At 35.8% G+C, this 134383-nt stretch overlaps 1 protein-coding gene and 2 long non-coding RNA genes across 11 annotated transcripts; 1 reads left to right on the top strand and 2 right to left on the bottom strand.

Annotated features, from left to right (window-relative positions):
• Window positions 1–18598: 18598 nt before the first annotated feature.
• LOC18448199 (acyl-CoA synthetase family protein) lies at window positions 18599–72711 on the bottom strand. 7 transcript variants are annotated; one of them, XM_088867604.1, is made up of 9 exons: window positions 57220–57445; window positions 56842–57145; window positions 54862–54971; window positions 54556–54659; window positions 54085–54270; window positions 45166–45355; window positions 36178–36381; window positions 19882–20199; window positions 18599–19755 (listed from the first exon to the last, which is right to left on the bottom strand). In XM_088867604.1, exons 7-9 carry the CDS (start codon window positions 36222–36224, stop codon window positions 18744–18746), a joined length of 1377 nt encoding a protein of 458 aa, XP_088723730.1. In that variant the 5' UTR covers window positions 36225–36381; window positions 45166–45355; window positions 54085–54270; window positions 54556–54659; window positions 54862–54971; window positions 56842–57145; window positions 57220–57445; the 3' UTR covers window positions 18599–18743. The 7 variants fall into 7 exon arrangements, 6 of the variants coding, with proteins under 6 accessions (XP_088723730.1, XP_011628546.2, XP_088723731.1 ...); XR_016056068.1 differs by lacking the exons at window positions 54085–54270; window positions 54556–54659; window positions 54862–54971 and adding an exon at window positions 72468–72705 and having other exon boundaries at window positions 36240–36381; window positions 57220–57524; XM_011630244.3 differs by lacking the exons at window positions 54085–54270; window positions 54556–54659; window positions 54862–54971 and adding an exon at window positions 72468–72711 and having other exon boundaries at window positions 57220–57524.
• A 36983-nt stretch (window positions 72712–109694) lies between these two features.
• LOC105421729 (uncharacterized) lies at window positions 109695–115163 on the top strand. Of its 3 annotated transcripts, none has more exons than XR_002283381.2 (4): window positions 109695–110182; window positions 111966–114160; window positions 114303–114357; window positions 114711–115163. It is a non-coding gene; the product is annotated as an uncharacterized LOC105421729 (long non-coding RNA). The 3 variants fall into 3 exon arrangements; XR_016056070.1 differs by having other exon boundaries at window positions 109784–110182; window positions 114724–115163; XR_967118.3 differs by lacking the exon at window positions 111966–114160.
• An 893-nt stretch (window positions 115164–116056) lies between these two features.
• Window positions 116057–118118, bottom strand: LOC105421730 (uncharacterized). The gene is made up of 3 exons (XR_016056069.1): window positions 117699–118118; window positions 117509–117558; window positions 116057–116338 (listed from the first exon to the last, which is right to left on the bottom strand). It is a non-coding gene; the product is annotated as an uncharacterized LOC105421730 (long non-coding RNA).
• Window positions 118119–134383: the final 16265 nt, after the last annotated feature.

The raw sequence follows: 134383 nt of genomic DNA on the forward strand, positions 1-134383 counted from the left end.
AAATGATTCATCTTTTAGATTTTACTTTGCTCATTCAAGCAAGTACTTCTTTCTAAATATTTGAAGAATGATGCTTGCCACATGAGGCAAGTTTCTTGATTACAAGAGTCAAATACTCATATAGTCAGTGAACATCCTTAATCATCGATGGCACAAGGTCCATAGATTCTTTTTCTCCTCTCTCTCTCTCTGGTTGTTAGGGAGAGAGTTAATCCATGATAGAGAGCCTTGTAGTAATTTTAGAGAGCGGAAGAAAAAGATCTAATGTCCTATTTATAATAATAAGGGTGCAAGCCGAGGTTCTAAACAATCAAAGTAAAGCATACTTTCAATTAGTGTCGAGAAATGTGGTTTTAATATTGAAGATATTTGTGATAGACTTAAAATATATTTTAATATTTAATTATAATTTAAAGCTTAAAAAATAGTTTAGATTGATTAGATCTACGAAAACTTGAAAATTGACGGTCCACAAATGTGTTACGCGATGCACTATTTTCAAAACTTGAAATCTATTTTTTCTCATGATGATGTTAAGATGATTAATTTGAGGATATTTGGGCATCAAAACAACCTTTAGTGATTTTTTTTTGGTGGGCTCTAATTTGATTGTTTAGAGCCTCGGCTCCATATAAACTTTTTCAAGTTCTCACAAAGCTTCATAGTTCGGACAAGATCTAATGTCCATCCCAATCTAAATTTTATTTTAACCGGAACACATGCAACCGTATTCACATAATCTTTTCCGATTAATAATTGATCCAGTTTTCCTAATTCAAAACCCCTCTCCTATAAAGATTATATACAATGAGATAATTTACCTTTGGTACGAGGAGGTCACAATTACTTATAAAAAAGGTTTCTATACTTCCCCTATAGCATAGAAGATATATGCTTCTCCTACTATCCAGCAGTCCAATTTTGATCAAGAGAGCCACTCACGATTTGATCTTAGATCTGACGTCTCAAAGTATTTTATTTTTAATTTTTTTTATACAAATTATATGAATATGAAATTTGGTATGTGTTATCTTCTCATTAGGGTGCACCTATAAAAAATAATAAAAATAATTTTTAGATAAAATATAATGACCAAAATATCCCTTGAAGCTTTTAGGGGTATTTTGGTCATTTTATTTTTCTCAAAATATTTTTTTATATAGTTTTTTCTAGTGCGAGTTTAATAAAGTATTGGACAGCCAAAATTTGGTGTCAAAATTATTTAGATAAAAAAAATAAAAATAAAATAGTACAGAGACATGACATTGTGATTGGGGCAATCTTAGCCCTCCATTCAAAATGGATGGTTGGATAAGGGAAAGTATATAAGTTTTATATTGTAGGGGAAGCATAGAAAGCTTGCCTATTACTTATAACCATGTGATATGAAATTTAATAACTTGGATGTGTCACAAAGTTCAAGAAAATTGTTTTTTAACTTTGAGCTTAGTTAATGAAATAAATGCAACCACCTAATTTCACATCCAATGGTCAAGATCAATGGTGATCACCTTGTACCAAAGGTAAATGGCGTCATTTATATATATTTATATATATATATATATAGGAAAAATTTTATATAAGGATGCTACCTTATAATGTATGAATCTAATCTTAGGCAACTCCTTGATGCTCTTTTCAGCCCTAAATTCAAGGCCCTCATCCGTTTGCTTTCGAGACCTGTAGAGGGATTTTGCTTTGAGGGAAATAGAGCTTACGACCGACCGCCCTAAGGAGGAGATAAAAAATCCATCAGCAAAGGTAGTTTTCATGTTGAAAAACCCTTTGATTGATCATCTCGACATCAAGATCTTACTTTGAAAAATAAAAAGATTTTAAGTCTCAGAAATAGTACATTTTACAACCTATTATCTACACTGTCCATTTTCAAGATTTTCATATGTTTATAGATCTACTTGATTTTAACCATTTTTTAAATTAAAAATTTTATAATGAGAAATGATCCTATAGGGACCTCCCCCACCCATGTGTGTAGGGTCACCATTAAATTTAGCACGGATTCATAGAAAAGTCAAGTTCCACACCCATGTAATAATTTTTTTAGAGATCCGTACCAACTTTAATGATGATCCTTTGGGGTTCTACACACATGGGTGAGGGAAGGTCCTATAAAATCATTACTCTTTTATAATTAAATATAAAAATAGATTTTAAGATAATCCTGAGAACATTTTACACCAAAATTATATACCATGATAAAATTTGAAGGTGTACCTTACCTCTACACCTACGGATGCATCCATATGCCAACTGCACCCATATATATATATATATATATATATATATATATATATATATACACACACACATATTTTCATCTATTAAATTTTATATCCAATGCTAAAAGTAATTGTGACCACCATGTACCAAAGGTAAATGGTCTCATTGTATACAATCCCTATATATTTATATAGTGTATTAATTGAAATTTTATATTTTTATAGGGCCCTGCCCTACCCAATAAATTTTTTTGGGACCAAAGCGGCTTCCGTCAAAAACCATGAACATGGGTTGGTCTTGGGCCAGGGGGCTGGCCGGAAACTTAAATTTCAGTCGTGAGCAAGGCTTGGGCTAGGAGGCCCGACTACTACTACTCAGAAATCATATGGGCCCAAATAACACTTACACTTTCACATGTTCGTGGTTCTTTTTCGGATGTCCCATAACAATGGCTAGATGGTGCAAATAACCAACTTAAGTCTTACTGTAAATCGAAACATCATCAATGAATGTAAAAATAAATCTGCATAAATATGGCTGAATGCCTCATGTATAAGACTTTGGAAGGTTCGAGAATGTAAATTGTTATGCATAAATCTGCATCAAAGAATGGAAAAAAAAATCATTCTTGTCTTCCAAAGTCTTATGCATAAATTTAAAGGACAAGAATGATTGTGACATTCATATACAAAAGATTAAATGGTCTCTTTGTAGGCAATCCATGGCACTCTGTAATCAATGTACATCCTCTTGCTAATGTCCTTCTTCCTTACAAGCAACAATGACAATGAGTAAAGGCTAACATTAGATCGAATAATTTTTTCTTTTTTTTTTGACAAGAGAACAAAATTTTATTAATCACAAATGAAAAACATCAAGATTACAATATCGTAGAAACAACAATTAAATGGTCCACCAATACTCCATCTTTTGCTAAAGAATCTGCCCTATCATTTGCCTTCCTATAAACATGGTTAAAACTACCACCTGATCCCGACAGATATCCAACACCTCAATCCAAAACTTTCTCAAACTCCATGGGTCTACTTTTTCTAGAATACTAATTGATAACATTTAAAGAGTCACCCTCCACCATCTAACCCAAGGAAGCATAAGGATCTTTCAAGAGTTTAATTCCATGCAACACCGCTAACAATTAAGCATTATTGGTGGTCAAAACCTCACAAGTCTCGTTATAAGAAAATATTTCGACACCCATGGTATCCCTAACCACTCCTCCAAAACCAGCAGGTCTTAGATTCCCAAATGAACTACCATCAAAGTTAAGTTTAACACAATCGTAAACTGGTGGTGTCCACGAGGCCTCACCACATATTGTTGGATCGGATCACGCAAGTTCAGAATGATGTCAACTTTCTTTTGAATTCAAATACCAAAACCAGACATTATGCATTATCTTATCTTTTATGTGAATTAAATCTGAACTCACTCCTTCAAAAGTTCACTTGTTTCTTTCCAACCAAACCTCCTAAATAACCATTGCCCTAAAAATCTACCATAAAATTATCCCTTTTTTTGGCAATGAAGGAATAGCGAGCTGATCAATAATACTTGTATATTAGTGAGGCAAAGTCAAAGAACAAACCACTGCTTGAAGTGCGCACATCCATAGTCCAGTAATAAATGGACATTGAAGGAATATATGATCACCAGTCTCTTCATATTCTTTACACAAGATACAAATGTTAACAATCAACTTATCTCTTTTTTGCAGATTATCCACAGTTAGAACTTTATCTTAAGATAAAGTTTAAAGAAAAAATTGCACTTTATGAGGAATAAGCCATTTCCAAATATACTTCAAGTGAGGTTGCTCCCATCTTAATCCATCTTGAAAGAATAAATGATAGACATATTTAACTGACAAGGCCTCATCATTAGTCAGTTCCCACATCACCTCATTCTCAGAGATATAGACTCCTTTCAAATCTTCCATGAGATTAGCAAACTGATCAATCAACAAATCAGATAATCTATTACACATGATCTGTAAATCACAAGTTACCTGATCTGAATCACAAGCATGTGCACCCCTCACTTTAACATGTTGGTAAGTGGTCTTATAAAAAAGATCCTTATATTGCACCTTAAAAGGCCTATCACCAACCCATTTATGTTTCCAAAATCTATAGAAGATCTCCCACCATCTATCTGAAATTCCTCACCACCAACTCTCTTGATGCAAAAATTCCTTTCCAAACTTGTGACTAAGCTTGACCACCTCTACCGTTATAAATAAAGCCCCCCTGATCAGTGTCTTATTTTGAGATAATGACTTCCTTCCACAACTACTCCCTGCCTATTAATGATCTCTACCACCATTTAGACAAGAGAACTTGATTTACCATCTTAAGTTTTCGGATCCCCAATCCACCTTCCGACTTTGGTGTACACACCTTGTCCCATCCTACTAAATGATATTTTCTTTTACCATCAAGAGTTCCCCATAAAACATTCTGCATAAGTCGTTCAATTTCTTTAATGATAGGAGCAAGCATATGCAACAATGAACGTATACAAACCGGCATGTTAGATAATGTAAATTTGATCAAAGTTACCTGCCCCCTTGGAGATAAAAATTTTGACTTCTACAAGTCAAGCTTTATATGAATTCTCTGCAATACATGGTCCCAAACTGACTTCCAATGTGAAGAGTACATCCGATCACATTCCTTTGTATGTGTGCATAGCAATAGGGCTGCCAATGTTTCTTGAAGAGTACATCCGATCACATTCCTTTGTATGTGTGCATAGCAATAGGGCTGCATATTCATGGGCGTACTACTTGGCATGAGAGAAATTATGTGGTCATGTTTCCAATGAGGTAAAAACACTTTTGCTTCAATGAACACATTTGGAAATCGGGTCAAAATTTTCTCCATTTCTGGTGCTTCAATTGGTTGCTCTGACCTCTCTTCCTGAACACAACTGAACAAACACCCCACAACACTCCTATTATAGCAACCTCTCCATGTAATGCTTTTCAATCAATAGAGTGTCTCTAGTTGACTAACCTTTTAAGACATAACATATCCTACTTACTTTGATCTTCATTATTACCTTGATAAAGTTCATATCCAAGGTTTGTAACCATTGGATCCCAAATAGCACATTACATCCAACCATTGGAAAAATACGGAGGTTAGTTAGGGTGGCAAAGGGTTGGGTCAGGTCGGGTCAGCTCTGGGCCAACCACACCCGAAGTCACTGAACATGGATCCGTACCCAAACCTGACGTTGTCGGGGTCCAATTTTTTGACCCATACTAGATCCCGAAGTCCAGCCCAACCTGACCAGAAGTCACCGAACTTGGACCAAATATATAATGTGGTACTTAGACCAAACCCACCGGGTTCAAGTTTTGAATCCATACCTGGACCCGAGTTGAATTTACCCATCGGGTCCTAGGTCGGGTCCAAGCCCATTGCCACCCCTAAGGGTGGTTAATGCAAATATGGGAACATTTGAGCAGTGGCCAATGCTAGAAAAACATTCTCCATCCACAATCATAGCCCAAAGGTCTCTCCTTCAGTTACCTTACATCCATTTCACTTTGCAAAATTCGGGTGCACAAAAATTTGTGTACATCTTGAATTGATCAAGTTGGTGACAGTTTGTTTCCCGTGACCTACATTCTTTTATGTAAAGACACCTCACTTATTATGTAAAACAAAATCTCTAGAATCTCATTTTACTGCTCTACAACATCATCCTTCATTTATTCCTCAGGCCAATCCCCTTCCATTAATAATGATTGTTATAGTTTACACTTGTGACCTGGCTTGAATTTTTCATCATGAGTAAAACATAAGTCTTTCTTCCATACTAAATCCCTAATAAGCTTAGTGGCGTTATGAGGAATACTTAGTTTTGATCCAAAATTAGCTTTTGAGATGATAGGCATCCTATCAATACCCATGGTCTGTCTAGTTCCTCTCCATGTCCATGAAGACATGCAAGCCATATGGCTGAGGACATCTGAAATGTTAGAAAAAATCGTGTTTTCAAATATTTACAAAATAAGGGCCCAAAAATTTTGTTTTTTTTATTTTCTTTACTACCCCACTTAAAGTATATTTTTAGATAAGTTAGTGTTTTGTGTAGAGAGAAAGAAAGACCCATGTGAAGAGAGGGACAAGTGGCTATTGAGAGGCAACACTTGTCACTTCTCTCTCTACATGTGTTTATCAATTTCTCTATTTTGTACTTCTCTCTTTATATGTATCTATCAATTTCTCTATTTTATAGCTATATTTATGGAAAGGGTTTTGGGAGGCTGGAATACCATACACGATCTCTCCTTCTCTCCTTAAAATCTCTTTCTCTCTCTCTTATGCTTCCTGGTGAGCTGGGTGTAGGGACGTGCCTCTCATATCTATGAGAGCCGTCCAAAATCACAAGATCAACCCAAGCACCGTGTTGCATCTCGAAGGAGCTCTCTCTCTATATATATTATTGCCAACAACTGTTTGCAAGAAAGTTGTGTTTCATCTTGAGTATATCTTGTTGAAAAACTCATTTTCAGACACTCTCTCTTTAAAAGGCTATCAAATTGTGCATACAAATTCATAGGAATTTGTGAGTTTGTTCCAACTTTATTCTTTATCTTATGCATCTAGAAATATTACAAGAAGGTTTGGAAGTATTCCGTGAGCAAGGAAAATAGTTATTGGGTATTTTCTTATATTGTTGGAATGATTTTTAATGGGTGCATGCTTACTGGAAATTTCTTTTGGATTGCTTAGAAGAGTTTATCAATAGCTGGTTTTGGTGCTGGAATTTTTTAATGACATGATTGTTATGGCTAACCAACTTACCGGTCATGGAGAACCCATATCCATGCGTCATCAAATCATGAAGATAATTGAAAATTTCCCTTTTTCATAGAAAGACCTTAAGAAAAACTTGCGCCATAATGGTACCATCCACACCCTTGATGATTTAAGAGGACATATTAGGATGGAAGAGAATGATATAGTTAAAGAGAAAAATAAAAGAGCCCATCAACAAGTTTATTTGGCTACTCAAAAAGGGTAAGAAGAGAAAGGAAAATAAAGAAAACTATGAGGAAACAAAGAAATAATATAAGAAAAAAAGAAAATTCTTTAAAAGGTTAAGAAGATGTTTTTAATTGTAACAAACTTGGTCATATTGCCAAATTTTGTAGGGCCCCACCAAAGAAGGTGGAGAGAGGAAAACCCAATCACCCAAAGGATGTTGCATTCGTAGTAGAAGAGTCTCTCATGGTTATCCCATCCGATGGATGGTGGATTGACTCGAGTGCAACAAGGCATATCACCACAAGCAAGGAGCATGTGGTGGACTTCAAAGAGAAGAAGGTTGGTGATTGGAAGCTCTATATGGGAAACTCCTCTTGGATCCACATTCTTGACGAGGCGACCATGAAGCTTCATCTTCCTAATGGGGGTACTCTTACCCTTAATGATGTACTTTATGCCCCCAATATGAGGCGTAACCTCATTTCCTTGTCTAAAGTAGGTAAACATGGGGGCCCAAGTGAATGTAAAAGGGGGGAATATGACTTTTCTTAAGGATGGTGTAGTGGCTAAAGCTTCTCTTTGTGGCAGTTTGTACAAACTTGAAATTAATGAAATGAAATCACCTTCCTCTTATATTGTTGATTCTTCTTTCCAAGAATGCTTCAATGTATGGCATAGAAGATTATGACATATTCGCTATGAAAAATTGTCTAGAATGATGAAAGAAAAATTAATTCCTTACGAAGGAAAAGATAAATTTAAATGTGAGAACTGTTTAAAAGGAAAGATGTATAGAAAACCATTCCCAAAAGGATTAAGGGCTGAAAGTGTTCTACATATAGTCCATACTGATATTTGTGGAAAATTAACTGCTAAACATTTAAAGGACATGAATATTTTATCACTTTCATTCATGATTATTCACGATATACATATACATATTTGATTTCTCATAAAAGTGAAGCTTTAGGAAAATTTAAAGAGTACAAGATGGAAGTAGAAAATCAACTAGATAAAATGATTATAATTTTGGAAAGGGAGGAGAATATATTTCACTTGAGTTTGAAATTTTTTGTAAGGAACATGAGATTATCAGACAATACACACTCCCTTATACACCCCAACAGAATGGTATGGCTGAAAGAAAAAATATAACTTTATTAGAGATGGTTAATTGTATGATACAAGAAGCTAATATATCTTACCAATTTTGGGGAGAAGCTTTATTAGCCTCAACTTATATTTTAAATAGAGTTCCTAACAAATCTACAAATACAACCCCTTTTGAGTTATGGTTTCATAGAAAGCCTTAATTAGATTACATTAGAGTTTGGGGTTGTGTAGCTCATGTCCTTAACCCAAATAGAGCAAAACTAGGACCTAAAACGATTAAACGCATTCTTGTTGGGTACTCTAATCATTCTAAGGGTGATAGATTCTATGATCATAAGACTAAGACTATCATAGAAAGTAGAGTTGCTCATTTCTTTGAGGATGAAGTAATTCCAAAAGAAAAACAACCTAAAATTATATAGTTAGAAGAAGAAGAAATGGGACAACCTAGTGATTCCTATGAGAACCCTGGTAGTATTAATCGTATTCCGATTATGTTAGAGCCTAGAAAAAGTACTAGGGAAACTAAAAGAGCTAGTTACTTGGATGACTACTATAGGTATAATGTAGAAGTTGATGATGAATCCATAAGCTTTAAAGAAGCTGTAAGTTCATCAGAGGCATCCAATTGGATGGAAGCAATGCAAGATGAATATAACTCACTAATGAAGAATGAGACATGGACCTTAGTAGACCTACCAGAAGACCGTAGAGCCATTAGTTGCAAATGGATCTATACTCAAAATTGAATCCATATGGAACAATTGATAGGTATAAAGCTAGACTTGTTGCTAGGGGTTTTACACAAGTAGAAGGGGTAGATTATAAAGAAAATTTATCCCATGGTGCTAGAAAGTCATCCATTAGAATTGTGTTAGCAATAACAAACAATTATAACTATGACATACATCAAATGGATGTAAAGGCAACATTCCTCAATAGTGAATTAGATGAAGAGATATTTATGAGGCAACCCGAGGGTTTCAAGTCTAAAGAACAAAAATGTAAAGTGTGCAAGTTAAATAAATCTCTTTATGGACTTAAACAGTCCTCAAGACAATGGTATTTAAAGTTTGATGAGGCACTAAAGAACTATGGCTTTGTTAATATTAGTGTTGTCTATTGTGTATACATCCTAAGTAGAGGGGGTAGTCATCTCATTTTAGTGTTATAATTAGATGACATCATAATTACAAGCAGTGATCCTGACGTTATTAAAGATATCAAAGAGTGGTTATCTTTACAATTTGAGATTAGGAGAACTAGAACAGGTTCTTGGCATGCAAATTACAAGAGATAAGAAGAGAATATTACGCTACTTATGTCAAGAATTATATACTGTAAAGATACTGAAAAAGTTTAGAATTGATGAGTCTAAACTAATGGGAACCCCATGTGAGAAAAGGTGTAAACTGTCCAAGGACATGTGTCCTAAGAATAATAAAGAAAAATAAACTATAGAAAAGATCCGTTATGCACAAGCAGTAGGATCATTAAACTATTTGATGAACTATACATGCCCTGACATAGTATATACAATGGGAGCTGCTAGCCATTATATGAGTAACCCAGGCATGGAATATTGGAAACTTGTAAAGAGAATATTTAGATATCTCAAAAAGACCACCAGTTATAGCTAATGTTATGGAAATGGTAAATTAGAATTGCAAGGCTACAATGATGCTAACTAGGCTTGTAGAGATGATGAATTCAGATCTACATCCTGATGGCTTTTCACTTTTGGAGAAGCATGTATATCATGGGGCAACCATATACAAAAGAGCATGTCAAAATCAACAAAAGAGATAGAATATGTTGTTTTATATGAGATAGCCAATAAAGCCATATATTTAAGAAAATTGCTCAGTGAGATACCATTGGCTACATTTGAGAGCACTCCAACAATTATTCATTGTGACAACCAAACTGCCAAAGCCATTTCTAAATATCCTATGTACCATAATATTACAAAACACATTGATAGAAAGTATCATTCCGTGAGAAAGTTTGTGGGACGAAAAGATATAAAGGTAATGTACCTCCACACATATTTCATGATAGTTGACCCATTGACTAAAGGTGTCAACATAAACACACATGAAAAGTGTGTAAGGGGTATGGGATTGAGATCCACAGGCTTCTTATGATACACCTGTGATGAACCTTAGTGGTACAGCTATTGAGTATGTGGAATGCTATGTGATTTCCCTTCGCCTATGTGGCATATCCGCTTTTGTGGCAATGACGCCTATGTGGCATATCTGCCTTTATGACGATACCGCCTGTGTGGCATATCCACCTTGTGGCGATGACGCCTGTGTGACATATTCGTTTTATGGCGATGACGCTTTTGTGGCATGTGTAAGCACCCTTCGAGGGTGGTTAGGATATGTCTTCAGATATTTAATGGTTCGTATGTGGCAAAATCCATCGAAAGGGTTTGTGGCAATGATGCCTGTGTAGCATTTCCGCCTTTATGATGATGACGTGTGGCATATCCACCTTGTGGCGATGATGCATGTGTAGCATATCCGCCTTTATGGCGATGATGCATGTGTGGCATGTGCAAGCACCTTCCGAGGGTGGTTAGGATATGTCTTTAGACATTTAATGGTTCGTATGTGGCAAAATCCCTCAGAGGGATATGTGTCACGAACCACCGCCAGCTAGCAGTCTTTTGACTCTGTTTTCCACATTGTGAGACGAGACTGAACAGTTATATTTGGCATGACTTATTGAGCTTGACCTCCAGCTAGTACTCTTTTGACTTCATGTTTCTACACTGTGATAGCTAGCTTGGATATCTGAACAGTTGAACATGACCTCCGACTAGCAGTCTTTTGACGCTGTTATTCACATTGTGATGGCTAAACTAGACAATTGTATTTGGCATGACTCACTGAGCATGACCTCCAGCCGGCACATCTTAAAGACACCGTTTTCCACTTTGCAATGGCTAGTTTGGACAGTTTGAGGATCCTTATGGGATCATGGCATGATTCATTGTATTGATGGTTATTTACATTTTTCAGGTGACAAAGATTCCTTTTTGTGATGTATGTATCACGGTTTGAGTGTCCGATGCTTTTCGAAAGACACTAGCGAGAGAGAGAAAGTCCACTAATCTAGATGCATGTAGGTGAAGTTCATGATATGGTTGATGATCACACAATACGTCACGATATTTTATGAGCATGGGAATGTGTGTGGTTGATACCATTGAGTGGATGGATCATATGTATAGATGGTTTTGTTGTTTGAGGATGTACAACTCAAGAAACTTCTATATAGCTACAAAAGGTTTGAATGATGGCTTTATAAATGTTTTGAAACAAGTGGGGGAATGTTAAAGAAAATTGTGTTTCCCAATATTTACAAAATAAGGACCCAAAAATTTTGATTTTTTATTTTCTTCACTACATATTTTTAGATAAGTTATAGTTTTTTGTAGAGAGAAAGAAATACCCATATGAAGAGAGGGACAAGTGGCCATTGAGAAGCAGCATTTGTCACTTCTCTCTCTACATGTGTCTATCAATTTCTCTATTTTGCACTTCTCTCTCTACATGTGTCTATCAATTTCTCTATTTTGAAGCTATATTTATGGAAAGGGTTTTGGGAGGCTGGGGCACCATGCACAAGCTCTCCTTCTCTCCCTGAAATCTATTTCTCTCTCTTATCCGTCCTGGTGAGCTAGGTGCAGGGACATGCCTCTCATTTTTGTGAGAGCCCTTCAGAATCACAGGATCAACCCAAACACCGTATTGCATCTCAAAGGAGCTCTATATATATATATATATATATATATATATTATTGCTAACAACTGTTTCCAAGAAAGTTGTGTTTCAACTTGGGTTATATCTTGCTGGAAAACTCATTTTCAGCCACTTTCTCTCTCTAAAAGGCTATCAAATTGTGCCTACAAATTCATAGGAATTTGTGAATTTGTTCCAACTTTTTTCTTTATCTTATGCATCTAGAAATATCACAAGAAGGTTGGGAAGTAATCTATGAGCAAGGAAAATAGTTATTGGGTATTTTCTTATATCGTTGGAATGATTTTTAATGGGTACATGCTTGCTGGAAATTTCTTTTGGATTGTTTAAAAGAGTTTATCAACAGCTGCAATTGATTTTGGTTGAAGATCCTTTAGTGGATTACAAGCTTAGGGATATTTGTACATCCTCTTGAGTTCCAAAGAATTTACAGCAACTTGTTGTGGGTATTTTGATAAGAATAGCATGCTATATGTTTGTGGATATTTCTGATTGAGTTCAAAACCTATCTTGCATGTTGATATAGCTCTATTTACTTTTGAAAATCTTAAAGATCCACTGTATTTGGGCTAACATGAAAGGCATTCAAACCAGGCATGATACTCCTTAAAAAGAACTACTACAATTTGGTCAATGTGCAATCAAAAGTGTTGTAGATTGTAGGTCTACAACGAATGCAAATAGCTTTACTGGATTCAACTTTTCATGTTTACCACCATCAGAACCTTTGATATGATTCTCTCCCAAAGGAACCTTTTGTAGTTCTTGTATCTGCTGAAACCGGAAGATAGATCCTCCCCATAAGAGCATCCCCGTTGAATTGAGGGAAATCTAATCATCCTAATCAATTTTGCACCACACTATTGGCCTCCCTAGATTGGGTGTGAGAACTTTCAATCATGCTTGATTCGCGGAAAGATGTTTCAGCTAATGCCCTTTTACATTTGTTGTTGTTTGGTTAAACCCAAATTTTGGAGAAAAATCAGTCACTTCTCTTGTGCCGACGTCAACATCTTTGATGGATTATTTTTAACTCAGACCAAGTAGTTATGGCCATCAATGAGGCTGCAAGTTCCCTTATAGAATTAGCAAAATCATTCGACTTGACACAGGATCAAAGAAGTTAGTGTTGGAAATATGACCTATCAGGCCCTTCTCTCCTGGAAATTTATGTTTCAATAATGGTATAAAAGTCATATTGAAGTATATGTGAAATCCTATGTGGTTAACATGAGGAAATGCCATATACTTGAATCTATTTTTTAGCTTTAATAGGATGTTGCACTAGAAAGAAAACCCAGTGTTACTGGAGGGAAAACCCAGTGGTGTGTTTGGATTATTTATAAGAATTTGTTTTTATATTATAGAAATACAAAGTTTATTTAATTTTTAAATATCTTTTATCAAATTGTGGGAATGCTTGGATGACATTCTATTATGTGAGTCATTAGTAGACTAATGACAAGTTTAGCTCATTATATACGATTAACAATTTGGTGACAACTTGTTAATCCTAATTAGCTGCCACAACTCCTATAGACTATAAATGTCAGAGTTACAATATAAATGTGTTCTCTATGAAAAGATGTTAACCCCTATGGAAAAGATAGAGAAAAGGATAAAAAAGTGATATGGAAGGTGAATGAGATTTACCAAAGATGACTCTTAAGGCAGCCTGTCACCGGATGGCTCGGTCTATAGGTTTTGGTATGGAACCTTAAGTCTCTTGTGTGATTTAATAATAGATCCAAGTAAGTTGTTTATCATTTTATTGAGACTAACAATGGTATCAGAGCGAGGTTGTGAGATGAGTGGGGCTTGGGATATCAGAAAGGCTCTGCTCTTGTGGCTGGCCAGATGGTTTGAAAGGCCTCTTGAGTTCTCTGATGGTGTCGATTTCTATTGTCATCGAGTTCAATTTTGTTCATTGTGTAGCATCTCCAGCTTTCTTTGCAGTGCTTCATACTCTGCTTTGATATGAAATGAAACACCACGTTTCTGGTAGACCATTTTTTTGCGTCAAGTCTTCGTCAATGTCATTGACAGTAGTTGCAAAACGATGGTTTGCAGGGATACATTTCATTGTATCGAGGTGAACATCTGGTGGAACGGGTTCTCATTCTTTAAAGAACAGAGTTGGTCTCTTGCACTAATATGCATGCGTTCTCCTGTTTTTGATGACCTTTTTGTTGCTCTTCGGTAAGGGTTACAGGGGACCAAGAGATAAACCTATTCTGAAACAAACGATTTTTTTTCGCCTTTAAGAATTCATCCATATGCAAGGTGCCCATCATTTATGTAGTAACATATTACAAACTTTTTTTGGTAAGTTTGAATATGAAAAGAATTTGGTAGGTTTCAATTACAAACATTTTATAGTAAGTTCTTTATTGCATTAAATTAAAAATTTGTTCACGTTCTATTTTATCTAAATAGCATGAAATCAATGCACTTTGAATATGAAAAGTATTTGGAAGGTGACTTTATGGTAAGTTTTTTATTATCTTAAAATATAAATTTGTTCACAAATTTGTTCACAAAGTTTTTGCACAATATGAAAGGTATTTGGAAGGTTTCACTTACAAATCAATGTGCGGTCCTATTTCAAAACGTAAGTATCTCTCTATTTAAAATTTAAGTTTCTCTCTCTACCTAAAGATAAGTCTCTCTCTTCAATGAACATGAAAGACGCATTCATTAGCTTGTCATTTGCACCATGGGCCACGAACCATGGACATCATTGATGTTATTACTGTAAGACATTATTTTATATTTTAGCTAAACATTTTAATGCACAAAAGGAAGTTTGCGTAATCTCAGGCAAATTTCAATATCCATTTATCTAACCATTTGTATGAAAATATGGAGAGGAAAAGAGAGATGCACTCTATCATTGCCTATGTACAGAAAGAGAAAATTGATGTTAGCTATTTGCTTTTCTATTTCTAATATGGCCCTCTAACAATTATACATATTATAACAAGACAACTATTTATGTATAGAAATACTTGATTTGAAATATTTTATGGTGATCAATGCTTATGAATAGTCCAAGTTCAACAATATATGTATATTTGTGATAATATTATTTTACCTCCCTCATTTTTTTTACAAGATTATGGATTACAACTTCCTTGGAAAGTATAAACTTACTGACCAAATTGGTAGGGTATACGTGAAATCCCATGAGAGCAACATGAGGCAATACCATATAAAAGATTATTGAGGCTAAGAAGTCTAAGTATAGTGTATGACCACATTGGCAAGGTATATATGAAATCTCATGCCAATAGCATGAGGCAATGCCATATACATAGTTGTTGAGGCTAGGAAATCTAAGTGTGGTGTATAACCATGTTAACAAGGTATATGTGAAATCTCATGCAAGTAGCATGAGGCAATGTCATATACAAGGCTGTTGAGGCGACAAAATCTAAGTGTGGTATATGACTACGCTGGCTGGGTATATGAAAATCCCATACAGAAAGCATGAGGCAATGCTATATAAAAGATAACAAAGGGCCTTTAGGCCAAGTGGGAGTGTCGTTGGAAATGTGGCCTATCAGGCCCTTTTCTCCTAGAAATTTATTTTTCAATAATGGTACGAAAGTCATATTGAAATATATGTGAAAGCCATGTGGTTAATATGAGGCAATGCTATATACTTGGATCCATTTTTTAGCTTTAATAGGATGTTGCACTGGAAGGAAAACCCGGTGTGACTAGAGGGAAAACCCAGTGGTGTGTATGGATTTTTTGTAAGAATTTGTTTTAATATTATAGAAATACAAAGTTTATTTAATTTCTAAATATCTTTTATCAAATTGTAGGAATGCTTGGATGACATCTTATTATGTGAGTCATTAGTGGACTAATGACAGATTTAGCTCATTGCATAGGGCTAACAGTTTGGTGACAACTTCTCACCAAACTTGGACCTTAACAGTTTTATTACATATGATTAACAGTTTAGCTACACTTAAGGGAATTAAGGCAGGAGTTACACTTGGATCATAACTCCTATAGACCATGAATGTAAGAGTTACAAAATAAATGTGGTCTAAATAGAAAAGAGGTTAACCCTAGAAAAGATAGAGAAAAGGATAAAAAAGTGAGATGGAAGGTGAATGAGATTCACCAAAGAGGATTCTCAAGGTATCCTGTCATCGAATAGCTCGGTCTATGGCTTTTGGTATGGAACTTTAAGTCCCTCGTGTGATTTAAGGACAGATCAAAGTAAGTTGTTTATCAATTTTATTTATTTGTTTTTTTTATTGGAACTAACAATGGTATCAACTTAAGGTTGTGAGATGCAAGGGGGTTGGGTTATCTGAAAGGCTCTTCTCTTGTGGCTGGCTAGATGGTTTGAAAGGCCTCTTGAGTTCTCTGATGGTGCATATCCCGGTAAGTTGTTTATCTTTCTTTTTTTTTTCCCCTTTCCTCCCCTTTTTTTTTTTTTTTTTTTTTTTTTTTTTTGGGACTAACAGTTGGGGGGGGGGGGGGGGGGGGGGTGCTTACCTGAAAAACCCATGGACTTTGTCTCGACATAAGATGTCTAAGTGGGATGTCAATCTTCCTTTTGGAATAGAACCAAGAGGGCATGAAGCTATACTGATTCTTTTGAACATAAGTTTGATGCAGTTAACAATGGCAGAAACTGGGATGATATTCCTTCCGTGAAATAGCACCTTAATGGCCTCATGATGAGGCAGATCTCATTGTTAAGGTTTCCATGTTCTTGGGCCCATAACACTCCAAAATTTAAGATAATAAAATCATATTTAGGGAGATGAAGGAGAAGCACATCTCAACTGGAGTAACCAGAAATTTTTCTGCTCAAAATTTTAACTTTTCAAAAATAAGAAAGAAAACTGATAAAACATAAAGCAACAAATTCATCTTTTTGAGGCTTTTAATCGATAATTACGAGTTCTTTAAACCCTGGGTAGCGATATATGGTTTCATTTTATTATGGGCAAATGTGTAGGAACAAAAGGGGGAATTCCATGCTAGGTGGGGTTTCTAATTCATAGTGGGTTTGAGTTCCTTTGTGGGTGTAATAACAAAAGGGTGCTGTTCATATAAGATGTCAACTTTAAATAATCGAAGTAATGCACACCTCTAAATCCTGTAGGAACATTAGTTATAGTGTTGATGGCCTTTGCAATGGCCCAAAAAATATGTCCATCCATCTTAGGAGATTCAATGCTCCAAGAATGCTAAATAATGATGCATGGCATGATGCATTATTTTGAGACTTGAAATCCTTCTTTTTTTCTCATATACATAGATCTCGAGATCGATACAGAGGATTTCTCAGAGTAGGAACATTCTTTTCCAATGGATTGTTGCAGTGTTTGTTACTTGTACAGTACAAGCTTGGCCTAGCACAAACATTTTTCGATAAAATAGGGTTTGGGGTTTTTTAATGGCGTGCTTACCTAGAGACAGCCAGAACCAGCACATAAAATCCTTTGAAAGAGAACTTTTCTTTAAGATTTTTCAAGTTAGAGAAGGAAGAGATCCTGAAACTAGAGAACAAAGATCTCGGGAAGACCATTCTACCTTCCTTTCTCATTTCCTGATGGATCGATATTTTCCAGGGGTTTTTTTCCTTTTCAGAAGGATTTTCCATGCATATCTGCGCCTCATTTTTTTTTTTTTTTTTAGTTGATTCTCAGCCTAACCATGCAGTGCTTTTTATGGCCAATTCTCCCTATTTTTAGTACTTGTAAAATCTCTGCTCTTCCCCATTGATTTACCCAAAAAAAACTGTCAAACAATGACAGCTTACCGCCATTGACAGTTGACAAGTATGATTGCAGATGGGTTGAAGGTCGGTTAAAGTAGCCAATATTCTACTAGTTAATAATAGAATATCCAGTTCCTAAATTAAAATCTAAATTGGAAGTTAGTGACATTCACAGTAAAAAGGTCGTAAATGCATCTCTCTGAGTAATCCATGAATTTTAGAGGGGTTTTAAAGTTAGAAATTGGTTGGTACGAAAATATTGTGGTAAATGTGGTTGGAGGGAAATGAATGAAAAGTGAGAGTCAAAAGATTTCCTACTCCCGCAGGAGTATAATATCTATTTACTCCCTCGGGCATAACGCAAACTAAGACTGCTTTTTAGATCTCAAATTTTGGGATATAATCTCTACAAGCCATAAACTAATCTTAGTAGAAAAAATTTCTAAAATAAACTCTATTTATCAGAACAAATATAATACCTCAATATTGACTAAAGACTGTTCAATTTTTCAAGGGCTAGATCACGCTTCAAAAAAAAAAAAAACCTCAAAATTTAACTTTTTATTTTCAAAATAATCTAGTAATTCTTATGTAGCTACCAAAATTTTAGACTAAAATAATCTTCCTAAATAGGTGTTTTGCACGAGGGAGTAGATGAACAGTATGCTCCCACAGGAGCACAACATACATGCTCTGAGTTAGAAGAGTGGGGATTGAAATGCATATTATCTTAAGCTATTAAAATACATCTTAAATATTACATTTTGGACCTTAATGACAAAGTAACATCTATGGTTCATCTTTTTTACTCTTGGCAAGCTGCTATGAGCTCATTAAGCTTACATCTCAAAAGTCTGTGCTTTCCCTTGCAGAAAAGATATTTTGGAATCCAAGGCTCGAATGACATTGCCATACTTATTAGATCCAACAAAGGCCCCTCTCCCTTCTTGTGTCCACTTGACTAATCTACAATGCAGATCCATTAGCATAGTCACATTTTGCATGTCACCTTCCCTTTGCAAGAGTAGAGGCTCAATGCAATTACATAAATAAGTTTCAGCCTTTGCTTTGGCTTTGCCAACAAAGTCCACACTTTCACTGTCATCCTCAAACATGACCTGTGACATGTCTTCTAGTATTTCACCCAAGTCAAACACAAGAGCAACACCTCGTATGCAATGTCTGACTGACCATTCATTTGATTCCTGATTATCGGGTAGTTTAGACAGTAGTTTGATCCTTGAGTGTTTTTTATTGGATGAGAGGATTCTACTTGTCACTATATAATGGAACAGCAGCATGCAATCCCAGTCTTCTAAGGTGCAAGCATTCCCAACAAAAACACCTAAGAGTATCTTTCTAAACAATAAACTAGGTTCTGAGCAAGACAATGGAACTCTCTCTCCGGTGCTCAATCTATGTCCAACTTTAATTCTCTCTCTAGGAGGAGAAAATTCAGTTTCATTGCAGTAATCACCACATAGCATGTGGAAGTCTTCAAGCCAGCCTCTCAGTGCCCGGGTATGGGACTCGTTTCTCATGTCATTCTCAATCAAGGACTGCTTGCGTTTTTTCTCCTTAAGAAAATGTGACCGATGGATGCCAGCTTCATTGAGTTTGATCCAAGATTTTGATACTTCAATAAATCGATTTACCATATTGATGTGGGCTGCCCGCAAGGGACTCAGGACCCACCCAAGGAACTTTGCAGCAGCTTGACATAGATTACAAGTTTGATTTTCATGACTGGCATTTGATTTGCATTTTGACTGGCACTTCAACGAATGTTCTCTTTGGAAGAGTGCCATGGCTGAAAAGTAGAACCAAACTGGGAAATCAAGCAAGAGCGCCCTGCAAAAGAATTGTCTAGTCACACCAGATGTGGACTGATGAAACCAAATAAACCATTTATTTCTTTTCTTCTTTCTTATATGACCAGACAGCTTTCAAAATATATCAAAAAATAAAGGAACTTACCATATAGTGTTCTGATAGACCAACATTTTGTTTGTGCGCTTGATATCATCATATGCATGGGGATCTGCATCTAAGACCAACTGTTTCGAAATATGAACATTGCTTTGCAATAGATCGACCAAATGCAACAGATTGCAGCATGAAATTGGTCCACTCAATATCCTTAGTAGAGTTTGCAGCTTATGGGGAAAGAGGGTATGAAATAATGGTAATCTTAATCCCATATCCAAAGATATGCCCCACCGCATTGGATTTGAAAGAATATCTAAGACAGAAGAGACTAGTCCACTACGAAGCTCCAGTATAGACGATGACCCCCTGAATTAAATAGCACAGATTGCCACTTCAATATCAATATCAAAAAAGAACAAAAAAATAAACTAATACCCATTGCAGTAAAATACAACTCAAAACAAGTAATAATACTGTTGTAAAGGAAATCTCTTTACAAAACACTTTCATTGTCTCCAATGGAGATTAAATGTCTTAATCATGGTAGCATAAAAATGACAGATTTCAAAATCAATGCAGATCAAAAGTTTACTTTTTCACGGAAAGTAGTTACTTCCAAGATCTGGACAATGAGGGTAGCAGGATAGGTCAATAGGGACGACTGAGGACAGCGTTGGAGACTTGTTGAATGTGCGACCCTAAAGGTTTTAAAATTGTTTGAATTTTATGAGCAGAATGTATGCCCTAATGCAGGTTTGTGCCTGCTGGCAAGAAGTCCAGGGTAGCTTCCCTGCAAGCAGAATTTATAGAATTGCGTAAGGTATGAAATTCTGATATTTTAACCATAGGGATTCAAGGAACTGGGGTGGAGGACTAATCTGTTCAAATGCTATAGTGCAATATTTCAACTCCACCTAATACACTAGAGTCAGATTGAAAGGGAAACTCAAAGATCTTTTCTATGGGGCCATTAGCCATCCTTTATTGCCTTAATAAATGAACCCCTGCCATCTTGGGTGTTCAAAAATCCAAGGTATTGTTTTTCCCAGGCAGGCCTACTCACAGGAATTATGCCCATACCTCTTTCCCTATCTAGTTAATGTCTTCAAATTACCCAAGAAAAGCATAACATCCTGGAATTCTCTCAAAGACCTTTTCGATGGGGCCATTAGCCATCCTTTATTGCCTTCTTACAGAAACATATTGCAGTCAGTTTTATGAAAGGCAAATACTTCAAACTACCCGTCATTTCTTTGCTTTTTTTTTTACTGATACCTGATTCATTCTTGCTGTTTAAACAGTTCCTCTTGGGAATAAATAAATATTTCCCCATCTGTTGATTTGCTTAAGGTCCCAGTAAGTGCATTCTGCTACAGGCAACGATATTTATTTCTCTTTTGACACATGGCTCATTTCACACTTTCTTGCTGAAATTTTTGAGAAAATATTTATGATCTTTGTTTAGTTCCTAATGTTTCCGACTCCAGATTTTCTCATTAGTGTTCTTGATCTCTCTGGTCTCCAAGCACTCAACTGAAGAAGTGCTGAAACAAATCCAAGACCACTGATTCCTAGAAGGAGATTTTCTTGATGAATCTGTTTGGATACATGAAATAATCGCCCTTTTCCTATCTGTAGTGCATGGGAAGATTTTGAGACAATGCTTCGAAAGCCAACTCTTTTTTCCATCTGGCCTATCTTGAGTTTTGAGTTTCATGCATGTTTAAGTTTCTAACGAAATGAACTACTGGTAACATCAAAAGAACTTAATTAACTTTCGACTATTGCTAAGCTCAAAAAACCTGGTCTGTGACTTTCTTGTAGAATCTTTCTACAATTATAAGACCTGAAATTCCTTTTCACATGGCAAGTATTTCAACTGAGTACATTAATTCCCACAATAGAAATCACGTGCTCCAAAATATCTATGCTGATTTTCTTGAAAACAAGACAAAATGATTTAAGTAGGTGTGCTGCATTTGAAGAGTTGATTATTTTATTTCTAAAAATAAATGAAACATGCTGAAATATGCCCATGAGCATAGTTTCAAGATCATATACAAATCCACTTACAGGGACTTCAAAGGTGCCATATGTTTGGTGAAAATCTAGATCTTTTTTAAAAAAAAAAAATATACATGTTAGTAAACTGTAGCTGAGCATCGAGCAAGTGTTTTGTCTGTCATTATATGCATACAAGGCTTAGATTTTTGCATGAGCCTACGGGTTTGGACAAACATGCAAGAATTTTTTTGTTCATACCAATTCCCCCCCCCCCCCCCAAAATTCTCCCCAGGGAGCACAAGGTGGAATAAATTCAGGAACACCTCGAGAGTGTTATTTCCAGATGATGGGCACCAAATAAAACTCTTAGATCATGGCAAAACAAAGTTTCTGCACTTCAACAAAGATGGTATTCTCCCTCAAGGTTGTTGGGCATGTGGGCTGAAACAGGATTGGAAGCATGGGTCCTGAAGTTAGGGAGCGCCACGGTAGCATCAATAAATTAAATATTAAAACTAAGTACAGTACCTAGAAAATAAGATTGACTTCAAAAAATACTTCAAGAATTTTGATGCTCAAGTTCTCTTTCAAATATGGCCCTAAACGAAGAAGCTCCCCCTTAAAACCAAGAAGTCACCTGGTGACTCACTTTTATGTCCCACAAGTTTTTTTTGAAACTGTTAACATTGTATTAAATGTACAGTATACAAAAAACTGCCCCCACCTGGGACACAAAACAGCCACTGAGGATATGGAATAGTAGCAAAAAATGCTATAAAAAAGGATTCCTTAATTACAAAATGGTGGGATTGGTAATACAAAAATGAGATAGAAGAAGCATAATGACATAGATTAGGTCAACACCATAGAAGCGCCTTGCTTAGCCAGCGTGTCGGCTACTTGGTTGGCCTCCCTCCAGGTATGCTTCCATGAGGCCTGTAGATGCCTGCAAATGTCAAAAATCTCATCAAAGATAGTCAATAGTCTCCAAGGTGGGGCAGCCTCTCTGAGACCCAGGAAATTACGTTTCTTGAGTCACCCTCTACAATCAGAACAGTGATCTATGAAGGATTGAATTGTTTGAGGCCTTCCTAAACAGGCACGAGCGTCTGCCATGGTGGAATCCGCGATACCGATGGGAGAGGCGAAGGAAAAAGGAGAGAGACCCTGGTGGTTTCTAAAGATACCCATGATGCCCGTCGGGCCTGGGTTGCTAAGGGAGCATCCATCAAAATTGAGTTTGGTATGGCCCATGTGCGGGGATCTTTAGAGGGAATAACAGGGCACCTGCCTGAGCCTATGATGTAAGATGGTGGTCCAGTTGCGGTGCAGATTAGAGGTACAGAGAAACTTGAAATGGTTGTGGTTGGTGGCCCAGAAGATTACCATGGATTTGATGGACTCCAATACTTCCTGACGTTGAGACTGCTGCCCCCAAAGGATTCTATTTGTTGCGTTCCTTCCAAATCGACCACAGAGTGTCCGCCACTACTGCCTTCCAAAGCATGGCACCTGATTTGGGCCATCGTAAAATGCATTTCCTGGAAAAGCTGCAGAACTGATTCCGATGTGATCCATGACCAACCAAACAGTAGGAGCAAGTCCTCCCAGAGCTGACTTGCGAACGTGCAGTGGATGAATAAGTGGGAGTTTGTTTCCTCCTCCGATAAGCACATTGCGCATCTATTAGGGATTTGCAATGGAGTTGGTCTACAATTAGGACTCTCTCCCACAGCCCGACCCAATTATAGACCTGTATTCTTGGGGGAATAATTGTAATCCATGCTTTGGCAATGATAGACTGTCGCGTGGGCTGCATTCTAAGGGGGGCAGATTAGGCAGTGAAAGAAGGAGGATACTGAGAAGATCCCAGAAGAAGCTGGGGTCAAATGATTTTTTCCTCACCGAGAGAAGAGATGGAAAAGGAATGAAGAAGGGAGGAGAGTTCCAGGAAGGCAGGGATCTCTTCATCACAAAGATGCCTGCAAAAGTCAGGGTTACATGAAATCGTGTTCCCAACCGACCCGAAAAGGTCAGCAATGAAGGCACTGGGATTCCTAGCCAAGTGAAGAGATTAGGGAAGCGCAGCGAGAGTGGGAGGTGGCCTAACCAAAGGTCCATGCAGAATTTAAGTCTCATCCCTTCCCTAAGGTGGAAGCGGATGAAAGATATAAAAAGGTTAAGACATCGATGAAAGGATTTCCAGACTCCCGAAGAGGAATGGGGTGCCCTTTCAGGGAGGAACCAAGGAAGGGAGTGAAGGCGCCATTTATGACTTAGGACCTGGTGCCAGAGTTCACCCCAATGTTCGCTAGCCTCCACCACCACTTGCCCAATACGGCAAGATTATTATTATGAAGGCTTCTGATCCCCAAGCCCCCAACCATTTTAGGCTGGCAAACCAAGGTCCAAGCAATGTGGTGGTATTTCTTTGATTCCGCACCTGCCGATCAAAGGATGTTGCACATGAGGAGTTCGAGACGCTGAACTACAGACGCATGTGGAAGAGGGACATTTGGTAGATGGGGATGTTTGAGAGGTTGGCCTTAATAAGGGTGACTCTCCCAGTCAGAGAATTTGAATATACCCTTCCAAGTAGCCAATTTTCGTTGGAATTGTCTATGATATGACTTCATTGTGCTTTCTTAGGTTTACCATGGCATAAGGGAAGACCCAGATAGGTGGAAGGAAGAGCCCATCCCACAACCCTACTTGTTGCCAAAGGCTCGGTAGTGTGGGGGATCTAAGGCAATTCCAATCATTTTGGACTTTGCCATGTTGACCTTAAAACCCATGGCAAAGTGGAAACAATTAAGGAAAAGGAGAAGGGTATCGACTTGGTTTGCCGGGACGTCACAGAAAAGTAACGTGTTGTCAGCATATTGTAGGTGGGAGATAGTGGGACCATTGCCAACGATGTTGAATCCTTCCACTAGGCCGTGTTGGTATAATCTAGAGAGGGATTTGCTAAACACTTCGACTTCTATGACAAAGAGAAAGGCAGAGGGGGGATCAAATTGTCTGAGGCCCCTGGAAGATGGAAAAAAAGCCCAGAGGAGAGTCGTTAATGAGAACGGAAAAATGCGGATGGCAAATGCACCCTCGGATCCACTTTCTCCATCATGTACGAAGCCCAACCTGCATTTGGTCACATCTAAGACTTCCCAATTAACATGATCATAATCCTTTTCCAATCCAACTTAATGACAAGGCCTGGTGTTTTGGAGATGGTTCTGGAGTGGATGCAAGCAAGGGTTAATAATGCTCCAACAAGAATCTGGTAGTCCCTAATAAAGGCACTTGTGGAGAGCAACACGTGGTTGCTCCTCCAAGACCGCCAACTCATCTCACCCGCTCTCGTTCCTTCCTCCTCTCTCTCTCTCTCTCTCTCTCTCTATAGAATATTTTCAAAGATGGCAGTTAAATGAACCGCCTTCTTACTTGGCAGAAATGATTAGCTCACGTCGATCATTGTGAGCCTTATGTAAGGGGTGGTTCACATCTTATAAATAGAGCTTGGGTGTGCTTATTTTGGGTGTGTAAAATAAAAGAATAGAAAGTGTGGGAGTTGTAGTAAGGGTTTCAGCATGCGAGTTTTAGGGAGTATATTTGGGGTGGTCATGTGTTAGACTGATATTATATTATTTTTTAATAATAAAAGCAGATGTTTCTCTCTTAGTTGTTGTGTAGGACTGTTACAATTGGTCTCAGAGCTTCCGTAAAACTCTACAATTGGTATCAGAGCAGGTTCGGTCAGGGGCCTTTGTAAGTGAGCAGTTAGATGTTGTGAAGCTGATTAGTCAAGGACTAAGCTTCTAGATGTTGAGATCAAAGTGCGATCATACCAATCACGGAGTACGTCAGCAGCGAGATACTGTGAAGCCAATCAGTCAGGGACTGAGCTTCTAGGTGTTGGGATCGACGTACGATCACACCAATCAAGATGGAGGACCTAGCGAATGCATCTGGATGGGTCGAGAAGCTGCACCATTACAACTGCGACGACTGGCGGTCGTACATGGAATCATACCTACAAGGACAAAACCTCTGAGAGGTCGTCGGTGGCAGCGAAACTATACCACCCGCGAGAGAGAATGCCGAGACACTACGATGATGGCGCATCAAGGCTGGGAAGGACATGTTCGCGTTAAAGATAACAGTTGAACTGTTGGACCACATTCGAGAATCCACCACTCCGAAGGAAGCTTGGGACGCATTGGCAACATTGTCCAAGACAAATGATGCTCGACTCCAATTTCTAGAAAGCGAGCTTGGATCGGTATCACAAGGGACTATGATGATCAGCCAGTACTTCACAAAGGTGAAATCTCTCTGCCATGAGATTTCAAAACTTGATCTAGAATCTCGAATTAGTGAGACCAAAATGAGACGTATCATCATTAGAGGCTTGAGACACGAATACAATGGGTTCAAGACGACCATCAAAGGATGGCAGACACAACCAACTCTTCTGGAGTTAGAAAGTCTGTTGGCAAACCAAGAGACATTGGCCAAACAGATGGGTTATATATCCATTAAGGATGAAGAGAAGGCGCTCTTCACATGAAAGAAAAAAGGAGAGACTCTCGAGACCAACCAAAGGAGAAAGGGCATCCAACCAGGGGAAGCTAGACAAGGTAATACCAACGCAGACCGATGACCATGGAGATCCCGACGAGACGTTGAGTGCTACAACTATGGCAAAAAGGGCCACATTGCTCGTAACTGCTTGTCAAAGAAACGGAGGCCAGCTGAGGGAAATACGGTGATTGCGACAAGTCACTAGTTCTAGATCGAAGAAGAATGGGATGCTGATGCATCTTTTGCAATAGCTGAAGAGACCAAACTGATGAGTTCGGAATTGGCTGATTATCGATTGGAAGATGCAAGAAGCCTTACAAGAGAGCAATTACTAGGTGATCAATTAGTCAAGCTGAGACGATTGGAGGAAAGTGAGGAACTTGTGGATAACGATGCACAACTAAAGTTGTAGGACAATGACAGTGACTGGGTTGTGCAAGACGGGTTTGAACAGGTCGTGGACACAACCTCAATTGAAATTCACCATGAGGGAGAGAAATCCTTTGCTCTTACCACGTATGAGGTAAATGAAGTCGAGCCTCATACGGGAGAGGACGTGCATCATGTCCCAGATGATGTCAAAGTGTTTGAGAACTGATCATGTCAAAGGTGAAAACTAATAGTGACTTGATCACGCATGGGCAACAAATAGACAGCAATTTGTTTGCAAGACCTGCACATGACGTCCGAAATGGCGTCGTTGATCGAGTAACCGATAAAGTGACAAGAAATAGTCTTCGTGATGATTCTGTTAATGGTGTTGAGCAACAGCTGTTGTCGCCAATGCCGTTGGGTGATGATGCGAAAAGTGAGTCGCAGGTTACACTTACACTGGAGGAGTTGCAAGTATCATAACTAGAAAATATTAAAGAAGGCGAGGACAACAAAGTACAACTGCAAAGGTCTTCACAAATTCGGAAACCGAATCCAAAGTGCATAGGAACCGCTTATAAACAGGAAATGCCACTTGTGGAGTGTGGTATATCAAGCATTTCTAAAATGAAAGAACCAAACTTGTTTGATGAGGCAAAGGGAGTTGATGAATGGCAAGCTGCAATGCGAGAAGAGATTAATGTCCCCAAGAAGAACAAGAAAACAAGGAAAAAGAAAAAGAGGAAAAAGAAAAGACTAAAATGAAGATTGGAGCAACTCAGTGTTAAGGGGGAGAATTGTGGAGAGCAATACGTGGTTGCTCCTCCAAGACTGCCAACTCATCTCACCTGCTCTCATTCCTTCCTCCTTATCTCTATATATGGTTCTCTCTCTCTCTAGAATATTCTCAAAGATGGTGGTTCAATAAACTGCCTTATTACTTGGTAGAAATGGGTAGCTCACGTGGATCATTGTGAGCCTTATGGAAGGGCGGTTCACAAATCTTATAAATAAAACTTGGGTGTGCTTATTTTGGGTGTGTAAAAAATAAAGAATAGAAAGTGTCGGAGTTGTAGTAAGGGGTTGAGCATGCGACTTTTAGAGAGTATATTTTGGGTGGTAATGTGTTAGAAAGATTGTAATATTTTTTTAATAATAAAAGCAGATGTTTCTCTCTCTTAGTTGCTGTGTCGGATTTTTACAATTGGTATCTGATCTTTCGCAAAACTCTATAGCACTTTGGTTGGGGAGATTATCGAACTTAAGACAACGTAGAGCCTGGTGGCTAGGAACTTTGCCAGGTTTTGCAAGAATTGTTGATTAAGCTAATAAGTCTAAAATCTTTGAGTTCATCAGCACCTTCCACCTTAGGTATGAGGACTATCAAAGTGGCATTCATGCCCTTGTGAATAATTCCTCTGTCGTGAAACTCAGCAAAGACAGAGCGATCAGAGAAGACGTGCTCAAGCCATGAAGCTTGTTCTGGGGTAATAGATTGAAAGGTAAGGTAGGATATCTTAGGGGTGCGTTTTGCTGGTGCCTGAAAAGGTTCTAAAAATATTCGATGATGGTCCTCTCGATCAGCAGGGGTTGGTCGATAGTGATCCCCTAGGATTGAATTTCGAACTGTGTTTTAAAATAAGGGATGCAACCCAATGCGTTGGGGGGGCCGACGCGGCTCGATGCGGTGCATCACCCCGATGCGGTCAATAAATATAAAAATTATAAAAGCCTCAAAAAATAAGTTAATGCATAGGAAAAATATGGAGGTGACTTATGTGATAGTAGGTATTTAATTTATTGATTAACTCTAAAAGTATTAGCTGTCAAAGATTTTGTATCCACTATCCCCTGATAAATCATTGAAGACATTAGAAAGTAGAAACTTGAAACTAATTTCAAAAAACATTCAAAAACCATAATCATAAATTTACAATAACAAACTTTAAATTAAAGTTACAAAATACGAACTAAAAGTTTATGAAGATTAAAGAGATCAAATCTAAAAACAAATCATCATCATTTCTCAAGTCTTGACATTCTAAAGTTCAAATATTAATCAGACAAGTCAACTCGAGAGTCTTCATGTGCATCATCATCATCACTATCATCCTTGGCGGCCTTCAAATATTGTTCTTCTTCCCCGGTCTCCTCTGTGTCAGCCTCCTCCTCCTCCTTCTCAACCTCTGGAGCTGATGTGCGACTAAACCCAACTCTACTCTTTTGTGCTCTAGTGTTAGGTCGTTCTTCTTCATTAGCCCTTGTGGCTAGCTCAACATCAAGTCAAGTATTGCCTCTGTTGAAGTATTTAGGCTGCTTTTGTTTTGATGTTAAATATTGATGAAGACTCCACTCTAGTGTTTTCTCAAAATGTTGTTATTTCAAACTATCTTCTGAAAATTGAGATGTATATGATATCATTTGTAAATTATGTGTTTGATGATGACGATGATGATGATGATGAAAACATAGAAACATGACCACAAAATAAAAAAGAAAAAGAAAAAGAAAATTAGTTGTGCTTAGCCTAATTATTTTTTCACATCAGAGTGTTATTTTTGTGTGCTTCCAAAATTGAATGAATGTAAATACATGTCTAGTGATTGTTTATGAATTTTATTAGACCACTTAAGTATGGCCTTCGAGCTTTTTTTTTATGGGAATGGAATTCCAACAATTTTCCACACCTCAACGTTCATCTGACGCCACAAAGGTAGAAGCTAGGAGAAACACCCAATGGACTCCAACAAAGGAGTCCTTTATTGGAATCATGTTAGAAGAATTAAGAAATAATAGGGTGTCAAAGTGGGGTTTCAAAGAGCCACATGGATCATAATGGTTGAAAAAATGAAAGCCAAGCACGGTGATTAATTTGATAAAGAGAGACTAAGGAGTAAGCACAAAAATCTTAGGATTTTGTATTCGGATGTCAATAAGCTCATTGAGGTCTTTGGATTTGGATGGGACAAAACGAGACATTTGGTGACCGTTGAAACAAGAGTTTGGGATGACTTTGTAATGGTAAAACAATAACCTTATTCCCTTTCTATCTCAGCTTTTGATTAGTTAGGTTATCTAGTAAAATAGTATGTTTGCTAATGACTACTACATACTCATGCCTGCACACATAAATAAATGGGCTAAGAAGTATCGCAACAAGTCCTTACGAGATATCGATAGCCTTGGACAGATATTTGGGGGAACAATCGCAGAGGGGAGAGATATTGTGTCTAGGGGTGGAACTGTTCTAATTTCAATGCCAGTTAGCACTACCCCACCTATTGATTCAGTTGATTCTTCACTGCAAGATGAAATTGATGAGGGTGGGGAGTCTTCATCGGATGATGATCGTTCTCATTCTAAGAAGTCTCGATCCCAAACTCCCACTTCACGATCAAAGAAGAAGAGCTCCCCAAGCGAAGTAATTGCAAAAGCTATTGTAATAGTGGCCAAAAGTATGAGGAGCTATGCGAACACCCATGCTCAAGCATCCACAGCTCTTAAAAAGAAGTGCACGACCCTGGACCGCTGAGCCCAAAAGATCTCATCCTTCCTAAGCGTGTTGTGAAAATCCGTTTTGTATTGGAGTCGAAGGAGACGCATTTGCGGTGAGGGGGCGGGACTCTTCAATGAGGTCAAGGTTGTGGATAGAATTGAGGAGTGACTGTTTTTGGGCTTGGAAGTTGCTTAGTAGAAGCCAACTCCAATTCTTAAGGGAGTTTTTTAGGAGTTTTTTCTAGAGACTGTAACCTGCCCAACCTCAGGCTAGGGGGGAGAAGGATGACCACCAAGCAGGGAGGAGAGAAGAAATCCCTAGCTCTTCGAGCCATGCCATTTCAAAACTGAAGGGTCTGGGCTCCCCAAGAGATAGGCAAAGGGTCAAGCAAAAGGAAGTTTATGGTCTGAGGTGGTTTTAAGGAGAGCTATAGAGTGCGTGTTGGGGAAGGTAGAATCCTACTCAGGACTACAAAGGAACCGATCAAGTTTAGAGAAAGCAAGGAAGGAGATAGAATGGTTTGACCGAGTGAATAACACCCCCTGAAAAGGAATATCTAGGAGTTCTTAAGGGACGATGAAATCGGCAAATTTCATCATTGTCGGGGTGACTCTAGAAGAGGTATTTCTATCGTGGGACCATCTAATTACGTTGAAGTCCCTTTTGAGGCCCCACCTGGCTGGGGGTAGCATAGCTATTGCGTCTAATTTTTGCCAAAGTAGACTCCTTGGGCCATAGACTGCCGAGAATTTCCAAGGGCGCCCATCGGAAGTTTTGGAGAGCGAAATTGTAACCAAGTGGAAGAAGGCTACAAAAGAGGAAATGAGGGGTGATAGGTGGGGTCCCAAATGACCCATATACCTTCAAAGGCTCTAACCGCATCTAATGCTACCCACTGGCATGGCCTGCAATCCCAGACTTGTCTAACTTGGTAAAGAGAGATAAAAGCTAGACTAGAGGGGGCGCATTTAGTGCAAATGGACCGAACATAACTGGTTTTGAGGAACCAAGTCCAAAGATATTCGAAAGTCCAAACCAGAACCTTCATTGTCTAGGAATGGAGAGGGGACATAAAGCCGAGCGTCTAGAAGCAGCTCGAGGTGGAGAGGCGAACACAGCTGAGGAGGGAGTACTGTGTGCAGATCGAGCACTGCAGTCGTAGTTAATGCCGAAAGCTAAATTTGCAAGTTCTCTTGATCAAGGATTCAAAACACGGTCCGCCCGACGCCTAAGCCTAGGCGGCTCGTTAAGGGCGGATGTACCTGAGCGGGCGCTCAGCACCCTGTTCTGGGCGGGCGCCCAAGGCCCAATGTTCAAAAAGACAGATTCGGGCGCCTAGGTAGTTTGGGTGCCTGGCCGCCTAGGCGATCGAGCAGGCGCCCAGAGACAGGGTGCCCTCACCAAAATCAAACCCCCCCCCCCCCCCCCCCCCACCACCACCCCAAACCTAAAAAACAGCTGAGTTCTAAGGGCATGGTTTAGTTTATTTATTAAATGAACTAAAACAAGAAAAATGGATTATCAAAGTAAGATACATTATACAAAAAAGGAATCAACTATTCATAAAAGAATACGATATATGCTCAATTTCATCGTCCAAGTGAGAAAAAATTCAATTAATCACCAAAAAAATCAATCTTTTAACTGCAAAGATGTAAATATATCGTAAAAGAAAAAAAAAGTAAAAGAAAAAACACATGATTCATAACATTATATGTTGTAGCAAAATAAAATCAAAACCATATTTCAAATATGATAATACTTTAAAAATATCAAAATCAAATCAATGTCGGTGCAAACCTCGTCTATTGGGTCACCAAAAGTTCTCAAAATCAAACTACTAGAAGCTCCAAATCCACCCACGAACTATTGCCTTCGTTTTGGGAAAAAATTGAAAAAATAAAAAATTTATTGATCTTTCAATAAATCACAAAATAGTGGTTTTTTGGGGGTGGTTTCTCACCATAAAGGCCACGGATTTTCTATTGGGGGTTTAGAATACCCCCTAAAACCCTTTTCCCCTCTTTTTAGAGAGAAAGAATTACATTTTTTTACCCTCTATGAGGGTTTTTTTCTGCCCGCCCGCAAGTTGTCACAGGACGGCGCCTAGGTGGGCACCTAAACAATAGCGCCTAAGCGACGCCTTGACCGCTTAGGCGGGCACCCAAAAGCCGGGCGCATAATGACCCTGCCCAAACTGCACTAAGGCATATTTAAATTTTTTTTTCCTAGGCAGTCGGGCGGCCGAATTTTCAACATTGTCGCGCCGTGGGCCCTTTTCCGTATTTTTTAGTTCCCCAAGGGTCATTTTGACCCCAAAGATAGTAGAATTATGGGGGTTATTTTTTGCCCCCCAAAGTTAAAAAAACACCCCCAATCTTTGTTATACATATTTTTGAGAATCGAAAATATTTTGTGGACTGAAAAAGTTTCCTAAACTTTTCTTTTCTCATTGAAATTAATATTCCGGTGCTATTGGATGTATTAGAAGACTTATTAGTAGCTTGATTGAAGTTTGAATTTTAAATGTATTTAATGTTTTAAATGTTTTGTTTGGGGGTTCCATAGCCTATTAGACTTTCAAATGTTTTGTATGATTTGAATTTTGAAATTTTGAACAAGTTTATTGTCAGCGTGCGATATGTCATATGTTTATATATAAAAAAGTATGTTACAATATTTTCAAATGCAATTACCAAATTAACATAAATATATACATGCAAATGCAAATATATGCATATATCTAAGTAATTTATATTATAGGGCGTCCGAGGTTCAGGGCACTCGGCGCTAGGCGCCAGGTTGGCCGCCTAGTATTTTTTTGAAACCTTGCTCTGGATCCTTTTAAACTTACTCTAAACCTGCTTTGAGCATTGGAGCAACAAAAAGCCTCCACATCTTCCTTGGAGCCATCAAATTTGAATTCGATGAGGCAACAAACCTTGTTAATGTCACCTTGAGCCATGTCCAATTTTTATATGAAGCTGGAACCATTGAACAGAGGCGATTGCAATTGGGTGGAAGGGGTTGTATCCTGTGAATGAAACGACTCACATTGTGAGTTGGGCAACTGAGAAGAGGCCGACACCGAGACCACTACGAGGGTGCTTGGAAGATGGGAAGACGTCCTTAGAAAGTTAAAGAGGGCCGACGAGGCGGCGGTACTCAAAATTGTGAAGCGAGTAAGGGTTGGGCACAACTTAGGAGAGACCGGGATAGGTGCTAGCAGAGGGGGATTGAAACAACTGGGTTTGGGAGGTGGTGAGAAGGGGGGATGGAGGTCATCGAGAGGGTTTGGGGGAAGGGACAAAAAGAGGTAGGGTTAAGGGAAGAAAGGTACCAAGGGGCTGGAAAAGGTGAGGGATAAAGAGGATGGAAAGGATTGGCAAGGGGAATAAGAGGATAGGTGGGAAGGTTAGGCAGAGAAAAAATTGGGGCGAAGGGTGGGACGTGCCAAGGGAGAGGTGGAGGAGAGGAATTGAGGCTAGGGTTGACATACAGAAAGGTAAAGGGGTTAGGGGAAAGAGCAGAGGGTGGAACAGATCTTCGCATACGAGCGAGAGAGTTGTTTCCGTGATGACTACAGGGAGCCATGGACGAAGATGGGTGTTCTTCCACAATGGGATCTGCTGGAAGTTCGACGAAGCTGGGGGGGGGAGGGGGGAACTCAGGACCCGTAGAAGCAAGGCAGGGGTAAGAGAAGGAGTGTGGAGGACCACATGGGTCGAGGAAGTACAGACAATGGGTTCTAGGTTGAGTGCCTCGGGGTGGGTGGGCAATGATGGGGAGGCAAGGAGAGACAAGAGAGATGATGAAGGTGGGGTGATGGGGAGAGGGGAAGAAAAGGACGACGCGATGGATGGCTAACGAGTGAGGGGGGGAGTGGAGTGGCAATGGAATCTGGGGAAAAGAGTAGGAGGACAGACTCTGAAGAGGGGGGGGAGGGGGCTGGGGGGTAGGTCAGAGCAGCGTCTATGACGGAAAGGGTGGGGTAAGGCTAGGGAACAGGAGAGAGAGGGGGCAACGATGATAGGTATGGAAGGTAGAGGAAAACCACATGGGCTGGAGTTGCATTGAGAAGAGAAGGGGTGCGGAGGAATGATGGGGTAAGGTACGGCTTGGGAAGAGGAGGGAGAGCAAGCGACGATGACAGGCGAGAGGTGATGGGGGGAAGGCACGTGGCTAGGAAGCAAGGAAAGGGAAAACGCAAGATTTCCAGAGATACAAATAGCGTCAGAGGGGTTGGTTGAAAGAAGGGGTACATGGCGAAGAGGGGGGGCGAGGGAGGGTCGGCAGAGTGATCGAGGGAGGGAGAAGAGGGTGACATGCATACTAAAGGGGAGCAGAGAGGCGGCGATGGGTCAGGGATGCCAGTGGTGGTCATCAGGACCTGGGAAATGATCCTCGGTAGGTGAGAGGGTCACGTGCTGGGGCTAGTAGCCAGAGTGATGTGGAGCATGGGACGGGTGGTCCTGAGGAGTATGGGGTCTATGGTTGGAGTTGCGGCCTCTATGGTCTTTTCTACGAATAGTGGTCCACCCTTCGTGATCAGCAACCAAGGTAGAGACATTGGTTGTTTGGGCTTTACGGGTTGCTGCTAGGGAGGTAGAGGACAAAGAAGTTACAAGGTGGAAAAAGGTCCCGGCAATGCTTAGCCAGAGAACGGGCGGAAAAAAACAAGGATTCAGGACCTCCACTAGAAGTAAGATGGACCCTAATGGGACGAATTCGATGGATTTCCAGTGGATTGCTACTAGCTTCCCGTAGTTTGCCTCCTATGAGTTTGAAGGAGGTAGGATGACAAGCGTGGAGAGGGGTATCATCTACCCTGAGACGAATTCTCTGGGGTTTGAAAGAGCCTATAACGAGTGACCACTTCTCCAGCAAGAGAGCCGCACCTTTGAAGGGTGGGGGGTTGAGACTGACGAGCTGATTTGGCAGCGCTTTTCTATCCTGCAAAAGTCATCTCTCCTAGGATGAAGCGCCTGATAAGAGAAGAATGAAGTTTAAGAGCCAAGTCAGAGGGATGAGTCTCTGGAAGCGGAATGAAGCAGATTAAGTTAGGGTTGATCCCCAGAGGAGGAAGGGTAGAGGCAGGTTTAGATGGATGAATAAAGCTGGTTGGACAGACACGATAGGGGCCGAGATAGGGTGAGAAGCCGAGGGGAGATTAGACAAACCTGGGGCAGGTTGAGTAGAAAGAATGTCCCACAAGTTGAGGAAAAAGAGTTCCCTAGAAAGCAAGGGAACGTGTTCCCAAAAGATTGGGAATAAGTTTTGGTTCCTAAACCGTGCTGTCACATTCTGTAAGATCCCAGTGACTATGTTCTCACTCCCTGTAAATGAGTTTCATCCATATTGATCACGATAAAAGTATTGTTCGCAGTAAAACAAGCTCGTGCAACCATTAAAATGTTATGTTGACTGTCGTTTTTCTACAAGGAGAACAAGTTATGATGTAAACAATTTACATAAAATAGAACGAGTTCTTCAAAAATTCATACATAGTGCTTGAAAAAGATAAAACAATAAATGGAAAATAAACAAAATGTACGTAAAAAAAAGTAACTTCTGTAAGTTAACTGAGATATGATTGAACCTACGAAGATAAATTTACTTCTCTCAAACTTGTAGCTGTCTGTCTTGGCTTAACAAGAACATATAGTCTTAAAAGGAATTTAAGAAAATGTTGTCAAATTATTCTTCTTGATTTGCTCTTCTTCTAATTGTAAGTGAGTCACTGGAGATAGAAAGATCACTCAAGAGCATGATAAGCTCTTAAACAGTACAATATAGGTAGCCAAAGAAAAAGGAAAATATATATGGGACACAATGACTTGAGAATAAAGTAAAAATTCATGGACAATGAGAAAGTTTGATAGGGCACTCACGATGCAAGAAACCAGTTATGCAACAGTGCCCTTGTTTCGATATACATGATAGGGGAAGTTACCAAGCTTATTAGTACTGAACGCCAAGTCTTTCTCTGATGAAATTCAGTCTTCAGGCATATGAATGGTCTTTGAGCAATCTCGTGCAATATAATTGATATATCATGCTTAAGAGACAGTGGCTCCAGATACCACGAAAGCAACCTATCACCATATTAGGGTAAAAAGAAGAAATATTAACAAAAAACTTAACAAGCAGTCACATAATTCAGCACAATAATTTGACAAATTATTTTGAAGGATATAGTAACGCACTTTGTGGCAACATATCAATATTAGGGTATTTGCCACCAGTGTATAACAGGTGCACTTACGGTACCAAAGGCCATCAGCCCCCTGTGTAGGCCCAGATGGGCCGCCCTGGGCAGGGCTTATGAGGCAGCCAAAGCGCACCTGGGATGTTTTAATTTTTGAGTGTGTGTCTCTGTGTGTGCATGGGCATGTATGCACACATGTAGTGCTCTCTCTCTCTCTCTCTCTCTCTCTCTCTCTCTCTCATACACACACACACAGAGGATAATGAGACCTAGTCCCAGCATTATTGTGTCACACATAAATGCCCCATCAGAGATAAATTCAATCATTAAGTTTATGGAAGATTAAAACTATTTGAAAAAGAAAAAGAAACCCAATGATTTCCAGCAGTTGTTAGAAATAAATTGTTTCCATCAATAATTAAATTCCAGTGTTTCTGAATAAGAGCAATTTGAGATTAACAAAGCCAAACAGTTTCAAGATAACCCCCGTCACCAAGACCACAGTATCATACACGAATTGGTGTCTCGAAATGTTGGATTTGGAGTGCACCTCATGTAGTTGCATTGATCACCATGGAATTACTGGTCTTGTTGGTTGTATGGTGAATGTGTGTGTGAGAGAGAGAGAGAGCGAGAGAGAAGAAACATAATTTGAGATAGGGAATGCGAATTATGGATAAAGTTAGTCAGAGATGGAATCTTAATCCAAATCGGAAAGATAAATCCAATTTTAAACAAAATAACCAACTAGAAGGCTCCTCTAAAGGAGTTAGAAGAGAGAGGAACAAGATTCTTTTCTCAAGAAAAAGGGAGGTCATACACCATCTGCAAGCCTCTTCTCTCTAGAGTCCAACATCTCTCTCTCTCTCTCTCTCTCTCTCTCTCTCTCTCCCTAAATCCTCTATCACCTCATTCTAGGGCTGATTTAGCAAGAACTCCCATGTCATCCATCAAGGCCAAGGGATTTGAACTATAAATCAATCCTTATGGTCCTTTCAATCAAAAGAGGGAGGCCTAAGGTCGAGGAATATAATGTTCAACCATCAAAAAGATCATCCGCCGGCAAAAAGAAAACGATATCCACAAAAAGGCGATCAAATCTTGACCAGTAACCCACTTAGAAAAAAAGGGATGTAAACCCATTTGATTCTTTTGTTTTTGTATGTTTTTATGTTTCCAATATGTTGGACTTGCCCATGGAAACCCCACATTTGTATCAGAGCCTATGATGGAGGTTCACTTCTCGAGTCTGATTGCCATATGTATCGCTGCCTGGATTGTTCCTTCTGCTCATTCAGTAACCTGCTGTGTGCTAGGGAAGCATCTTGCATAGTGAACATGAGCATTCCACCCTGCAGTTGGACACATGTTGGGCATGCACCAGATGCACACCACGTTGTTTCCACATAGTAGATTCACCCATACATGAGTTCGGAGGTCTATGGCGCAAAGATCGTGTGTCGTGGCTATGCACACATCTGTGGAGGCCCTTGTGCCTAAGACTGCACTGTACGGTTGACATCGTATAATGCAAACAGCTGAGCTTCTCTTGTGGATTGTACTCCCAATACCCCAATGTCAACCCAGAAGTTTTTTAGTATGCTTTTACACCACACCCTTCCTGCACGTTTGTACCCGTAGTTGAAAGCAAACTGACTTTAGGAGTCACTTATGATCAATGACCGTTTATGGAATGCACCTTATAGTGGGCTTTTTGCATCAAAAATGCAAACACTGGCCTAGTGACAAGAAATAGGATGTCACGCTTCCAAATCATACTTGATGATTACTAGCATTGGCCAATAAGGCCATACGAACTTTTTATTCAGTCGTTTTTGGGAGTTTGACTGTCTTGATACACGTATGTAAATATGTAATCCTGTGCGAACTAAACCTATACATCCATGTCGTTTACGATGATTTAGTTTCTTGCATGGACGTATACTGCTAGGGCATCAAAGGATGCGACTCTCGACCTCTTTGGATGGGAGAGTCTGGATGATAGGAATTATGACATGAGAAATCATAAAAATCAATACACACTTGTTAGCAAGGAGTATTGGAGAACCTAGTTCATCGTATGCATAAATGTGCTTGGTGCATTGGACAAACCAAAGGGCATGACAGCCACTCATAAAGACCCTCACAAGTCATGAAGGCCGTCCTCCATCCATTTCCAGGTCAAATAAGAATCTGATGGTATCCACTCTTGAGGTCAATTTGGAGAAAATTTAAGGGCCACTCAACATATCACGTCATCAAGCCTAAGTACAGTAAACCTATACTTGATGGTAATCTTATTGATGGCACGACATCAACACACGTTCTCCAGTTACCATCCTTTTTTAGACTTAAGAGTGCAGGGATCGTGCACGAACTTAAGCTTTTTCCTTTTAAGTCTTTTCCTTATCAGTTCCATGACATGCCTATGCAACTCTTTATGCTTTGCTGGACTCATCCGATAATGGGCCAAGCATAGGAGAGTGGCTCTAGGAATGAGATCTATACAGTGTCCAGTGTCTCTCATAGGAAGAAGGCCGTCAGGAAGCTTTTCTGCAGTGAGCTCACTATTTCCTTCCAAGAGGGAGTGAACCACTTTTGGAATAGTGGACTCTCTACCTCTTCCTTAGCCACAAGAGGTAAGAGTCGTAAGACTATCTTTGTATTCGTACTCTCCACCTCAATGACGCTATATACAATCTATCCTCAATCGGCTCTACTTTATGATGTTCTCTAGGATCCTGAAAAGGATTATCATCATACTCTTCATCTTCTTCCTCATCTAACGTTTCGCTCCGCTCTGAACCACACACACCAGCATCATTGCAAGGCTTCTACAAAAGGTTAAGGGGAAGTGTCACCCTAACAGCTGCAGCCCACAGCAAACTGGGCCAACTGCTCCCTACTCTGTTGTAGGCCAAGTATTTGTTGGATAGTTTGTTGCCAATCACTACTAACTTGGACATGCTAATGACCTTGGTCACGACCAGAGCGTTGACCATGACCCAGGCTCACATTTCCTCGTTCTTCCAGGGAATGTGAACTCGCCTAATCCTAATGCAAAACATTCCTAAACATAAGGAAGAACACTTCCTACACTCTAGACAGCCACTTGAACATAGTTCTTAATAATTTTAGGACAGCAACCAAAAAGCCCTCAAGAACTCTCTATCAACCCTAGGACAACAACTAAAGCACTTGAGGAAGGTTATAATATAAAGTAGGACAGTGCCTAAGGGACATAACAACAAAGGGCCAACACACTTAAGACCTAATGGATGTTTTAAAACCCTACAATAGACCCTGAACAATTTAAAAGTAGACCTGTATCCCTAGGAGAACTTGTTTAGAGATTACTTTAAATTCCAATAAGGCAACATATCTACAATTTCAACAGGTAATCCCCAAAACTAAATAAACAAACTTGTGGAAACCAACATACAATTTTAAGAATTTGTTTTAATGACCACACGACAAGATTTCGAATCTGTAATGGGCATATATTTTCCCCAAAAAAAAGTTCAGCCAAATAAAAGTTGATCTAGCTTTCTCCTTTGCTGCTTTTGTAACTGGGCATATATCTATAAGCCTTTTCAGCTTTTTCAGTGTGTTGGTGTCTGTATTGTCTGGTCCTCCTCTCAGGGACTATAACACAACTGAGGTCCACAAGTGGTGGACCCAACTCTGTCAGTGTAACTTCTTTTAAATTTAATGTTAAGTCAACTTCTCTCAAAAACAAAAGTTGATCTAGATCAAATTAAAGCGAACCAACAGCCCAGAGAGAAGAAGAGGGTACATAATAACTATAAATTAATTCCTGGAGGTCTCTATAAGTAGTTCTAAAGTTTGGGAGTTTTCAGAAAACTAGGCTTTTGACTTTTGATACAAAATTAGGGTCAGATTTCAAGGAGTTTTGTATTAGGGTTAATTCTAGGGAAAACGTAAGGGTCATTTTTAAGATTTTAGTGAATCTTTAAATGGGGAGCATATGGCTGGTTAGAAGAGTTAGGGCAACAAAAAAAATGTGAAAAAAGAAAAGAAGAAAATATGAAAAATAATGGAGAAACAGAAAGTTAAGGAAGGAAGAACACTAAAGAATTCAAGGAAAGAAAAGAAATAAGGAGTGAACGAAAGGAAAGAAAAGAAATAAGAAAGGACGGAAAGGAAAGATAAAAAGTAAGAAGGGAAAGAAAAGAAAGGGGAAAAGAATTGAGTGGAAGAAAAGGAAAGAAAGAAGAATACATTAGATAAAAAAAATAGAAGCAGAAATTGAAGAGTGCCTTGGAAGGGAGGGACCCTCAGAGGTGCTACTACCCCATCTCTATGGCCTTCAATCATAGAGTTCAAGAAGCCCTTTCTAGAATATTTCTTTCTCAAAGTTCACCAAATGAAACATACTATTGGGCTAGACATGCTCTCTCCCCCTTTAATACAATTTAGCTTTAAACAAAAGACTTAATTATTTATAAATAAAATAAAATATTAAAAGACTAGACTACCCTAATTTCTTTACAACTCCAAGACATAAATACCCTAAGGTAATTCAAATAAATTAAAGGACCAATAACCCCAGTTTTCACTCTCCAACAACTTGAAAAAAACTTAAAACCCTAATGCCATGATGTCCTCATCAACCTCTTATACAGTAGTGGTGGCGTCACTAAGCACGTATGGTATGAGACTATGAGTTACATGCCACGGTGTAAAGAATAGACAATACTAGAATCCACACCAGATTTGTACCTATAGGTGAAGCTCACACACCGAATGCGCACCAAGCAACAAACCTAAATATTCGTGATAATTAAACTTGGATATCACACAAGCTACATGACCCGATGGGAGGCCATGTGGATCATGTTAACTCCCAACCATGGAATCTCATCGCAATTTCTTCCAAAGGTGATGCTCATACACCCCGTGTGTGTTTCATCCTCCAATGTTTCCAAGACGAAAGGCATTCAACATTGGGTTAGTAGCAATCCCTGTGTTGTTCGTGGTAGAGAGAAAAAGAAAAAGAAATTTATAAGAAAAGGATGGTTACTAAAGTTGGTTAGAGTGAAACCTTATTCAGAATCAAAAAGACAAAGTTTATTTTCAACAAGATGCCCAACTAGGGCTCCTCTACATAAGAGATACAAGACAGGGAGAAAAGATTCTTTCTAAAAAAGGCAGGTCACTTCATAGAGGATTCCTATTTGAAAACCGGATCGATTTAGTAATCGGAAATGCAGATTGACACCGGCTAGAGGATTCCTATTTCAGAATCGACGTTCGTATAAGAGGAATCGTGGGGGACAAAATTCCTATTTTAGGAGCCGAGATTCAACCAAAATATAATTGAGTTCCCTATATGGAATCGAGATTCCTAACTCTTTTGAAACGAGTTTCCAACCTAATTGGAATTGACCAAATAATGAATCGCGATTTTGACATCTTTGGAATCTAAAGGAAACTGAGAGGGAAACAATACATGTCTCGATGCCATTCATTGACCGACATACCATACATGCATGTTTACATTATTTTATTACATTATTTCTAATATCTTGAAATTGTGATCTCTCCATTGGATCAATAAAATGCATACTTGACGAATTAAGTAGAGAACGTGGACCACCACTTTGACTTCTATTGGTCATTTCATGCCAAAAAAGATGACTACACTTTGTAGCTTGAGATTGCGTGTCCAACTCGAGTAGTTTGATGCCTTGAAAACTTCTAAACATCACTTCTCAAGAAAAGAAGTAAAAAGACAAAAGAAAGGGTAAAGTAATAAATTTCTACATTTCCAGTTTCAATAAATGTAGAATCGAGATTCACCAATCGCAGAATCGAGAATTGTCAAATATTGAAAAAGATATTCTATAAGTGTTGGAATCGAGATTCCAAAAATAAAGAACCGCGATTTTAGACTTCAAAGAAATAGGTTCCATTAAATTCCTAGTTGGAATCATCAAATAGAGGTGCCAAATCGGAATCGCCACCTTCGGTAAGAAATTCAGGTAAACATTAATTTCGAAAAATATTAATTTCTAAAAATAACTAAGGGCAACATCATTATCCAAGCCTTATTTCGGCAACATGAATCTTTGGTGGAGGGCAAAAATTATTCTTTTTTTAAATTTTTATTCAATTTCAAAGGATGTATATTATAGTTTTAGTTTTATGATTTATTTCTAGGATTTTCTTAAGTTTTTAAGAGAATTTAGGTTTTTTATACTTTTTATTTCCTTTGTGATGAGTACTATTCAAAAGTATTGTTTACGAGTATTGTTCATGAGTATTGCTCACAAGGTTAAAACAGTCATTATAAATTTTACGTTTAAGCTAGGATTATGGGTTAATGTATTATTTGTTTGGACACTTTTTGTACTTGGAGCATTAAATAAATATTATAAAGAGCTACGTGGGGGCCTAGAGAAGGCAGTCGCCTGATTTTCCATAATTGAGAAAAAGGAAAAGCTCAGGCTTTTGCAGCCTAGCTTGGGTGTGGAGAAGAAACCCTAGGTTTTTTTAATTGTGCTTGTGTTTGGCTTTGTTTCTTGTCGATTTTACTGTTTTCTCAAATTTTCCAACATTAATTTGGTTCCGGAGCTCAGGGTTTTTTTAACAAGGTCAAGAAACTACGACCAAATCTAGGGCTTGTTGATTTTGGCCAATGTTTTGCCAAATCAGCATAGAACTTGCTAATTGCAGTAGGTCTTTGTTGATCATCTTCCTAGGGTTTATGATTTCGATGAACTCATGGCGGCAAGAAGGGACGATAGGAGGGGGGTTTTGTAGACCTGCAACGTGCTCCCAAAAATGACAAAATCGAGGAACCTAACAGGCAAGTTCACAGTTGTCGTAGTAGTCGCGAACCTCGTCTTTCAGCCCAAGAGGATCTCAAGTCCAAGCCTTTTCACTTTTACGCCCGCGTGGGGAGTCAAGTGATGAGGATAGTGATAGAAGACTTAGACATGGTAGGATTTTTTATTTGAATTATGAGATTCTCGATTTTGACACAGATTGCAACGTAAAATCAACAAGTTGTAGATTGGGATTCACCACCAATCTTCGAAACATACTCCGATGAACAACACGATCGTTAATCCGAGCTATGATAAGGATCAAGAAGATGATGAAGAGATTTTGCAAGAGGGTGAAGAATATGGAGAGAAGGCAGCAAGAGAAGTGAACCAAATCATTGCCTTTGAAGATCTTGTTAACATTGAAGAAGTAGAGCATTCAAGAAATTTAGAGTATTAGAATCAAAGTAGCGCAAATAAAACGTGATCAACTCATAAACCGCAAATAGTGGCCCTGATTTTAGAAAGTAATGAAAAAGATGTCGAGAAAACCTCTAAAGACACAAAAATTGGATTTGAAGTTTCCTGCACAATTTTTAATGGGAGTTTAAGGATAGCCATATTTGATAAATTTGCATTGATTCCTCAATATACATATCAGGATCCGTTTCTTGTGGAATTCCTATTACTACATATAACATTTGGTCCAATAAAGAAAAAGAAGGTTGAAGAAAGTGGTTTTGATGTTGAATTCATCTTAGAAACTTCAAAACTCGATGATGAGTTTTCTCCAAGCAAGGGAGAATAATGGAGGGCAATATTATTTTTAGTTTTTAATTTTTATTCAATTTCAAACTATGTATATTATAGTTTTAGTTTTAAGATTTATTTCTAGGGCTTTTTAAGTTTTTTAGGGATTCTAGGACTACTATATTTTTTATTTACTTCATGAGTACTGTTCACAAGTACTGTTTACAAGTACTGTTCACGAGTATTGTTCATCAGTACTGTTCACAGGGTAAAACCATCATTACAAATTTTAAGTTTAAGCTAGGATATATAGGTCAATGTAGTATTTGTTTGGATATTTTTCTACATGGAACATTAAATAATATTATAAAGAGGTGCGTGGACTCCTAGGAGAAGGCAGTCGTATGATTTTCCAGAATTGAGAAAAAAGAAAAGCTCGGGCTTTTGCAATCCTAGCTTGGGTGTGGAGAAGAAACCCTAGGTTTCTTTGGATTGTACTGGTGTTTGGCTTTGTTTCTTGTTGATTTCATTGTTTTCTCATATTGTCCTGCATCAATCTTGTTCCTCCATACTTCTCTATTCACGGCTATACTCTAAATAACTTAGCTTTAGGATTTATAATAAGATATAGTAATAAGATATAGTAAAGTTTTACGCTGGCAGCCTAGCTAACGCAACCCACCTCCTTTACCCGAGCTTGGGATGGATTAAGGGAAAGTTTAAGGTCCTCACTCTTAGTTATGCTAAAAATAACTAAGAGCAATTACAGCTAATGTATCTAGCACTAAAAACAGCATCTTGCACTCTAAGATGCAAAAAAATGATGTGAAAACTATCAAACCATGCTTCCCTATACACAACACACAAGGGAATTGGAGAAAAGAATGAACAAGTAAAAAGTAAAAAAGATGTTCCATGCCTCAAGTCAAAAGAGCCATTGCGGCTTATTGATATGAATACAAACAGAAGAACAATTCAATCCTACAATGATATTCTAATTCAGTAAACTATTATAGATAGCCTAGTTTAAAGAACCAAAATTTCAAAATATTTTTTTTTAATTGACAACCCTAGCTAAGCTTGTAAATCACAATATTTAAGCAAGAGGTTCCATGAGAAATGCAGTTTACCTAGATGACTCTTTATTGTTTTCTTTCAAAGTTCCTTCCGTCAAAAAATAGTGAAAGTTCAAAAAGGAACTATTTCCTCTCTTTGTTGACTTTTCAAAAACCGTGGATGATAATGGGAAGCAGCACTTATAGCAGGATACTGATGTTGCTACTCTCAAAACTGCATCAGCCAGAAAACCAGAAGCATAACCTGCAATTACATTGAGAAAGAAACAGCAAATAATTAAGCTTGCAAATAAAGAAAATAATGAAGCTTCGAAAATGATTAACCATCATTAAAACTTAAATAAATAAGAGAATACAAGATATTTAAGTTTCAAAATGCAGTAACACACTGTAAGGTTAGAGTAAGTAGTTGAAGAATGTACAACTACTTCAAAGGTAATCCAATCCAAAGTCTCCTAAAGTGTTAGAAAATAACACTTTTGGGAGGGGAGGGGGGGGGTGGGGGGGAGTTTTAGAAGAGAACAGGAATCAGGATTGAGCTTTGATCAATTTGTTGTTGAAAAGTAGAACACCACATCCCAAGCTCGATTCCTCACAGCTGAACTAACCAAAAAAAAACAAGAGTAAGCAGAAATTATAGGAAAATCCTTTCTGTCAGTAAAATTTTTCCCAAGGGATTATTGGTGAGAACCTTCATATTCTGGATGATGATTGTTGAGAACCTTCAAGTTCTGAATGATGTTCTTAGTTACAAATCAAATTTCTCACCACATAATGTGATTACAACATTATTCATTCCAACACTGAAAATTGGCTACATATGATATTTAATGTTGTTTCGAAAAAACATATATGGGACAATTAGAGCAGAGAAACTGCCATATCAACTAAATAAATAAATCACGTGAACGTACAACGAGTCCCCACTTGAAACCCCCAATATCAAAAAAACATGAATTGCATACTGTGCCGAAAAGTATTAAACTCAACGTTTAAGTCACACTTTTTAAAATTTTCTCACCATATAATGTGATTAAACATTATTCACTCCAACACTGAAAATTGACTACATATGATATTTAGTATTATTTTGAGAACTTACCCAAAAACAAAATTTGTTTCGAAAAACCATAGATGGGGCAATTAGAGCAGAGAAACTGCCATATCAACTAAATAAATAAATAACGTGAACGTACGAGTCCCCAATTGAAACCCCCAATATCAAGAAAACATGAATCGCATATTGTGCCGAAAAGTATTAAACTCAACATTTAAGTCACACTTTTTAAAATTCCAAGCCTCTCAAATATGCACAATGCAACTTCATCCAGGGCCTCAAAAGCCCCTTAATTCTATTTGTTTGGTTTTAGAACTCTCCATGCCTTGCGGATATTCTACCAAAGTTACAACCTCTTCAAATGATAGAGAAAACTCGAGATAAGGATCTTTGATATTCCCAACGCCAGCTTTACGTCCATGAGGGAGTCTAAAATCAATCAAGACCTTCTCTACAACAATGAACAATTCCACTATGGCAACCAAGAAGTATTTTCACTCTCGTGCTCCCTCGCAATCCTCCCAACAATTCATTTCAGTAAAATTAGCAGCCCAACAATCTGCCAGAGAAAATTTGCCTAAAAATTCTAAATTCCACTCTCCCAGAGAAAATCTATGGAAGCCGCATAAGGGAGGATTGTTGGATAGATGCTAGAAATATTCCCAACAGATTCAAGATTGAACAGATTTTGGAATCTCACCATCCAAAAGAGTTGGTCTAAGCTCATCCAAAACCTCAATCCGACAAAAACCAAGGGCCAAGGACCCCCTAAAATCCTCCTCTGACTTTTCTACCGAAAGATGTGCATAGCAGCACCCAACAAATCCCATAGAAAATGTAATCCTAGTGTGCTGCGGCCTCCTTGCCCCATGCATACCCCATTGGAGGGTACATTCACCAGATTGAGAGATATAGAGGATTGACCCTCTTAATGTTCTTAAGAAAAAGAGGAAATATCTAAATCATTGTATTTGTACCAACAAATGCAGCTTGAAAAATTTTGTGAGGGTGAAGTTGAGCAATCTTGGTAAAAAAAGAAAATGGGAGGCCATTTGGAGGACTGGCTAGTTACTCTGGAGTTTGTAGTGTCAACTAGCTCTCACTTTGACCACATGGTAAAAAGGACAGAGTTTATACTTAAGCTGGAACAGACCTTTGGATTTCTTGCCACCATGTAGTAAGTTTTGCATCAGTGCATATCCTCACTTTTCATGGGGTATACTAACGACAAGCTTATTTCAAACACCCCCAACTACATGCGTGGATGTCGAGTCCTCGTCCCTTAGCTCAACCAGCAACCAAGGAAAAGGACCGAGCAGCTGAACAAACTTGTGCCACTTGGTGGTACAGACCTTCACATACTGTCGGTCTAGTTTTTAAACCAAGGTGCTCAAGCCTTGGGTCATGGCTAGGTCATCATGGATCGGTGCGTTTTAGGTCAGAGCAAGAAGAATAGAAGGGTGGAGTATGTGGGAGGGCTTGCATGAAGCTAGTTATATGTGACCCTTGGGGAGTGTGAGGGTCGGATCTAGGAGTTCTTGACTTGGTATGTGTATTCCAGACGAGGGCTCGGTCTGTGAACCTCCCCTGACTCAGCCAGCAACAAAGGAAGAGGTCCGAGCAGCCGTACAAATACTCTGTAATACAGAACTTCACATCCTGGAAGTTATAATTTTTAAACCAACAAACCCTTATGAGGAGGGTCCTCAAGGCTTGGCTGACGACCCATCATGGCAGACATGGCTGGTACAGTGCATGGGATGTGTGGGCTTAGACCTTATAGCCATGCAAGCACACATCGGGACAATGAGCTGGAAACTGACTTGGTGTGCTCGAGCTGCGCAGTCGCCAAGTTCAAATTCAAAATAAGGCAGTGCCTTCATAAGCGGACCAGAGACATGGGTGTAACGGCTTAGGCCAAGATGTGGGTGGAACAGCTAAGTCATGGTGATTAAAATTGTGGACGGTTCCTGTAATCAACACATGTGAAGAGCTGGACACCTGGTGGCCTCCATGCAGATCGTGCATTGCGGGCTCAGCCAACACATATGCCTTGTATTGGAATTCAAATATTGTAACATGGTTCTATATAAACCCTAGGGGCTTCTGGTGTAATATGCATTGTAATGTACAAAGTAATAGAAGTAGGCCATGGTCCTTCTCAATCCTTGCGTAGACCGTTGTTCGTGTGTTGGTGTGTGAGAACGTTGAACTTGGCCCTTAAGCAACCAAGCTTCAGAGTCATGGCTGCACATTTAGGCTAGATGAACAATGGCCCCCTGACACTAGCCACCATGACGTAACTTGTGTAATTGCTGCATTTCCTCTCACTTTCTCCTATATGATCAGTCATTGCCTACTTGCAACTTACCGGTATGTTACACATGATGGTTTATAGAAGAAGAGTCCCAGTCGCAAGTTTTATTTAGAGAGTTAAGAAAATCATGAAGGGTTATTCAAATTAAGGAAAAAATGAATGATAAGCAAAAGCAAGCACAAAATACCAATACAGATTTTTGACAACAAAGAAGTAGCTGATATTTCAGAAGAAGTTAAGGTGCTCACCCTGATATGGAGCTCCAAAGACCATAGGGCCTAGAAGCTCAAAATAAGAGGCTATGAAGCCAAGCTCCTTGTACAATAGAAGTTGGACTTCAATTCTTACACTCGAATGAAGGTCTAAAAAACGATGACTTTGCGAGACAATATTTGTGGAGCCTAACACAATGATTAAAATAATAAAATGCAGTTGCTGATTCTAATGCCACCGCTCAAACACCTTAAAATACAAATTAAAAATTAAATATACATTAATGGAGGACTAATCACCAACAGGATGAGCACAATCATTATCATTTTGTTCACTTTCCTCAAGCACGTTCAACATGATTATGGATCGTGGTTACGAAAGTACTCGAGAAATGTTTAAATAAATTAAGTTGCTGATATTATGACTGGTACCTGCATAAATCTAGCCAACCATTACATTGCTACAGATGAGAAATTAATTAAAGAAATGTCACAGGTGTCCCTGTAGCCCAACAAGGGTAATCTCATGGACATGGATGAAACAAAAAAAAAAAGGGAAATGCCACACAGCACAGATTAACCAAGGAGACACAAAATCGAAAAAGGTCTGCTATAGTCCTATCGTATAATTAAAATTCAGTAAAAGAACAATATTTGCATCTCAAACACCAATGCTTTTAAAGTATGACTCAGTGGAGAGACTCGTTCTTTGTAGTCAAATATGATGTCTGTGAGGATGTATTCCATGGAAAATCTGTTTCCAAGGTATCTTTGTAGCCATTTGGAGAGAGAGAAACAATCAGATCCATGATATTAACTACAGTGACCTCTTAAATGTCCAATAATGCATCTGCCATTTGACGATTATGCAGCCCATGAGTCTCAAAGATTTCGTTGGTTTCATAGATGAGGATCTGATCACTGAATGCAAGCTGGCTGATTTAATTGGAACTTTTAGATATATTATATAAGAGTCCTATGGCAAGAGCACCATACATCTGTCTAAAGATCAACCTTGACAACAGATCCAAGGGAATACCTTCCCTAGAAACAGCTTCCACAGAGCTCTCAAAAACTCAGAAGCCTGGAATTTGTCAGAAGCAAAATAGAGAGCCCTTCCACATGCCCAGAGAAGTCTCTCTCTCTCTCTCTCTCTCTCTCTCTCTCTCTCTCTCTCTCTCTCTCTCTCTCTCTCTCTCTCTCTCTCTCTCTCTCTCTCATCTTGCCAACTATTTTGCTTGTTTCTCCCTTTAGTTTTCATTTTCAGGTTGTGCCCTTGATTGAAATCCACATAGCTTGAGGTCCCCATGTTTGCCCCATATGGGTCAATGAATATGATTATGATTCCAGACATATTGAGAAACCAGGGAAAACCAATACAAAAAGAGAACAACTACACCCTAGATCCATATAGTGGGAAAACAGGTTCTTGTATATATTAATGACTTTGGGAGGAGTTCCAAAGACTTTCAATCTCTATTTTACTTACAACATCAAATCGATATACAGTTTCGAACACCCTTAATGCGGGCCTTGAAACATATTACAAATCTCAAAAACAATATATACAAAGAAATGGAACATATCAGCACCAAAGGGCATATGACACCCTTATATCTGAATATAATATATGTAGGGTGTTCTCCACTCTTCGCCTTCTTTAATCTGGGCTTTAAGTGGGTCTTGATATCAAGTATCTTCTCTCTCTTCAGATGACCCTCAAATACAACAGGGTTCAAAACAATATTGTGTGCCTTTTAACTCACTTAAAACTCGTGGGAAAAAAAAATGTCTTAAGTATGGGACGACACTCTCTCTACGATTCTCGGAAGATTAGCCCAAGATCAGTCTGTTTCCCTACTCATAATGAAGTATTTATAGGGACTTATCCAATGATAAACAGTGTTATTTTTGTGCTAATCTCTTAAAATATCATAAAAGATTAATTTGATTTCAATTCAAACTCAAACCAACTCGAGTTGTTGTACGGATGGCCTTTGATTCGAATTTGAACCAAAACTAACTCAAGTTGTCATGAAAACAACTCTTAAGTTCAAATTTTGAACCAAAACTAACCCTAGTTGTAATGATACGTTCTAAAGAAATCTTGGATTGATGTTATCTGCAGCCACTGGAGATCAATCCAGAGTGCAAATGAGTACATCTGATTCCAAATGGTGCTGCTTCCAGATGGTCAATCCTTTTGACCTGAGATTTTGCATGCTGATAGAGGACTAGGAGATGAATCCAATGGTCCAAATTTCACATCGAATAGATTGATAGCGAGGAAGATATGTCCCGCCAAAGTTGACCCATTTCTACTGTTGATTTTAACAGCAAATCAGGCCATTATGGGCCCAACCACTATCATCTCAGGGAATTATTGACCCTAAAAGTTTGCATAGGAGTTTATGAGGAATTCCTCGACAAAATTTGGTGAGAAAAACTCCATATATTCCAATATCAAAAGACCGCCAGTCAGATTGTTACACAGTTTTAAGGTTGTTATTGCAGATCGTTGTGAGAACCATGGGGTACTACCTTCCCATGGTTGATGGACTATTGAGTCAGGACATAAGAAAACTCCTTAAAAATTGGGAGAACTCTCAATTTTACTAGTTAGGGGTCAGCTTGCCTATTGAACATGTATCTGGCAGCTCCCTTTATACATGGAAGAGGGGTTGAATCATCTCCGAATGAGCTGAAACTTTGGGAAGAGGCTTATAATGCCTCCCATATGATTGCCCCAAAGGTTTAGGTTAATCTCGAAATATCATAAAGCAACCGATGATCAGGCCATATCCTAAAGATTGGTGAGCTTAAAAGATATACCAAATGAAACCCAAATTGTATGAAATTTGAAGGAGAGGCGCATGATGAGTTAATATGAGTATCTGCAAAGATTTATCCCATTTTGCTATCATTTGATGGGATTTCTCAAAGACAGGTTGACGAATGGTGATCTTCAAAACACATCAAATCTTATCCAAGCTTCCCCAAACTATGTGGAATGGCATATAACGAGGAATATCAGTTCAAAAGTTTGGTCTCATTTTTAGATTGTTTGATGATCTTTGCTATTGAGTGGTCGTTAGGACATGTATGGTGACTGGTTGTTAAGGCTTTTAGGGCATATCAAACCCGAGACTACTGTCTTGAGTTCAATGGTAATTCATTAGGACCTTCAATGAATTTTGGCCATATTAATAACATCTACAAGGAGTCTGGCAGTAAAACTCCCATATGCTTAACAGCCACTTATCATTGCTTATCTCATCCTTTGAGATTATTTATGTCTCTCATTCTCATGTTCCTTGAGTGTGTTTGATCTTTGAATAATGATCCAAAAACACACGCAGATACACCATCCATCGTACACATTATATATTAAATAAACAAAAGAAAATGAAAGTCTACCAACAAAAAGTGCAAGCTATAAAGCTAGATGTTGGGCCCTATGGCCTATAAAGGCCGTGAAAGCATGTAAATAAAATAAATAATAGTGGATTGGGACAAAATGTGGACTGACCTAGGATCAGGTAGTCTATGGCCTGAGTCATGCAAAACCTTTTCCCTTGGGCATAGGCACTACCATTGAGGGTTTTATGGATGGTCAACCCTTGTTGAGGACGGAGAGATGCCCAATGACACCATTAGCAGATCAGGAGAGCTTCATGGTGTGGATGTAGCTTGTGAGTTCGAGGATCAAATCCTCAACAAACTTATGCACAGCATGTACATGTGACAACCACACTCTAGGAAGCAACACTCTGGGAAGCAACCTTATAGAATGATATGTGTATATGTGCATAGAGAGAGTCCCGCTAACACTATAGTGATGTGCATGTGACTTGCTCTTAAAGGGGGAACCTATAATCCACATTACTAGGACCGTGATTCCACTATTTATTGACTAGCTTTGACAAGCCAATCATGAGCCCCTGCACATGACTGTGGGTCATGGGTCCTGTTGGGTTGGTCTGCGAAGATAGTTATGGATCGTGGATCTTGGCACCGGTTGAGTGCCATGATAGTCACTTTTCTTGACCCATCGGTACCAATCCACTTCTAGAAGTATTTCTAAGTGTTTTAGAATTTCTAAGAACTTCAAAAATATTGTTCTCAATTTTATTTATGTTCCTGATATTTTTGAATTTTTTGTTAGAATTTTTTTAAAAATTGTGTCAAAATAATTGAAACCCAAAAGGGCATTTTTATAATTTGTTCATCTCGTACGGTATCATGGGACCCACATTGGAGGGCTAAGGACCCAACCACCACACATGTGGACCACATGGTATGAGGCGTGGGGCCCACACGGGTCACACGCTCCACATGTTTCCTAGTTTTTTTGGGAGACTTTGTGGGGGGTCAAGAGATTTGGAAAATATTGTGGCTAGTTGGAAAATGTTTGAGAATAGTTTGTCTTTAGAAGATAACTTTTCAATCTTTAGTTTCTAACCAAGACTCTTTTGACATTGAATTTCTACAATCCTTTTGTGAGAGAAAAGGAATTCCAACTAAATTAGGAGATAACTTTTGACTAGTCATAATTTAGGTGGACTAGAAGTGGATACGGGTCAAAGATTCGAGGGATAAGGTTCATAGATTCTCCCTAAGTCATGATGGTTGATTTCAGGATGGGTGGCTCTAATTTGTTTCTCTCTCACCTCACAGATTACATGGGAATCCTAAGATCAAATTGAATCCTTTCTAATTGCAATACCCTAGGGCCCTTGAGGCTTATAAAAGGAGGGGATCCCCCCTTATTCTCAACACAATTTTCTCAAACCTCTCTCTCCTTCTCTCTCTGTTCGATGCCATCTCTCTATTTTTTCTCTAGCTCTCTCTCTCTCTCTCTCTCCTCTCTAGGTGGTACACCACCCCTAGAGATTTAGGGCTCGCAACACCCAGGACAGAGGGGGGGCATGCCCCACCGAATGTTGGCTAGGGGAGGCGGCATGCCCCAAAGTTTAAAAGGGTCTTAAGAAACCCTAGTTATAGCCCATGGTCTCAGCCCCAAAGTTTCACAATAGGGTATTCCATAAGTCCTTCCCGGTTCAGTGGATTCAGCAAACCTAAGGATCAAGGGCACCATTGATTTGGTAGGCAGGTGTGGGGGTGCTATGTCCTAAGGGGATAACATTCAATAAATCTTCCCAATTTTGTTTATTAATTTTATTTACTATGCTTGATTCATATTTATTTCAGAATTCCTAATTGTATGTTTGAATTCGGTTCTTGAATAAAGTATTAAAGTTTTATTTTTGGTAATAAGTTTTAAAGATCTTAGACTGCAGTATATTTATTTCTGCAGTGTATTATGGCAATTATAAGTAGAAATTCCAAATAATAATAAAGAAAAGGGAAAACCTTTAACTTTATACCTTGAAATTCTACATAGCCACACCTTTCACTAGAAACTGCAAGATAAACTATGTCAATTCATCTTTAAGAGGAAGGTGCTATAGAGCACTATGTAGGAGCCACCAGGAAAGTTGAGTAGAAGAGCCGTCCAAAACAAAATGCTATCTCGATCAGCTTGCCTACCTCAACATCTTCTACAAAATGTCCTTGTCATCAAAGAAAAAAATACACTTAGTTTAAACAAATAGACCTGTAGTAATCACATGTTCAACAAGAAAACGAAAAAATTTTCAAGTAAAAATTTTCCAAAGCACGAAATGCTAAGGACCAACTATTTATACAAGTAATCATAATTCATATGCGCTTCGAACCAATATTTCATTGTTCAAGTGCTTGGGATTCAAAGATAGGGCAAGATTAGAAGTCATATGACAGGTGACTCCCGAATAAAAGAATACCCAAGAAGAACAGCTTCTACTTGAGGTCCCCACCTATGAACTTGCGATAGTTAGGCGTGTGCTAATCAAAGCACCTTGAGCTGTCAAAAATAGTTGCAATACAGGTGTTGGAGGATGGATTTCTCCAATACTTTTCACTGCAAGACGCTCTAATATATTAAAACTCTTTGCACTAAGACACCGTCATTTGATGGAAGTTTCACCTTTCAAATCAAGTCAATTCCTTTGCTGCATGCCAATATAAATGGAAATTTTTTTGACAGGTTACTGCAAAGATAAACCCATTAAGAGTAATAAATTGGCAAGCCAGTCCAAAAGGGCCTCATCAATTGAAGATACCTAAACATAATGAAAGGATGATCCTAACAACGCGCCTGAAACTTAGTGTCATTTGGAAATATACTTGCACTCCCCTGTTCATGCTCTTCAAACATCCATCTGAAATAATGCTGAAAAGGGCCAAATCGCACATTCATTATTCACTGCAGATCAAGTTCACAAAAAAATCCGGAACAGTACTCTATCCTTGTGACCTGATCATAAGATAATGAGAGGTACTGCTTCTAATGACGATCTAATATGATGGTATGAAGCTCAATTTGGTTTATCGCAAATTTCTTAAGTAGAGCACTGAGCAAACACAAAACTGTATTATTTTCTATTTTATTTTTTTGAATCTGTTACTGTATCAAACTTATCAATACAAATCCTTTCAGTATAACTCATAAATCTATATTGCAACTTGCGAATGGTTTAAATGCCTAAGAGAAAGATATTTTCAACTATAGGTTCAAGAAAAGAAATACAGAATACCAAAAGATCTGTTTCTCGATCAAAATCTTTTATATTAAAAGACCAAAGGGTATAATTATTTTATACCATATGAAGTCAACCACGATCTGTTGAAGAGCCCCATTCAAAGTTTCTAACCTGCATATCTTTAAAGATTCATCTATAAATCAAGTCTAGGAGCTAAGATGGGAGACAACGTACCATTCTATACAGTCTCACAAGAACCTGGGAGAGGTTCAGGTTGCAAAACCACTTCTATAAAAATTTCCATAAAGGTCCCAGTAGATTCATGACCGAAGATTTATCAGATCATGCACACAATGAACTCAACAAGATCAGAAGTTAGCAGAACAACTTCTCAAAGAGAACCAAAGTTGCTCGGAAAAAATTTCGTCTCATGGGGAGTAATGTCCCGAATTTTTTAGATTCATAAAGAGCATCATCATCACTATCATCCAAGCTTTATCCCAATTAGATTCATAAAAACATAAAAACAAAAATAAACAATAACTCTTTGATGATCCCAAAGATAGGCAAAGGTAAAGGTTATTGCAAAATGCTAGAAACTATGTCCTATGATTGCACATGAAGAGGGAACTTACCCACATAAGTATCACAAAAGTTAGAATCATTTTCAAAAACAAATATTTCTTAAACCTCTTATGGGAGCTAAATTTGAACCATAGCGTCCACATCTTAAGGGCATCAGTGTCTAGAAAATGCACATAAAAAAGGTTTTAGAAAGACCTAACAAAGGGATTATAAGGAAGCTAACTCTAAATATGTAAACCTTTCATGGAAGTATGAAATTCTCATGAAAGAGAACTCTCAGAGAAGAATCAGATGAACAAACACACATATATGCACATACGCGCACACGCACTCACACTGCATATATATGATGACAAAAAGTCCACAGGAAAACACAAATCCCAGTAGGAAATTATCTATCTATCCTCAGCATGTAAGACACCAAATAAATGAATGAATACTAAAATTATAACAACTCTTAAACTAACACCCTTCTTTATTGAAATCACAATAGACAATAGCAGGAAATAATTATATTCATATTTTAAGTAGTTTTTAAGATTGGAGATTGGAGTACGGTGTGGTTGCTCTAGTGGGACTTTTCAATACACCTCTAACAAGAAAAATCTAAGAAGCTGACGGGAAAAGTGACATACAACGCCTTTCAGTATTACTAATAAATGTGCAGCAACTCATATGAGCATACCATAGAAAAAACTCTAAGAACAAAAAGAATGACCACACCGAATAAGAGATCCCCATCAGCAATAGGTCTACATCTTTTTCTCTAGTTAATGGTACAAGATATTATGGGGAAGTTTAAGACAACATTAAATTTGAATTACAATGAAATGGAAAACTACGAAAAGGTGAAACTCTTATTGTACATCTTATCATTTGTGCCAGCACGTGTACCAGTACAGATAAACTAAAATGGAAAACTTAAATGCTTAAATTTCCATCTCCAACAAAAAGTTTGTAAAATTTGAGATCTACCATGTTCTTCTAACTTTTTGAGAACATCCAGACATGCTTCCACCAATTTTGGACAATCATCAAATGATATCAATGAACCAACAAGCAGGAACTTCTCATTATGAATGAATGGTTGTTCAGAATTGGAATCAACTACTTGATTGATTATCCCATACGTTTGCAATATCGAATGAGTCTCTTGTCTCACACTGTCATTTCCACCCAAGCTTCTGCATGGGTCCTGTAGCAAGACCTTGCAAGATATTGATGATAATAGAGCAGAGATAAGGGTGTCCACCAAAATTCTAATCGTTGAATTGCATACCTGTGGCAGGAACAATGAATAAGAACACTCACATAAATGAATATAATATAAATGAAAAATGATGAATTACATACATCACGCGCTTCATAGCAGAGTAAAGCGAGTGCAACATCTAAAAACCCAGGTCTTTCACGAGTATTTATTGACTTGTTCAGCAAAGAAATTCCTTGATTGCATGCTTCATTGCTTGTTAAAACTACTCCATCAGGAGAGCTACTAGTATCGGCAGACCTTTTCTTGTCACTGTTTTGAAGATGGCAGGCTAATTTCACAAGCACAGCAGTTATTTCTGATGTGATGCTCATGCGAGCCAGAACACTTCAGTATTAAACATAAATAAGCCTTAAACCTTTAATGGGCAAAAGACCAGTTTAGGCACCTGCATATCAACAGATATTAAGCAACGTAAGGGTAGACAATGAAAAGTTCCCCAAAATGAAATCCGGTAGTTATATGCCTGGAAAACCATAAATATCACAGGAAGAGCAGACAAAAAGTGAACAAAAAAACACCTTGCAACAACCTTCTATAGTACCACAAAAGACATGAGTCAATAAAGTTCCATCACAAATAATGAATAAAATGAAATCTGACTTAGCTGCAGACAATGAGCATAATTTTGCCATAGGTTCCATAGTTTTAGACTCATTATACTGGATTTCTGATGATTAACTGATTGTAAGTAGGTTAGATTATCCAGGAAAATTTGCCAGGTATTTCAGCTATGGTGGCCAATTTAGCCACCACTCAAACAATTGATTCACCCTTTGAAGTCACTTTGGTGAGAAAATAAACCACAGGGGATCTTGTTGTGCACATACCCTCACTTCAAGCTTCACTTCAAAGCATTCATGATGATCTTGTGTAGCTTCAAGAACCAGTAGACGAGAGGACAGATAAACAATGAACTTTGGAAAATAAAAATTCATGGCAAGGTCCATAGAAAGCACTAAAAGGAAAATCCAAGAAACCAAAAACCATGAAGGATGATTAAGATGAATTGGATAAGAATGTGCTCGCCACTAATGTCATGTGTTTCGAGGATGAAATACTATTTAAAATTGCAAGAGAAAATGTCTATGGATGAAGCTAAAACTCTTACAATGACTAAATTTCTCAAAAATCGAAATTTCTTAAAAACACTTGTATTCTTTGAGGGTGAGAAATGGTGTGAAAGCACCAAAACACTTAAATAAGATTCAACAACATCATTTGCCAATCTCGAGAGTATTAGGGTGAAGATGGAGGAGAATAAGGAGATGGTGTTGCTTTGTAGTGGTGTATTATGATGGTCTTGTTACTACCTTGAGTTCTAATGAGGAGGAATCCCTCAAATTGGATTGGATTTGAAGTTCTCTCATTGCCCATGAACTTCAAAAGAATGTATCAATGAATAGTTTGGTGGATTCAAAGATGTATGTTCCTGTAGTAAGAGGGCATTCAGATAAATGGAGCAGTACATCAAAAAATTCAAGTGGCAGAGCTCACTTCTAATTAAAGTCGAGGGGATCTTGTGACAAAAATAGTTGTTGGTTTTGTGGCAATCCCAACCATGTGAGTTAATATTTTTTTTGGGTAAATCAGTGGGGATGACGAGTCCCCCTACCCATTTTGTTTTTATTAATGAACACAAGAGAAAGGTTACATCACAGAGGAGAACATGTACAAGAAATTAGACATGCCTTTCAAGGGGGACATTGGCATTGTCCCGCAAAATGAAGGGAGTGACAAAATCATGGGGATAGGCCCGCCAAATTGTAGCTTCATCCATGAATGCCGCCTACTTAGCCATGCAATCAGAAGTCAGATTCGCCTCCCGGAATACATGCAATATCTGCCAGTGGTGATCTACGAAGGAGGAGAGCTTTGCCCTACACTTGAGCAAGAGGATGCGAAGCCTCCATGGGAGAGAGTTGTGGTAGGTGAGTGAGTCAACTAGCAACTTGGAGTCACTCTCGATGATAAGAGGGTGGCAATCCATCTCATGCACCAAGGAGATGCCTCGATCCAAGGCAGAGAACTCAACGGCATTATTAGAGCTAGTGCCAAGAGGGACAGCAAAGGCCACTACGAAGCCACTTGTGTCATTTTTTATGATCCCCCCACATCACGCGGTGCCTGAGTTGCAAAAGGACAAGCCATCGATGTTGAGCTTAAAATGCCCTGTGGGAGAGAGAGAGACCATGCCATCGAGAGTGGGGTGGAGGGGTCGATATGCCCCTTAGGCTTGAGGTTTGTGGAAATATGAAGCTCAGAGGGGTGGAAAGCCCAACCCTTCCCTTCTGCTAACTGGATCACAAAATGAATGGTACGCCTAAGAAGGTGCTCCCTAAAAGTCCTTCTCCCCTCATAAATACATGAATACGCTCGGCCCACAAGTGCTAGACAATTGTGGAGAAGGTGGAAATCCAGACGTTCTTCATGCCATTGGAAGTGAACTAGAACTTTAGCCACTTCGCCATCATCATAATTATAAATTGCTCGAGTGGTATGCGTTAGCCAAATCTCCAAAGTATAGATCTCCAAAGTACTTGCAAAACACAAATTACATAATGATATGGTTAGTGGACTCTTCCTCTTGGAGGCAGAAGGGGCATCCAGAAACCAAAGGGAGGCCCCTAGATGAGAGAAGGCCTGTGGTGGGCAGCCAGGAGTGCAGGGCGAACCAAGTAAACCACTTTGCTTTAGGAAGGGATGGGGTTTTGCAGAGAGCCCTAAAAGCTGGTTGTATGGTCGCATTTTGTCTAATATGGTTCCAAGCGCCACTCATAGAGAACTTGCCATTGGCTGAGTGAATCCATACCAGCTGGTCCAGAGAGGGGTAAATAGGGAGCATATATGAACAAATCTCCTCCTATGCACAGATGAATGAGGTAGAGGTAGGTATCAGAAGAGTCCATCTTTGAGGTACGTATCAAAGGAGTTCATCTGTGAGATAATATGTTGAGAAAGAAAAAGGGGAAATTTCCTTTTAGTGTTCCAGTTCGGGAACGAAAAGGCAAGCTGAAGTCAAGAATGAAGCTCACCATGTTGAAAAATCAACATCCAGTCATATCGAATATGAGGTGTTGATGGTGGAAGCAATCTCATGTACTATCAAAACTAGATTCTTAATAGTGGATCCATACATCACATGCACCCACATAAATCATAGTTAGAGGCATATAAGTCATGTAAGCTGGTTTAGCATCCACAAGAAACAATTAATGGGTAAAATGATCGGAATGGGTACAGTTCAATTGTAAGGATATATGATCGGATGGTTCAAAAACTGGAAATCATGAGCACGTGTAGGATTACGGAAGAACTTGATTTTCACTTTTTTCTCTAGATATGGAAGCTTATAAACTTACCAAGAAAGGTGGAGTGCTCACAAATTCAAAGGACGCTCCAATTGCAATGAAGGGAACCCATGAAGGAAACATGCATAAATTGTAAGGGAGTACAATTGTGAATGGAAGGACAAATTTGGTTCTAGAGAATGAAGAAGCTCAATTAGTAGTACATATTATGTATAAGCTCTTAGGGCTGAAACAAAAGGAAAATAGGCAAGGTGGAGAAAATAAGGGTATAACGCTTTTATGACAGGATTTGAAGGCATGTTCATCTCATTTCAAAATTTCTTCGCATCAATGTTCAGAATTGAGTGAAGGGCTATGATCACTATAGTATTTGATACTACTCTAATGTTCATTTCGACCAGTGCCATGATTACTATGAGCTTGGTCATTTCACATGTTTGTCATTTCTTTGTCACTTGTGTTTTACTTGGGAAGGAAAATTTGGAATGAAGCGAAATCGTCACTTTCAAGGATTTGAGAGAAATATAAGTATCGCCTAGGCTTTGAGCATTTGCAAAGTTTTGTGGGACAGTTTTATGCAATAGATATTGGTAGAAAAAGATCATGCACCAGTTGTGCTTGTAGATGTGTGCAAAAGGTTACACCTAAAGCATATACAAAAGTAGGATGGCCTCAAGAACTCAAGATTGAAAAAGTTAAAGAAGCTGGAATTGGTATAAGGAAAACAAGCAAGAAGAAAGACGAGTACGGCATGGTCATGGAGATTAATAGGCTAACGAAATTGCAATGTTGGCTAAGTTCCATAGAAATTAGAGCAAAGGAATAATCGGATGTGGTAGCAAGGTAAAGGTATGATCAAGGTGGAGATTGTTGGGCTAATGATCCAAAACAACTCCCCCCCCCCCCCCCAAACCCAAACAACCGCCACAAAAGAAAACTCCCCAAATGGGATTTTCCTCTTGATAGTGGGTATTTTTGTCCATAATAGGATTATTTTGAATGAGAGTGTAAACCCCCATTTGTAAAGAGAGAAAGTAGTGAGGGAGAGCTTTGGTTGAGGCTAAGATTCAAAACCCTAGATATCATTGTACCCATTTTTGGGTGGTGTTATCCATATTTTCCATTGTAGACGGAGCCATTGTCAACAACAAAGGTTCATTCCATGGTTGTTTTTATTGGTTTCTCTGACTTCCATGTGACAAATTTTGGTATTCCCCCCTTACTCGGAGTCAATTCTCTATATCAGAAATACTCCTAATTCCAGTTAAACCCTAAGGTTTAGGTTTGGGTTCAGAGCTTACAAGAATACTTCTCATTCCAGTAAAACCCAGAGGTTTTGGGTCATAGTTCGTAACAATAGGGAGAGAGACTTATGAATCAAATATTACAAAAATTGCAACAGAAACAAAGAACCTAGAGGCATAAGCTGGTCTCACTTCCTTCAAAGTGTTAAACCCCCCTAACTCGATAAAAATTCTGAGATGCAAGTGGTCTCAGAAAGTACACTCCCTGAATACATCCAGATTAGTTTCACACTTCTTCAGTTGCGAAGTTGCAAAGTTCAAAAAGGCATAGGCGGGCCACCTAGGCGGTTTGGGCTCTGAGCCGCCTAGGCGGGTGCCAAGACCCAAAGGCGGCATGTGGTCTCTTTAAAAAAAATTGGATCCCCCACACCTCCCCCCATTTTATTATATATGCTCTATAATAAAAATTACAAATTAATATTATATTTTGATTAACCAATAAACTAATAATTACTATCACATGCAAAAAGAATTTTCGATAAACCAATAATTACGAATTAATACTATTTTTTGGTTTACTAATAAATTAATAACTATTGTTACATGCAAAACGACAAGTGGCATAAAAAGTCTAATCCTTCCATATATTAATTAAAACTAAATTAATATTATTTTTTTGGTTTACTAATAAATTAATAATTACTATTACATGCAAAAAGCGAAATAATACTATATTTTTTGCTTACCGATAAATTAATAATTAATATCACATGAAAAAAGCATTTTTCGATAAATTAATAATTACTAATTAATACTATTTTTTGGTTTACTAATAAATTAATAATTATTGTTACATGTAAAAAACATTTTCAATAAATTAATAATTATGAATTAATACTATTTTTTGGTTTACCAATAAATTAATAATTACTATCACATTCTAAAACAATTTTTGATAAATTAATAATTACGAATTAACATTATTTTTGGATTACCAATAAATTAATAATTACTATTACATGCAAAATGACAAGTAGCATAAAAAGTCTAATCCTTCCATATATTAATTAAAATTGAACTAATATTATTTTTAGTTTACCAATAAATTAATAATTACAAATTAATACTATTTTTTGGTACAAGTCAAGGCGGCACCTAGGTGCCTTCCTTTTACACCACCTAGGCGGGCACCTAGCCAAAGCCGCCTAGGATAGGCCGCCTAGTCCACGACTAGGCGTTTTCCAAAAAATGCTGCCTAGGCGGCTAGGCGGCCGAATTTTTCTTCATTGGTTGCACATTCAATAACTAGTCTAAAAACACAGCATCAAATGCTAATTTGTCTCCTAGTTAGTAATAATATCAACAAACATCGATTGCAGAACACTTACTTCCATAGGTTTGTTTCAAACGAAAAAATTATCCATTGAAGACCTCTAGAGCTTGCGAAAAAAAAATTTATGGTTCCCACAACGTACTAGAAAGAGGATGACGATTAAATACAAGTATGATGCATCACATATTATGAGATATAAACCATACGCATAACATTATGTCTCAAACCCATGTAAAAACATGGATTAAAGATCCCCATGCAAAAAGTGAACAAACAGTCAGAAAATGAAAAGTTGGCAGAGGGTTATGGTCCTAAAGACCACAAATTGGTAAAGTAATAATTCAAAGATATAGCTTGTTTTGAAACACAACAAAAATGAGCAATCTCCCACCTGTTTCAAACAACTAGCTACGCTTCTAAACAAATCAAGAAAGAAAATGAATAGGTAAAGGTGTCATATAGCATTGAACCTCCACATGGTATTATATAGAACCCATACCAGGACAGTAAGTGGATGAACCTCGAACTATATTCCTTATTGATAAGCCTCCCACATACCACATGTTACCCTACAAACAGCAATAATTTTCTAAAAGGCTTGTGCATATAAAGGCCATGTGCCATTCCTAGTTTTCATGAGCACTCTAGAGAATGTCCAATTCTCATAAGAAGCAAATTCCACACTCGATAGGTGAATCCATGGAGGATGCCCTACAGTTCAACACCCTAGCTTAGGCTTTACATCATCAAGGCAAAATGGACCCATTAAGAGAAATGCTCAACCTCTCCATTCATTGCAGTAAAAACCCAACCTGAGATGGAGCAAGAATTTATAAATTTGCATTAATAAAATCGTAGTACATATGTACATCAGACATTAGGTCTAAGAAGGGTGATGACCTTAAACTTTCCCTTAACCCGTCTCATGCTTGGGTAAAAAGGCTGGGTTGTGTTAGGTAGGCAGCCAAAGTAAAATTTTGACAAAACTCATCACGTACATCAGACATCACATAAATGACATATTTTTCCCTTTGAACCTCTGACTTGGATCTCTTTGTCCTTTGGAAGGGCTCTTATCACTCTATGGCATATTACATACAGGCCTATAGCCCATTCCTCTAGCTATCTCCCAGACTTGGTCCCTTGAAAGGCCCTTTGTTAGTGGATTTGGCAAGTTCTAGTTAGATCAGAGATGGAGTATTGATCTGACTGTCTTCAAGAAAAAGTCTCAACTGAATGTGCCACAAGAAAATATATTTATAAATTTTTAAATAAATCTTACTTTTCGCTCGGTATACAACAACATCACACACACCATATTGAGACTACAAGCATAGCCCCTGAACAAGTATTAAACCTACCAACAAATTTCTTAGCCACTTAGCCTCTTTACTAACAACTTAGGAGGCAACTAACTCTAATTCCATGATGGATTTGGACATACAGATCGGCTTCTTGGTACCCCAAGCAACGGCAACCCCACCATATGTGAAGATCCTTCTGCTAATACACATGGATTCACCATATCCATAATCCACTTTGCATTTGTTGTATCTTTCTAATACAACGGGCTCGCCCACATAGTGTAGGTCATAGTCTTTGGTTCCTTTGAGATATCTCAGGACACTGTGGACCGCATTCAAATGCTCTTGACCTAAGTTGTTATGTCTACACAGTTTACCCACACTAAAGGTTACATGCGGTCAAGTACAAGACATTGTATATACTATACATCCAATGATAGTCTAATTGGGAAACAAAACCATCATAGATCTTTCTGAGTTTAATATGAGCACAATAAGGGGTTAATGGCTTGCATTCCAAATGATCAAATCTTTTGAGCACATTCTTTATATAGTGGCTCTAGGTCAAAGCATACTCAGTCGGTTTCCTCACAATTTTAATTCCAAACATCACATCACCTTGCCCCATGTTATTCATATTAAACTCAAAAGATAATAATATCTTAAGAGTCCTCAATGCATAAAGTATTACTGCCCAATGTGAGCATATAGTCTACATACATGCAAATAATTAGAACCAAAACATCACAAACTCTAGCGTACCTATATGTATCTGTATCGGTACTCTGAAATCCATGTTATAGGATAATTTTATTGAATGTTTCATATCACTATTTGGATGATTGTTTTAATCCATACAGGGACTTCACAAGTTTACAAACCTTGTGATCTTGTCCATTTAAGATAGATCTCTCTCATTGTTCAATCTAAATTTATTTTTGAAAAATCATATACATGCTAAAGGCTTACACTAGGAGGTAAATCCACTAGTCTCCAAGTATCACTTGCGACAATTGAATCCATCTCATTGTTGACTGCCTCCGTCCAAAATGGAGTGTCATGTATGGATATGGCTTGGAAACTTTTTAGATCATCTTCTAAGAGATATGTTGGAAAATAATATCCAAAATCTGTTGGTTGCCTGACTCTTTTACTTCTCCTAGGTTCCAAGTCCTTAGGTTTCTCATGCCATTCAAATTGTACATTTTTATAATGTTCTTTATATTTATTATCACTCTCACCAGTAAATGTGTGTTCTAAAAATTCTGCATCCTTGGACTCTAAAATCACATTAGATTCCAGGTCCAGAAATCTATAGGCTTTGCATGTTCAACATAGCCCTGAAAAATACACTTAAAAGATTTAAACCAAGTTTGGGCCTCTTAAGGTCAGGGACCCTAAACAAGGCTGCACAACTCCAGAGTTCAGACTTTGAGGAACCCTAAATAAGTTTTCCTTCATTCCAAAAGTTCTTATATTTTGAAATATAGTATTATATTCAAGACGTAATATGCTGACATAACAGCCTCTCACCACAAATTAACAGGGAGGTTCGAATTGATGAGCATGGCATTTACCTTACCCACAAGTGTATTTTATTTTATTTTTTTCACCTAAACCATTCAGTTGAGGTATGTATGGGGCAGTTACATGGTTAATAATTCCATTTTCTTCACAATATTTAGTGAAGTCAGTGGAGAAATATTCATCATCTCTATCACTTTTTAAAATATTTATTTTCAAATTTAATTAGTTTTCGATGTCTTGGAGATCATAAATTTCTCAAATATTTCATCTTTGTCTCTAATCAAATCCACCTACAGCCCCTTGGGTACCTAGGCCTCGACGGGGTTCTTTGGCCACCAATTCTCAAGAGCCCACTTAGGCGGGCTAGAAGAGCGCTTGCACCTAGGAATCATTTATACCCCTTAACACCCAGCGCCTGGGTAGGCGCCCAAGGTGCAGTCATTGGATTTGGTACTGCTTACTTGAGTCTTAAGAGCATAAATGATAGGAGGATCCCATCAAGATCCATGCTCACTTCAGAGGATGGAAGCAGGTCCAAGTGGTCTAAAGATCCCAAAGGAAAGAGGACCCATGATATTACTTTTTCTAAGGTTTTTTGGCATATGGGGTGATGTACTCACTAGCAATATCTCTACCCTAGGTTAAGGTCTTACATTTGGCTAATAGTGACAATCCCGGTATGGGCTTTATGTATGATACTCTAGATGGGATGATAGAGAACTCGGGCAATGACGAGGGCAAGTATGGCCTAATTTGAGAGTTTAGATAGAAAATGAGGCAACTTCATAGACTATTGCATACAACTGGATGCTATTTGAAACCGTTGTTTTTCTCTACTAACCTAGAAATTGAAAGAAATGATACAACTATGGATGGATTTAATGAGTGCCTTGAGAGACTTGTTCTTCAACCAAATATCCAAGAAAAGACATCTTCTGAGGAACTCATTTTGTACGAGTGTCCGCTGAAGTCGTTTGAGAAGGAAATGGTGGTGAGATAAAGGACCAAATCAGATCCAAGTGCTATACTTCATTTGAGAAAAAGATTTCAAGTCTATAATGACTATTACATATTTTCAAATATCTAAAATTCTATGTGATAATCTCAAATTAATTATATAGATTGCGCCCAATTTTCAGCCCAATGATGAAGCCAGCATGGGAGTAGTTATCCAAACCTCTAGAAGATGGTTTTTTGAGTCTTGAGTTAAACTGCTAGCTCCTCTGGTTGTGAGCGAGATTGGAGTTCATTCGAGATGGTATGGTTAGATATTTTCTTATATACAAGCCATTTTTTATTATTATATAAGATATGGAAATATAGTACTAATTTAATTATAAGGAAAATTTCTACATACACCCTAATTTGGTGTATGATTTCTCCATAGACCCTGACTTTTGAAAACTTTCTAGTAGCATTAAGTTTCTTATTTTCCTATCTTCTGACCCCCTGAATGGTTATTACTCAAATATTATTCATTTGGCTCTAATGTTTTGTCCTAAACAAAACCCATAAGGACACACAGGTTCCCCTCATTTCGCTCCTCCTTTTTCTCTGCCTTCCTCTGTCTCTCTCTCTCTCACACACCTTGAAACTGTCGCATACCACCTCTCTCTATCTCACCTTGCACCTGCCCCATACCACCTCTCTCTCTATCTCTCTCTCTCTCCAATCCATCTATCTCTCTTCCCCATCTCTCTCTTCCCCATCACATCTCTCCCTCTCTGTCTCTCTCTAAAGTTTCTCTCTTTTCTCTCTCTTTAAGTCATAAATAGACTGGATCAATCGATTGCATTATGAAAACTTGTAGAACTTTGTTCGATTATAACACATTTTTGTCTCTCCCCAGTGATCAATATCACTTCAGGAACACAAAATTCATCTCTTTCCTTCATTCGCTCCATTGTTCCTCATTGTGACAATCCTCTAATTTTTTTATAGACTCCTTTTGTAATTTCTTTTGCATCGGTTTTCTTTTGAAGTCTCTCTCTCTCTCTCTCTAATTACCCACAATACCTTAAATTTTGCTCTCTCCATTTAGAAACCCCTAAAATCCTTTATTTTTCCTGTGAATTCATCTTCTTCCGAATTCCATTTTGTCCTCTCGTTTCTCATCCATACCTCCCTTTGTCCTCATTTCCCTTTAAAAGCCCTGGTTGTTTCCTCTATTCGTTTTTTCTTGTCTCATCTCTCTTTGTTATCTCTATCCCTTTATCTCTCTATGATCTAGGGAAAATTTAATACATTTTTATGACCTAGACCGGCTGGATAGCTTAATGGATAAATTATTCAAGTTTGATGAAGTGCTTCTGAAACTCTGCTTGGTCAGGGTTGGGCAAGAGAAAGAGAGATGGATTGGGGGAGAGAGGGGAGATAGAGACAGAGATCCATTAGGGGATATGTTAAGCCAGAGAGAGAGGGATGGGTTGGCAGAGATAGCGAGATGGGATGGGGGTAGAGAGAAGCGAGAGAGAGAGAGAGAGAGGGAGAGAGATGGGTTGGGCAAGAGAGAGGGAGAGAGAAAGAGAGAGAGAATGTATGGGGTAGGTGTAAGATGTGAGAGAGAGACACAGACGAAGAAAGAGTGAAATGAGAGAAGGACCTGCACGTCCTTACGAATTTTGTTTAGGACAAAAAACTAGTGCCAAATGAAAAATATTTTGGTAATAACCGTTCAGAGGGTTAGAAGATAGGGAAGTGAGAAAGTTAGCAATTAGAAAAGTTTCAAAATTCAGGGTCTATGAGGAAATCATACACCAAATTAAGGTGTAGGGAGAAATTTCCCTTAATTATACTTTTACACTTTTACTCTAGTTTTTTGAAAGTCCAAATTTGAAAATCTAGATGGGTCAGGTAGTACTCATGATTTCTTCCTTGTAGGTGCATACAAAGAGCAGGAATAGAGTGGAGCAAAGGAAGTTCCATATATTGGTATTTGTTAGAGAGTATCAGAAGCTTAAGGAGAAGTTCAATCAAGCATGAGAAGAGGGATCCCATCACTTCCAGGGACATTGGAAATGCTACTGAGTGGTTGGTTTAAGACACTGGGACTAAAGAGGGTCATTGGGGAGGGTTTGACTTAGATATGGTTGAGGAGGCTTCACGTCCAGCTTCAGATCCTAGGAGGGTGACTTAAGCAATAACTGTTTTTGGCACTTCACAAAGGATGAGGGAGATAGAGGAGAAGGAGGAGGCATATTCAGAAGAAACTAAGGAAGATGACCAATATGTTGAAGAGGTTGATGATTCTAATCATGATAACCTTGATTTAGATGAAGGTGCAAGTGATGACAAAGATTTTGATGATGAGTGAAGATGATGATTAAATTGTTGATTTGAAGAATCAAAGATCTCCTCTTTCTTTACTTTTGTATTACATTTATCTTTTATATTCCACCATATTTTATTATATTTTATTGGTCATATTGGAGACTTGGAGATGGAGTCTATCTATGCATATGTATGATGCCACTATGGAGTATGGAGAGTTGGAGACTAATAAGCTATAGACTTGTTTATATTTTTCACTAAATTTTCAATGATTTGAAGTTCTAAACATGTTTCAAATTCATGTGTATATATTTGCACAAGAAATTTGGTTAGAATACATATAAATGCAAAAACATACAAAATAGACACAGATATCTATACATATGTGCATTCGAATAGGACATATACATGTAGTTTTGAAAAATTTATCACCTCAGGGGATTTGAGGTTCTGAGCGCCTGCCAATGTGTTGGGCACCTTAGACCAGGCCAGGTGCTAGCAGCCTAGAGGTTTTGAAAACCTTGGATATAAAACATACACATAACGTTAAGTGTCAAACCCATGTAAAAATGTGAATTAAAGACCCCCATGTCAAAACTGAAAAAATAGTGAGAAAATGACAAGTTTGCACGGTCATTGTCAATCAAGACAAAAAAATGTAGTCCACCTAGTGTTTCGAAAAATGGTGGGCGGCCCTAGGCACCTCGGGGGCTGCGGGACTAGGCCGCCCAGGGATCTAGGCAGCCTAGGTTCATAAGGGGCGAAGTCCAGGATCTTGTTTTAGATCCAGATTTTGTATAAAAAATGCATGACTAAGAATGCATTTTCATCCATCTTTCATAATTCAAACAAAAGACACCAAAACTGGGCGGACCTAGGTGCTGGGCGGACCACTTTTAGAAACTATGAATACACCAATAATGATCTCATGACCATATAGAGAGGGCTATGGTCTTCGAGACCAAAAAAGACATTAGTAATAATATGGTTCAAAGATACAGCTTCTTTTGAAACACAACAAATATTAATAGTTTTATGGCGTGGAAAGGAGAATCAGCATTGCCTTATTGATTGTGAGTTAACTCATATGTTTACCCAAATCTAATTATTCTTCTATGGTAATGAAATCATATCCATCGTTGCTCGCGGATGTAGCGCGATGAGATTGAACCACGTATATTTGTGTTGGGGGTGTATGGCTAGTGGTTTGGCATGAGTTGTTGAAGTTTTGGATTTCCTTATTTTGCTTTTCTTGGTTTCCTTTTTTTTCCCCAACTTTATTGCACCAAATGTTATTGTTTAGTATCTAAGTTTCTTAAGATTGATTTGCCGGTGATAGCCAAGTTGCTTTAGAGGTATTGACCTTGTTATAGTGAACTTGTTATAGTGGGGGCTCATAGCAACAAGGAGCAATAGACAAGTCACGGTTCCCAACATACATGCCTAGTTTCATTGAGCACATTTGTATGCTAATGGGATCTAAATTTATCCTAAAACACCACTACTCACAAGTTTTCATGATATCGACATATACAGATCATGATAATAATTATTTAAACAAAAGTAGAGAAGAGACCACAGCCTTTTAGATAGAGGCCAAAAGAAATCATTCAAACTATTCAGCCTAGCGAACTGGAGAAAAATAATACTGATGAGTCAACCAAACCAAAGTTTAAGCCCCTTATTTGCTGATACCATAACCGTTTATCATAAGTATTTTAAAACACAGAGCAAATCCATCTAAGGACTGATAACCACATCCACCAAAATGGATAATATAATCCAAAACATCTTCAGATGTCTACAATAACCCTAACATAGACAAAGAAATTGTCTCCCCAAGGATACTAAAACAAAGGTGGGTCCCATGCAACTCCTCCTTCGAAAATCCGGCCTAAAAGGAGAGTTCCCAATTGGAATAGGGACTTTCTTTATTTAAAATTTTCAATTTCTTACAAAACAATACTTGGAATGTGTGGGCACATATCGTTCAGGTGCCTAGTGCTCCCCCCAGCTCAACTATAAAAATCAAACAACATAGCTTCACAATTTTGTCTTGCCTTCATAAATAAGTTACAGACCCACCTAGATTGTTGGCACCATCAAAATGCATATAGTCTCACCTTCCAAAAGCCATCCCTTCTGCATGTGGCCATGATGTATCCATTCAGATAATTTCAGCTAATGAGAACTTCAGATATGTGTAAGGCCAATGCCTATGAAAGTATAAATTACACACCACCAACAAGTATTTTCACTTGAAGGCCACAAATAAGTAGAATGAACCGATTAAGGTGTGTACTGGCTACGAATAGAACATCCATGGTGCAAAATGTGAATCTGCAAACATGTCATGTTGTTTCAAGTTGCCCTCTGCCTTGCGGTTGAAGGCCTACATTTGGGATCCTCCTTGATGATATGAAACAATCCATGGTGTCCATAATTAAAAGTTCCACTTCTTTGGGGTAACATAGAAGTAAAGGCTTCATTAGTTGTTCTTTTCAGCTAGGCTAAAACATGCTCTGAAGGACTTAGGCTTTTAAAGGAAATCTGGAAGTTCAATTTCTACAGTCCCTCAAAGTAATAACCCTCATAATCTACTTTCTATGGCTTACAATTTTAAACTGGAATTCATGACCTGATTAGATATTAAGCTTTTAACACATTGATATTACAATTGAATAAACTTCTGGTATGATACGAAACAGATAAAAAAAATTTGAAACTGAAGGGTCTACTTTTGTCATGATGAAGAAACAAATAAAAAGAAAAGGATTCTAAGGGATTAACCAGAACATGCAAAACTCGAAAACACCATACAATTTCAAAACGAGAGATCCTCCAAGTCATGGTATTCAAAAAACCGAGAACTTCATGAGCACGTGGAATTTTTCTCAGGACTTCAGAAAATTTTTAAATATTTGTACAAGGTGCTTATTCGGAAAAAAGAGCACACAAATTAATACTTGGATGACAAAACGTCAACAACAATCCAATGGCGAAAGTGCTGATCAAGAAAAAAATTGCATATTAGGGTTGCGGTGATAATAATCGGGGAGCACCTCAAGATCAAAAAAGTCGTACTGTTCATCTAAGATTGTTATACCCTGTGAATTTTACATTCAAGAAGAAAAATAACAAGAAACAAATTCTTTGCATCGCATAGTCCCGTTTTCTTATAAGTAAAGAGAACTGCAGTTTCAGAAATACTCAAACTTGAAACTACATAAATGAGACCCTGATGACTGATGGAAACAACGACATTATCCAAGCAGGAGAATAAACATCAGATAATCTACAAGAAAATAATAATAGTTTAGAGAGAGAGAGAGAGGAACTAACTTGCAGGCAGGCAGGCAGGCAGGCAGGCGGGGGGACGATGAGGTGAATCATAAAATTGAAATCTGGAAATCCCTCATTGTGTATGTCGACTTTTGCAATGCCTTCCCTCCATTTAGGCAGTCGCTTGGACCGGCAATGGATCCGACCCGACTCGGAACCCCCTAGACCCGACTTTGGTATTTGGGACGTCAAAACTATTCGGGACGGGGACGGGGACTCGACTTTAATTGTAATATTTATTTTTTACATATTAATGACCGTTATAGACTATATACTCAATCAAAATTAGAGACAAAATCCATTTGAAAAATAGATTACTAAGAGGGGACGCATTTCTACATATGAGTGTGGGGACTGATAGAAACCGTAATGTTTACAAAAAGTCATCAAGGTGATCAAATCTTTACATTAAATATTGGAATGGTTAACTTTTTAATTGTTTTTCACTCAATTGAATTCTCCAAAAATATTTTGGAAAATGACTAAGTTATCCTTTTTAGAATTAGGAACCCCCTAATAAGTGAGATTGTATAGTCATTAAATAAGACATCTTACATATTAAAGTATGTGAAGATATTCAAGAAATTTTATTTTGAGCTTTGTGTCCAATCAATGACACATGTCCAATCACCTTATTTCATAATTGATGGTCAATAATGATTGTGATCTTCTTGTACTAAAAAAATAAATTATCTTATTATATTCATTTTCTTGATTTTTCATTACGTAATCTGAAGTGGAGTGGACATTAAGTCGTCTTACCTTAGATGTTATTGTGTAAACACCACCAATCACATCGAGATACCTCAGACTTAATTTATATTTGATCTCTCTCTTATAACCCTTTTTAAAATTCAAAACTTTAGAAATTGATAAAAAGACAAATAAAAGGTGCCTTAGTTCCATTTGCTTTCGGGTTATACTTTAAGGTCCTGACCTTCGACTTGCAAACAAAAGGTGTCTACAATGCTAATACTTGTGTCCATGTGTAGTATAAAGGAGTGTCAAAAAACAAAAAAATTTAAATTCCTTTCAAATACAACATATCTGTATGCCATTTAAAGTGAGAGGGAGGTAGGATTTTAGTTAATGTTGAGTATTTTATAGTGAGGCTTTAAAGTGAGGAGGAGGTGGGATTTTATCTGATTATAAATATAGTAAGGTTTTAGGAAAAAATATTAAGGATTGTTTAGATTTTTAAATTGTCAAATACATATATCGTATCTTTAATATATTGATATATGCAAACATTTGTGAATAGGTGTTTATCGTACACGAACAACTAATAAAGCATAAGAGACAAATGCTAAATACAACCAAGCTTGGGGCCCTATTTGGATGCCCCTTTTATTTGCTAACAATACTACTAAAGTACCGCTAAAGTTTGAACAGGAATAGGTGTCTGCAGAGCTGAGAATCTTTCAAATCGGGTTTGGATCCACCCAGATCTGGATCTACATCCAAAAAAATGTAAATAAGATTTAGATTCGGATCAAGATCCGATTGGATCCACAAATGTTTGGATCTAGATCCGAATCTGAAATCTATCTATGGGATCCGGATACAATCAGTTCCACTTTTTGCTATTTTGGTAACAAGAAAGATAGCTTCATAGCACAACTCTTTTGTGATGCATTGGCGAGGAAAGCACAAAGGTTCTCAGGCCCCGTAAATGAATGGGGGACTTTCTATGTGACCCTACCCACATAGAAAAAATATGTGTCTAGTATTTTGTAGCCGTTGGATCTAAAGGGGCGGCTTAGATAACACCTATCTCAATGTCACAAAATTAGAGATAAACGTGTTAATCGGCTTTCAAACGGTAGCCCCCTTTTCTTTACCAAAGGGAGTTGGTTTTAAATATGTGATATTTTGATTGATGTTATCTTAACCGTTTCTTCGTATCCAACGATTGGAAAATAATAGTCACATATTTTTTCTATGTGGGTGGGGTCCCGTAGAAACATTCCCCTAAATGAAATGGCTTTTCTCTACTACTCCTTTGCTTTATGCAAATGAGGCAAAGCTCTTCTTTGACACAACGAGCTTCAAATCTGCTCTCTCTGAGATGGGATCAAAACCAGCAAACCCACGAAAAATAACAAGCATGATATCCCCATTATACTAAACCCAAGAAAAATAACAAGGATGATATCCCCACATACTAAACTCATAGCCTAGCGTTTTGAATCTCTCTACCCAATGAAGCCAGGCTCACCAGGCTTTCTCATCATGGGCATGATCCCTCCAGGATCACAGGAGAGAGACAGAAAAAAAAGAGAGAGGTGAAAAGAGACAAAGTTAGAAAGAGACAGAGAGCGACGTATCAAAAGAGAGTTTTGTTCCTTGGATGTTTTAAGGCTGCCTATAAATTACATAAAAAGGTTGAGAGAGTGAGCAAGAGAGAGGCATTTGCTGAGTGATGATTGCAATGGAATATGAGAGAGAGAGAGGAGTTCGCTTCCCACAACCTGCAAATTTGGGGCTTCTTTCTTCAATGGTGAAGTTTTGCAAAGAAACCATAGTCATGAGTTTTAACTTTAGAGCGAGAGATGAGGATTCAACTCCCACCTTTCATCTTCCATAAACATACGGTATATATATATATATATATAAATGGAAAATACTACGCAACGTTTATAGGTGAAAATAAATAGTTATTTTGTCTACCCCTATCACCGTCCAAAGTTTATCGCGCGGTCACGATTGTTAATAGTGTTTTATTTTTCATTTTTTTTCTACTAATTGGAATTACCTAAAATTTGGAGTGTGTATTCATCAAAAATAAGAAAATATTCAAAAATTATAAAAACAATATTTTACATGAAAAACTTGACCAAAATACCCCAAAACATTTTGAAGGTATTTTGGTCAATTTAGTTTTTACGGATAATTTTTTTTATATTTTTATTAGATTCGCCTCAGTAAGATGTACACATCATCCAAATTTTAGGTCATTCCGATTCGTAGAAAAAAATGAAAAAATAAAACACGACCCGACAAATCGTGACCACACGATGAAATTTAAACAATGATGAGGGTAGGCAAAATCACTATTCATTATCGCCTATAGGCGTTGGAAAGACTTTTCCTATATATATATATATATATATATATATATATATATATATATATATATATATATATATATATATATATATATATATGATATTCTAAACTTCATAACCCTTCAAATTATAAAGGTTCAAGATAGAAAGAGTTGTGAAGGGTGGATTTATTAATCTTGTTATCTATTTTTTTTAAAAAATTACTTTTGCGGGGCAAATTTGTAAACTTTACTAAAAGACAAAGGGTATTTTTGTCATCTCCATAAATGCTGAAATTTAAATTTTAACTAACAGATAATGACACTCCACAAATAAAGTTTCAAGATACTAACTTTCAAAATACCATTGTACTTTTGTAAAAATTTCAAATTTTCTCTTGCTTAATGATAAAGTTATCTATTTAAATAATTTTTTAATAAAAAAGTAATGATTGTTTTGATAAATACACCCATCACAATCCCTTCTAACTTACCCTTATATTTTGAAGGGTTGTTAACTCTAGACGAACCATATATATATATATATATATATATATATATATAGCGGAAGAGGAATAAAATAAAATTAATAAAAAAGAAAGAGTAACATTCATACATAATGACATTGATTTAGAAAAATAGAAACATAAGTACAAGATTTACAGAAGCAGAACAAAGATATGCACTTATATGAAAGCTCGAAGCAGAGGTAAGAGGCAGAAAATGGACTTGAAGTACTCACAGTAATCGCTCAGATTGACAACAATAACTCAGAAAGCACTTACTTACAAAGTATTAAAACCCTAGTAATGATATTTAGAAGGAAATTCCCAGCTCCTTACTTCTGAGGCCCGGTCCTCCTTTTATAGAAGAGGGGAGGGCGGACTCCAAACGTTCTTAAGTCCGCACCGATAAGGTAAGATGCCTTTTCTTTCACGTCAAAGTAAAAGGTAGGGTAAAAGCAAAGGTAAGGGAAAGATTCTTGTCGGCTTTTTACTGTAGCAACAGTGTTTTTCGTCAGCAATAATGCTTCTTTTACTGTAGCAATAGTGATTGGTGTGTTGACAGTCTTCTTTTACTGTTATCTTTGGGACACGTGTTCTGAATGGTGATGGAGTCGTACCGTCCCTGATATTTTGTCTAATTTATTTGGAAAAATATTCTCATACAATCGTCTTCGTTTGGAGGATCCAAATATTTGGTTTCTATATCATTTGAGGAAGTTGTTATTTTAACTTCTACTTCTTCTTCCAGGGCAAAGAGTAATTTTTTCCCGAGCTCGGCTTTTGACTGAGTGGGGTTTTTCTATTGCAATAGAGCAATGTAGTCGGAAGATCCCATATCTGATTTTGGTGAGGAATACAGAATTGCCTTCATATAGATTTTATCAGGATCTAGAGAATCATTCTTATAATTGTCGCACCATTTAATTGAAATTTGTCTTTTTAGTTCTGAAATATAATCCCACCGTCTAAATCATCTTCAGAAATTTGTTAGGACCATTTAAAAATCCAGATAATCTGCTATAAAGGCATGAAATATATGTAATAGTCTCGTTTTAGACTAGCTTTATTATATTCAGATAATTTTTTCTGTGATATTTGAAATTTTTCTAGAAGTATCTGACTTAATAATCCCCATAACATGAACCAACTTTTAAACCAGTTTGGAAATTCTATTGGTTCAGTTCTTTTAAACTACACATACTAGCTGTGTGTATTTTTTGCATTCTGGTAGGCAAAGACTTCATCTCATACCTTAATATATTACAATAATGATAGGATTTGATTTTAAATCCTTTGGTAATTAATGCCCTTGGTTTTAAGGGATTCAGGCCCCAGTCATTATAAGAGATAATTTTATGTATTTTAAATTTTGAGTATGCTATTTGTCATTGTTTCTATAATAGTGTATTATTGACACCGACCCGGTTTCCATTAAAATAGCTTCATATCATTCTCGACATCTTTCTCTCATATTAGGATGTAGATGATGGCGTAGATATATGGCGGCTAATTCAACTCAGGGTCTTTTTCCTTATGTTCATTTTCTATTATGATCAGCGGGATATAAGCTGTATCAAGAAATTGAGTTCTATCAGGGTTCGGACTATTAGAGCCCAAAGGGGACAGTTGGGGAGCTATTTGAATCTCTTGAGCTTGCTTTCTTATTAAAGCATTTGGATTTGATGAGGAAGCCAGAGATTTTCCTGAGTTAGAACTATTTGTTGCCAGGTGTTTTCTTGGGCTAGTATATAAAGTTAGGTCTTTTCTTGAGCTAGGGACTATATCCATCGGCTGTATTCTCGGCTGTTGGCTTCTCCTTCCCTCCCTACAAAAATTCTCTAGTCAAAAAGTCCGGAAGATGATTAGTTTTCCTTTGAATATGTTCAATATCAAAATCAAAAGCGGAAAGAATACCTTGCATCGAGCGAAAATTTGCTTGGCTACAAGACTTTTGACATCTTTTTCTAAAATGTCTTTGGCTGATTTTTCATCAGTCCATATGAGGAATTTTTTGTTAAGTAGGTCACTTTGAAATTTCGTGACACAATGTATTATTGTTAAGACCTCCTTTTTAACAGTAGAATATTTCTGTTGTGCCGGATTCCAAGCTTTAGAGGTAAAGCGTATAAGTTGTTTCTTATCTAGGATTGTTTATTTAAAGATGCCTCCTAATCCTATTTCAGATGCATCGGTTTTTATAATTTAAAAAGTTGTAGGATTGGATAGAACTAAACAAGGAAATTTTTTGGCTTTCTCTTTTAATTTTCTAACTGTCATGGTATGCGCATTAGTCCACTATGGAGGATTCTTTTTTAGTCTGGAATAAATGTTTAGCATATGGAGCTAAATTCTTATAAAAATTTGAAATATAATTTAGACATCCTAAAAATCTTTGTAATTCCTTTTTATATTTTATGATGTCAGGGAATCTGGAAGCAAATTCAATTGTTCTATCGATAGGAATTATCCTTCCTTGAAAGATATTATGCCCAAGGAACCTAATTTTTTTTTTTAAGTGGTTTATTTTCCTAGTAGAAACAACCAGTCCAGCATTTTTTATAGCTTTAAAAAAAATATTTAAATGTTTCTAATATTGGTCAATATTATCAGAATATACGAGGACTTCATCAATATAGACAATAATGAACTGATTATATGGATTAAAAATATTATTCATAATATTCTGAAATTCTGAACGGGTATTTTTTAACCTAAAAGGCATTACATTGCATTCAAAATACCCAAAAGGATTAAATGATGTTTTATATTTATCTTTTTCCAAAATTTGAATTTGTCAATATCTTGATTTTAAATCAAACTTTGAGAAAATACATGGATTGAGTAATCTATCAAGCAGTTCCATTTTATTTGGAATAGCGTAGCAAATCCATCTCAAAACCTTATTCAATGATTTATAATTTATAACAAGGCTTGGGGCTCCCCTTTCAATCTCCGAAGCTTTTTCTACATAAAAAGCTGCAGAACTCCAGGGTGAAGAACTTTTCGTAATTAGTTTTTTGTCAAGAAGTTCTTGTATTTCAGTTTTACAAATTTCTAGGAGTCTGCTATTCATTTGTATTGATCTGGCTTTGTTGGGATTTCTGTTCGTTAAAGCCTAGTTCATAAGGAAGTTCCACAATATGTTACTTTCTTTTCCAAAAAGCGTTAGGGATTTCTACACAAACTTCTTTTTCAAGTATTGCTTTGAAGTTATTAATTTTATTTTGTATTTGTAGTAATGTTAATTTTTCATCAATAGTCTTATCCTTAACATCTTCTTTTAAATGAAAGAGAAATATTTCGTTCATATAAATCTTATTTTTTATGCTATTTATTTCATGAATTCTTGGTTTATCAATGAAGTCAAATTTTACTTCATATCCTTCAATATCAGCTTTTATCCCAGTATTACAATTCTAATGGGGTAGAGCATATTTAAGAAGGGAGTTCCTTTGATTATAATCATGCATCAGATTATTAAATTCTTCTTCGGGACTTTCTTTCTCATTTCCACTTTCATTTTTAGTGGCTGCTATTTCAAGAATTTGTACTTTAGTTTTTAGAGTTGTCAATTCATTTCGAACCTCATTTATTTCATTTTTTAGATCATGAATTCTTTTTGGTTTTGAGTTCTATTTTGAACTCTTTTCAAAATATCACTAAAGCAGTAATCTTCATGAGTAGGAACAAGAATCGGTTTAGGAGCAAGAGAACTTGAGGGTTCTTTGGCCATGTTAATATAATGAATTAAAGTTTCTCTTTTAGCCTCAGGGTCACTTATTTTATCAATTAGGTCAATTATGAGATTTTCTTCCTTGGTCAGAGTATTTAAGTTTAGGCCTTTCAAGAAATTACACTGACAATTAATATCTTCGGAATCTGTTTCAGAATCTGAATTGGAGAAAATCAATTATTCATCATTTATCTCTTCGATGAGCATTTCTTCATCAGAATCAGAAGATTCTTCAGAATCATCTCTTTTAATTAAGAGGATATCAAATAATTGCTTTTTTATTTCAAGGTCTATTTCTAAAGCATTTATTTTCTTTTTCATATGACATCTATTTTTATAGTGTCTTACTTTCCCACAATTATAACAAACTGGTATTTTCTTTTTTTCCTTTTGTTTAAACGAGTGATCTTGTAAAAATTTTAGGAAATGTATTTTTCTTTCCTTTTGAATATCTAGACTTTGTCTTTCTAGAATCTCTAGAGTATCTAAATTTCTGTTTGTGAGATGGCTTAGAAGTTGGTATTGTGTTAAAGCCGAATTGCTCACAAAAATCTCCCAATTCCTTTTTCCCTGTCATTCTTTGTTTCTCCAATTGTCTTTTCAATTTTAAGCCTGCGCATAAAGCAAGACTTTTAGCACAAATTTCTGTTGATAATTCTCCAAGAGTATACAAAGAATAAGAAATAATTCATTCATGCTTATTTTTCAATCTTATCTTAACTTTTTCTCCAAACAAATGAGGAAGTCCAACAATGAATTTTTCTTTCCAATGGTCAGCTTTATTATCTTCTCTAGATAGCAGTCTGGAATAAAATATATCTTCATTTGAAATGTCAGAGAGTTGGACAACGAAGGTTTGAAAGTAGATCCTCAAATCTAGTTGATAAAAGGGTCGCACTCCCCACAAAGTGAAGCGTAATGGTATATATTAGAGTATTTACTGCATCTTCATCAGTAACTATATTCTCAAAGACCTGTCTAGGTCCTATCTCACTTTTAACTGCCCATTGTTTAGTAGCATTTAAGATTTAATTTTTTGCTTCTTCGTCTATATGAAAATCCTACCATCCTCTAAGCGATCCAGTAAAACCACATATAATGGCTTTAGCAATTTCGTGGTCTTGGTTTCCACTTGCTTTACATGTGGTGGCATACATTGTTATATGTTTCATGAGATCGAGAATTTGATTCTCAAACATCCCATCTATATTTCAATTTACTATAGATCGTCCAGAATAGGAGACTGAAGTACTAATGAGGTCATATTTTATTTGTAGATCTATAGGAATGGGCCAAGGAAAATACATTCTTGTTGGGGCTACAGGCCTAGTTTTTCTCCCATAGTCAATCCTATTAAGCTCTAAGCTTTCTGCTTTAAAAGCTTCTTCTATTTTAGATATTTCAAGATCAGAAAAACTTTGTCTTGTTGAAGTACTTGGACATTACCTGATTTTCCTTTAATATCTAATTCTTCAAATCTTTTCATCAACTCATCTACCAATTCTTTATTGTCTTCTTTCTTTTTAATTCCTTGCAGGTTAAATTTTCCTGCGGCAATACTTGGAGGTGGTTTGAATAAAACTGCACTATTTTCTTTATCTTTTTTTTTCTCTTGAGGTTCTATTTTATTTAAGACATTTTCTATTCTATTGGTTTGTTTTCCTATAGTCTGTTGGAATAAATTTGTATAATTATTTTGTTCTATTATATGGGGTATGGCTTCAATTTAGCCATTTGGTTATCAGAATCTTTTTGTCCAATTTTAAAAGGTAAAGTTTTTATATCTTGCTTTTCTCTTTTTAAGTTTAGACTAGTTTCATGAGGATGGATAGATTCAATGCTTTTTCCTTTAACTGTATGAAAGGTTTGAAATGTGTTTTAAATAGTATTAATATTCTGGATAGTATTATCCTAAAATTCTAGGTATTTTATTCCTTCATTTTTAATGATGTACTTAAGCCATTTAAGAAAAATTATATTTGTTTTATGTTGTATCATGAGTTTATTAAATTTACTATGAAAGAGTTCTCAGTCTTTCATTAAATTCTTCGAGGAACCATTCCCTTATTTGTTTATTTTCTTCAGACAAAAAATCCTCTTTTACCCATTATTTATCTATGACAAATTTATCTTGGGTTTGAATTGTCAAAACTTCGAAATCAAATTCAGACATGGTTGGCTCATCAAGCTCAATCTGAGAAGAGCTGGGAGTATTTACAGTATAACCTTGATGTTGTACTTATTTTTTATTTCTTCTTTATCCTTCTAAAATAATTTTGTCATCATGTGCTTTTTCATAATTAGATTGAGGTACTAAAGAAATCGAACTTCTAAAAGGAGTATAAGTTGAAGGTACAATATTCTTGGCAGGCAGCCTAGGAGCTAAAACAGTATTTGGAATACTCAATTTAGTTCTTCTAAGGGATGGAAATTGGATTTCAATTTCTCAATTTGGATATTCAATTATTTGTTCTAACTCTTTATTTTTGGGAATAGGTAAACGAGTCTCAGTTTGTAGAGATCAATTTTCAGGTAAGTTTACCTGCTTCCAGCATATATCTTTAGGCGTGACAAGATTAGATTTTTCCATATTAGTTTGAAAAAATATTGTTTATCTCTTTTTATCCATTAATCTTGCATTAGGACAGAGTGTGTTCATGACCTTATAACAAATTCTATAAACAAAAGCCAAGTTCTAGGATCCAGGGTCCATGTCAAAACATTGAGTTTTAAGGTTAAGAGTTAGCACTTTTAATAAATTTGAATCAGATAGGGATACAGAAAAATTCAAAAAACAGTTGAAATATATAGGTCCATTGCAAACACTCGACTCAACGATCCCTAAAAGAGAGTCACTGAATCTTGTATGTCAACTATCTCTTAGACAGAGTAAAACCGAATTACGTAATCCTTCTCTAGTTAATGGTTTTACTGCTATTTGTACAAGACCTACATGAAGATAGTTATAACCCCTTTTGATATGATCGGCAATCATTCTAGTTGAAAAGAGTTGAAAGCTATCTTGATTTTCCATAACTGAGAGAGTTTCTTCAATCGTTTTTTATTGAAAAACTGCTTTTAGACTCAAATGTTCCTTTTTATAAATATCATTTGTGGGGACCTTTGGGATGTCCAGTTTTACAATTGTTTTTCAATATTATCTATTATTTTATATATATATATATATATATATGGGAAATGTTTCTATGATTCCCCTACATCATAGAAGTTCATCCTTCCTCTACCATCCAGCCGTCCAATTTTGATCAAGAAAGTCACTTATCGTTTGATCTCAGATCCGACGTCTGAAAGTATTTTATTTTTAGTTTTTTTTATACAAATTTTATGAATACGAAACTTAGTATGTGTCATCTTCTCATTGGGGCACACCTATAAAAAATATTAAAAATAAGTTTTTGATAAAATACAATGACCAAAATACCCCTTGAATCTTTCAGCGGTATTTTGGTCATTTTATTTTATTGAAAATATTTTTTTATATTTTTCTCTACTGCGAGTTTATTAAAGGAATGATAGCCCAAAATTTGGTGTCAAAATAATTTATGGAAAAATTAAAAATAAAATAGTGTAGAGATGTAACATTGTAATTGGGACAATCTTAGCTCTCCATTCAGAATCGAAGGTTGGATGAAAGGGGGATATAATTTCCATGCTGTAGGGGAAGCATAGCAATATATATATATATCGGGAAAAGTTTATAAGGTCGCAACCGTAAAATGTAGAATTTAACCATTTTTTGAATTTAAAATTTTCTAATTAGATATGAAAATAGATTTGAAGATAATCCTTGGAATTTTTTACAACAAAATTACATGTTAGGATAAAATTTGGAGGTGCGCCTTAATTGGATTGTTTAAGGTTGCAACTTATAAAAACCGCACTCATATATATATATATATATATATATGAGTGAAAATAAATACTACGCAACGTCTATAGGTGAAAATGAACAGTGATTTCGCCTATCCCCATCACTGTCCAAAGTTCATCGCGCGGTCACGATTGTTTGGTAGTGTCGTATTTTTTATTTTTTATTTAGAATTCAGAATGACCTGAAATTTGGAGTGTGTATTTATCAAAAATAGGAAAATATTCAAAAACTATAAAAAAATATATTTTACATGAAACAAATTTACCAAAATACCCTTAAAATATTTCGGGAGTATTTTGGTCCATTTTGTTTTTACGGATAATTTTTTTACGGATAATTTTTTTATATATTTTTATTAGATACGCCTCAGTAAGATATACATACCCTCTAAATTTCAGGTCATTCTGATTTGTAAAAAAAAAGATGAAAAATAAAACACTACTAGACAATCGTGACCGTGCTATGATATATATATATATATATATATATATATATATATATTCTAAACTTCACAACCCTTCAAATTACAAAGGTTCAAGATAGAGAGAGTTGTGAAGGGTGGATTTATTAATTTTATTGTCTATATTTTGAAAAAGTGAATTTTGTGGGGGCAAATTTGTAAATATTACTACAATGCAAATGGTATTTTTGTCATCTCCATAAGGGATAAAACTGAAATTTTAACTAACGGACAAGGGTAATCTACAAATAAAGTTCTAGGTCACTAACTTTCAAAATACCATTATACTTTTTTGAAAATTTTAAATTTGTCATTGCTTAATGGTAAAGTTATCTATTTAAGTAATTTTTTAATTAAAAATTAATGATTGGTTTCATAAATACACCCATCACAACTCCTTCTAACTTGAATATTTGTATTTTGAGGGATTGTTAACTCTAGACAAACCCATCACAACCCTTCAAATTACGAAGGTTCAATATAGAGAAAGTTGTGAAGAGTGGATTTATTAATTTTGTTGACTATTTTTTTTAAAAAGTTACTTTTGTAGGGTAAATTTGTAAATATTACTACAAGACAAATGATATTTTTGTCATCTCCATAAGGGGTAAAACTGAAATTTTAACTAAAAGACAAGGGCACTCTACAAATAAAATTCTAGGACACTAACTTCCAAAATGCCATTATATTTTTGTGAAAATTTCAAATTTACCATGGCTTAATGGTAAAGTTACCTATTTAAATAATTTTTAATAAAAAAATAATGTTTGTTTTGATAAATACACCCATCACAACCCCTTCTAACTTGAACTTTTGTATTTTTAGGGACTGTTAACTCTAGACAAACTCATATATATATATATATATATATATATATATATATATATATATATATATATATATATATATATATATATATATATATATATATATATATATATATATATATATATATATATATATATATATATATATATATATATATATATATGTATATAGGAAAATGGTGAGCTTAGCCTACTAACTCATATAAACATATGAGCCCAACAGCCCAAATTAAATCTAGACTGATCTGATGGTCATGAACTTATTTCATGTTTTAATTTTAATTTATTTTCTATAAATCCAGTTAACTTGAAATTTTAGACGTCCATTCTTCTCATCAAGGCACACCTAATAAAAATATTTAAGAAATAATTCATGGAAACTAAATTGATCAAAATACCCCTAAAATTATTTGAGGGTATTTTGGTTAATTTATTTATCATAAATTTATTTTTTTATATATTTTTATTAGATTCTCATATTTTTGAAGAACACAGGCCTAAAATTTCAAGTCATTTGGATTTGTAAAAAAACAATTAAAATTCAAACACGAAATAAGGTAGTGTTTGTCAAATCGGTCTAGATTCAATCTGGGGTGCTGGGCTTATATGTTTATATGAGCAAGTGGGCTAATCTCAACATTTTTCACACACACACACGTACACACACACACACACACACACACACACACATATATATATATATATATATATATATATATATATATATATAGAGAGAGAAGATCATGTCAGTCCAAAGGCGTACTGCCTACAGTAGACACCAACGGCCGAAATTGAATTTGGGCCGATCTGATGATCCCGAATGTCTAGTAGTGTTTGAATTTTAATATTTTTTGTATAAATTAGATTGATCTGAAATTTGGAACATGTATACATAAAAAATAGTTGAATCTTTGAAAAATATAAAAATAATATTTTAATGAAAAAAATTGATCAAAATACCCCTGTAAAGTTTTAGGGGTATTTTGGTTAATTTTTTATAGATTATTTTTTTATATATATTTTTATTAGGTGTGTTTTGATGAGAAGAATATACACCTTAAATTGCAAGTGATTTGATTTATAAAAAAAATTAAAATTCAAACATGAAAAGAGATCGTGACTGTTAGATCAGTCTAGATTCAATCTGGACCATTGGCATTTACTGAAGCAGTTAGCTAGTGAGCGTACAGAATATATATATATCAGCAAATAAGTATGGTAAGCCTGCTATGAATTTTTCTTTCCAAAGGTCTAATTTGCTATCTTCTCTAGTTAATAGTCTTGAGAAAAATACGTCTTTATACCATTTATAATGTGATAGGGTCGGACATTTCAAATTGGATAAAAGATCTTTAGTTCTTGCTTCGAGGAGGGTTGTACTCCCCATAAAATGAAGGGTGATGGTATAAATAAGAGTGTTAACATCATCACTTTCAGAGTAGAGAATATCTTGATTTTGTTCATTTTTTACTGTCCATTGTCGGGTAGTATTTAATATTTTATTTTTGGTATTTTCAGGGAGATAAAAATCTCACCAATCTCGTAACCAACAAGTAAATCTACAAACTATGGCTTTGGCTACTTCCTGGTCATGGTTGCCTACCATCTTACAGGCGGATGCATACATCGTCATATGTTTCATGGTATCAAGTATTTGAAGTTCAGACATACCATCTATCCACCAATTTACTATGGTTCTTCTTGAATAGGAGGTTCTATATGATATAAGATCTTCTTCAAACTGAATATCTACTGATGTTAGTCTATGGCGATAAGGTCTTGCTGTAGCAGGTTTCCAATTTCTTCCATATGTTATTCTTTGAATAGAATTGGGTTGGCTTTCTGTAAAAGCAATTTCCATATTTTCTAAAATATAGGGTATTATTGGTTCTTCAACTTCTAGGGTTAAAGTATCTGATTCTTTTATTATGACTTTACCGTTACCTTTTACATCTGTTTCCTTAATGTCTAATTTGGCTAATTGTGATATTAATTGATCCATTAAAGTTTTGTTATTTTCTCCTATGTGAAAATTTTCTTTATTTAATGTAGGAGGTGGTTTAAATAATACAGATTTTTTGGATTCCTGTATAGGTACTGGTCTTAACATATTTTCTATTCTCAATGTTTGTTTTCCAATAGATTGCATATATAAATTAGTATAATTATTTTGTTCAATAATATGTGGAATTAATTCTTTACGATGTACTATTTCTTCAGATGTCATTTTATAAGGAGTAGCTTTTGTTTCAAGTGTAGGAGTTTTATCAGTTTCTTTTCCTTTTATGATCAAGCTTTTCTCTGGGGGGTGTACACTGGTAATCTTAATTCCTTCTGGTGTGTCATAAGTCTTATATTGGCTTTTTATTGTATTTATTTCAAAGTTAGGGATTGCAATATTTCTTTCTTTTAATATTTCCCTTAACCATATAAAAAATCCTTTATTTTGTTTTTCTTGTTTTAGAAATTTATTATATTTTTTATGAAATAGTTCTACTAATCTAGGTTCAAATCTTTTTCTATACCATTCTCTTATATTTTTGTTTTCATCTGAAACAGGTTCTGTTACAATTGCACACTATTATCAAAAGAATTCAAGAATAATATCATATTCGAAATTACAAATACGAAAGATATTACATTTTCATAAATGGGGTTCAGATCCATCAAGGGCAAAAAGATTAATATCCCCAGAATTCCCAAATAAGCATTTTCGTTATTCTGAATATATTGAAGCCTGGCACAAAGTGCTTACTGTTCAAAATCAATATTATTCTCATACTTGGTTTCTACAATTCAAACTCCCAGTATCAAACCCATTCCCTAATTGGTTTAAGGACTGGTTCATGGTTTGGGGTTCCAGAACCCAAATAATGTCCGTAACCATACAAACTTCTGAAGACAAATTCATTGAGTTTAATGGGAGCAATCCCAATCTGCATTATCATATGTATTTTGTTGCATTATACGAAATACCTTGGATATTGAAATGGCAATATACAATATCACCCAATACAACCAATAATTATATATATATACCATGCTTAGGAAAGCAGATATCAGTAAAATGGTGGGATGTCTTTGTCTGCCACCAACTTGAGCCTGATAATATTATTCTAAACCAAATAACTCTTGAAAATATATCTATTCCATTTGACAACTCAAATAATCTATCAGAATATATATCCATAATGAAAAGGAAGAACCCACAGGCAACGAACGCAGAACTAAAAAAGGAGTTGCTTAAAATACTTTCAGAAGAAGCTGAGGCAGCCCAAGTACATCATGAAGGATCAGCCTCAGAAACAATAGAATCAGAAGAAATTGAAGATCAGTCGGCCCATGGAATGTCACAAAAACCATCACTCAACTAATCTAGCCTGACCCGAATAAAATGTCATCAAAGCCCATCCAATAAAGCAACTGATATAACACAGAGAAGATTCCTTCTTATCTCCCTCATCACATCAATCAATAGTGAATATTCCTTCATCAGACCACGTGTCACCAATAACAAGACATAAGATTCGTCACCGACATATACGACAAAGATGCTACAGGGAAATGTGAAGTCACCGACGACAAAGATGCTACATGGAAAGGTGAACAGTAAAGTCACATCAAGCCAAAAGCAAACAGTAAAAGAAAGATTCCCTACCTACTTTTCCCCAACAAAGCACTGTCCTTAACCGCCAGCTCACCTTATCTCCAGACCAAGAGAATCTCCAGCTCACCCTCCATGATATTGACCCTCAAATCCAGCTAAATGGTTTTGAAGTCCGCCCTCTATATAAGGAGGCTCAAAGCATGTTACCAGGGAATCGAGTCCTCTACTACTCTTCTCGATCGAGTCCTCTTCTACTCTTCGGCATAAAGTCCTAGTTTTCTCTGCTCTTCTTTCTTTCTCTGTTTTATCTCTCTCCTCTTTGTTTATATGTGTGATTGTAATTGGGAGAGTCTCCCAAATTATTATCCAAGCGAGTGGAAGGCCTTTCGCAATTACTGTATCTGCAGACAGTAAGCTTCCACTTTTCTCTTATTTCTCTTATGTAAGTCTGTAATATGTCACAGTTGGTTTACAGTTGTTTAATGTAAGATATTCTCAGTTATTCAATATATAAGTTTGAATATTATGTAGGAATATTATTAGATGGTGTTTGATGGAGAATATTTTCATTTTGGATTGACCATGATTCTGGTAAGATGATTTCTGACCATTTTATCATTTTTGGGATAATGGTATTGGATTTTTCTAAGTTGGATTGAAATAAAATTGTTCTACCTTTAGTATCCATTTGAACTACCTTAGGGCATAATGTATTCATGACTTTATAATATATCCTATATATAATTGCTATATTTTGAGATCCTTGGATCATATCAAATCCTTGAGTTTTAATATTTAATGTTAATATATTTAATATATTGGGATCATTTAAAGAGACTGAGTAATTTGGAAAACAGTTAAAATACATAGGTCCACTACATAGACTAGATTCTACCATTCCTAGTAATGAATCTTTAAATTTATTATGTCTAGTATCTCTTAGGCATACTAATATTGAATTGTTAAGTCCTAATTTTGTTAATGGTTTAATAGCTACTTGAATAAGTCCTATGTGTAAATAATTATAATTTTTGGTTTTATGAGTTTGTATTACCTTACTAGATAGTAATTGGAAGTTTTCATGTATGCTAGTTACATATATAGATTGTTCTACAGTTTTAATAGCATAACCTATTTTTAAATCAAAAGAACCTACTTGGTATATATTGGAAATAGGTACTTTAGGTATGGTCCAATTTTGTAATTGGTTTTCTATACTGTTGATAAGAATTTCTTCTTTATTTTTTATCTTAAAAATATTATTATTATGAGGTAACGCTCTGTTAGATAGATTTTTAATAAAATTTTCCATTATTAGGTTGTGGATGAGTGCTTTCTTGGCTACGTCTTACGTCTTTTTGACCTCAACGACTCTCTTGGCCTTAACGATCTCTCGACTGGGTGCTCTTTAGCCTCAACTCTCGGACCAACTGTCTCTAATGGTAAATTTAATTAGAATTCTTCCTAGCCAAGTATATTTCAAAGCAATAATTTTCTTAACATAAAACTTAAAGATTTTCTTCTCTGGGTTGGCTCTGATACCAAATGAAGCCAAGATCAACCCCTTAAACTAATAACCTAAGTATAAGGACATAATGATAAAGATAAATAATGAAAACGGGGATATATCAACTAAAAGCCAAGTAGTATAAGAGGATTTATAAACTTTTATGCTAAGAACAATTCTGAAATGCATAATATTCAAACTTTTATATTGAATAACTGAGAATATCTATTACATTAAACAACTGTAAACCTACTGTGACATATTACAGACTTACATAAGAGAAAGAAGAGAAAAGAGGAAGCTTACTGTCTGCAGATACAGCAACTGCAAAAGGCCTTCCACTCGCTTGGATAATAATTTGGGAGACTCTCCCAAGTACAATCACACATATAAACAGAGAGGAGAGAGATAAAACAGAGAAAGAAAGAAGAGCAAAGAAAACTAGGACTCTATGCAGAAGAATAAAAGAGGACTCGATCTAGAAGAGCAGTAGAGGACTCGATCCAGAAGAGTAGTAGAGGACTCGATCCAGAAGAGTAGTAGAGGACTTGATCAAGAAGTGTAGTCGAGGACTCGATGCTCTGATAACATGCTTTGAGCCTCCTTATATAGAGGGCGGACTTCAAAACCATTTAGCTGGATTGAAGGGTCAATATCATGGAGGGTGAGCTGGAGATTCCCTTGGTCTGGAGATAAGGTGAGCTGGTGGTGAAGGACAGTGCTTTGTCGGAAAAAAGTAGGTAGGGAATCTTTCTTTTACTGTTTGCTTTTGGCTTGATGTGACTTTACTGTTCACCTTTCCCTGTAGCATCTTTGTCGTATATGTCGGTGACTTCACATTTCCCTGTAGCATCTTTGTCGGATACGTCGGTGACGAATCTTATGTCTTGTTATTGGTGACACGTGGTCTGATGAAGGAATATTCACTATTGATTGATGTGATGAGGGAGATAAGAAGGAATCTTCTCTATGCTATATCAGCTGCTTTATTGGATGGGCTTTGATGACATTTTATTCGGGTCTGGCTAGATTAGTAGAGTGATGGTTTTTGTGACATTCCATGGGCCGACTGATCTTCAATGTCTTCTGATTTTATTGTTTCTGAGGCCGATCCTTCATGATGTACTTGGGCTACCTCAGCTTCTTCTGAAAGTATTTTAAGAAACTCCTTTTTTAGTTCTGCTTTCGTTGCCTGTGGGTTCTTCCTTTTCATTATGGATATATATTCTGATAGATTATTTGGGTTGTCAAATGGAACAGATATATTTTCAAGAGGTATTTGGTTTAGAATAATATTATCAGGCTCAAGTTGGTGGCAGACAAAGACATCCCAGCATTTTACTGATATCTGCTTTCCTAAGCATGGTATATATTGATAATTATTGGTTGTATTGGGTGTATTGTATATTGCCATTTCTGTATCCAAGGTATTTGGTATAATGGAAAAAAATACGTATGATAATGCAGATGGGGATTGCTCCCATTAAACTCAATGAATTTGTCTTCAGAAGTTTGTAAGGTTACGTGCATTATTTGGGTTCTGGAACCCCAAATCATGAACCAGTCCTTAAACCAGTTAGGGAATGGGTTTGATACTGGGAGTTTGAATTGTAGAAACCAAGTATAAGAATAATATTGGTTTTGAACAGTAAGCACTTTGTGCCAGGCTTCAATATATTCAGAATAACAAAAATGCTTATTTGGGAATTCTCGGGATATTAATCTTTTTGCCCTTGATGGATCAGAACCCCATTCATGAAAATGTAATATCTTTCGTATTTGTAATTTTGAATATGATATTATTCTTGAATTCTTTTGATGATAATGTGCAATTGTAACAAAACCTGTTTCAAGCAAAATTATTTCAAACTATTCCCTGGTTTTTATGCCAAATGAAGGATTTAGGTTATTGCACAAATAATGTCTGGCTAGAATATTTGGGTTTTCAGCCACTTGATTATTTTCTATAATGATATCATCAATAAAAGCGGTTGCTTCATATTGAGATTTGGTTGATGTTTTTCTTGGAACAGAAGATTGTAACAATAATGGTGTTCTTGGAGAAGATGGAGGTGGTTGGCTTGAGTATATAGGATAAACTGGACTATTTGGGTCAGTTGGAGAATATGGTACTAGAGTTCTAGTAGATGAGGGTCATGAACTGGGTGATGAACCAGCTGGCACTATATCCATTAGTGATTTACCACGATTTGTATTCATATTCTTAGTTTTATTGAATAATATAAGTTCTAAAAAAAAATCTTTTGGGTCAGATTGGTCGGTTCTGCAGCCCTGCAAAAATTCTCGTGGTAGAAAATCAGGTACATGATTATAACTACCACTAATTTGTTCAATTGGGAAATCAAACGCGGAGAGAATGGCTTGCCAACGAGCGAATATATGTTTGGACACTAAATTTTTCACATCTTTTGTAAGGATATCTTTAGCAGCTTTACAATCAGTTCTAATAAGAAAAGAAGTATTTAAAATATCACCTTGATATTTAGTCACACAATGTACTATAGCTAAAATTTCTTGTTTTACAGTTGAATAATTTTGTTGGGTTGTATTCCAAGCTTTGGACGTATATCTGACTAATTGTTCAGTATTATTGAGTTTTTGTTTAAGTATTCCTCCTAGTCCTAGGTCAGATGCATCACATTCAATGATCTTAAAAGCATCTGGATCAGTAAGAGAAAGACAGGGTAATTCTTTAGATTTAATTTTAAGTTTTTTGACTGCTTCAGTATGAATATTGGTCCATTTTGGAGGATTTTTCTTTAAACTATCATATAAAGGTTTTGCATCTATAGCTAAGTCTTTGTAGAAATTTGCTATATAATTAAGACAGCCTAAAAATCTTTGTAATTCTTTTTTATCTAGAATTGTATCTGGAAATTTATCAGCAAATTGAATAGATCTATCTATTGGTATGATTGTTCCATGTGTGATATTATGTACTAGGAATCTGATTTTTGTTTGGAATAGGCTCATCTTTTTTGCAGATATTGCTAGTCTTGCATGTTTGACTGCATTAATAAAAGCATGAATGTGTTTTATATGTTGAGATATATTATCTGAAAAGATTAAAACATCATCAATATAAACTATCATGAATTTTAGATATGGATTGAAGACATCATTCATAATTCTTTAAAATTCTGATGGGGCATTTTTCAATCCAAAAGGCATGACATTTCATTCATATTGTCCAAAGGGGAAATTAAATGCAGTTTTATATCTATCTTCTTCCTTTACTTGAATTTGCCAATAACCAGATTTTAAATCAAATTTTAAAAAAATACAAGCATTTACTAATCGATCTAATAAATCTTTTTTATTGGGTGTAGGATATCTAATCCATTGTAATGCTTTATTTAGTGGTTTATAATTTATTACTAACCGTGGGACTCCTCTTTCCTTTTCGGCATTTTTATTAACATAGAAAGCAGCACAACTCTAGGGAGAAGTACTGGATCTAATTAGCCCTTTAGATAATAAACCATATGTTTCTTGTTTACAAAATTCTAACAGTTTTGTATTCATTTGAATTGGTCTAGCTTTTGTTGGTATTTGAGATTCATGAAAGCTAGATTCATATGGTAAATTTACTATATGTTTCTTTCTTTCCCAGAAAGCGTTCGGTATTTCACTACATATATTTGTTTCTATTTGGTGAGTAAGGTGTTTTATTTGTTCTTTTGTCTCAGTAGTTTGTAATTTTTCTTCTATTGTTTTATATTTAATTTCTTCCTTAAGAGAACAAATAAAATTTTCCTTTTGTTTTATATTATTTTTTACTCTATTTATTTCTTTCAATTTTGGTTTATCTACAAATTCAAAAATTATTGTTTCTCTTGTTATAGTGGTTTCTAAACCTCTATGAGTAATTGTAATTGGATATAGTAAGGTAAGAAAGGGAACTCCAAGTATAACAGCTTGGCTCAATCCTTTAACCATTATACAAGGAATAGAAAAACAATGTTCATTATTACATACTATAGCATTAGATAATTTATATTTAATCAATAATCTACTACCATCAGCAGTATTCAATTTTTGTTTGGTTTTATCAAAATATTTCGTGGGTACTAATCCTTCAATAATACAATTTAGATCGGCTTCAGAGTCTATTAATGCTAGGGTTTGAAAAGTATAATCATGATTAATTATGATTTTGACCTATATAAATCATTTTTGAGTAATAACTTTATTAATGAGATTTACTGATGTATTATTATCTTTGATTCCTGATGGTTCGGGTTTTTCAGGTTGATTAATCAATTGTTCAAATTCTATTTCGTCCGTATCAGTGATATTTCCTGTAATTTCACTTTGTAATTCTAATATTTTAATTCTATCTTTTAGTTGATGAATTTCGGTTTTGACTTCTTGAATTTCTTTTTGTAATTCTCTTATTGTAGGTTCCTTTTGAGTGAAACTCAGGAAACAATTAAATAAACAGAAAATGACTGGTAAAAAAGAATTAGGAGATTTCTGTAAACAATTTTTATACAATATTGAGAATTCTAAAGATAAAAAATAAAAAAAAAATATAAATATGAAAGAAAGGATAAGAAATCTTATAAACCATATAGGAAACACCGAAGAGAAAAATTCATAAAAAGGTTTATACCAAAACAAAACTATAAAAAAGGAAAGAAAAAACTACCTATATGTTATAGGTGTGGAAAAATAGGTCATTACAAAAGTAATTGTAAGGTAAAAAGAAAATAGATTCATTAGTCTTAGATGAAAATATTAGAAATAAAATATATGATATTATTCAAATATATGATGACAGTTCTGAAACAAGCTCTTCTGATAGTTCTAGTAAAAATTCATTAATAGGAAATACAGAAGATGAAAATCTTATATGGAACAGTACAGAAGAATCAGATCAAGAAATGCAAGATTGTTCTTGCAACATGTTATCCAAATAAGATACTCTCATATTAGATTTAATAGAGAAAATAATAGATCCCGATGAGAAATGAGAAACTATAACCCAATTCATCAATCTTACTAAGGCCAAGAATAAACCTCCTCCTTTATTAAAAATCCCTGATGAATATAATTTTTCTAATATCATTAAAAGAATTAATAAAAAAGATATCACTCAAAAGGAACCTACAATAAGAGAATTATAAAAAGAAATTCAGGAAGTCAAAACTGAAATTCATCAATTAAAAGATAGAATTAAAATATTAGAATTACAAAGTGAAATTGCAGGAAATATCACTGATATGGACGAAATAGAATTTGAACAATTGATAAATCAACTTGAAAAACCCGAATCATCAGGAATCAAAGATAATAATACATCAGTAAATCTCATTAATAAAGTTATTACTCAAAAATGGTTTATATTAGTCAAAATCATAACTAATCATGATTATACTTTTCAAACCCTAGCATTAGTAGACTCTGGAGCTGATCTAAATTCTATTAATGAAGGATTAGTACCCACGAAGTATTTTGATAAAACCAAACAAAAATTGACTACTGCTGATGGTAGTAGATTATTGATTAAATATAAATTATCTAATGCTATAGTATGTAATAATGAATATTGTTTTCCTATTCTCTGTATAATGGTTAAAGGATTGAGCCAAGCTGTTATACTTGGAGTTCCCTTTCTTACCTTACTATATCCAATTACAATTACTCATAGAGGTTTAGAAACCACCATAACAAGAGAAACAATAATTTTTGAATTTGTAGATAAACCAAAATTGAAAGAAATAAATAGAGTAAAAAATAATATAAAACAAAAGGAAAAATTTATTTGTTCTCTTAAGGAAGAAATTAAATATAAAACAATAGAAGAAAAATTACAAACTACTGAGATAAAAGAACAAATAAAACTTCTTACTCACAAAAAAGAAACAAATATATGTAGTGAAATACCGAATGCTTTCTGGGAAAGAAAGAAACATATAGTAAATTTACCATATGAATCTAGCTTTCATGAATCTTAAATACCAACAAAAGCTAGACCAATTCAAATGAATACAAAACTGTTAGAATTTTGTAAACAAAAAATAGATGGTTTATTATCTAAAGGACTAATTAGATCCAGTACTTCTACCTAAAGTTGTGCTGCTTTCTATGTTAATAAAAATGTAGAAAAAGAAATAGGAGTCCCACGGTTAGTAATAAATTATAAACCACTAAATAAGGCATTATAATGGATTAGATATCCCACACCCAATAAAAAAGATTTATTAGATCAATTAGTGAATGCTTGTATTTTTTCTAAATTTGATTTAAAATTTGGTTATTGGCAAATTCAAGTAAAGGAAAAGGATAGATATAAAATTGCATTTAATGTCCCATTTGGATAATATGAATGGAATGTCATGCCTTTTGGATTGAAAAATGCCCCAATAGAATTTCAAAGAATTATGAATGATGTCTTCAATCCATATCTAAAATTTGTGATAGTTTATATTGATGATGTTTTAATTTTTTCAGATAATATATCTCAACATATAAAACACATTCATGTTTTTATTAATGCAGTCAAACATGCAAGACTAGCAATATCTGCAAAAAAGATGAACCTATTCCAAACAAAAATCAAATTCCTAGCACATAATATCACACAAGGAACAATCATACCAACAGATAGATCTATTCAATTTGCTGATAAATTTCCAGAAACAATTCTAGATAAAAAAGAATTACAAAGATTTTTAGGCTGTCTTAATTATATAGCAAATTTCTACAAAGACTTAGCTATAGATGCAAAACCTTTATATGATAGATTAAAGAAAAATCCTCCAAAATGGACCAATATTCATACTGAAGCAGTCAAAAAACTTAAAATTAAATCTAAAGAATTACCCTGTCTTTCTCTTACTGATCCAGATGCTTTTAAGATCATTGAATGTGATGCATCTGACCTAGGACTAGGAGGAATACTTAAACAAAAACTCAATAATACTGAACAATTAGTCAGATATACGTCCAAAGCTTGGAATACAACCCAACAAAATTATTCAACTGTAAAACAAGAAATTTTAGCTATAGTACATTGTGTGACTAAATATCAAGGTGACATTTTAAATACTTCTTTTCTTCTTAGAACTGATTGTAAAGCTGCTAAAGATATCCTTACTAAAGATGTGAAAAATTTAGTGTCCAAACAGATATTCGCTCGTTGGCAAGCCATTCTCTCTGCGTTTGATTTCACTATTGAACATATTCGTGGTAGTTCTAATCATTTACCTTATTTTCTAACACTAGAAGTTTTGCAGCGGGGGCAGAACCGACCAATCTGATCCAGAAGAATTATCTTTAGGACTTATATTATTCAATAAAAATAAGAATATGAATACAAATTGTGGTAAATCACCAATGGATATAGTGCCAGTTGGTTTATCTCCCAGTTCATCACCCTCACCTATTAGAACTCTGGTACCATATTCTCCAACTGACCCAAATAGTCCAGTTTATCCTATATACTCAAGCCAACCACCTCCATCTTCTCCAAGGACACCATTATTATTACAATCTTCTGTTCCAAGAAAAACATCAACCAAATCTCAATATGAAGCAACCGCTTTTATTGATGATATCATTATAGAAAATAATCAAGTGGCTGAAAACCCAAATATTCTAGTCAGACATTATTTGTGCAATAACCTAAATCCTTCATTTGGCATAAAAACCAAGGAATGGTTTGAAATGATTTTGCTTGAAACAGGTTATGTTACAATTGCACACTATTTTCAAAAGAATTCAAGAATAATATCATATTCAAAATTACAAATACGAAAGATATTACATTTTCATGAATGGGGTTCAAATCCATCAAGGGCAAAAAGATTAATATCCCTAGAATTTCCAAATAAGCATTTTCGTTATTCTGAATATATTGAAGCCTGGCATAAAGTGCTTACTGTTCAAAACCAATATTATTCTCATACTTGGTTTTCACTATACTAATCTGGCCCGACCCGAATAAAATGTCATCAAAGCCCATCCAATAAAGCAGTTGGAATAGCACAGAGAAGATTCCTTCTTATCTCCCTCATCACATCAATCAATAGTGAAAATATTCCTTCATCTGACCACGTGTCACCAATAACAAGACATAAGATTCGTCACCGACATATCCGACAAAGATGCTACAGGGAAATGTGAAGTGACCGACATATACGTCAAAGATGCTACAGGGAAAGGTGAACAGTAAAGTCACATCAAGCCAAAAGCAAATAGTAAAAGAAAGATTCCCTACCTACTTTTCCCCGACAAAGCACTGTCCTTCACCGCCAGCTCACCTTATCTCCAGACCATGAGAATCTCCAGCTCACCCTCCATGATATTGACCCTCCAATCCAGCTAAATGGTTTTGAAGTCCATCCTATATATAAGGAGGCTTAAAGCATGTTACCAGGGCATCGAGTACTCTACTACTCTTCTGGATCGCGTCCTCTACTACTCTTTTGGATCGAGTCCTCTTCTACTCTTCTGCATAGAGTCCTAGTTTTTTTTGCTTTTCTTGCTTTCTTTCTTTGTTTTATCTCTCTCCTCTCTGTTTATATGTGTGATTGTAATTGGGAGAGTCTCCAAAATTATTATCCAAGCGAGTGGAAGGCCTTTTGCAGTTATTGTATCTGCTGACAGTAAGCTTCCTCTTTTCTTTTCTTTCTTTTATGTAAGTCTGTAATATGTCACAGTAGGTTTACAGTTGTTTAATGTAATAGATATTCTCAGTTATTCAATATATAGGTTTGAATATTATGCAATTCAGAATTGTTCTTAGCATAAAAGTTTGTGAATCCTCTTATACTACTTGGCTTTTAGTTGATATAGTCCCCGTTTTCATTATTTATCTTTATCATTATGTTCTTATACTTAGGTTATCTTAGGTTTTTAGTTTAAAGGGTTGATCTTGGCTTCATTTGGTATCAGAGCCAACCTAGAGAAGAAAATCTTCTAAGTTTTATGTTAAGAAAATTATTACTTTGAAAAATACTTTGCTAGGAAGAAATCTAATTAAATTTACCTTTAGAGAAAGTTGGTCCGAGAGTTGAGGCTAAAAAGCACCCAGTCGAGAGACCGTTAAGGCCAGGAGAGCTGCTGAGGTCAAAAAGACGTAAGAGGTAGCCAAGAAAGCAGTCATCCGCAACCTAATAATGGAAAATTTTATTAGAAATCTATCTAAAAGAGCGTTACCTTAAAATAATAATATTCTTAAGATAAAAAATAAAGAAGAAATTCTTATCGACAATATAGAAAACCAATTATAAAATTGGACCATATCTAAAGTACCTATTTCCAATATATACCAAGTAGGTTATTTTGATTTAAAAAATAGGTTATGCTATTAAAACTGTAGAACAATCTATATCTGTAACTCATACATGAAAACTTCCAATTACTATCTAGTAAGGTAATACAAACTCATAAAACCAAAAAATATAATTATTTACACATAGGACTTATTCAAGTAGCTATTAAACCATTAACAAGATTAAGACTTAACAATTCAATATTAGTATGCCTAAGAGATACTAGACATATTAAATTTAACGATTCATTACTAAGAATGGTAGAATCTAGTCTATGTAGTGGACTTATGTATTTTAACTGTTTTCCAAATTACTCAGTCTCTTTAAATGATCCCAATATATTTAATATATTAACATTAAATATTAAAACTCAAGGATTTGATATGATCCAATGATCTCAAAATATAGTAATTATATATTGGATATATTATAAAGTCATGAATACTTTATGCCTTAAGGTAGTTCAAATGGATACTAAAGGTAGAACAATTTTATTTCAAACCAACTTAGAAAAATCCAATACCATTATCCCAAAAATGATAAAATGGTCAGAAATCATCTTACCAGAATCATGGTCAATCCAAAATGAAAATATTCTCCATCAAACACCATCTAATAATATTCCTAATAAAATAATTGAACATATAGATGGTAACATAGAAATAAAGTTTGCAGGATCAGATAAAATTTTAAAATCAAAAAATGAAGATGAAATAGAAAATTCAAAAGTAAGACTTGATAATACTGATAAAACTCCTACACTTGAAACAAAAGCTACTTCTTATAAAATGACATATGAAGAAATAGTACATCGTACAGAATTAATTCCACATATTATTGAACAAAATAATTATACTAATTTATATATGCAATCTATTGGAAAACAAACATTGAGAATAGAAAATATGTTAAGACCAGTACCTATACAGGAATCTAAAAAATCTGTATTATTTAAACCACCTCCTATTTTAAATAAAGAAAAATTTCACATAGGAGAAAATAACAAAACTTTAATGGATCAATTAATATCACAATTAGCCAAATTAGACATTAAGGAAACAGATGTAAAAGGTAAAAGTAAAGTCAAAATAAAAGAATCAGATACTTTAACCCTAGAAGTTGAAGAACCAATAATACCCGATACTATAGAAAATATGGAAACTGTTTTTACAGAAAGCCAACCCAATTCTATTCAAAGAATAACATATAGAAGAAATTAGAAAGCAGATCTTATCACCATAGACCAACACCAGTAGATATTCAGTTTGAAGAAGATCTTATGTCACATACAACCTCCTATTCAGGAAGAACCATAGTAAATTGGTGCATAGATGGTATGTCTGAACTTCAAATACTTGATACCATAAAACATATGACTATGTATGCATCCACCTGTAAGATCGTAGGCAACCATGACCAGGAAGTAGCCAAAGCCATAGTTTGTGGATTTACTGGTTGGTTATGAAGTTCGTGGGATTTTCATCTCCCTGAAAATACCAAAAATCAAAAATATATATATATATATATATATATATATGGAGAATGATTTTATCCATCAGTTGTATAGTAGTATAAAAAAGGGGAATGATCATGAGTATTTTAAATACACGGCATTAATTTTTTTCCCTTTCTTTTAAAAAATCCCATTTTCCTATTTTTTGTACAAGCCCCCAATCACTCTCTTCGGCAAAGCCTCCACTTCTTTCTCTCTACTCTCTGCAGAATCTCTGTGACCGCCTTTTCCTCAAAACCATTTTCTTTTCCTCAAAGCCAATTGAAATGAGGCAAGCCACCATCTTCCTCAACGAAACCCTCTTTTTTTCTCTCTCTAAAATAGTCTACCCGCACAAAAACCCCTTTGAGAGTAAGAAAGAAATATGAACCCACATATCTCTCTCCTTCTCTCAAACCATTTATAGAATCTCTGCTAAAATGTTATGAGAATCCATAAAAAACCCGAAATGAAGAGCATGCATCAAATTGGAGCTGCAAAGCCATCGTTTCTATAATATGAGAAAAAAAATCAAATTCAAAACCCCATTTTTCAAGACCTAAGAGCTCTCCCATTAAGGGCTAACAACGCAAAAGAATGCATAACCAGTGTTGCATATTTTTGAAAGTGTTGCAACTCATTAAAAGTGGTGATCCGATCCTTTTTATTGGTTCTTCCAAAGAAGTGTGCTTGGAAATCTTGTTTGGAAAATTTTGGAGAGAGAGAGTTGGATCCTCCTATAAACTCCTTCTTAGAACATTAAAGAGAGAGAGCTGGTTCCTCTAGGGTCTGTTTGATAACCGGAAGCAAGTTCATGAACTGTAAATTGAAAGTTTCTCCTGACTGAAAAGTTATAAGTTATTGTAAAAAGTTCTTGATTTCTATGTTTGATAACTTCTTGGGAAGTTAAAGAAGTTCATGGGTTCTATGTTTGATAACTTCCTCGAATGTTAAGTATGTTCTAAGTACCTGTGTTTGATAATATGCTGAAAGACTAGGAAGTTCTGGGTATCTGCTTTGGATTAGCAATAGAAAGACTAGAAAGTTCTAGGTATCTGTGTTGGATTAGCAGTAGAAGTAATAGAGAATATGTAAAATGTTAAAATTGAGATCTAGATATTATTTATTTTTTTATTAAAGGGATTTTTAGGAAGCACGAATCAAGTTCTGATGTCAAATGTTGGAAATTTGTTGAAGCGTTGATATATAATAATTTGATTGAAAATAACAAAGAATGATAGTAGGGGTGAAGAGGAAACAATACTAACTCACAAAAAAATTGTACTATTGCATTTGAAGTAGAAAATATGACATGTTACAGTAAAATAATATGGTTTAAAGGACCATACTTCTCATTTGAGTTTTTCTAAACCTCTTTTTAACAACAGTCACTCTGTTATTTTTCTCAACGTACTTTTCACATTTACATAACATGCCTTTTATAGGCCTTTTTAACCGGTATAGTAACCACATAGTGCACCGTCTCTAAGGTCCGCATAGTGCACCGTCTTTAAGGCCTACAACATTCTTTTGTCATCAGCTACATGTACCGCTCTTCACGAACTTTCCATTGGCAGTTGTTATGCACGTCCTTAGATGCAGCGTAAGGGAAAGTTCTGGAGAGAGAGAAGAGTGGAAATGACTGACATGGCAAATTATTGTTTTAACATCATCATAAATTCATGACTACATAACTCATTATATGAGTTTGATGCATGAACTGGTGTAATCTTGAGGTGTTTTTTTTGTTTTTTCTTTGAACAAGTTTTGAGCTGCTTGTTTCTTCTTTATTTCTCCCAACTCACCAACAGTGCACCTTTCTTTTTAGGGATAATAGAGGAAAATAAAGAGGACAAATATGAAAATGATGAAGAAGAGAAAAGCAACCGAAGAACAATTAAATCCTTTGTAGATTATAACTTAGATTCGAATGAAATGGAAAAACATAATTCGCCTTGTTTCCATGTTTTATTGAATTGAGAAACATGAGATAGCATCTCCCTGGTGAACTGCAATTTGTTACTTGTCTCATACCATATCTCAGAGATGATTTAAGCTGTAACGGTATATTGAAGAAGACAATGTGCCATTGTCGGTCCATTTCATTGGCAATGTAGTTCATTTTACATTGTTATAAATTGCTTTTCCTAGAACAATATTAAACATGAGAATTTGGTCCACATTTCTAGTCTGCCACCAACAAACATAAACAAAAAATAAAAATAAAATAAAATAAACATGAGATGTTGATGACAACCAGAAACAAGTCCCCTTGTGCAATTTGTCTTTGTCAATCATCTAACATCCGGATCAATATTTCGTTGTTTGATGGTGGTGATGTCGGTAAGTTCCATTCTTGCATTTCTAGTACTACCTACCAGGATTGTCTCTACTTAGAGAAATGCACATCGTACATTGTCACCCACAAGCATTGCAGAACCTGACATGAATGGACATGGCGATGCTAGTTTATGAACTAGTCATCTCTTCACCTACAAGAATATGAGAAGCCATACTTGACAAGTACAACATTTGTAATTTCCAATTGAAAATAATGACAGGCATTAAATTAGCAACAATGATATTCATGCTCAGAACTTAGACATCATCATTATCACCAATATTATCATCATCAAATTTTTACCCTGTTACTACCCTATGAATTGGAGTTAACAACGAAAATTTACGTATTAACAATAAATACTGAAAAATTCCTTCATTAAGACTATGACAAAGGCTTACACATGCAAATCACAAACCCTCTTCATGTATTGTACATTCTAAAAAATCGAAGTCCTCCCATTGAAACCACAAATAAATAGTTAACAACCTTGCACTGTAAGAAACTCTAGATATATGTCTTGTACTGTAATACCTGTTACAATAGCAACTAAATCTGAAGTTATGAACCACAAAACAACCAAATTAAGCACCATATTAGCCAGCCCAATCAATGACTTAGAAAAATAAAAATGAGATGGAAAATCAATCATGATGAAGAAACTTGCAAATGATGCAACATGATCCTTGACAATATCTTTCGTAAGAGGGGATTAAATGACCAAAGCACACCCCAACTCTCCTAGAAGGCATAAGAGTTATGGGGTACGAAAGTTCGCATTATGTACATGGTAAAGGCCAAAAGAAACTAGTTGCCACTGACACAAGACAAATCATATTTACTAAAAAATCTTATTTTTGAGACATCTTGCTCATAGGAGATTCTTGTTGAAGTAATTTCCATACAAGATTTCTAAAACTTAGTTTGTCATACTCCATAAACGTCTAATATTCACAACAATTAACATCTTCAGAAAAAAAAAAAAGCGACCTGTTCATAATTTCCTATTGCATATTGACCCATCATTACATGTTGAAGAGATTGTTTGCAAAATCGCCTGATCTAAGCGCTAACCGCTGGTTAGATCGGAACCGGCCAGTAGCCGGTTCCGATTTTGAGAGGGTTAGGGTGATCAACAGGTATTTTTTTAAAAAAAACTTCAAACAAATGTATATAAATTATCCAAAATAAGGAATTTGATTTGTAATGCATTTTTAAATATTTTTTATATTATGGTAAATATTAAAAATTGTTTTGGTAATTAATACTCACTTTTATATTCTCCCATCTTTTTTAGAAAATATAAAATAGGTTAAAATCTATTTTTTCATATTAATTTTCAACTTCATTTGAATGTGTTTTGTTTTAATCACTCTTTATATGCTTTTCATATTTTAATAGATTTTTTTTTGTATTTTTTTTCAGTACTTTTTTGACCGCCCGAGACTTGTCCGGTTAGAGAGGTTGAATCGGCTGGTTTACAGGTTAGGCCGGTTAAACCGCTTCCAGACCCATATCTGATTAACCATTCTGGTCCGATTTTACGAACACTAGTTGAAAATAGCTGAGATATCATAAAGGAGTAACAAAGATAAATCAATTATATAAAAAAAGCTAAAACTAAGCATGAGAGCAAGTAAACAAAACAAAATTACATTTATATAAAAGCATATCAATCAAAGATATATGGATAAAAATGGGGGGAGAGATAGAGAGGGAGAGAAAATGGGGAGAGAGAGTCTAAAGCTTCGTGACAAAGAAAGAAGAGATTGAATGTGCCAGCATAAACATATAACCAAGGAATTAGATCAATGGGAAGAAAATATGTAGATCCAACAATGCTTGAAACGTGAGACTATATGGATAGCCAACAAGATGGCATGAACTGCTAATAGCTACTTTGATCTGAAGAGCTAGGGGAATATAACTAATGAGTATAATAAAGTCAATATCTACCATATGGAAACACTTAGCTTCAATAAATCCACGTTATTATTATAACAAAGCCTTTTATTTTGTTATGAAGCAAAAAGATAATATTAATATGGAAGAAGCTTGTATCCATAGCTTGCACCTATACAATGTTCTGATCCTTATACTTGGTATCCTTTCAATGCTATTAAAACAAAAGGCTATCAAACAAAAATGATGAAAGAAGGCATGACAATTGGTTTTGAATTCCATGCAACCACATGTAAAGGTATGATAATTGGCTTTGAATTCCATGCACCCACATGTATGTGGTGACTGGTGAAGATATACGAAAGGAATTTGCCATTACCTCACTATAAAGGACTTCTATCAAGCAATCTAACTGTATTTCTACCTAGGCACGAAATAATGAAATAAAGGAAAGAGAACATAACAAACCAAGTCAAAATAGATACTTTTCTATTAATAACCAGAACAGATAAAGCAATGCCTTTCATTAGGTTACAATATTAATAGCAAGTGAAAAAAAAATTTGGAGAAGGAAATACTTTTAAATCCCAAGTGATTTTTTTTTGGAATAAAGAATTCTTTAATATTACTAGTACATATTAAGCTGAAACTGCAAGTATCAACATGGTCCTCACGGCTGCAACGGAGTGAAAAGGATTCAAGTTTTGGAAAAGAGAGAAAGAGACCACAAAATACACAAACAGATGACAAAAAGGGCGGGAGAAGAGTCGAGCATAAAGAAAAGAGCGAATCAAATGTCCATTAAAGCACGGGAAATGCAATTACTGAAAAGAAAGAACTCATTAAAGGAACATATGTAAGATTAGAGAGAGAAAGAAAGAGAGAAGACATTAACATACTATTTTTACCTCAGAATCATTGCACTTGGAATATACAGAAGCCCAATGCTTAGATCTTTGGAAATGGTTCAAAATTAGAAATGTAGAATTCGAAGGTAATAATATTCTAGAAGAATGTAAGAACAGAGAGAGAAGAGGTGATTGGTGAATCCAACACTGCAAATGGGAATATAAACTTTGTGATTATTTTGCTGACATATGGGAATATAAACTAATCATATTTTCTAGCCATAAAATGGCAATATTTTCACCTCTCTTTCTCTCAAATAAGTATCATCTATTCATCTATGGGTGATATTTATAAAACAAAAAACTGATATTAACAAGATTTTATTCATATAAGAAAATATAAATCTAGTAATCATTCTTAAAAGAAAGAAACAAAAAATAAAACATCAACAACCAATTCTTAAATCTTCTGCTACATATGAGAGAGCAAGAGACAGAGACATAGATATAAGTATGAGAGAGCAAGAGACAGAGACATAGATATAAGCGTCCTTCTTAAGAGAGAGAGATAGAGAACAAAGAGAGAGAATCCTTCTTAAGAGAGAGAGATAGAGAACAAAGAGAGAGAGCATTGTCACAAAGAGAGAGAGAGAGAGAGAGCCGGCGGCTATAGCGGTTGGGGAGAGGAAGCAACTATGGCTAGGTTTATTTTTAAAAGGGGGTTTTCACGCGGGTGGGGTGGCCTTTTCATTGGGATGAACTTCCCCTCAAATACCAATGAACTTCCCCTCAAATCTTCCATTTTTAAGTTCTGTATATTTCGTCGAAAGTTTTTTTAAGCTTAAGAGGGGTAAGTTTTACGGTAACAGGAACTTCCCATTTTAAACTTACCAACTTTTATCAAACATGAGCGACAGTAACAGATAAGTTCCTAAGCAACTTCATGTTATCAAAAACACCCCTAAAGAATTCTTACTTGGAAAGGAGAGAGAGAATGAATGAGGGGCGAGTGTAGACCATGTGAATATGAGAGATGAGAGAGCAATATGGATAAGGGAGAGAAACAGGGTGGACTTTTTGACGTGATATAAAAGATGGGCAAAGTGTCAACATAATTTACCAAAGAAAATCGTTGATGAGCTGTTCAAGTTAGTAGCTTGTTAGATTTTTATTTTTGTGTGATTGATGGTTTATAAGTTAGATACACACCAACAGTGTGTATTTATAAATCACATGATCATTCTCTGTAAAGTAATGATCCTATGAGACCCCACCACACGCAATGGCATAGAATCCCAATGCATCACCATTGGATCTTGATGCAAATCCATAGAAGTATCATTTTACTCGCATACTTGCTTTCCAGCCAGTCGCTGGTGGTAATTTTCCCCATTTGAAAAAAACTTTTCATTGTCCATCTCTCTCTCTCTCTCTCTCTAAAAAGTACTTTTTAGAAGCAAAACTCTCCCACACTTCTCTGTAAAAATCTCCACCCCAAACCCTAGCAGCCCTTTCATCTTTCTTTCTCTCTCTCTCTCTAAAAAATACCCTTCTTGCTTTCTATTTCTCTGTGAAACTCTTCGTCCCAAACACTAGCAGAGTTACAGAAGTTGCAGATGTTTTTTTTCCTCATGTCAAATCGAATGATCATGGATCCCAGCTCTTGTGAATGTCTTGGTTTGGACTCTTGCTCTCTTTCTCATACTTGGGGGTTTGGATCCATTGTCATATTTTTGTATTACATGGTTTGGATTTTCTCTATCAAGTAATAATCAGGTTTTTGGATTTGGTTTTTCTCACTCTATCTGGTAATTAGGTTTTGGTTCTAATTCTATTCACAGCCATTATATATATCGGTTGCCTTTGTAATGCTCTCTTTCTAAACCAAAACATGTATCTCAGCTCTACCATGTCTGTTTCCATTCTTATTGGAAGTCATTCTCAACTGTTTCAAGGTCATTTGAAGCTCTTTCTAAACCAAAACATGAATGCAAAACCTCAATGGGTATTAAAACCTACGAATATATGACAAGAAGAGGTGATGATACCTATTCCAGTATGGAAAGAGCTTCAAAGCTTCAAAGGACCTTGAAACAGTTGAAAATGACTTCCAATAAGAATGGAAACAAACATGGTAGAGCTAAGATACATGTCTCGGTTTAGGAAGAGAGCATTACAAAGGCAACCGATACATATAATGGATGTGAATGGTACCAAAACCAAAACCTAATTACCAGATAGAGATATAATGGATGTGAATGGTACCAAAACCAAAACCTAATTACCAGATAGAGTGGGAAAAACAAAATCCACAAACCCAATTATTACTTGATAAAGAAATCCAAACCTCAATGTAAGAATATGGAAATGGATCCAAACCCCCAAATCTGATAAAGAAAGAAAGTGTCCAAATCAAGAAATTCACAAGAGCCGGGGTCCAAGATCTTCTCATTTGGCATGAAAGAAAACGACATATGCAACTTTTGTAACTCTGCTAGTGTTTGGGGCAAAGAGTTTCATATTAAAGAAAAGAGCGGGAAGGGTGGTACTTTTTAGAGAGAGAGAGAGGAAGATGAAAAGGTTGCTAGGGTTTGGGGAGGAGATTTTTACCGAGAAGAGAGTAGAAGAGTTTTGCTTCAAAAATGTACTTTTAAGAGAGAGAAAGAGTGAGGAATGACGATAAAATGGTTTTTCAAATGGGGAAAATTACGACCGGCGACCGGGTGGAAGGCAAGTTAGCAGGTAAAATGATACTTCTATCTTGGGATTTGGATCAAGATCCCATGGTGATGCATTGGGGTCCTACGCCATTGTGTAACAGGGTCTCATAGGGTCGGGCGAAATGCTACAGTTATTTCACCCATAGGCCCATCGCTGTCCGAAAAAATCAGACCGTGTGCGTTTTTCAACCATCATGGACCTAGCATGCCCGTAGTATTGGTGAAACATTGTAGCACTTGGTTTATAGGTGTTTTTTAGGTGTTTCTTATATATATATATATATATATATATATATATATATATATATATATATATATATATATATATATATATATATATATATATATACTATGCAACGTCTATAGGCAAAAAATGAACAGTAATCTCGCATATTCCCATCACCGTCTAAATTTCATCACGTGATCACAATTGTCCGGTAGTGTTTCATTTTTTTTTTTTTTTACAAATTGGAATGAGCTAAAATTTAGAACATGTATTCATAAAAAAATATAGGAATATTTAAAAAATATAAAAAAATATTTTACATGAAAAAATTGACTAAAATACCCTTAAAATGTTTTGGGGGTATTTTGGTCAATTTTGCTTTTCACGGATAATGTTTTTTATATTTTTATTAGATACGTTTAAGTAAGATGTAGAAACCTTCAAAATTTTAAATAATTCTGATTTGTAAAAAAACATAAAATACTATCTTACAATCGTGACACACGATAAAATTTGAATGGTGACAAAGGTAGATAAAATCACTAATTATTTTTACGAAAGATTTTTTCATATATATATATATATATTTAAAAGAAAAATATGAAAAACAATTCATATATATATATATATATATTTTAAAGAAAAATATGAAAAACATTTCATACGCAGCTTCGTTTATAGGCAAGATTTTTTCATATATATATATATATATTTAAAAGAAAAATATGAAAAACATTTCATACGCAGCCTCGCTTATGGGCGCCTCGTACGGCAACAATGGGGATTGGTTATAGTTTGAATGGACGGTTCAAATTTGAGACGTTAAAGCCTGCAAAGCATCACCATCGGTACCCTCCCCGTACTTGGCCTGCGATCCTATGTCTCTCTTTCCCCCCCCCCCCTACGCACGCAATACCCACTCTCTCTCTCCATCTCCCTCCTCCCTCTCCCTCTCCCTCTCCCTCTCCACCCAAACTTGACGGCCTTCTCTCTCTCCATCTCCTGCAGCCCTGCCCTCTCATGATGGCAACTCTCTCTATTCACAATCAGTCACTGCTGCCCCTCTCTCTCCACCCAAACTCTATCTTCTACGCTTCTCTCTCTCTCCACCAAACTATCTCTCGCTCTCTCAATCTCTTACGCTGTTGCAAACCTCTCTCAGACGATCGGGGCACCCAAACCATCCCTCCCTTTACTCAATCTCCCGCTTTTCCCTCTCTCAATCTCTCTCGTTGCTGCCCCATTGTTGTTGCTCCTTTGCTCGATTGGCGCAATCTTCGGGATTTGAGGTGCATCCAAGGTTCAGGTATGCTCTTTGCCCCATTACTGTTGTGGCCAAGGTTCAGGTATCCACTTGAGGGTGAACCACTAAACAACTGATTGTGAAATATCGATTGACAGATTTTTTAACAGACCCTTTTTTGAGCATGGCTACTAGGTTTGTTTTTCTTTTTGCTTTTTTGTTTGATTATAGTACAAAGGAAGATAGGTTTAACGAGTATTTTTCTGGGGATTATCTTTATGTTATTTGGGTTTGTTTACGTTTGAAGCAGCAGTATGTTTGAGAATCGCTTGTTTAGGTTATTTATTTATTTAATTTCCAAATCAAAGATCATTAAAAAAAAAAAAAAAAATGTAATGTTGCAGTGTGAAGTTCAATCTCCAAGTTGGAGCCCCTAAAAGTATCTAGTGAAATTCCCTCAAATTCAAAACTATGGTTCAGCTAGGCTCCACCCAAATTCTCAAATTAAAGAGTATTCACAAAAAATAAAATAAAAGAAATTAAGTTTTAAAGTTGGAAATTTAATCCTCAAGTTACCTTTTGCACACATTCTCATGCATTAGTCACTAGTTTCTTCTCCATGGGTGCTACTCCTACTCTCAATTCCTGTTCAAAACTTGCTTCTACCCAATTTTTCAAGTTGTCCTAAGTTCCAACCCTATTCTCTCTGTAAATTCTAGTTACTTAGTTAAGACTTATTTGGCAAGTTTGGGTTTAGGTTTAATTTGATATAATCTATGTTCTGTTTGGATTTTGGTGAACAAGAGTAAGTCCCTCTCATTCTTTTGGGGGAATGCAAGATCGTTGGACTACGATTTCCTCAGGAAAAAAAGATTTTTGGATTATGAGTAAGGTCTTCACGTCATGTCTGAGAAATCTGAGTTTATACTATTACATGCATTAGTATTTTTTTGCCCATTTTTCATGTGAGATCAGTTTTTGCAGTGATATTTCATTCTGTCAAGGGGATGGTTATTCAGTTTTTTGCCCATCTTTCTTATATTCATTTAGGTTTTGCTTGCTTGATGCAATTGACTTGATCCCTCCTACTTGTATGCTCTTTCTTGAAACCACAATTGAACCACATCATAATTACCACATCAACAATGCTGGCATCAGCGATGAATATCCATGATAAAGTTTTGATTCTTAATAAGAAATTCTTTTGTCATTTTCCTGCTTGTCCTTATCTACCTATTCCAAAATAAAATTTCGTATATTTGCAAGGAAGAGACATGGAGAATATCTGGAAGGGAAGAAAGCTCTTAAGTATGGACTGGTTTATTAACCAAAATCAAATAGCTTTGATGTGGTTTTACCTCCCTTCATTGCTTAAGGACTCCACAATACCATCCCTTTGACACAAGGTCAGGTATAAGTAACTTGGCAACTTGAGGTCTCACAACTTGAAAACTTAGGTTTGCCACTCTATAATTTGGTGCTCAGTCCATGTGTTATATATAAACATTTGCTAACTTGTAAGGATTCTTCTAGAGTCAATTCTCAATAAAGGACTCTGCCCTTAAACTTAACCAGGATTCATTTAACTTACATAATTAGATACTAATTTGGACTTGACTACTTTTTGTTTACAACTCAGGGGTATATACATTTTTTTTTTAAAATCATTTTCTTACTAGAAACACACCCATGAGAGCCCAATTTTTGCTGATGGACTTGTTTTTGTATGATTTATCCACTAGATACATTAGATTTTAAAACTTCCATAGACAATTTATAATGGTTATTCTTTTGTGATGTTTGTCCATATAGTGTTTTGATAGAACAACTCAATTGATTTTTGCAGACAATATTTGCAGACCTCTACTTGTGTGGGATAAGTTGAAAGGTTTTTATAGATCCCACCATGTCAATTAGTGTGTTATCTTCTCCGTGCCCAATTGTAGACAGCACGAATGACACCATTGAGACCATGGAGCAGGTTCCTTATCTTAGAGAAATGCGAGATGGGGAACATAGCTCATCAACCAATGGCCTACAAATAGAAGAACCATATATAGGGATGAAGTTTGGTCAGAGAATGAGGCATATGAGTATTATAAGGAGTATACATTAGCCAAAGGTTTTCGTGTCCGTAAGGGGACTGCCACAATAAAGATGGCCAAAGGATTGATAGAGAGCTCAATTGTTCTAAGGAAGGGTTTCGCCAAGAGAAGATCAGGTAGGTGAAAGGTACGCCATGAATCAAGGTGTGGTTGTATGGCTAAGATGGGCCTAAGTAGAAACACAAATAATGAGTGGGTTGTGACTAGGATTGTTAAGGAACACAATCACGGTTTTTGACTCCAAGAAAAGCTCGTTTAATTCGCTCACATCGAACAATATCAAGCGCTGCAAAGTTGATGATAGGTTCAATGAGCTCGGCATTGGTGAAGGCCAGAATATTCATGACATTTTCATAGAGCAATCTGGAGGGATTGATAATGTTTATTGTACACAAAAAGACATCCAAAATGTAATCGCTAACTCCAGATGAAAACCAAGAGGAGAAGATGGAAGTCTTGTTATGTAATGGCTTTACAAAATGAAAGAATTGAACCCATCTTTTTTTTATAGAGTTAAATTAGATGAAGCCAATCACATCCTGAGCATCTTATGGGTAGATGCCTTTTCTAGAGCTTCATACCGGTGCTTCTCTGATGTGGTAACTTTTGATACCGCATACAAAACAAACAGCTGTGATATGCCATTTGCACCGATTCTTGGTATAAATCACCATCACAGTACAACTTTCTTTGGATTTGCACTCATTTTTTAATGAAATGGTTGAATCATTTGTATGGATATTTGAAAATTTGTTAGAAGCTATGGGGGGACGTCAGCCTGGAGTTATTCTCACTGATCAAGATGCAGTGAGACTAGTTTTAGACCAAAGTAAGCATCATTATTGTAAGTGGCATATACTATCTAAGATTAAAGAAAAATATGTCATGTCTTGCGTAGGCGTCCAAATTGTTCAAAAACTTTCAAGAGGTGTGGCAAGTGCAACAGTGGAAGAATTTGAATTGGGGTGGAAAGATATGATTGAGAATTATGGGCTAGAAAGTAATGAGTGGCTTATTAGGCTCTATGGTTGTCGCATGCAATGGGTCGATGCATACTTGAGTGACACGCTTACAGCGGGTATGTCTTCCACTCAAAGGAGTGAAGGGATGAATAAGCACTTCAAGATGTACGTATCCTCTTATGATATCTATACTCAAAAGATTATGAAGTTATTTGCGGAAGAGGTGGTGAATTGTATTAATTTCATGAGCGAGTCAATTGAGGACAACGGATTGCTTGCCACTTTTAAGGTAGCAATACCAAGAAGCTATTCCACACCCTACCTTGTGGAATTTAATTCCAATGACAATAACGTTTGTTGCAGTTGTCACTTATATGAGAGGATGGGTCTTCTTTGTAGGCATGTGTTGAAGGTTTTTATGGTGAAGAATGTATTTGAAATACCCCCACAATATATAATGAAGTGTTGGAAGAAGGATAAAAAAAATGGGGTTTTTAACGATAAGAGTGGCAATCAAATTCAAGAAACATCTCAACTACCACGCTCCATTAGATATAACGAGGTCTATCAGGCAACTCGATACCTCACCGAGCGTGCTTCAGAGAGTGAAGAGCTCTACGAATTTATATGGCTATAATACGAAACGGAATTTGTCAAGTTGATATCCAATTTGGGCATAAGGGAGGTCCACAGAATGGCGCCACAATCAATTGTAATGCTGAAGAGAATGGCAATGTTGAAGCGAATGCTAATATCGATGAGAATGCAACTAGTTGTAGTGCCACACCAAGTGAAAGTGACCATTGCCAAAATATCCTTGAGCCTCCACGAGCACGGACAAACGGAAGATCTACCAATAAAAGAAAGAAAGCTCGATCGGAAGGGTGGAAGCCGAAGGAAAATACCAGGAAATGCACAGTTTGCAAGGGCAGTGGGCACGACAAAAGAAATTGTCCGTCATTCATTCATGCAAAGTAATAATGTATACCATTAGTATCTCTTGAATTTTGACTGTACAAACTTCTTAATTCTGGTTGTAGTAGAGCTTACTTATAATTGTAGAACTTTTAAATGTAATATGAAATTCTAACAATGCAAATTGTCTTCCTTCTTCAGGGCTGCTGAAAAAATGTGAACGGTCTGCTAGGAATGCTGAAGTAAACCATTGATCGTAAGGAGCACCATGAATTGTAGCGATTACTTGCTTTGTTTTTGAAGCACCTGTAAATTGTTTTCTTGTTTGTAGTGATTGCTTGCTTGTTGTTTAGTGATTGATTCTTTGTAGGCACGTGTTGCTTTGTCCATTTGCATAAAGTGGGTTCTTTTCCTGTCTTGTATAGCTATCTTATATTGGTAAACTCTTTAGTTTTTGAATTGTCCAAACAGTGAGATCACAAAACCTGTGGACTTATTTGGAAAACAGTGGGTTCTTTTCTTGTCTTGTATAGCTACCTTATCAATGATTGTTTGTTATTGATTGCAAAATTTTGAGAACATGAATATGATTATTGAAATACATTGTAGTATTGTGAATTAGGTTGGGTGCAACAAAGTGATCTAAAATTGGTGGAAAGCAATAAAGTGATCTTCGTTGATGCATATAACAAGAGCAGATGGTTCTCAACCACCTCAGGGAGCACTAGGGAGAAATATGTTACTGCAAACTCAAGATGTCTATTTAGGCTTTTTCAATTTGCTGTTGCGGACTCAAGATGTCTATTTTGGCTTTTTGAATTTTCTGCTGCGGACTCAAGATGTCTAGTTTGCTTTTTTGCAATTTGCTGCTGTAGACTCAAGATGTCTATTTTGCCTTTCTCAATTTGCTATTGCGGACGCAAGATGTCTATTTTGCCTTTTTTTGTTGTATTCACTTTAGAAAAGAACTTTATAGAATATATGTTCATTGTGTTGGTACACGTTTGTGCTTTTTCAATGTATTTTACCTTTTCAATATATATAAGACACGAAATTAAAGTGTACACGTTTCTGCTTTTTCAATGTATACAAGACAGGAACGTTATAGAATATATTTGACCTTTTCAATGTATCTTGTCTATAAAATTGATGTTATTTCGTATAACAATCAAATTTGTGCAATGTTAATATATGCACCTCACGTTTCTTTTCAAGTGCTGAGTTGCATGAGTGCTTTCTCTCCATAAAAATTTTCCATTCAAATGTCATTCACATCGTGCAATGATAATGGAGTTGTCGTTGAAATGGTCCCTTTGCTTGGGGAGTGCATAGCATGGCTTCTGCATATGGCGTCCGTATTGGAACATTTTAAACGAAGAAAAACTACTTTTTACGAAACAACAGACCCACATTCGAAACTTGCGATGTGTAAATTCAAGTACTCTGTTCGCCCTATTTCATTTTGGTCTTGGATACATCCTATTTCATTTTGGTTTGGATATGAGAACCATTTATATTTTTCAGCTCCACCCTTTTTGGTGCGCCCAGGTCTAATCCATCTATTGTTGATGTTGTAATGGAAAGATGCAAATGTATGAAAAAATGCAAAAAAAATAGTTAGTTTTTTTTTTTTTTTCAATGATAAAGAAAATAGTTAGTTCATAATGTACTAGCCAGAAGTAGAATTCAAGTGTAGGGGGTTCAAGAGTGATATCTAAGAGTGCTCACTCCAAGCAAAGCCTGTATGATAGCATTTGAATTTTGTGAGCAAGATTTTTAGTCCTATAATGGTACAATCCTTTCATTTATATCTTGCACAGATAATCTTTCCAATCCATAACTCTGTGTTCGACATTCCTTAATTGTATACCCTTGTCTCATATTTGTAGAAGAAAAATAAAAAATATAAACAATAAATACATTCAACTTTGCCTTTGATCCAGATAGAAATTGCCTTTGATCCAAATAGAAATATATTAAGATTGAGTACACCTTATTATGATTACACGCTTACTCCTTTTTACTAGGAGAAAGAAATATACATGTAAAATTGAGAAGTACACCTTACTCCTTTTTTTATAAGGAGAAAGACATACAACATGAATCACTAAACTCAAGGCTAATATGACTATGATTACACGCTTTTGAGAATTCCCATGCGCAATCAAATATTGTTGATTCTCCAATAACTTGATCAATGACTCACAGTCATGTAGATGAAACTGCCATCTTCCCACCTACACCCAAGTAGAACACAATTTGGTGAATGACACTAGCACACAATCATCAAAAGCAAGAGCCCAATAAGTATTCACACCAGTTGACGTCCCATGGATAAAGCAAGTAATTTCAACAACAATTATGTTCTTAAATAATAGACATTGTGTACTAGAATCTACTTTCATTTACACAATATTCCCATATCTAATAACAATCACACCCACCATATAGTTGTTACTTGAGTGATACTTTCTCGCTTGGTAAATTTTTTATACTGATTTTGATATCTTTAACTACTTCATCATAGATAACCTCATTGTGTGTGAGAGAGAGAGAGAGGAACGCAAAATGTGAACCATGTTCAGCTGATTAATGAAAATTTCTGCGACCACTGCCAATCCATCATAGTAGAGTTACGAGCTTCACGGGCAGACCAATCCAATGCAACCAAACTAACAATACCCAGAATTATTATTTGCTAGGGACAGTATAGGTACCCTAGCCCCTGAGCATGGGCATGGTTACTCGCCTCGGCACCATACTGAATCCAAGTAACACAGCCGATTCCGAGTCAACACAGCATAGATACAAAACATTGGTTTCTAAATGCTGAACAATAAAAGTTTTTATATTTTTTGCCTTTTCTTGGTGCTTTTATTGACACTTGGTTCCATTCAAATCCCTTGCATGGGGCAAGGCGTCAGCTAAGAAATTCGGCCAGTTTTCTGCCATTTTTTGTCCAGAAGATCAGACTGAGTACCTAGACACAAATAATTTATCTATATATGTTGACATATGGAAAGTTTCCCAGTAAAGAAAGACAAGAAAGAACTCTCAAACAACAGCCAATTCTAGCAAAGCGACCTACTTAGAAAAGAACAATGACATAACACTCTACATGAGAGAACCTATCTCTAACCCCTTATTTATAATCTTTAGAACCTCCCTGAAAAGAAAAAAACAACTAGAATCAATTACTATCAATCCTTATTCAACTCTTGTCTTAATTACCTACTACACAAATTATGCTGAGGAAAGAATAAAAACCAAAGGTTCAATAGAGATAACCAGCAACCTACTAAAAATGACTCAAAATATGAAGGAGATTTGCAATTTGCCAAATCCGGAACACAACATACTGAAGCATTTCATCAAACAATAAGAGACAAGAATACATGCATGCATACCTCAAGTTGAAGTAGTTCATAAGGTCTCTCGAAGCCTGCTCACTGTAAAACTAATGGAAACAGCGAAAAATTGGTAAAAGTAGTTACAACTACAAAATGAATCCAATTTACAAAATGAACTAAATAAATCAATCAACAATCCTCAAAGAAAATTTCAAACCCCAAAAAGTTCATAGAAAAGCACACTCACAAAGCCATTAACTAATTAAGCTCGTTAACCATCAGCAGAGAAAGCCGCAAAGAGAATTCATAAAAACCCAACTCATAAAGGGGAAAAAATGAATCCCACAAACATGAATCGAGAAAGGCATCGATTGAAATGCAACTCAGAAAAAAATAAAACAAAAAAGAACCCAATTCATAAACTGAAGCAAACAAACCGTTCAACCATTCTTAGAGAAAGCTTTTCGAAAACTAACATAGAGAGACAGAACCAGAGCATAGAAAGAACCAAAGAGAGAGAACCAAAGCCGAGAGAGGGAGATCCAGAGCTGTGAAAGAGAGAGACGGCTAATACCCTAATCGAGAGAGAGAAAAAGAGAGAGAACCATAGCAGAGAGACAAAACCATAGAGAGAGGGCTAGCACCTTAACCGATAGGGATAGGGATATTGTTACAAGACAAACGATAATTTTGATATCTTCGTAAGGGGTAAAGTTGAAATTTTAATTAAATGACAAAGGCACTCTACAAATAAAGTTTTAGGTCACTAATTTTTAAAATGTTATTGTATTTTTACGAAAATTATGAATTTACCCTTGCTTGACAGTAAAGTTACTTATTTAAATAATTTTTTAATAAAAAATAATGTTTATTTTGATAAATACACTCATCACAACCTTCTAATTTAAACTTTTATATTTTGAGGGGTAGTTAACTCTAAACAAACTCATATATATATATATATATATATATATATATATATATATATATATATATATATATGGAAAATCCTGAGATTAGCCTATTAACTCATATGAACATATGAGCCCAACGGCTTAGATTGAATCGGACCACATGCGGTTTTTGACTACCACGGACCTAACATGTTCGTGGCGGTACTGTCACGGAACCGCAATGGAAGAACACAGCATGTCCACAACGGTGAAAAATACTGTAGCACTTCTCCTATATGCGTTTTTTAGGTTTTTCTTAGATATATATATATATATATATATAAGCATATAAAGATTGGTATAATTATTTTGTTCTACAATATGAGATATTAACTCTTGTTTCTTACTAAGTTCTTTAGGTAAGATTTTATATGGAGTGGCAATTATATCATATACTGATGAAGGTTGAGTAGGCTCATCCTTAACTGGGACTTTTGTTTTAAGTATAAGAGTTTTTTCAGGTGGATGTATACTAGCAGTGGTAGTACCATCTGTACTGATATAAGTTTTCTCTTCTATTGTTTGAATTTCATCAAATGAAGCAGGGATATGAAGCTTATGTTGATAATTACTTAACAAGTCTAGGAACTCCTCGTTCCTTTTCAGCATTTTTATTAACATAAAAGGCTGCACAGCTCCAAGGAAAGGAGCTTGGTCTTATTAGTTTTTTATGTTGGAGATCATCAATTCTTTTCTGCACATTTCTAATAAGATAGCATTCATTTGTATTGGTCTAGCTTTTGTAGGTATTTGTTTTTCATCAAAACCTTGTTCATATGGTAGACTGATACTATGCTTTTTTCTTTCCCAAAAGCATTGGGATGCTCACTACATATATATATATATATATATATATATATGGTGCGGTTTGTATAGAGCCTAGGCTATGAACAATCAAATTAGAGCCTACCTTCAAATAATGTCGAGAAATGTGGTTCCAATACTAGAAATCTTTGTTATAGCTTTAAAATATAGTTTCATCTTTATTTATAAAATTTAAATATTAAAAAATAAAGTAGATCGACAGATCTATGAAAACCTGAAATTCTAGAAGTTTGACAGTCCAAAAATGAGCTATGAAATACACTATTTCCAAACCTTGAAATCTATTTTTTTCTCATTTCTATGCATCTTGATGTCAAGATGATCAATTTGAGGATATTTGAGCATGAAAACAACCTCTTCCAATAAAAGTTTTGAAGTAGGCACTAATTTGATTGTTTAGAGCTTCATCTCTATATAAGCTTTTCCCATATATATATATATATATATATATATATATATATATATATATATATATATATATATATATATATATATATATATATATATATATATATATAATATGGTAAAGCTGTTATTGGTTTCCAAGTTTTACCATAGGCTATTCTGTTTATATCAATAGGTGTAGTATCCATAACAGCATTTTCTTGGTTTTGAATGGTGTCTTCTATAATTGGTTCTTCTTCCTGGAGCATCATTGTTTCATGCTCTGGTATTTTTTATTTTCCTTTATCTGAAGATTCTGGTAATGGAACAGATATATTTGGTGTAAGAATACTGAGTTTGGGAGAAGGAATTCCTTTAATGTCTAATTGAGCGGATTTGGCTATTAACTGATCCATTAAGGTTTTATTATTTTCACCAATATGAAATTTATTTTTATTAAGTTCTGGAGGTGGTTTGAACAGAGCTGCTTTAGGAAGGGAAGGAGTCACCTCCTTCGATACTAATCGCTCTATACGTTCTGCTTGTTTTCCTAAAGACTGTATATTAGTATAATTGTTTTGTTCCACAATATGGGGAATAAGTTCTTGTTTCTTACCAATTTCTTTAGGTAAGACCTTATATGGTGTGGCAATTATATCATATAAAGATTGTGGTGGTTCTCCTTTACTTGATGGGGTTATTCCTTTGAGTATTATGCTTTTTTTAGGAGGGTGTGTACTAGCAGTAGTAGTACCATCCGTGCTGATATATGTTTTTTCTTCTAAAGTTTGAAGATTATCAAATGAAGGAATATTTATTTTATATTGAATACATATTTCTGTTAACCATATAAAAAATCCTTTTGTTTCTCTTTCTTTTTTGAGAAATTTATTGTATTTTTTATGCATTAATTCTATTAATCTAGGTTGAAAGGTTTGAAGATACCATTTTCTAATATTTTGATTTTCTACAGAAAGATAATCTTTTTTAAGATAATCAATATTGATTTTCTTCTTTTTTCTTTCTAGTTTAGCGGCTAAATATGCTGCTATATATTCATCATTATATGTGTTATTAGTATTTATCTCTTCTTCTATATCATCTTCTATTTGTAATGTAAGTATTTGAAATTCTTCTATATTTGGTTCAGGAATATATGTAGGAAGAACTACATGATCAGCCGTTCTTCTTACTCCTTGTAGTTGGAAATCTGAAGATGGTGTAGGTTGTGAAGTAGAAGGAAGTATGATGACATCAGGAGTAGTATGACAGGATTTTCTAGCAGGTATTAATGGTTTTTTATTTCTTTTCCTATTAATATCTATATCATCATTGACTCTAGATTGTTGGAATTTTATTTCAATATTTCCATCTGGATGTTCAATTATTTGGTTTGGAATATTATTTATAGGTGCTTCTTGGGGTTGGTTTGCATGTTGTAATGCCCAAGACTGGGGTAAAATAATATCGGACCAAGTAATTGTTTTGGGTACAATTGTATGTGATTTTTCTAAATTTGTTTGGAATAATATAGTTTGATCTTTTTTATCAACTTGCATAATATTAGGACAAAGAGTGTTCATTACTTTGTAATAAATTCTATATACTATTGCTAAATTCTGAGAACCATGCATCATATTAAATCCATGAGTTTTCAAATTTATAGATAATATATCTAATATGTTTGGATCTGTTAAAGAAACAGACAAATTTGGAAAGCAATTAAAATATATTGGTCCACTACATAGGCTGGATTCTACCATACCTAGGAGTGAATCTGCGAAGTTATTGTGTCTTGTATCTCTTAGGCATACAAGCACATAAGTGTTTAACCCTAGTCGGGTTAAAGGTTTAATGGCTATTTGAATTAACCCAATGTGCAAATATTTATAATTATTTTTTTTATATTTTTCAATAATTTTTCTTGATAGTAGTTGAAAGTCTTCTTGGTTCTGAGTTACGAACAGACTTTCTTCTACAGTTTTTATAGCAAAACCTAATTTAAATTTAAATGATCCTTTTTGATAAATATCTTTTAGTGGTACTTTAGGAATATGACAATTTTGGATATGATCTTCAATATCATTTATAATAATATGTTTTTTATTTTTAACCCTTAATGTTTGAGATTGAGTTGCAGTATTACCTTTAAGATTCTTAATTAAATTTGCCATCTGTAGGTTGCGGATAATGACAATCTGGACGATCAAAGGTCCAGTGTGTTCCTTTAAGCGGCTCTTCCTGGCCTTGGCGGGTACTTTGCCTAGACTTGTCCTTTCGTCTCTTGCCTTAACTCTCGGACCAACTTTCTTAAATGTAAATTTAAGTAGGTTTCTACAGTAATATTGTAACTTTTTTCTCTAAACAGTGTAAACTTGGCTTTGATACCAAAAGGCCCAGGATTTACAGTGAATTTGAAATAACTTTTCTATAACAAGTAAGAAAATAGAATCATTACATTTAGATGATTCAATCAAATCAAAATTATATAATATAATCAACTATGATTCAATATCTTCAGATTCTACTGACTCACATATAGAACATATTCAGGATGATGACCTTTTATGGACATAATCATCTGATACTTCAGATTCTTCGACAGACACAGAATCATCCAATCCAATAGAAGATACTAATTGTAGTTGCCCTATACTTACACATAATCTTCATATGCTTACTCAAGAAGATAATTTAATCTTAGATATTATTGAGAAAATTACAGATCCAGAGGAAAAAAGATCTGTAATCACCAAATTTATTACATTAGCTAAAACAAAAACAAAAACACCTCAAATTAGTAAAACACCTGATGGATACAATTTTGCTTCCATTATGAAAAGAGTAAGTGAACAACATATTTCTCAACATAAAGAACTTTCTATTTCAGACTTAAAGCAAGAAATCAAAAAAGTTAAAAAAGAAGTATATCAATTAAAAAATAGAATCAAAACTTTAGAATTACAACATCTATCACAACCAGAGACAGATACAGATGAAATAGAATTCGATCAGCTTATGACATATGATCCTGATCCACTAGAAGATATACCAGAAACCTCAGAAGCCAAACCCCATCTGGTAACAATTCCCTCTGTCAATTTGATAGATAAAATTATGATTCAAAAATGGTTTGTTCAAGTCAAGATAATTGTAGCAAAAGATTATAGCTTTCAAACCTCAGCCTTAATAGACTTAGGGGCTGACCTTAATTGCATCAATAAAGGTCTAGTACCTTCAAAATATTTTGATAAAACAACTCAAATCTTAAATATAGCAGACGGTAGTAGACTCTTTATCAATTATAAATTATCTAATGCTTCTGTCTGTAATAACCACCGATGTATTAATACACCATTTATTATGGTTAAAGGATTAAGTCAAGCAGTTATACTTGGAGTCTCATTTCTTACACTTCTATATCCTTTATCAATAGATCAAACAGGAATATCTTCGAATTATCAAAATGTACCAATACACTTTGATTTTATTTATAAACCAAAATTAAAAGAAATCAATAACGTTAAAAGTTAATTACAAAATAAAGAAAAATTTCTTTGTACTTTAAAACAAGAAATTAAATATAAGTATATAGAAGAACAAATACAAGATCCTTTGATCCAACAAAAAATTCAATCAATACAAAACCAAATAGAAACCTCTATATGTAGTGAGCATCGCAATGCTTTTTGGGAAAGGAAAAAGCACAGTATTAGTCTACCGTATGAACAAGAATTTGATGAAAAACAAATACCTACAATAACAAGTAAGCAAATAGCATTCCATTATATTTGATTAATTCTTGTAATATATGGGTATAATTTAGGCAGAATATTATTATTATAATAAGAGGAATAATGGATATATCAATTACAAACCACTGTGTGTGGTTGAAATCCCCTATTTTCACACTAAATACTATTTTAAATTGCATAACATCAATATTTCATCTTTATAGAAATTGTACATGTAGTTATATAATCTGTAAAATTACAAGTAACAGACTGTAAATGGACTATATACAAAGAACGCACTGTATTCAAACTGATACAAACAGATTACAAAGAGAACTTAATAACACACTTACTGTTTACATATGCAATAACTGGAAAAGAGTTTCCAGTGTTGAGGGCAATAGGAAGGAAGAGAGTGAAGATTGCAATCACACATGCTAGATATTAAGAAAAGGAGGAAAGATAGAACCTGGTAATTAAAGTGACCTGGTATTCATGAGCTATGAAGTCAGGATAGCTGTAGCAGAGTATCTTCGGGGAGAGAGAGAGAGAGGGAGTAGAGAACTAGAGCAAAGGGAGAGCAGAGTAAGGGAAGAAGCTAGGAGACACTTGAGACCTGAGACCTGAGGGAAATGAAAGAGAGCCTTCCCCTTTTATAGACGAAGGAGGAGGAGGTTGCTTCGTTCCGAAGGAAAGGGTGACGACAAGGAAGAGAAAAGACATAAAGCAGAAAAGCTAAAAGGGAAAAAGACAAAAAAAGAAAAAGAAGATGCTTAAAGAAGCATCTTGTACAGTGACTTTTGTTTGCTTATGTCGGTGGCTAGAGTGAAAAGGCATCTTTGAACAGTATCCTTTTGTCTTCTTATGCTGGTGGCTACAGTGAAAGGCATCTTTGAACAGTATTCTTTTGTCTTCTTATGCTGGTGGCTACAGTGACGGTCATCAAGTATTTGTCGTATATGTCGGTAGCATAGTTAAAGGCATAATATCTTGAGGTGACAGGTGATCTGGTACTGTGTAGCATTTTTATGGTCTTTGGCTGAATTCATTTGGGTCTTCTTCTTCTTCTGGGTATGTTTCTTCTTCTGGATCTGCTTCTTCAAGTGGGAAGTATTTGTTGGTGTGCAATGGTGAAGATTGTGCGGTTTCATCTGATGAGACCGGTTTTCTTCCTGCTTCTGCAAAGATCTCTTTCATTTGTTGTTCTAACATTTCTTTGGAAGCATTGGGGTTTGATTGGAGCATATTTCGTAAATATGTGGGAAAGTCAAATGAAGTATTGGCTGTATTATGGTCACTTGGACTTGAGTTATATATAGGTTTTTGTGGAGGTATTCTTTTGGGAACTATAGTTGTGGGATCCATATTGAAGATATCCCACCATTTGACTGAGATGGTTTTGCCCAGTCTTGGAATGTAGGTATGATCGGCTGTATTATTAACAGAGATGGTATATTCCCATTTCATAATCCATGGGAGTTGGTATAGTACTACAAAGTATAGGTGATTGTCAGTATTATTATCACTATTATTGAACTGCACAAATTGTTCCTGCACTTTTTGGAAAGCAGGAGGTAAAAATGAAGTGGTTGATCCCCAAATTAAAAACCAATTTTTAAACTAGTTAGGGAATCGTTCGAAAATAGGTAATCTGAACTGGATATACCAGCTATGGGTATTGTTTGGATTTTGATAATAAAATACTTTATGCCAAGCTTCTATGTATTTGGCATATTTATAATATTTGTATGAAAAATCGGGATTATGTAATTTCTTTCCTTGAGCAGGATTGCAACCCCACTCATCATAAGAGAGTAATTTCTTGATCTGCATTTTGGAGTAAGCAATAACTCTAGTATTCTGTTGGTAGTAATGGACAACAGATATGGATCCTGTTTCCATGAGAATGGCTTCATAATATTTTCTGATTTTGACGCCATTGGTTGGATTCAAATGATTTATCAAATATAACGGAGCGAGTTTGATGGGGTCCATATTTGTATGATGGTCATCAATGGTGATGTTCATAAGGTAGGCTCTTTCAATGTATGAAGACCTAGGCAAATTAGGTCTCTGATTAGATTTAGATTGTGCTTGAGAATAAGCAGGAGTCGATGTATTAGTATCTGGGTAGGTAATTTGGTGAATAGGAGAATTGGAAGGTGAAAGGGTTGCCAAAGGCGGGAATTCACCTTCAAATGATATTATATTCAGTGGGCGTTTTTCGTTGCGAGAATTGCTACGAGAACCCATGAGATTAGGTGGATGTGATAGAGTAGTATTATTTCTATTAGCTGCAAAGAGCTGTAGTGCAAGTGAAAGTGGTGATTCTTTTATATATATATATATATATATATATATATATATATATATATATATATATATATATATATATATATATATATATACTACTTTAAAAACTATACTATTTTAAAAAAGTGGGTTGGATCTAGATGGGATTCATCTGTACCCGGATCCAATGCGAATAGTAATTTCGATATTAAATTTGGATATGGATCCAAATATCGAATCCATACGTAGATTCGAATAGGATTCGAACTTTGGGTTTCGTATCTAGATCGGGTAAATTCTCAGCCCTAATTGTCCGGAGATAGCTTAACCCATCATCCTCATAAATCGACAGTTTAAAGTTGTTCGAAGATGGCTTAGCCTATCATCCTCATATATCAACAGTTTGAAGCAACCTAGAGATGGCTTAACTCATCATCCTCATCACCCGATAATTAAGGCATTAAAAGCTTTATGCACCGTGAGACATTCGGTTACGAAAATGGGGATTTCTTCGTCGATGCGAAGGGGGTTTCTCATGAAAGCAGAGCCGTTAAATTCTTGACTCATTGCTTTATCACTCTTAAAATGTATAGTATGGATTAAGTTGAACAACGAAAGTGGTTGTAGCTCACTGACAACACTGACGGATTCTTGATTTTCTCTCGCGAGATCATGAAGTTCGAATGTTTAAACTTCAAGGTGAGTATCAGTGACTATCATCAAGAAATACTTACGTGAACAACCCAATAGTGAGATTAGCAGCATGAAAAGATAAACACAAGAGGTAAATAGCGTTCTGCAGATAAGATTACGTCCTGCCGATTATGTGATTCGAACGAAATAAGTCAAAAATGAAGATGACAGGTGAAGATTCGAAGATGGGAAATGCATGGTTATCCATTGAAAACCATAACTTAACAGTATAAAAAGGGGATCTCTCGATTGAAGATTAGTCGCACATTTTTTATAGACACAGTCTAATAGAGATAAACATTCTTGCGGGGTTTTTACCTCAGTAAGAATTAAGAGTGGGAAAAGATAGTGAGATACTCAGGACACAGAGAAAGAGATAATTGTCTTTTACGATCCACTTGAGACCCATTCTCTTAGGAAGACTAGACTTGAAGGATAGTATCACGACGTACATCTACAGGTATATGGGCCAATATGCCCATGATGTTATATTTTCTCTTTTGATATGCTTGTATTTTCTTTCTTAGAAACAAATAGTTTCAAGGCTAGAATCAAAGGTATTCGGCTTATTTTCTTTCTTTTATTTAGCCGATGTAAATTGTAACATGGGTTTAAACCTTTGGATTTGTTTAGTTCCCAATATAATATAAATCATGTGTTTCTAACATGGTGTGTACAGGTAAATTTGGCCCCAAATGCGATGTCCTCTGATTTCTATTTGGAGTTTAATGTTTGTTTAAACATTTCCTTTTAAACATATTAAGAATTCACATTTCGGAGCGTCCAATGACAAAAATAGCTTTCAAATCTTGGAAATAGTGTATCTTGTAATGTATTATCTAGACCGTCAATTTTTAAGATTTTCAAGTATTCATAGATCTACTCAATCTACACTTAATTTGAACTTTATATTTTATAATTAGAGATAAAAATAAAATTTCAAGACATCATAAAAATTTCTGATACTGAAACATCATATTTTGGCACTATTTAAGGGTGTGCCCTACTTTGATGGTTTAGAGTCTTGACCTTATACAAACTACACCCTTAGATCATCATCATCATTTTAGCCTTTTCCCAATTAATTGGGGTCGGTTACATGAATCTTGGTTTTCATTTATGCTATATTAAAGACCATGTCTTCAGTGAGGCTACAAGTCCCCATATTTTTTGTGACTACTTCCAACCATGTTCTTTTGGGCATATCCCTTGGCCTTTTTAGTCCTTCCACTTGAACTAACTCGTACCTCCTAATATGTGTTGTACTTAATCGGCGCCACACATGGCCAGCCCACCTAAGTCTACTCTCGCTCATTCTATCCCTTCTTGTCTTACCACTCATCCATCTCAACATTCTTATCTCTGATATATTCATTCTATGGGTATATTGATTTTTGTTCACCCAACATTTCGTCCCATAGAGAAAAGCTAGTCTCATTGATGTCCTATAGAACTTGCCATCGGCCTCATTGGTATGCAGTGATCATATAAAATACCAATTGTACATCTCCACTTCGCTCACCCAGCTCTAATTATGTGTGAGACATCTTCCCTGATCTCTCCATTTACCTAGATTATTGACCCAAGATATCAAAAGTACGATTCTTTTTGTACTTCCTGACCATTAATCTTAACTACTTCATCATTTCTACTACTATTATTACTAAACTTGCAGTCCATAGACTTTGTCTTAGTTCGCCTAATTTTAAAACCTTTGCATTTTAGAGCATCCCTCCAAAATTCTACCTTTGTGTTGACGATGTTACGGGTCTCATCAATCAAAATTATGTCATCTGCGAACACCATGCACCACGATACCTCATCCTGTATATGCCTAATTAAGTCATTCATAACTAAGACAAAGAGAAACAAACTCCATACTAACCTTTGATGTAGACCTATTGTAACAAAAAACTCACTGCCCTCTCTACTAGTTGTTCGTACACTAGTTACCACTCCATTGTACATATCTCTGACCAAGTCAAATCTTATAGATAATTTTAGCAAAAGAAATCTAATCTTATATGCATTTTTAAAATTGTTAATTTTGATCTTCATGGACATCTATCATAATCGAGCAATATATGGCATGGTTTAGTTGCAATATTATAAAAAACAAACAATACTTGTTGGTCCCATTGCAAACCAGAGGCCAAGCCAGGGTCGTTTTATTGGGCATAAAACAAACTAGATTTTTATATTTGGGCTCAAATATTTTGGAGCAGGAGATTCTAAGATCACCATTAGAGTGGTGAATTCTAGAATAAGCCTTGGGTTGTTCTAGAATACACCTCCCTAATAGTTATATTAGAATTTTCTTCTCTGATATTTTTTTTACTATTGAATGCTCTTGCATTTTCAAAAATGGTTTTTGCCTATAACTTGTTCTAGTCTTTTAGAAAATGGACTTTTTGTCATTTTAAGATCCCTCCAAAAGTCAATTTACAATTTAAAAAGATTATTTTGACTTTTTTCAATCATTTTGAATTTGACTGATACACTTTTTAGAATTTTTCAATAAGCTATTATTATTAATATAATTTTTAATTTGCAAGGACATTTTGCGGTCAAATGATTTGGAGTACGAGATTCTACGATCATCTTTAGAGTGGTGAATTCTAGAATAACCCTTTATATTTATAGAACTTTTTTTAATGTTTTGTGTGTTTTGACTGTTTTTCATGATCTAACCAGGTTGATGACCGATCAAATGCTAGTGGAACTAGATGATGTGCCTTTACTGTTGGTATGTGCTTCTGGTGACAATTTAGAACAATTTAGACTCCAAATTCCAAACCCAAATAATACAATAAAAAAACAACAAAACAAAGGATCAAGGGTGGATTTTGCTATAAGTTTGATGGGTTCAGGACCTTTTATGAGCATCACACTAATTTACACTTCCCATGGTTTGGTGGGGAGATACATCCAAACCCTACAAAAGAGAATGAAATAAAAAAACTTAGATAAATATACCTAACAAGGCTTATGATTCTTGTTTACCTTACAAAATAGAAGCATGGGGAGCTAGGCACCTTTTTGTTGGCGTCCAATTGCCTTGCAGATTAGAGAGAAGCTAAAATTTTCTCTCATTTTTTGAAGGACTTGAACTTTTTGGACTCCAGATTTTTCTCCCGGACTTAATATTTGATTGAATTTTCCTTATGGAGGATTTCTCACCCAAGTGTAGGATCAAAGCTGCAATCCCTCTTAAAATGGATGGGCTTAGGCAATTCTCTCACCAATAAGCTCTCTAAAAAGTGTTGGATTTGTGTGGACTTTTAAGGCCTTAGACACCATTGATGTTTTATGATTCTTGACTCCAATAAGAGTAGGGGACACAAAAGGAACCTCGGTAACTCGTCAGGCCTTAATGTTAAATTCCCGGATTTGGTGGCTCATAGAGTTACAAAAACCCCAAATCTATTGGGCAGGGCATCGTGAGGGTTACGAGTTACCCCTTAGTCAAGGTTGGTAGTAGCTAGTAGACATGTTTAGCCGGTGCATGTGAAGAAGCTTCATGGTTTTCTGATGTGCTTGTAGCATTATGGAAGATGGCTTGTCCAAGACAAGGGCCTGAACCTCGATACTTGTCCAGGACAAGGGCCTAAAAAAATATGAAAACCGAGGCAGCACACCAACCCTAGATAGCAAGATGCGGTGGAGTAAGAATAACAAATATCCACTCTTTACCTCTTTTTGATATAAAAATATTATAGAAAAAATTAAATCAAACACCCTCCCTTTGGCATAAATTTTCTATTATGGAAATATAGAAAATGAGGAAGTTATTATTACTTGAAAATTAAAAAAGAAAAAGAAATTAAAAGAAGTCTTCTATGAAACCTTGTGAGGAATCTGTTAAGGATAATTAATAAAATAAATTTGTACTTGAAAAAGATTCAAACCCCTTATTTTATTGTAGCCTAAATATTTAATTATGAAATTTTATAATAAGTAATTCAAAATATTAAGAAAGTGTATCATTTTTTAATTTACTTGAAAATAGAAAGGGAAAATATATAATGAGAACAATTTACCTTTGGTACAAGGTGGTCACAATTAATTTTGACCATTGGATGTGAAATTGGGTGGTTGCATTTATTTCATTGACTAAGCTCAAAGTTCAAAAGAAATTTTCTCGAATTTTGTAACAAACCCAAGCTATTAGATTTCACATCGGATGGTTGTATGTAATTGTTACCTCCCAGTAACAAAAGTAAATGGTCCCATTGTATACATTCTCAAATAGAAAACCAATAAAATTGAAAAATAGGTATTTGTGTTCTTCCTCAATGCAAGGAGACCTTCTTATAGATTTCCAAGTCCAAGTTTTTTAAAGAGAAAGAGAGGTACTAAAATATTCAATAGTCAACATATGTTCAAACAAAAAACATTATATCAATTTCACATAGTTTTGTAATATAATAAAAATTCATAATGCTAATATAATAAAAATTCATAATGCACTACCCCCATTTTTTATTGAAAACCCAAAAATACTTTATTTATAATGATTTTTAGCATTCTTTAAAAAAAGTTTATAGGCCTTACCCTGCCGATTCATCTATCCAAATAGCCAATCTGCTGATCCAAGTGGGTTTTCCTGATGGACGATCTAGATCATCGATCCATATTTTAAAAAACTGTATTACCCTGTAATTCAGAGGATGGCCCAAGGGAACGTTAGATTAAACACCCACTCATTTTCGCCCTATGTTAATTATTTGTATTGGGGTTTTGACCAAACCTAGCCTTATGGTTGGATCGTTGTTAGGTATAGTCTGATGAACCAAATACCTCAAAATTTGGTGGAGGGTCCCTCTTGGCTTATCTTGAGTACCCTAGATTTCATCTCATCCCAGGCCCATTTGAAGACCTATCAACTTTTTGGTTGGAGATTCTGCTTTTTTAGATCACCCATACTTAGTCTCTCCTGTTGTCCCTGCCTTCTATGGGCTTGTTGGGTAATGTCTAAGAAGTCCAATGCATATTGCTTGATTTTGTTCTCCTGTTGTCGGGAAGATGATGCCACTTTATCTTGTCCACTATTTCTAGACTAAGGTGATTCTAGTTTAGAATATTTTGTGTATCAAATTAGAGCCAAACACCTGAGTGAACCCGTTTTTGGTTCAACATCCTATCACTTCCTATGATAACATTATTGTTTCATTCGGGAAAAGGGCTGGTTTTAGCACCCCCACACCCTAGTCCCCATGTTGTAGTTTTCATTTCCATTGACACCACCCCACCAACACCTTCAAAAAAGCAAACCACTAAAATTACCCAAAGAGAAGAAAAAAAAAAAAAAACAAGAACAATACTTGTTCTATGATGTGAAAATTACACAAGTGATTATGGCTATTCCTTCGATCCTATGAAATCGTGTCATGATAAAAAGTTAGTATGAATGAATCTAAGAATATCAGGGTGGACTGTGACATTGAAGAAGTAGAGAGGTTGGCTACTTGTTCAGTGTTTGAGGCTAATTTGTCCCATGTAAATCTTGTACCCTTTGAAGTGTAGGATCCGCTCTTCAGAGTGGAACCCTGTGGTAGAGAGATTTCCAAACAAATTTGATTCATGAAAAGGCAATACTTGTCTTTAGGAGGTCTCGATTAATCTCATATAATCAAACTTATCCAACATTCCCATCTACCATATGTTCTATCTTTAGAGTTCTAAACAGAATTGCTGATATGCTGGATAACATGACGAGGGATTTCCTGTAGGGAAGGCACAAAGGATGCACTTGGTATTGGAATTCAATTTGCACATTAAGCGATTGGGTCGTCTTGGCATTCACAGACTGAAGTTCATGAATGAGGCTTTGATCACTAAGAGGTGGTGGAGGATGGCTTCAGATTCTTCACAGTTGTGGGTTCAGGTGCTTCATGCAAAGCAAGGAGTGGAGAAAGTTGGAATTCTGGTTAAAACCCCTATTTCTCTAATCAAAGCCTCTACGATATGGAAGAGCATTTTGATGTTTCTAAACCACTATTTTGTTAGATATACTAGGATGCTAGTGGGGGCTGGTGCTGCTACTGAATTTTCGTCCTATAAATGGATTGGAAACGCTCCTTTAAAAGTAGAATTGTCTGGGGTATATGGCAGAGCTGCAGATCCTAAGCAAGGCCCAATAGAATGGTGTTGGCTTTTGGTGAGAGGACCATTTCGGATATTGGCTAAGGTACAATAGAGTGGATGAGGTGGCAAGTGCAATTTGATTAGCTGCAGTCCGTGTTGGAGAATTTTTTTCAGTTATTGACCTTCGGAGCTCGCTCAATAGGATATATTCACAGTTGAATCACTATATAGACTGCTCTATAGTGACAGATCAGTGCGGGAAGATTGTATAGCAAATAATTCATGGACGTTGCTGGTTCCTCATAGAGTTTAGCAAATAATTTATGGAAGTTGCTGGTTCCTCATAGAGTTCAACGTTTCTCTTGGATTTCTTTAAGAAACAGGATAATCACTGTTGAACAACTTAGGAAGAGATGTGTAACAAACATTACTCTTTGTATTCTGTGTAAAGAAGTCGAGGAGACCATCAATCATTTGTTTTGCTTTCTTGAAAGTTATTTGGTCTTGGTTTCTTTCAAGTTCAAATTTGCAGTGAGTTTGGTCTCAAACTGAGGCAGCTATTTGCCCAATGGCTTTCTTAGGGCTGTGGTCCAGGGTAAGTAGGCGGTGTTCAGGGTTGTGGCTACCACCAAGGTGGTTGTTTTCATTGCTGAATGAATTGAAAGCTAGTGTCCAAAATAAGGAGGTTCTATCTTTGCATGCAAATAGAGTAGAATCAAGGAGCTGATGGAATGTTCGAAAAAATAAATAAATAAACAAACTGATAGGCTAGCACGGCTTGGGGTTCAGAGGGAATTGTTATTTGTTTATATATCGAGAATTGTTCTATCCAATTTTGTACATCCTGGTTTTGTACATCAGTTTTAACTTTGGATGCGGTTTGTAAAACGTGTCAACCTTAAAACACTTCAAGTAAGAAGCACCTCCATATCTTATTGAAAAATACAACTTTGGTGAAAATCTATTTTCATACCTAATTATAAAAATTTGAAACTCAAAAAATGATGCAGATTGATCAGATCTACAAACACTTGAAAATCTTTGTCAAAAACTCTAAAATTTACCCCACTTTATTCCTATCTCATTCATGTAAAGTAACCTTAAAGAAATTTTTCTAATAGAAACCCAAAATCTATGAAATCACAAGTTCTTATTTCAGTTCTTTCAGCCACCATTTTTTGTGACGCAATTTGTCATTCTTTGGATTTTACCCTCAGGTCCCCCACCAAATCAATTGGAGCTTATTTCAAAATGATCCATATCCCTACGATTATCAAGTTAAAAAAGATCCCAAAATTTACCATTTTCTAAAAGAGATGGTATATGCCATTCACATTATCTGAACACTCGAAAGGATGCACAAGCACACTTCAACGGTTCAAATTGAACCTCGCGCAATGGCACAAAAAGAGTTTCATATTTTACTTTTATTTTTATTTAAATGTCATTTATCCGAAATTTGGGTTATATATGAATTCTTCTATGTTGTATTAAATAATAATAATATATTTTGAATTAAAAATTGGCCATAATCCCCCTAAAATATTTTAAGGGTATTTTTGTTAAGTTCCTTATTTAAAATATTTATTTTATTTCATTTGGTGCTCTATGTAACAATTCATATGCATCCCGAATTCTAGATAAATAATCATTTTTTAATAAAATAAAATAATAACATAAAAACTTCTTTTGTTGCATGGATGTGGCACATTGATTCTAAACCATCCACATAATGTGTACAGGAGACTTCTCCTTTCCAACACCCACATGATGTGGGCAGGAGACTTTTCCTTTCCTTAAAATTTCAAATTTTTATGGGTTCGTTCAAAATGTAAACCAAATTTGAGGCAAAACAATGCTCCTAAATCTGGATCCACAATCCATTTTGGAGATATAGCCTGGATCCAAAATTCTTTACATCAATCATGAATCGAAAAAAATAATGAACTTGGAGCATCAAAATA

This window comes from Amborella trichopoda, chromosome 5, assembly GCF_054954075.1.
Source record: "Amborella trichopoda isolate Santa Cruz 75 chromosome 5, AtrichopodaSantaCruz75HAP2 v2.0, whole genome shotgun sequence".
NCBI lineage: Eukaryota > Viridiplantae > Streptophyta > Magnoliopsida > Amborellales > Amborellaceae > Amborella > Amborella trichopoda.

What these genes read in the sequence shown, in the direction of transcription:
- LOC18448199 (XM_011630244.3), bottom strand. Translation starts at nt 57,450, where the DNA reads ATGAGCATCACATCAGAAATAACTGCTGTGCTTGTGAAATTAGCCTGC. An exon ending in CAAAAAGTTAGAAGAACATG is followed by an intron (nt 45,356 to 56,841) that starts GTAGATCTCAAA and finishes ATGTAATTGCAG; the next exon opens with GTTATGCTTCTGGTTTTCTG. An exon ending in AACAATAAAGAGTCATCTAG is followed by an intron (nt 36,382 to 45,165) that starts GTAAACTGCATT and finishes ATATGGTGATAG; the next exon opens with GTTGCTTTCGTGGTATCTGG.